Genomic DNA, 122,990 nt, shown 5'->3' with positions numbered 1-122,990 from the left:
CTGGGGTAACACATCGGCCTGCCCACGTCTATCTCTCGCCGGTTCTCCCATGTGCAGGGAGCAAGGCAATGAGATAATGGAACGCCAGACAGGTGAATTTGGATGAAGAATAAGCAGGAAAAGCAGGAGTGTGAGTCACTGCTTGTGAGAAATGGCTTAGAAGCGGGGCTGGGAGGTGGGCTAGGCCGGCAGCAAACGGGCTGCGGGGGGGAGCCGGGACCAGGGCCAGGTGGGTGGAGAATAAACACTTTCTCCCCTGCTCAGCCAGACTGTAGAGTCATTGCCTGGGATGGAAAGGCCCTCAGGGTCACCCCTGTCATTTCACACAGGGCGGGAGGCTTTGGGCTGTTGCAACCTTGGAGCTTCCCAGTCTCCAAAACTGAAGTGGAGGGGTGGGTGGGTGGGTGGGAGGAGGGCACAGGGCACATAAATGCTTTATAGAGTTGGAAGGGGCCTTAGCGAACTGGTGGTCGCTCTCATTTCTTAGTGGAGAACCCGAGGCGGGAGAGTCCCCGCAGCTGGTACCGGCACCCCCCTCCCACCGCCACCTCGGCGGGTTATTGGAGAATCTGAGACTAGAACTCAGACCCACACAGCGTGCCCTGCTTCTGGGCTCAGCAAAAGAGTCTGCGCGTTACAGGTCGAGTTTGAGCTCAGATCAGTGGGCAAAAGGGAGCCGCGGCAGTTTCTGACCAGAGAGAGCCAGAGGATGGGGGAGGGTGGCGAAGCGACATCCGAGCGGGCGTGCAGGGGCCGGTGCAGAAGTCCGCAGGGGCGACCCTAGCAGAGGTCGGCGGGAAGGCCCTGGCACCGGGCAGAAGGCTTCTGAAAGCGGGGCCGGGGGAAACTGTACGGCTGGAGGGAGGCGCGGTGACCCCCGCCCGCTTGTCCCCAGCTCCCCGACCCGGGCCGGGAGGGTGCGCTGCTGGGCCTCCGCCACGAGGTGGCGCCGACGCGCCGAAGAAGCGCAGCAACGGCTCCGCCGCCTCCTCCGAGGAAACAATGCGGCGCCTCCCCGCGTAGCGCAGCGCAGCGCGGCGCGGGTCGGGCGCCGGACACCGGAGCGAACGGGAGGCAGGGCGGGCGCAGGGCGCCCTCGCTGAGAGCCATGGGCGCTGCGCGGCGCCGGTTCGGGGAGCGGCGCGGCCCGGAGGCGCGGGGGGCCGGGGCGCGGGCCCGGGGCCGCCTCTAGCCGGCACCGAGGGCGCGGGCCCGGGGATGAGGGCGCCCGCGGCGGGGAGCCCGTCTGCGCGCCGCGGCGCCGTCCCGCCCAGCGAGCGAGCCCGAGCAGGCAGACGCGCGGCCGGCGGTCGGGGGGCGCGCCGCCTCCCGGCCCCCAAAATGTGAAGCGGGGAGGGCGGAGACGCAGAGACGGCCCGCCGGGCGCCCTCGCCGCCCTCCGGCAGCCGCACCGCTCCTCGTCCCCCGCCCGCCGAGGCCGCGCCGACCCGAGCCGCCAGCGAAGCCGCCGAGGCCCCGCGCTCCCCCGCCCCGCTCCGACCCGGCCTCCGCCCGGAGCAGGTTCGTGGCTCGGACGCGGTGGGACAGAGCTCGGGACGGTGCGTCCGGCCTCGCCCGCGGCTCCCCGCCGGACAAGTTAGAACAATGATCACAGTCAACCCCGATGGGAAGATAATGGTCAGAAGATGCCTGGTCACCCTGAGACCCTTTCGGTAAAGTTCTCTTCCTTTGACGCGGGAAGGTCTATTCCCCGAGGGGGCGCGGGGTAGGGGCGCGCGCGGCTGGTCCCCGCGAGGGTGCGTGCCCAGTGGCTGAGGGGGCGGTTCGTGCTGCCTCCCTTGGCGACGGCCGGCGGGGCTGGGAAAGGGGCTGGAGCTCGGGGTCGGGTTCGAGCGGGGAGGGGTGGGTGATTCCGCGACGTGTCCCCCGTTGGTCTAGTTTGGAAAGGACTCCGGGTGCGAAGGCGGGAGGGAGGGCGGGCGGGTGACGCCAGGTTGTGGTCCTGGGCTCGGAGGTCGCCTGGCCGGGGCGCCCCTTCTCTGCCCCCGGGGTCCCCCCCCCTCGCCGACGGCCCCAAGCTGGCGTCAAAGTTAGGGCGCCGCATCTCGGGGTCGCCCGCCAACCCCGGCCCTACCCCGGTTCCTGGAGCGCTCCCCTTCTCGCCGCGGGGTGCGGGCTGTCTCCAACGGGGGTCCCCGAGGTTGGGGCAAGGAGCCCCTCGGCTGGAGATTCGGCCCTGATCGCGGGCGTGGAGAGGCGGGGGCAGGGGAGGCAGGAGCCGGGAATGTGGCGGGAGCCGAAGGCAGGATGAAGGCGGAGGCCGATCCCTTCACCCCGACCTCGGGCGGCCAAGGCCAGGTCGGGCTCTGCCGTCCCCCGACCCCCAGGCCTGCGGGTTGCTACCTCACCGCCTGCCCGCCGGGGGAGTGGGGGACGGAGGGCGCAGAGGGAAGGAGGCCTCCCAGGGCCCCGCTGAGGCTGATGACCCGCCCTCCCTCTGACCCGGGACCTCGGCTCCCGTGGCTGCTGCCTCCCAGCACGTCCAGTCCCTCTGTCCGCCAGGCCTGTCCTGCGGGGCTGGGGAGGCAGCGCCTGGGGCTGTGGGCGCGAGCGGTCCTGGCCCTGGTCAGTGGGAGGGACTCGGAGCCCCCGACAGACACAGACTCCTGTGGGAGGCGGGCATGGCTGGGAGGGACCTCTCTCCTGCGGGAAGTCCTCGGTCTCTAGCTGCCCGGCCCGGCCCGTGGAGAGGGTCCTCAGCCGGTCTCATCCGCCCATGTCCGACCCGCCGTCTAGGCTGGGGGAGCCCAGCCGCTGCTCTGAGGTTTAGCCAGACGTTTCCAAGGGCAAGTGGTGCCCAGGCGGGGCTCCAGCACCGCGGACAGCGCCCGCCCCGCCCGCGTCCCTGGGGGCCCTGCCCTGACTCTGCGGGGCCCTGGGGTTGGGCAGACTCCCCTCCCCCCAAGTTGTATGACTTCACCTGCGGGTCTCCCTAGGCCAGAGACCCACAGCCTCCCGTGGAGTCTGTGTGTCCCCTTCAGATGGGGCCAGGTGACGGGCCTCCAACCATAACACCTCTGCTTGTCATCCTGAAGGGCAGGCTGGAGTGGCCCCAGGACTGGGGTTGGGCAGGGACAGACGCCGGTGTGGTGTGTGGGAACTTCATGTTCGGGGCTAAAGGCTTAGAGAGCGTCTCACAGCAGGTCTTTGGGCGCTGGCAGCCGAGGTTCCCGGCTCCAAGCACAGCTCATTGCTGGGGAAGGGAGCGGGAAGTGAGGGATGGGTCACTTGAGGGGGCCCGTCCTTGTCCTCAGCTGGAAGGACAAACGGCCAATTCCCCCAGGACCTTCCTGGGTGTGTGACCACCTCCCCTTCCACTGCCCCTCTGGCTGCTGCCCTGAGACCAGCCTGACTTCATCTTGGGGACCCCAGGGCCCGTGCCCCACCCTGGGCTTGGTGGGGTTCGACGAGGGGCCCCCAGAAGATGCAGGAGCACTGTCCCTGTGCCATTTCGCCTGTCCTCTCTGTCACCTCCTGGGGGAAGCTCCCGGTCCCCTCTGTGCTTTTGGATTCTGTCCCCTCTCTGATTTAACCTCTAACAGCTTCCTTTAAATATGGGGAGAGAATTTTGTTATGCTTTTATTTTCTTCTGCAATTATGTGTTTTCTTTAATGGACCAGAGTTTAATTAAATACCGCGCTGCCAGTTTCAAATAATGAAGATTAAAATGCATAAAGCAAGTCTCGCACAGAGACACAGGCAAACGTGGGGCTTGGGGACGGGGTGGCAGTCAGAGGGCCGGAGGCCTCTGTTGTGACCGGGGGACCCCTGTGGCGAGCCCGGCTCCCTGCGAGACGGGGTCCCTCCCCCTGATGGGGGAGGGCGAGGCAACCCCTTCCTGCTCTGCCAGCTCCTCAAGGTCCCCGATCGACTTAAAGTCCCAGAGCAGCTGCCACCTCCAGCCACCCCAAGACGGCTGGGGACCTCGGTTCTCCTGTTTGGGGCTCAGGATCTAGTACAGGAGCGGCGGAGCCTGGGTCTGGGGGCTCGAGGGTGTCTTCCCTACCGTCCCCCCGGGGCTGTCCTCGTGCCTGGCACCTGGCAGGTCATTAGTGAGTGTGGGCGGAAGCAATGAGTGACAGCCCTTTTTCGGCCAGCTCTCCCGACCACTGTGACAGCACCACCCGCGTGACACCCCGCAAGCAGGCGTTGGTGCACTCTGACCAGTCCGTGGCACCAGCTGACGGCCGACCGCGTGCCTGCCTGGTGGAGGGTGGGCTGGGCAGAGCCTGGGCACAGAAGGCGACCCCATGGCCCTGCCCTTCTAGGTCTTACCATCTGGTGGTGACAGAGGGCATACCCCGCCCCCTTGGCACATGACAAGGAGGTGTTCAGGCACACCCATGGCTGGTGGCCGCAGCCAGGGCTGTGTACGCAGGTGCCCGGCAAGCCTGGAGGTTGGCAGGATCTGGGTGGGTGGCGTCCCTCCCCCGGGCTGGCACCAGGCAGGCCCTGCTGATTCCTTCTGCACCAGCGGCTCTCAGACGAGAGCGTGTGTCAGGAGCGTGTGTCAGGAGCACCTGGACAGCGCACAGTGCTTGCCCTGCCCCCTAGTGTCCAGTTCAGAGCCCAGGGGTGGGGCTCCAGAGTTGACACCTCCAGCACGTCCCGTGGGACACCGAGGCTGCAGCTCCGGGGACCGCACTTGGGGGGATTCTGTCAGCGGGACTTGGGCCTCAAGCCTTGGCGGGCGACCTTGCGCGGCACGGTCCGGAGCCACTGCGCGGGGTCCTCGTGGTGGAGCTGTCTTTCTCCTGCGCCGATGAGAGACCGGGCTGCGCTCAGCCCCTTACCTTTTGTTTTCCCGCTCACGCACCCCTGGCCACTCAGTCACTTGTGAGCCCTCACGGGACAGCAGTGTGCGCCCTGACCGCCCTGTTGCTCTCCGCAGGCTTTTTGTCCTGGGCATCGGCTTCTTCTCGCTCTGCTTCCTGATGACGTCTCTGGGAGGCCAGTTCTCAGCCCGGCGGCCCGGGGACTCCCCGTTCACCATCCGCACGGAAGGTATGGCACCGGAGGGCGTCCGAAGCAGGGGCGGGAGTGGGTGAGGGTGGGAGAGGGCGGGAGGCCCTGGAGTCTAGCACGGCAGATGGTCCCCTGGCGCCTGTCCCAAGCGTCCTGGCCACCGCGTCAGTGGACGTGTGAGTGGACAAGGGCCTTGGCGGGGGCTGCGTGACCTTGCGTGCTGCTTCGGCTTCGGTCTTGGCTGTGGTCATCAGGGCCCCTCTCACCCGGGCATCCAAGAAAGCTGCCCCTGTGGCTTCTTTAGTGGGAGGGGTGTGAATGTGACACCGGTCTCTCTGAGAGCCACGTGTTCTTTGCCTTTGGTCCGGGCTGTGGCCACAGTGGGGACACAGGGCAGGCCATCTGTGGGCTCGCGTGCCTTGTGTCTGAGCCTGTGGGACACAGCCTGGATCCTCACGGCTCTTTGCCCCCGTGTTACTTCGAGGCCATGGGACACAGGTTCCAGCAAGGGCTTTGGGGACCAGGAGGACCCAGTCTGTACCCTGGCTCACTGTCCACCAGCTGTGTGCCGTTGGCCACGTCACGTCCTCACCTACGAGGGAGGAAAGCAATGCCCGTCTTCAGGGGTTGGACTGGCTGAGCTCCGATGGCCAGGGCCGTGACGAGGTGACAACCGGGACGACCTCCGTCCCTGCTCCCTTCATCCTGCTCAAGGAGGGGTGTCGGCTTGGGGTGTCACAGGGCCTCTTCTGGTCGACCGCGGGGATGGGGAACATGGGAAGTAGGGAAACTGAGGCCGACGAGGACGGCCCGGGGCTGGCGCTGTGGGCCTCCCCCGCCCCCGAGAAGCCTCTCTTTGACGTCTACCATCTCGCACCCCCAACTCAGCCGACTGGCTCCCCGGTTCAGGTGACGGATGTGCTCTCCGGGAGAATGGTTGTCACCCGGCGGGGGTTCTGGGGACGCTCACTGTGCCACCGGTGCTCTCGTCATGGAGTCCTTCCTCGGTTTCACACACGCCTCTTTAAATTTGCAAGGGCTCCCAGCAGGAAGCTCACGTTTACTAGTCCTCCAAGCCTGGGGGTAAGGTGACCGGTGCCACCCCGCCTGGCGGAGGCCCGCGGCCTCCGAGCCTCCGTTTTCTCCTCTGATAAGCGGGGACGGGAGCGGCTGCCTCTCCCCGGCTGCCATGCGGACGCCTTCAGGGGACGCACTGAGGGGACCCGTCCGAAGGGCCGCGAGCAGCCCCCGGTGGCTAGTCCAGGCTCTGTAAATATCCCCTGGACGGGCTGAGTGGGAGGCGGGGACATTGCAGAAAAGGGCAAAGGACGGAGGAGCCGCTGGGATTTCTCAGAGGAGACGCCTGAGGGTGGAGGTGCGAAGGGCCATTGCGAAGGCACCCCGGAGGGGAAGCTCCGGGGGGACCCTGGGGTCATGAGGGGGTGGGGTGTGGTCAGGGCTGCTCTGGCTCCCTGGGGGCCATCCCTGGGGAGGGGACACGTCTGTCTTTGGCGCTGTGGAAGCTGGACCTCCAGGAAGGCCAGAGGTGGCGGCCCGGGGCTGGGGGAGCAGGGGTGCACGGCCGGGGTGCAGGTTCTTCTGCCCGTACCCCTGAGGGGCTAGAGCCGCAGCTCGGCAGGGCTGGGCCCCGAGGCCCAGAGTACAGGGGCTTGAGGAGCCCTGCCGAGCCCTGCGCGCTGCAGTTTTGCCTGGCAGATGGGGTAGGGGCCCAACTCCAACCTAAGCCTTGCGTCTTAGGAGGGGACAGAACCGCAGAGGGAGGAGGACTTGGCTGAGGTGCAGGAGCCTCGAGGCCTCCGCCGGTGCGTGCGTGTGTGCGTGTGCGTGTGCGTGTGCGCCTGAACTCCCCACTGGGTATAACTGGCACACACCGAACATGTCCATGCAACCAGCAACCCGGGCGGGGAGCGGAGTGTGCTCACCCCCAGAAGGCCCTTGGGCCTCCGCCCTCTCACTCCTTCCCCAAGGACGTCGGGACCCCGGCTCCAGGAGCGCAGGGGGCTCTGCCTGTGTGGGGACTCTCTGGGAATGGAGTCACAGGGCGGTGTCCTCTGAGTGTGCCCTTTGCTCCCGGTAGCGCATTGCTGAGGCTCGTGGTCCGGGGGTGGGGTGACGTTGCTGTCGCTCCTGTGCGGCACTCGGGTGGATACACGGCGGATGTATCCCTGCTACTGCGGGGGCGCGGCGGCCTCCAGGTGGGGCTTCGCTAGAAGCGCTGCCGTGGACCCCTGGGTTTGGACCTGCTGGGTCTCCTCCTGGAGGCTAAATGCCCGCAGTATGGAGCTAACAGCCGAAGGAGGTCACGGGCGGGCGGGCCCCCGGAGAACCGCGGAGAATGACCTTGACTCCCTTCGCCGCACCGCTCGTCCGGACTCCCAAGTCCTTCCGCGCCCTCGCAGGGCGTTGATGTGCTTGGAGAGACTCGGAGCAGGGCCTTGCGTTCCCCTTGTGGGTTTGAAATCCTGATCCTGTTGGGGACACCCCACACCACGCCTGGGGCAGCTCGGCCGAACCGGGAGCTGCCAGCGGGGAGGATTGGGGTTGGGGGAAGCGGCCAGTGTGCGGGGCCTAGCGTGCGCGGCCAGGGAGGGATTTGAAGGTCATGGGCGGGGCGGGGCTTCTTCCAGGAGTCTGCGCCCAGCCCCTGGCTGACTCAGGGGAGGAAACCCACAGTCAGAAGACAAATCCCTGCCTCGGTGAATGAAACCACCTGAGCACAGATGGAGAACCACTCCCCCGCTGCCTGTCAAGCCTGAGGGCAGTGGGGTCCCACAGGGAGGGACAGACGGCCAGCCGGCTGGGCAGCGAGGAAAAGCATTTCTCTAAAAGGAGAGGTGACTCCGCCGCAGCCTCTATGGACCGTGGCCTCCCTGGGGAGGCCCTGGGTTCCCCTGGGGCCGGTTTATATTTCGTGGCAGACACACTGTGTATTCTGTACACTTGTCATAAGACCCAGAGAGAAGGAGGCTGGAGGGAGAGGTCTAACCTAATTCTCTCTCGCAGGAGCGCAGGCTGGGGCCCCGGAGGCAGATCTGTGTGTGCTCACCCCTCAGCGCCACCCCCCTCCCGCCCCGCCTCTTGCCTCCGCTGCCCTTCTCCTGTCCTAGGGAGCAACTCGCTCCCCCCATGACAGGGGACAGGAGGCATCTGAGGCCTCCTTTCCAATGCTGCTGCGGTTCCCAGGGCAGATGGGCTGCCTGGCTCCCCGACTCGCCTTGAAGAGCTAGAGGCCGGAGCTCTCTGCGGGGCGGGGGCAGGTCTGCAGGCTGGCGGCCCTTTGCTCAGCTGCACGCGTCCGCCCGGAGTTTCTGCCGGGCCAGACCTCGGGGGCTGGAGCCTGGGGAGCACTTGCTCCGTGGCTGCCTCTGACCCTGGGCCCCCCACTAATGGGCTCCGGGGCGCCTCCTCAATGAGGCTGGGAATGGAGGGGTGCGCCCGGGCCCAGGGCCTGCCCCTGTGGCTGCCACCGTCCGGGGCCCAGAGCTGCCACGGCCTCAGCCGATTACCCAGGTGGCCCTGGGCAACGCGCTTGCATCTCCAGCGGCACAGACAGCTCCCGTGTCTGGTGCCGGGGGCCCCTCTGTCTGACTGCTCAGGCGCGGGTGCCTTCAGGTCCCAGGAAGCAGCAGGAAGGGGCGGGGTGGGGACTAGAGAGGAGGACACGGGCGGGCAGGAGAGACAAACACAGGGCAGCTGCTTGGGAGGGGTGGGGCCGCAGTGGGCAGAAAACAGCCCGTCTGTAAATGCCAGGCGCCGTTTGTGTCTCTTGTGTCCCAGCTTTCTTTGTTTGTTTATATGGAAATGTGGAGGGAACACGTGTGTGTGCCAAGATGTGTCCCTGGGGCCTCACATGAAGTATGTTTCAGTTTAGCTGACGCCAGGGGTGGAGAGGTGACTCCTGGCGAGCCATGTCAGGGTCAGGAGTGCGCTCTGCTGACAGTCCCGGCAGATCCAGGGGGCGCGTCGTGTGGGGAGAGCGGCCGCACCGGCTGTGCAAAGCCAGCTTCCCTCCCGGGGACCCACCCCCTGCCTTGTTCCGGCAGAAAATGGAGGGGGCTGCCTGCTGAGGTCTCAGGAGCTTCCGGAGTCCTGTGCCCCCTGCTGACGAGGGGAGCAACCCCAGGGCCCCAGCAGCTGGGGAGGTGACTCGGGGTCTTGGTCCAGTCTGATGGAAGGGGCCTTGCAGGCCCATCTGCGAGAGAGGGGCCCTGTCTCCTTAGCTCATCTGTAAGCCTCCGTCTTCCAGAGCCACTCATCCTGTTGGCACGTAAAGACCTGGCCTCTGCCCTTCGGGGAGGGGTGTCTGGAACCCAGGTGCCTCCACGGGACTCTCGGGGACTTGTGGTCCCTGGTCACTCTTGTTCTGATCTCCTGCTTCTGTTGAGTTATCCTGCTTGGCGTCTCCCTTCCTGCCTCCTCTGTCCCCCATACCGACCCAGAGGGAAGGGCACCCTGCTCCCCCTTAGCGCCCCTGCCACGCAGACGTGGGGAGGGAGGGCAGGGGCCTGGACCATGCTCAGCACAGCACGGGGGTGACCACTCCCTCCTGTGTCCTTGCCTTTCAGGGCTCCCTGGTTGTCCCCATCCTGTCAGCCCCTCCGGCCGCCCGGCCACCTGTCCTCGTGCCTTGCCCACCCTCCTGGCCTCCCCGGCTGAGCGGGTACCCAGCCCCCCTGCCGTCCCTGTGCCTCGCTGCCCCGGGCAGCCGGGTTCCTTGTGGCCCGCGTAGGGTGTAGAGCCTTTCCCTCGGGAGCCCTGCCGGCTTCTCAGCAACAGTTCTTTCCCGTCCTCGTGCCCTGATCTCTACGGGCAATCGGGGAAGATGCAGGTCTGTAGAAGCCCCCCCCCCCCCGCCATTTTACAGGAGGGGAAACTGAGGCCCAGAGAAAGCAAGTGACATGCCCATCCCGTTGATGCCCATTTTCTCCAGCACCCAAGCTCATCCTGTGTCAGTCTCTGTGCGCCTGCCTGTCTGTCTGTCTCCCCTTCCTCTTCTCTCCCACCCTGGCCCCCCCCCCCCAATTCATGCCCCTTCTGCTTCAGAGCCAGGACCCTGGCTCTTGAGGCGACTGCGGCACCTCCCTGCTCCGGATTCGATGCCCGCTGGCACTTCCAGGGCCTGTGACGGGGCCTCCCTGGCTCCCCGTGGCCTCCTTCCGACGCCAGGTGGGCTCAGCTGGCAGGGGACCCAGCCAGGAGGCGATTTGGTGTGAGAACCGGTGGCATCCACTGGGTTGGGCCCAGAACTAGGAGATACAGGGGAAAGCAAAGCAGAAATGTCACAGGAGCTCTGTGACAGGGAGCCTCTCTGGGGTCCCCCTCCCCAGCCCAGTCCCAGCCTTGGAGCAAAGGAGACCAGTCACCTCCAGCCCAACCCCCTCCCCGCCTCTGCCTCCTGTCCCCAGTGGCCGGCCATGCTCCTTCCTGCCCCCTCTTCATTGAGCTGCCGGTGGGGGCTGGTGCCTTGGGGACACTGAGCAGGAGGGTGCTGCCGTGCCTCTCCCTCGGCCACACAGGGTGGGCGGGGTGCGGCAGAGGCAGGTGAGAGCCCAGGGATCGGTCTCCCAGCCCTTCGGAGCCTGCGGGGCCCCCCTTCCCTTCCCGATGCAGACGCTGTTGGTGTCGCCCCGGGGCCCTCTCTGCTCCCATGCCTGTGGGCTGCCCTGCGGCTCTCTCTCTGGGGGCTTCCCTGCCACCCCGCGGGGGTCCCCGAACAGGGCCGTCCTGGGAGCAAGCCTGAAGCGGTGACCGGCGGGAGATGGCGTCACACGGCCCAGCTCCCTCGCCACCCGGGGAGGGCGCTAAGTCGGGTCCCCCACAGGCTGGTTTCCCAGCTTGGCGACACCCCCACCTCGGGGCTGTCTCCCCTGCCCTGTGTCACCTCCGCACCCCCCAACTGGGCTTTCCCTCACCACCCAAATAGATGACCTTTGATTTGGGGTCTGCTGCTGAGAAGCCCAACCTAAGGCGCCCCCTGCCCCTCCCTGGAAGCCCCAGAAACAGTGGGGCGCCCACGGATGGACTCAGCTCACTTGTTTCGAGTGATTCAGCCCCTGGGCCTTGGGGCTCACGGGGAGCCGCGCTGGGAACGGTGCCGGGAACTGAGCACCCAGGGACTGTTTGTTGGGAGGAGCTGTGTGAAACCTTCACGAGATGTCATTAAAAAGGCACGTGCAGTGCTAATGGCAGGGAATGATTAGAAAGGAAATTGCGCAGAGTCTCCGGCTGGTTAATGGGATCTTGGTTGAAGCAGCTCGTTTTCATTTAATTTTATTCTTCACAAGGTCTCCCCTGCTCCTCAGCCTTGGCGTTGATCTTTGGGAGCCAGAAGACCGGCTTGAGAGTCAGGACACATTCAGGATGGTTTTCTACAAGGGGGTGGGGGTGGGGGAAGGGTGCGGGGGGTGTGCCCGGCCCGAGGCTGGTGGGAGGACAGGCCCCGGGCCTCTGACACACAGGTGGGCAGCTCCTCCCGCGCCTCTGAGCCGCAGGGGCCGGGTGCCCCACCTCGGAGATTCGAACACACAGATTGAGACCAGGCCTGAGAACCTGGATTTTAAAAGTCTGGCCAGGAGATTCAGGGGCGGGGTGAATGGTTGGCCACAGTTTTAGAACCCCGATCTGGAAGTTCTGCCTGGAGCTTGGTAGAAGGGGGCTTCGAGGCTCCTGTTCCACTACTGGGCCTTCTCCGTCACCTTGCAGACCTGGGGGTACGTCCCAAGCTCCATTTCATAGGCCACCAAACCGAGGCCTAGGAAGGTTAAAAGAGTGTCCCGGGACGCACCGCTGTGGGGAGCAGGGCTGGCTCACGGCTCTCCAGCCTCCCGTCCTGCCGGTGAGGGGTGGCCAGGCTCCCTTTCCTGACCCCTCCTCTCCCTGGGAAGGTAGGAGTGAGCTGGCATCTGGGCCACCCTGGCCTGGAGACCAGGCAGCCTCAGGCGGCCTCTGGGATGCTGGGGCCTCACCTGATTGTGGCCATGCTCTGCCTGCAGTGACGGGTGGGCTGGAGTCCCGGGGAGTCCTCCGCAAGATGGGCGACCTGTTGGAGCTGATGCTGAAACGCATGGACGCGCTGGCCAGACTGGAGAATAGCAGCGAGCTGCACCGCGCCGCCAGTCACGGGCACCTGGCCCTGGACAGGTGAGGGGGCCGTAGAGCCGGGGAGCGGGGTACCCCGGGGCGCAGCGCTCCTAGAGCCTGGTGGGGGGGTGTCGGTCATCCCGTTTCTGTGATTCGGGAGAAAACGTCAAGAATACAGGAGCCAGACAGTAACACAAGCCAGAGCACCGTCCTACCTCCAGAGTCCACAGCAGTTAACACTGCGTCACTTTGGTGGCCTGTCTGTCTCTATTCCTTTCTAATGAAACATCACGGATGAAAGCTGAGGGTCCTTTCACTGCTTCCCCCTGGAGACAAGGGCCCTCCCGAGTTTGGAGCATTCCCGGCACATTTTCAGTCCATTCTCCGTGCTGTTGCACCTGCGCTTTGTGCGCCTCCGCATTACACACGTGCAGCGTGCGGTTTTCAGCCGTCCTCCGTGGGTGGCGCCGGGACACTTGGGAGCTCTGTCCGTTTTGAGGGGCACGTGTGCACGTCCACATGGACTCTGATGGCCATCTGTCCTCCACCAATGGACCGCGCCATCTTTGCCAAGAAGAATGTCCAGGTTTATTCATTCTAAATGCTCCCCCGCCGAGGCCAGAATGCACAAAGATTCCCGAGAGTTTGCGTTACTGTCCCGTTTACTCAGCGGTGTGCCCAGGACCCAAGGGGTGTATGTCCGCACCGCCTGTCAATGGGAGGTCCGTGGTCTCCGGACGCCAGAGAATGAAGTCCGGGTGTCCTCATTGGGTGCCCTGGCTGCCCCCCCGGACCTGGCTATGGGAGAGCGGGCTTGGGCCCCGCCATCCTGGGGAGGCTGTTCAGATATCGGGGTCCTTTACGAGGTGGGTTTGCTTAGTGTGTTCCGGCTGCGGAAGTTGGAAACCCACACTTTGCCACAGTTTAGAAAAAGCTATACTTCTGCCACAGTGATTTGCTAAAAGTGTTCTGCTAAAAATTATGTTTGAAATCCACACTTTGAGACAATTTGCCGAAAAGAGCTGTGTCTCAGCGAACGTATGTGACGTAAGAGCCAAGCGCCAGGCATTTCTGGAGAAAGAGGCCACCGCTCCCGATGGGAAGGCAGCAGGTTGAAGGGGCAGGGAACTTCCTGGACACGAGTGGATCTCACCCGCCCACCGGAAGCTCCGATCTTCACGGGGAGGCCTTACCTGGCGCCAGTCACGAGGCGCTGCCCAGACGGCCTCAGCCACACCACGTGCTCGCGGCTGCGTCCTGGAGACAGCCCCTAATGTGGGGGCAGCAGGCGCAGCGTGCATCCCAGGGCGGGGGGCGGGGAGAGGCCCGGGCCCGGCTCAGGCTGGCCTGGGTCGTGTCCTCGGATGACCTCCTCCAGCTCGGAGGGGCCGAGGCCCACAGGAGTCCAGGAACCTGCTTCCAGTGCACGGCTGTGAAGGGGCTGGGCCAGCTGGCTCCGGCGGAGCCCGCCTCCCCACCCGCGGGCTCAGTAAGCGTGTAGCGCATGCGTTCGATTATAACCGCTTGGCAAGACTTTTCATATCAATGAATTCACAACACGGGAAGAGGGCCCTTTCTTTGACCTTTGCTCTGACTCTTTTTGGTTTGTAAAACATAGACACTAAATGATAGCCCTGGAGCCCGGGATTCGATGTGTTACTGGAATCGAGAGCCCAGCCCGGTGGTTGGCTCCTGGGGGGAGCTCTGTGCCCGCGGGAAACTGGGCCTCGGCAAGGGGGCTTTACGGCCACGTGCTGGGTCCCCGTTTGATGCTGCCCCACCCTCCAGGGCCCGAGTATCTGACCAAATAAACTAAAGAGAGCCCCTCATGAGATACGTATTGGACCTACTAAGCGCTGGGGACACAGTGATATCCGTTGTCCTCATTCCTGTGCGGGAAACCCGAGAAGAAGAAACAAATGGGATGATGGGGATACTGACCTGTGCTCCGAAGGTTTGGCGGGGGGTGGGTGCCTGGGAAAGGGCTGGGAAGGCGCTTCCGAGCGGGTGATGTCTGAGCTCGACACCAAGGGAAGGAGCCAGCTGCAGGGGGCGCTGGGAGTGGAGATTTGAGGTGGGGAGAGCGGCCAGTGCACAGCACCCTGGGGTGGGAACCAGGGGCTGGTATGTTGGAAGTAAAGGACCAGCGTCCAGGCCAGTGCTGCAGACGGGGGGGAGGGTGGGAGAGGTCAGCAGGCAGGCGGCATGGGCTTCGGCAGCGCTGCTTGGGACCGTTGGGACGCTGTTTTAAGAGCTGTGGGAGGTTGGCCCCTGACGGCTACGTGAGGGACGGCTCGCGGACAGCAGGGAGGGAGGCAGAGGGGCCAGTGGCAGGGCCACAGGAGACGGTGGTGAAGGCGCGGGTCTCCCCAGGGGTTCACCGCTTCTCCCCTGGGGTTCCCTTTGGAGCGTGAGACCATTTCCTTCTTGTGGTCGTGGGTCGATCTGCTGTGATGCTGTGGCCGATCCCTGTGACTCAGCCTCTGGCCCCTTCTCTCGTCCCTCCCACTCGCCTGTCTGCCCCCAGCTGTGTGCCCACTCCCCTGCCTGCAGATCCAGCCCATGTCCCCACAGGTCTGTCCCCCGGGGCAGAGGGCGAGAGTCCCCTGTGGGGACTCTGCTGAACGTCCTGCTGTGGGCAGAGAGCTGAGGTCAGGCGTTCCTGGGCCCTGGGCACTGCTGCCGCCGGCACAGAGCGTGTGTCTCTGGGTTTCTCCCAGCTTGCCCGTCCCTCCCCGCCCTTCCTCCCCTCCTGGGGGAGCACACGCCACCGCCCAGCTCTGTCTCCAGAAATAGCCACAATCCGTCACGACCAACAGGGCCCTTCAGGCCCCGCAGGTGGAGCCATGCATTTCAGGAGCAGTGTTGCCGCCCTGGCTTCTGAGACAGAGCGGAGGGTGTGTCCGGGGCTGCGGCTGCTGCTCACTTCGCGACTCGGGGCGCCTCAACCCAGGCGCCGGCTGCGGTGGGCGCCGCCTCGGGAACTCAAACGCGGTCGCACCCATGACCTTGTTTTACCCTTAGGAAAGAGTCTTAGTTCCAGACACAGTTCTTTGACCTTGGTCTCTGAGGCCTTTTTCATAGTGTTAGAAAGTTGGCGCGACAAATCCTGAGCCCACAGTGAGGAAGGGTTTAGACTGGGCACCGCCGCGCCGGGGAGCTCAGGCCGCTGTTGGGAGCTGTGTGCACCGGGAGACGCGGGGATTTTCGTGGCAGGGGGAAATGTGAAAAAAGCAGTTATGTGATTATAAATAGAGTTGGACTACATAGCCTGTGAAACTCAATAAAAATAAAATACTGCAGAAAGGACGGCAGAAAGGAGGTACATCAAAATTCTTCTCTGTGGGTAATGAGATGAAGGTTTTTTCCCCCCATAAAAATTTGTTTTAAAAAGAAGCTTTATTTAAAAACTCAGAAATGCGTCTAGATCTCCCTAGCTTTTGGGGCTGCAGGGCCTGGAAGCAAAGCATCCCTGGGGGGGGGGGGCTCTGTGAGTGGGGGGGGCGGGGGCGGGGCAGGGGACACATGAGCTGTTAAGACAACTTCAGGCTCGGCTTTATTTTTTAATTTTTTTCTTTTTTCTTTTTTTAAAAAATATTTATTTATTTTTAGACGGAGGGGAAGGGAGGGAGAAAGGGGGAGAGAAACATAAATCTGCGGTTGCCTCTCGCACGCCCCCCCACTGGGGACCCAGCTTGCAACCCAGGCCTGTGCCCTGACTGGGAATCAAACCGGTGACTCTTCGGTTTGCTCAATCCACTGAGGCACACCAGCCAGGGCCGGGCTCGGCTTTAAAAGACTCACCTCCTGTCTCTCAGCACCTGGGCTGCACCCAGCCCGGGGTGTGCTCCTTCTTAAAGGGACGGCCTTGCCGTGACCTGTCTGGGAGCTTGTCCGCCTCCAGGGCTGGAGAGAGGCCGGCAGGCCGGGAGGGTGGGCGCCCGGGCGACGCCAGTCAGTCCTCCAGAGTGGAGACCCATCGAATGTGACAATAAATGTGAATGGGTTAAACATCCCAACCAAAGACACAGATGTGCCTTTTGTAAGACAGGCCTAAAACCAAATGAGTCAGAAACTGACAACAAAAGGAAAGGAGGACGTGTCTGGAAAACACAAATGGCCAAATGTGTAGACGGCCATGTTTATGTCGAACAAGCAAAATTGGAGGCAAAAGGGCGTTTAACGGACAAAGAATATGGGAAAAATGTCAACCTCACTAATAATAAAAATTCCACTTTTAAGAAAACAATTTAACTTATCAAGCTGGCAAATGTGTTTTAATTATACAACTTTTTTTAAAAAAGATTTTATTTTTAGAGAGAGGGAAAGGGAGGGAGAAAGAGGGAGAGAACTATCCATGTGCGGTTGCCTCTCACACGCCCCCTGCTGGGGACCAGGCCTGTGCCCTGACTGGGAATCGAACCGCCGACCCTTTGGTTCCCAGGCCGGTGCTAAATCCACTGAGCCACAGCAGCCAGGGCCAGTTATATAGTTTTTATCACTGAAGGTAAAACCAAATAGACACATCTTCTATACACTACTAATAAGACAACTGGAAAAGGATCAATACAGTATAACCTAACGATGAAATGTAACCACTGAAAATCATATTACAACTATTTAATGAATTGTCCTGGCCGGTGTGGCTCAGCTGGTTGGAGCATCATCCCGTAACCGAAAGGCTGCGGGTTTGACTCCTGCTCAGGGCACTGGCCTGGGTCGTGGCTTCGGCCCGCGATCCCCGGTCCCTGGTCTAGGCACGTACAGGATGCAGTCAGTCAGTGCTTCTCTCTCACATTGCTGTTTCTCTCTTTCCCTTCCTCTTTCTAAAAGCAATGAAAGAAATGTCCTCAGGTGACGATAAAAAAAAAAGTAAAAGAGACAAGATACAAGGCATAAACTGTGAGATCTCAGTGTGTCTTAAGTAAAATACACATGTGACGTGTTAAAAACATCCTCCAGGAGGAAGCTGGGCCCTGGAGTGGGGTTGGGGTGGGTGTTCAGTCCCCGCCTCCCGGTTCCAGCGCCCCCTTCTGACTCATTCACGGGCACCAATCCCTTCCCCACGTGACGGAGCCCCACGCAGTCCACCTCCAGCCCCGTTCCCCTCAGGAGTGAGAAGATATCTATTATCTATCATCTATATATATTTATATACATGCATATTTTTTGGTGCTCTTGCCTGGGGAGGGGCTGGCCGATCTGAGGTCCTCTGTTCCAAGCACCCCGCCCCCGGCACCAGGGGCTCTGGATGGGGGTGAAGAGGGGCTGAGAAAGAAGCAGTAAAAATGCAGTGAAGGCTGGGCCCTAGGGTGGGGGCTCCCTGTGTCCCGTGTGGTGTGTGTGAGGGGAGACAGACAGACAGGCCCGAGAGGACACCCGCCCCGCTGTGGCGCTCCGTTTCCGGCTGCGCGTGCTGGGTCTCCTGGTCTCTGTGTCTGCAGGCACCTGTGTGCGGGAGTCTCTGTGTTTTTACGGGAAAGTGACCAGTTTCCTAATAAAATAACAACTCCTAGCAAGCGCGCTGGCCAGCTGTGCCGAAATCGATACCCCGTTAATTGAATGCTACCCTCATAAATCATGGGAGGAACGTGAAATTCAACCTCCTTTCCCGGGTGTGCTGGGCAGCTCTTTGCGGAGCCAGGAGAATGATCGCGGAATAGGCGACGGCCTCGAGGGGTCGGGGGGGACAGGCCAGAGCCTCAGGGGACCTCTCGGAGCTGGTGTTGGGAGGGGAAGTGGCCATGGGCAGGAGCCAGAGTTCCCCGCTTGGCCCCGGCCCTGAGTTGGCGTCAGAACGTCCTGTGGCCAGAGGGAGGCCTGGAGCGCTGGCCGCCTCTTTGGGGGTCCTGGGGCAGTGCCCAGAAGCCGGCGGCTCCAGGTCAGCCTTGGGACCGGCCGACCCCGGGAGGGTGCTCGAGGTCGTGGGATACTCAGGCAAGGGGACTTCGCATACTAGGGACACCCCAGACTGGCCCCCAGGTAGGGAGAGCAGACTGCCCAGGGCCTGGACTGGCCTTCTTTTATTTTCTTAGTAGGAAGGGATGGTTGTGGCGGCATTTCTGGTGCTTAGTAGGTGTGCAAAAAACACCCAGACCCACGGCTCACACTCCGAGTACGGCTGACTTCTCTGCAGAAGCAGCGGGACGAGCAACGACAGGCCCGGCAGCCCCGGTTTTACCTCCTCCGGGCGGGGCCCGCCGGCGCGTGAGGTCCTGTCTAGCTCGGAGGTCCTGGGCTTTGGGCCTGCTCCCCCCGACCCTGGGCCGGTTCTCTGGGCCGCAGCGCCCCCAAGGAGGTCAATGTGAAGGGTTCAGGCACACCGAGGGCGGCTCCACCAGGCAGGGCCAGCGAGGCTCCCGGGGGGCACCGGTCAGCCCTTCCCCTGGGGCAGGGCAGCGGCGGCCTCCCCAGGAGGTGCCCGCAGACCCCAGGCCAGCGCCCCCCGCCCCCCGCGGGGCTGTGGCAGACCCTCGCGTCTCAGTCTGCCGTGGGCGCCCCTCTCTGACCAGCCCTGGGCCTCCATTCCTGCAGCCCCAGCAGGAGCCCGCCATTCAGGCTCTCCTGCGTTAACTGCCCTTTGCTTTTCCAGTGCACGCACCAGAGATAGAAGAGGGAAGCAATGAGAATGAGCTGTGAGCGGGAAGGTCGGAGGGCTCTCTGTCCTCTGCGTCCTCTGTGTCAGCGGAAGGGAAGGACGGTGGGCGGGGGGGAGGGGCGGCAGCGGGTGAAAGGCAGACGGCACCGTCCCATGTCCCCCCTACCTGGGCAGACAGAGTTCCAGGTTTGAGCCCTGGCAACAGGCTCTGCAGGGCTAGGGTGGGCGTTGCCAGGGAAACTCCTTCTGCCAGAACTTTTCTGCCTCTACCATCTGCCGTTGGCTGTTATCCCAGTAGAAGCAGCCCTGAGGGTCCCGCCCCGTGATGTCACTTCACTGAGCGGGGAGGACCTGCGGCCTTTTGCCCAGTCATAGCCTTGGTCCTGATGTCCTGCCCCCCGTGCCCACCTTTAGGCACAGAGCCCTCCCAGGGGCGCTGCCTCGCCGCCCGCTGTGGGCGCCCGCTGCCTGGGCCAGGCGGTGGGCTCCCCTGAGGCAACCCCACTATGCCCCAGGGCAGCTTTGCCTGAAGGCTCGAGTCCCGTGATCCGGCCATGGCTCCAGGCTGCCTCCCAGCCGAGGACACTGGCCCGGGGCCCTTGCAGGGGCTGTAACCTCTGCACGTGTCCAGGCGTTTGCCCGGGCGGCTGGAGCCCCTGTCCTCCAGCCACGCCGGCCGCTTGGCCTCCCACCCCCCGCCCCCCGACCCCCTGCCAGCGGCTTCTCCCACAGGCCCCTCAGCAGCATGGTGGCCATCTCAGCATGAACCCCCCCACCCCGGCCCCGGCTGGGACCCGGTTTCCTGCGTCATAGCTGTGTGACCCTGAGCATGGACCTCGACGTTGCTGCACCTCGGTTTCTTCGCCTGCACCTTGGGGCCGTTAAAAGGAATCATGATGTCAGGAGCGTGAACGGAGACAGTGTGTGTAAGGAGCTTGGCAAGGGAGTGCTCCCTGGTGGCTGCTTCACTGTCATTGTCATACGCAGTGTTCTTCTCACACCCTCCCCACCGTCGGGGAGAAGCCCGGCCTCCCTGAGCCACATCTGGACCGCAGGGCCCTTCCTCTTGGAAAAACGCTGAAAATGGTATGAGCTCCTGGGGCTGCTACCAAAGCACCGCACGCGGAGCGCAGTCCCACCGCGGCGGAGGCCGGGGGTCCGCGATCGGGGGCCCGCGGGGCGTCTGCGGGGCCGCGCTGCCCTCGGAGGCTTCTGGGAAGGGTCTGTTGAGCGCAGCCTCCCTGGCCTCCGCCCGCAGTGCGCGTCTGCGTCCAGGCCGCCCTGTGTGTAAGGGCCCCAGTCATGCTGGGATCGGGGCTTACCCTGCGCCAGTGTGACCTCGGGTTCCCTTCACTACTTTTATCTGAAAGGGCCCGATGTTCAAATAAGGGTACTTTAAACGTTTTTAAAAATACATTTATTGGTTTTTGAGCGAGGAAAGGGGAGAGGGACAAAGAGAGACTCCAGTGTGAGAGAGAACCCTTGACTGGCTGCCTCGCGCGCACGCGGACCAGGGCTCAAACCCGAAACCCGGGCCCGCGCCCGGCCGGGGACCGAGCGCTCCCCGTTTTAGTGCGTGGGACAAATGCTCCAACCCACTGAGCACCCAGGCGGGGCCAAATAAGGTTGCTGGGGGCTAGGACGCATAAATTAAGAGGGCGCAAGGTAACCAATAGCAACATTACATTTTATTGGTAGAAAGGCAAATATATTAACATGACATTTAAAACATTTTTTTGACCTTCAGCCCTGGCTGCTGTGGCTCAGTGGACCGAGTGCCGGCCTGCGAACCAAAGGGTCACCAGTGTGATTTCCAGTTAGGGCACCTGCCTGGGTTGAGGGCCAGGTCCCCGGGGCGGGGGTGGGGAGGGGTGGTGCATGAGAGGCAACCACACATGGATGTTTCTCTCCCTTTCTCCCTCCCTTCCCCTCTGTCTAAAAATAAATAAATAAGTAAATAAATAAAAATAATGAAAACAAATAAAATCTTTTAAAAAATTTAAAAAAAATTTTTTTTAACCTTCAACTTTCCCCCTGATTTTTAAGGAAATGAAAACATTTCCCTGGACCCCTGAAAGCATTGTGGGCTCCGGTCCTTCACCCCCTAGGTCTAAGGAGAAATCCGCCCTGTCACCACCGTGATCCCACGGTGACCCCGCCACGGCTCTGGGTTCCTGGGGGCCCCGTTGGCTGGAGGCAGCTGCAGGCCGCTGTCCCAGTCCACCCCCCTCCCCGTTTTCTTTTCCTGGGTCATGGGTGTGCTGTGGTTTGAGGTCTCACAGCATCTACTTTTATTATTGTGGGGAAAAAAAGCGCCCTGGCTCAGTGGGTTGAGCACCGGCCTGCGAACCAAACGGTCGCCAGTTCAATTCCCAGTCAGGGCTCCTGCCTGGGTTGTGGGCCAGGTCCCCGGTGAGGGGTGCTCGAGAGGCAACCACACACGGATGTTTCTCTCCCTCTCTTTCTCCTTCCCTTCCCCTCTCTCTAAAAATAAATAAATAAAATCTTTAAAAAAAAGAAATAAAAAGCTTCTCAGAGACAGAAGCCTAATCATATATTATTTGAAAATAGAAAATGTGCACAAATGCTAAGTCCAGTATAATAATAGTGACGCTGAGAATTCTGTTCCGAACAAGTTGAACTTGTTCAATCAGACAGATGCCGTCTGCACTATTTAAAGCCTGAGCTAGTGACATGTTTGATGCAAAAGCGCTTGTCGCGTGAAAGTTGCTGAATCCCCGCCCCCCCCCCCCAAAGTAAAGTGCTTGGCTCTGTAATTAGACGTACGACCCTCCCTCTCGGGGAGGAGGTGACGGCTCTTGGTAGGGGGTGGCAGCGTCTCCAGCATTTATTCAGCGCCCGCTACATGCCAAGCATCGTACATTCAGCCTGGCATCTAATCCTTCCAGCCACTCTGAGAGGTGGTTGATCGGCTCCAGGTTTCATCGGAGCCGACCCCTGAGTTCAGAGAGGTTGGGAACTGGCCCCAGGTCACACAGCAGTCCAGGGGAGGCAGGGTTTGAACCAAGGGCCTCGGACTCTGAGGCCCCGTTCTTCCCAATAAGTCGCTGAATCATGTGGCGTCACTGCCCCGGGGCTTGAGAAGTCAAGGTTCCCCCCACCCCCACCCACCTCCTGTGGTTCTTCATCTCCAGGGAGAGGGGCACAGGTCGGAGGAAAGTTCACGGGTGGGGGTGGGGGTGGGGAGGAAGGGAGAACCTGGACTCACTTTCTGTGACGGGTTAAAAGCCACTCCCTCTCAGTTTTGCAGGTGGTGATTGTATGGGCGTCCTGGCCACACGCTGAGAGGCTTAACACGACGGACTCGATTCTGTCTCAGTCTCGAAGCCTGAAGTCAGGCTGTCTGCCAGCCTCGGGCCTCCGAAGGCTCCCGGGGAGAGCCCGCCCCGGCCCCTCCCTGGCCGCGCTCACACCGCTGCGGTCCCTGCCCCCATCGTCACGCGGCCGTCTCCTCCCTGTGTGTCTTCAGGCGTCCTTCCTGTAAGGACACCCGTCATTCAGCTTAGGGCCACCCTCATCCACTGTTCCCTCAACGACTCACATCTGCAGAAACCCCGTTTCCCAATAAGGCCACGTTCTGAGGTTCCGGGTGGCTGTGAATTTTGGGGGACGCTGTGCAACCCAGCAAAGGGATGGCGCCCTGGGCGCGAGGCCCGTGCCGGACAGCGTCAAGCTCCACAGCGAAAGGTCGTCCCTGCCCTTGAACACTCAGGAGTCCCTTGGGGGTTTCAAGCTGCCAGCCACTCACAGTCACAGCCCGGGGTGTGGGGGCTCAGAGAGGGGGCCTGGCTCCTGCGGGGACAGGGCGTGGAGCAGAGCCGCCGCGGAAGGGCGCCTGCAGGAAGAAGGCGGGGCCCCTTCCAATGTCTCTGCGGCCCTGACAGAAGCTCAGGCTGGTCCCTGGCTCCCGTTAGAAGTCGGGAAGGGCTCTGGTCCTTCCCCGCCCCAACCCTGACCCAGCAGCCGTGTGGTTCTGGCCTCTGCCCTGGGGCCACCTCCTTCGGTCACCTAAGTAATCCTTCCTGTCAGAGGAGTGCCCGTCCCGCCTCCCTTGGGTTGTGGGGCGCAGTTCCACCACCCGCGGGACTTCTCTGGGAGCCCCGCGGACGTCAGGGACAGCGGCCCCTTCTCAGGCCTGACCCAGGCGTTCCCAGGGGGTGCGGGTCAGCCCGACAGGCGAACATTGGTCCTGGAGGGGCAGGCCTGCCTTTCACATGGCAGCGGGCCCTGGCGTGTGAACGGATAAGCAGAACATCCCTGGGGTTGATGTTCCAAGAGAGCGGAGCAAGTGGGAGTAAAAACGTCTAAAAAGCAGCAATAATGAAAAAAGGTCGGGAGTCCCTGGGCAGCTGAAGTTTCCTCGGCTGCAGCTGTGACCGGCCCATGGCGCGCGCGGTAGCGTGGCTGGCACGTTCGGGGCTTGCCTCGCCGGCTGCTGCGGCGCGGGCCGTGGGCTCCGTCCTGAAAGAGGAGGACGCCGTGGTCCCAAGGGGGCGGGAGACTCGCCCAGGGTCACGCAGCCCGTGAGAGGCAGGCCTGCCGCGCGTCTCCTTGCGTGTGCTGGTGAACGGAAGGCGCCCGACTGCTCTCTTCCTGACAGCGTCTGAGGAAGCATCCTCGCGTCCTCCTGCCCGGGGGCCTTCGGAGCAGGAGAACCATTTGCCTTTTTAAATCTCACTCTTATTTGGAACCTCGCAGGAGACCGTCGTGGGTTCGGTTGTCTTTTGGAAACATGTTGAAGCCCTAACCCCAGGGCCTGTGAGAGGGATCTTACATGGAAACAGGGACTTTGCCGATGCGATCCAGTCAGGATGAGATTGTGCTGGATGTGGGCGGGCTGGGCCCGAGCCCAGTGACCGGCGTCCTTAGAGGAAGAGGAGATGGGCACACGGGGAAGGCCAAGGGAAGACAGAGACGGTGGGGCAATGCAGCCACAGCCAGGGAGCTCCAGGACAGCGGCCCCCCCCAGGAGTGGAGCGCAGCCTGAGCAGACCCTCCCCCGGAGCCCGCAGGAGGTGCCAGCCCTGCCCGACCTGGACCTCAGACCCCTGGCCTTCCCTGGTGGGCAAGGTCGCCCGCCCCGAAGAGAAGGGGCGCAGGTTTCCCAGCACCGAGAGCCCAGGTTGCAAAGATCCTCCTTCCTGGAATTACACGCGGCGGTGAAGACTCGGTTCTCATAAAGGGAGAAACGGAGCTTAAAGTGGGTCTCGAAGCCAGAAGACAAGGTGAGAGTCAAGGGCACGGAATTAGTGCGCTCAGAACAGCAAGCAACTTCCAGAGAAAGGCCTCGGGGTCGTCCGGCCCCACGCCGCCCCCCGCCCCCTCCCCATGCCGGCAGAGCGAGCGCTGCCTCACTAGGAGCGTTCGCGCCCAGATACGCACTGCGGGTGACCTCTGGTAAACCTCGGAGTTCAGTGGTAATCGACACAGGAAATAAACTCTCCCAAAATACAGGCCACATGAGTATGGCGGCGGGGGGCAGGGGGGAGGCCCTTTACGTTCGTGGCAGCAAGGGCGTTTCAGATCCTGGAAGAACTCATTCTCGGAACCCAATGATAATTTACTAGCGGTTTAATAGCTGGCAAGTCTCCAGGCTGCTTGCGATGGAATTTATTTTGGCATGGTACTGTCCTTCTGGGAGGAAAGAGAGAAACCGAGCTGGGGCAGCTGGCCGTGCCTGGTCCAAGGGCCTGGGTCCCCCGGAGGCCCCGGGACTGGTCCGGTCCTGGTTCTCGAGTGGAATTTCCCAGCTGCCTCGGCCTCAGGCTCTGCCCTTTGACCTGTGTGCGGACAGGGCTCCACCCGTGCTGTGATGTGCGTGCTCTGGTGGCTGGAGCCCCTCCAGCCAGGTGGGGGCTGGCAGACGGCTCGCTTCCTGGCCAGGCTTCATCTGCCACGCATTTCCAGTCAGTGCAGGGTGGCGGGACCCCCGCAGTCCCCGGTCCCGCGGCTCTGCTCGCTGGTGGGGTCCCCTGGGAAGACCCTGCCACTCGGCCCCGGTTTCTGCCAGCAGGTTGCCCCCTGGGGCCGGCCTCATGGAGCGGATCCAGGCCATCGCCCAGAACGTCTCGGACATCGCCGTGAAGGTGGACCAGATCCTGCGCCACAGCCTTCTCCTGCACAGCAAGGGTGGGGGCCGGGGCTGCCGCTGCACCCAGGGGCCAGTGTGCCGGATGGAACGCCCGGGGTGGGGACTTCTCCCTCAGTAGCTCCCTAGGCACCCAGTGGGCGACTCAGGGTTCACGCGTCCCTGCTTGGCACGAGGGTGCTGAGGACAGCGGAGGTCCCTGGAGACTCAGGGCCCCCTCCATTCCCCTTGATGTGGGAGCAGCAGCCTGGGGCTGCAGGTCCAACCTCAGCCCCCCGAAAAAGGTGGGGTGCATTCGGGAGGGTGCATGAAGTCTGCCCATCCAGGCAGCCGGTCCATCATCATTCAGGCCAGCTCTTCTCTGGGCCTGAACCCCCGAAGGAGGGTGGGGCGGTGGCAGAGGGGGCCGCCCAGGCCTGGGGATGCCCTGGGGTGGCCTTTCAGGTGTGAAACCTTAGGCTGAAGGCTGTGTCAGCTCCCGCCCTTCCCCTGCCCCCGCCACCAGCCGCTCCTCTGACCGCCAGGCTCCATCCCTGTCGCAGACCCAGGTCCTCAGCAAGGTGACCTTCTCTCCGCAGTGTCTGAAGGCCGGCGGGACCAGTGTGAGGCGCCCAGTGACCCCAAGTTCCCTGACTGCTCGGGGAAGGTGGAGGTGAGGCCCGGGGCTGCGGGGGTGAGCGGTGACCAGGAAGGGGGTTCCTCCGTGGGGGCCGTGCCCCAGGAGCGCTGAGGGGTTCCGCCGCCCACCCACAGGGCCTCTCGCCCAGGCCCCTGACCCTGACCCTGACCTTGACCTCGGCACCAGCTGGCAAAGGCCAAGCTCAGGGGAACTGCTTCTCTGCCTGGCCCACCAACCCGTTTTCAGTACTTTTTTATAGCAAACGAGCTATTAAATACACATGTACTACCACCCGTAGCCTGACTCCCAACCAGCGCAGAGACGGAGCGGACTTGGTTTCTCCGCTCGTCCCCCGTGGTCTGAGCGGCTGGACCAAGAGCCCTTGGGGCCTCCTCCCGGGACCTATGGCTGAGGGAGCCTGCCCCTCACAGGCCAGTGCGTGGCTGTGAAAGCCCGGTCCTCACTGGTTCTGAAGTCCCGAAAAGGGTGGGGCAGTGGCCCTGAGGTGGCTTCTTCGGTGACCGCGCCGTGTCGCTGTGGCTGGGTCCCGCCCCAGCCCGCGCCCCGCCTCCTCCGAGGCTGCTCCTGACCTTGCTTCAGGCGAGTCCAGCCAGGCCATGAGCTGCTGCCCCTGCCCCGCGTCCCGTCCTGGCTTTGTTTCCCCAGGGCCCTCCTCTTTGTGGGCCGGGGGGATGGTGGTCCAGCCCGGCCTCCCCTGAGGCCCTCGGTGGCCAAGATGGGGGCATCTCTAGGGTGGCCCCGTTGGCCCCATCGGGGGGGACTGAGGGAGCCCAGGGTCACGTGGGCAGGGGGCGCGCCAAGCGCGGGCTCCTGGCCCAGGCTGGCGTCTTCGCAGTGGATGCGCGCGCGCTGGACCTCGGACCCCTGCTACGCCTTCTTCGGGGTGGACGGCACCGAGTGCTCCTTCCTCGTCTACCTCAGCGAGGTCGAGTGGTTCTGCCCCCCGCTGCCCTGGAGGAACCAGACGGCCGCCCGGGCGGCCCCCAAGGCCCTCCCCAAAGTCCAGGTAGGCCTGCGAGGTGGGTGGCCGGTGACGGGTCGGGGGGCCGTTCGCCTGGGCTCCTCAGGCTGACACACCATTGCCCCGGTAAAACGAGGCCAGCGTCTCTGCCTGGTGGGCGCGCAGGCCCCGGCCCGCCCTGCTGGATGGGGAGCCGCCTGGGAGTGCCCGTCCGCCTCCGGGGGATGCGGCGAAGCTGGGCCTGCTCGAGGGGCGGCCGGCGCCCTGGAGGCCCCCCCTTAGCCGACTAGAGCAGTAGCAGTGGTGGCTGGTTCTTCTGGAAACCTTCCCGTGTGCCAGATACTTTGTCCCTGAGCCTCCCCTCAGCCCTCAGGTGCTCACATTTAACAGGGATCTCGAGAGCTGAGCTGGTTCAAGGCATAGTTGCTCGGCCCGGCTGCCCTGGCGTTCAAGCCGCTGCCCTGACCGCCACCCTCTCTGCCTCCTGGGAGCACCTGGGATCCCTGGGAACTGTCACTGCCGAGCACCTCCTGGGGGGCTCAGGACAGGCCAGCTTGGCTGGGGGGAGGGAGCAGGGACCCCACCGTGGGGGCCGGCACGCCCCCCGGGAAGGGCGAGGAGGCCGGAGCAGGCCCAGCCTCACGCGGAGGGTGCCAGCCCCGTCCTCGGGGCAGCAGGCGGCGGCGGTGGCAGTTGCACAGCTGCAGGCCTCCGAGTTCGAGAGCCGAGCGCTGGGCTCCCCTCCAGGCAGTTTTCCGGAGCAACTTGTCCCACCTCCTGGAGCTGATGGGCAGCGGGAAGGAGTCTCTCATCTTCATGAAGAAACGGACCAGGCAGCTCACGGCCCAGTGGGCGACGGCCGCCCAGCGCCTGGCGCGGAAGCTGGGGGGCGTCCAGAGGGACCAGAAGCAGGTACCTGACCCCCTCTCTGCGTTCAGGGAGTTGAGCTCAGGGGGCTTGGGGAATGAGCCCAGGGCCCCAGGGCCCCAGAGCCCCAAGTGGACACCGGTCTGCCCTCGAGAGAGTCTCATAGAACTTATTTGAATTTGAGCCAGAAGGGGGAGGGGAGGCAAAGACAGGATAGAGGCAGGTGGTGGCCCTGGGCCCTTTCAGATTCGGGAAAGAAAGACACGCTCCCCCCCTGCCCCCCGAAAGGTCCTGCATTCCGCAGACATCTCATTCTTGCTGGGCGGAAATGTGGCATTTGTCTGGAATGTTGGGAGTAACGTAACCTGTTTGGGGAGGGCTCATCGGTCCGTCCGTCCGTCCATCCATCCACCCATCCAGTAAATACTTACCTGACTCTCACATCGCCCTGTCTGTTTCTTTCAGAGTCCCTATCATTTCATGAAATTCTCTCTTGTCTGTGTTCACTGTTGTCTCCTCTTCCATCCGGAACGTAAGCGCCCTGAGGGCCGGACGTGACCGCCGTGTTTGCCTGGGCGCCGGGTGCGGGGCCTCCACCTCTTGGTCCCGCCCGCAGGACAGAAGGCGCCCGCCCGGGCCCGGCTGCCGCTGGCCGGGCCTCCCCGGGGTGGCAGGGCCGAGTGCCATCGCTCCTCTGCGCTGACCTCCCGTGTCGCCCACAGATCCTCGTCCACATCGGCTTCCTGACGGAGGAGTCTGGGGACGTGTTCAGCCCGAGGGTGCTGAAGGGCGGGCCCCTGGGGGAGATGGTGCAGTGGGCGGACATCCTGGCCGCTCTGTACGTCCTGGGCCACGGCCTGCGGGTCACAGTGTCCCTGAAGGAGCTGCAGAGGTGAGTGCTGGGGGCGGGAGCCCCTCCCTGAGGTGCTCCGGGGCCGCATGGGCGCTGCCACCCACCCGGCCACTCCCCTCCCCTGCGGGGATTCCCAGCCACGGCTGGGATGCACCCGGGAAGCGCATTTTCACTGCGCTGTTCCCTCCATGGAATTCTACCCCCGCCCCCCGGGCAGACAGCCCTGGAGTCCCTGCTGCAGCTGACACACACTGGCTCGTGGAGCTGAGCCGCGTCCCCTCGGCCCGCCACCCTGGTGGCTCGGAGCGCCTCGGAGTTCTTTTCCGGAGCTGGGCTCCTTCCTGGGCCTGCCTGCGGGGTGGGGGCCAGTAAGCCCCAGAGGCTGGTGGGTGGGCCGGTGCCGCCTGTGCTCGCCTCTCCGGGGTCCCTCCGAGGCCGCTGGAGGCGGAGACGGGGCATTGGAGGCGTGGAGCTGTGTGCGCGCCACTGTGATTAGGCTTGTTTCTAACTTCCAGATCTGTGACGTATAGAAATATGTACAGTCTTTCTCCTTTTACTTATTAATGTTTGCTATTTGGTACCTACAAAAATATATGTAACATAGGAAGCACAAGAAGAGGTGGAAGTCCCAGGACTCTCACCCATCCCCCTGCCTCCCTGGGGCGAGCCTGCCATTCGGATTTTGTGTTTGTCATTCCTTTGCTTTGTAGGGAAAAAAAAATTTTTTTTTAACCTAGTCCTGTATCCATCAATAATACATGGCTTAGTTGTATTTTGGTTTGGTCTTGAGCTTTGTAAACACGGCATCTACTCGCTCTCTTCGCCTGGTGGTTGGTGTTTCGGGGGTTCGTCCACGGCGCTGCAAGGAGCTCCCGGCCATTTCGTTTCACCGCTACCCAGAGACCGTAATGACCCATCAGCTCTTCCTGTCTGTGTGGGGTCTGTCCTGGTTTTACAAGTTACTCGGGATGATGCTGTGGGGACATCCTTGTGCACGTTACCTGGTGTACCTGAGTCAGAATTATTCTTGGACATAAACTTAGGCGAGCGTTTCTTGAGATGGAGGGCGTGTGGAAATTCAGCTTTTCCCCAAGCGATGGCACGCATTCAGTCCCGCCCGGGAGGCTCCCCGTGGGCCCCTCCCCGTGCACCCTCAGCGTCACGAGGCTCCCAGACAGAGGGCCCTGGCGACGGAGGAGGCCGAGCATCCGCCGTGTGTTTGTCTGTCTGCCTTCCTCGTGGAGAAATGCCCACGTGTGCCACTTGCCCACTTTCCTGCTGGGTTGTTTATTGTTTCCTCATGGAGCTGTAGGAGTTCTTTATATATGAGTGGTATGAATCCTGCATGAGTTACGTGTGTTTAAAACTCTTCTAATTTGTGGACTGTCTTGGTGATTTCTTTATGGTTTTTTTAATCCTCATCTGAGGACGTGCCATTGATTGTAGAGAGAGGGGTAGGGAGGGAGAGAGGGAAAGAAACATCGATCGGTTACCTCTCGTACGCACCTGACTGGGGACTGAACCTGCAGCCTAGGCCTGTGCCCTGACCAGAAATCGAACCAGCGACCTTTCTGTTTATGGGACGATGCTCCAACTCACTCAGCCATGCCGGCCAGGGCAAGGCCTTGATTTTAATGTAATCAGAATTGTCCACCTTTTCCTTTACAGTTCAGGAATTTGTTCGGGGCAGATTTCGGCTCCCCTTTTATTGGCATTTGGGGGAGAGCCCCGGGTGCACCTGAGGACGGCCCGGTGTCGTAGGCGCCTTTCCTTCAGCCCGCGGGGCTCCTTCGGGTGGTTTCTAAGCGAGAACGTCATTCCTGTCCGGAGCCCCCAGCACTTCGATGGTCTGTTGGTCCTCGGTGTCTCTCTCTTCCTGGTCAGTGTTTCGTCCTGGCCGCAACGCTGATGCTCGGCAGCACATGGTGCTGGGGAGAGGAGGCCGCTGCCGGGGACAGAGCCACACCACCATCTGCGGTCAGACATCCGCCAGTCCCCCGGGTGGACCTGCGCATCGGGAGCAGCCCTGCCGCGCGGGAGCACGAGGCTGAGATTGGGTTGCACTGTGAGGCCACTGGATGGCCTGGCGGTTTGAAGGTTCTCACGCCTGTGGCTCGGGTGCACAGCGGCGGAGTCGTCCTTTTAGGCCGGTGCGCGTGAGGAGGGCGGCAGGGGCCGAGGGGCTGCAGGGGTGTGCAGCCTTGGGGAGCACAGTCCCAGGTTCTGGGAGGGCAGTGTCCCCTTGAAATAGCACCCGCGCCCGCTCTGGCTGAAAGGCACCTGAGCTGGAAAGACCCGGGCAGGGAGCTGTCCCCCGGTGCTGGTGCTGAGAGAGGGAACCAGCGCGACGCTCCTGCCGCATGCACCCCAGTGGCATTTCGTGGTCAGACCAAGCTGTTCACACTGCGCGGGCCCCTCGGAGCCCGCGTGCTTACTCGCCGCCCGCCAGGCTGCTCACGGCCCGGCGCCCAACCCCGGCTCCCCTGGACCAAGAGCACCGGCCCGCTGCCTCTGGAGCAGAGCGCTGTAGGGAGGGGCGGCGAGCGTTCGCATCTTTCCGTGGCCTTGAAGCTCCCCGCAGGGAGGTCAGATGGGGCGAGCGTGCGGAGGAGGGAGAACAGGGACCCGGTGTGTGGGAGGCCAGCGGAGTCTTGGACAACACCTGGATGGCGCAGCCAGAGCCTGTGAGTGGCCATGGCCAGACCTGCCTCAGGCAGAGCAGCAAGCAAGGGGCCAGGGCCCCGTCCCCTGGGTCACCAGACACCCCAAGATGCAGTGTGGGACAGCCCAGGGTCCTCATCCCAGGCCCTGCCGCCCGAAGTCCTCAGGTGGGTGTGGAGCACCCTTTGGTCGGCGTCGCTGACACCTCGCGCCATGTCAGGGTTCGATGAACTCACATTTACCAGACAGCCTTCAGCTTGGCTCCCCCTTCTGACCCTGCGTCTTCTGGGGCCAGAGAGGTGAGCGCTTCCGTCCTTCACTGCTCGCTCGGGGACTGGGAAGGCTTGTCCCTGGCTTGTGACAGCTCAGCGCCACGCCTAGAGGGTCGCCTTCCGTGACAGCAGGGGAAGGTGAAAAGCCTGCCTGAGAGGCAGGAGTTTAACTCCGTGGTTCGGCTTCTCAGCCCATGCTGGGGTGTCGCCTCTTCCAGCCTGCACCCCGGGCCCTGACCTGCCCAGAGCGCTTCCTGCCCGCCTGGCCACCCCGGGGCCTGGCGCTGAGCTGTGGTCGGCGGGGCTGCCATTGCCTGTCACCGGGCCAGAGCAGGGAAGGCAGGGGTCGCCGCCCTGGGAGGCCCTGAAAGCCAGGCCCTGGGGGGGTGCCAGGGGCTGGAACCCCCCGCTGCCGTCTCCTTCACTGCACACGTGTGCCCACAGGGGCGCATGCATGCGTGCCGCTGTGCAGAACCATGCGTGCGCACCTGCATATATGTCCGTGTGTGCGTATGTGCTGTGCATGCCCCACATGTGTACACACACAGAAGCACTCCCTGCACACCTCTACACACATGCAACCCCCCCCCGTGCATGACAGGCACCCCACTGCTCATGTGTGCCCACACAGGCACACACATCCTACATGCACACACGCAGGCACACCCCCCACGCACACCCCACAGAGAATCCGCACCTTCCCACCAACCCATCGCTTCGGCCCAGGCCTGTCTGGATTGGAAATTCGCAGAAGCAGGGGCTCCGGGAGAGGTCGCCCCATCTCCCTTGTGCGACGTGTGAAGTGGGCAGGCCCCACGTGTGCTCGGCCGGCTGTGCCCTGGGTCCCCTGAGGGGTGTGGGCGCATGTGAATGCTCGCGCTCGGGCAGGGCAGACTTGCCTTAACAGCTCAGCTACCTCCGGGAACAGCCTCAGGAAGGCGCTTTCGCAACCCGTTACCAGATATAATTTTAAAGCACTAAAATAATGAAAAGAAACAATGAAAGCCACCTTACCCAGAGAACCTTGTAGAGCATCAAGTTTTCAAAGCTCCCCAGGTGCTCTCAAGAGCGGTGAGGGTTGAGACGGGACTAGTCAGGGCTGTAGCCTCGCTGAGCGCCCCTCCCCCCACAGGCCTCATCAGGAGCGGCTCTAGCTCTGGTGCTGGGACATTATAGAACGTGTGAACTGGTCTCCATGGCTTATTCAAAAGAGCTGTCCTCTGTGTCCCCAGTGCAGGGCCTGGGGGACAGGATGGGGAGCCTGGGGTGAGGGTTCAGGGACCCGGAAGATTTGTGGAAAGAGCCTGCATTTGTGGACCCAAAAGCACTCCTGGTACCGTGGTCGCGGGGGCGGGGCCAAGCGGCGGGGGCGGGCCAAGGAGGGCGCCCTGGGAGGTGGCCCGGGCAGTGGGGGTTCTCAGGCTTCTCCCAGGGCTTCGGTGGGACCCTGCCGGCCTGGCACGTGCCCTGTGCCAGGCCCTTCCTCGTCGGTCCCTCCCCATGACGGGTGTAGTCCCAGGCGCTGAGCTCCTCCAGCTCCTCGCGTGCTGGGACTGCTGCCGTGATGCACGGAGCTCCTTCCTTCCAGTCGCGATTCCAGCACTGACTGCACTGGTTTGCTAGACTCGCGGTAGCAGGCACCGCCGGCTGGGTGGCTTATCCTCCCAGTGTGGAGGGGGGTGTGGGATCCAGGTCTCGGCAGGGTCGGTTCCTTCCGGGGCTGGGGGCGGGGGTTCTCCCCAGGTGCGGGTGGTTTGTTGGAGATCTTTGGCATTCGCTGGCTTGCGGATGCATCACCCCGATCTCTGCCTTCATCTTCACGTGGCCTTCTCTTTGTGTGCACATGTGTGCCCAAATTTCTCTTTTTTTGTTAAAAAAAAAAAAGATTTTATTTATTTATTTTTAGAAAGAGCGGAAGGGAGGGAGAGAAACATCGATGTGTGGCTGCCTCTCACACGCCCCCTACTGGGGGCCTGGCCTGCTACCCAGGCCTGTGCCCTGACTGGGAATCGAACCAGCGACCTTCTAGTTCGCAGGCTGGCGCTCACTCTACTGAGGCACACCAGCCAGGGCCGGGATTTCTCTTCTCAGAAGGACGCCTGTCATAATTGGCTTAGGGCCCATCCTAGAGACCTCATGTCAACTTGATTGCCTCTGTAAAGACCTCTCTCCAAATAACGTCACATTCTGGGGTCCTGGAGGTTAGGATTCCAACATATGAATTTGGGGCAGGGGACACAGTGCAACCCATGGCATGAGGGTGACCGTTTGAGCCAGAAGGGGCTTGTGGGCAGAGGGACTGCGGGATGCTCGCGTCAGTCGCCGAGGCTCTGCCGGAGGAGGCAGAGCCCCGCCCGCCCCATCTTCCAGCCTCAGGGAGCCGTTCCATGGGAGCAGCACCAGGTTAATTTGAAAATAGGTCAACGGGATGTGAAGGTAATCTGAATTCTGAAAGTCGCAGCTTGGCGTCTGCAGCAGAAACGTCTCCCCGGGCTGGCGAAATGACCCGTGTGGGGAAGGCCGCAGGACAAAGACGCTGCCTGTACGTTTGTTGCAGTTTATTCACAGATGTTCGCAGCAGATGTCTTGGCCACCGACGAAGCAGCAGAGCTGGACGGAGGCGCCGCTTTGCTCTGCTCCTCGCGTTTCGGTGTTTTAATTAACTGGCTCACTGGAGTGATGTTGGGGGCGATGCGCAGAGCCCGCAGCCGGCTTTGCTGCAGCTCGAGGTTTCCGGGGTGGGAGGGGGGATGTCGGCGGCCCAGCCCGTGACCGCCCGCGCGCGGCGGGGAGGAGGAGGGGCGAGGCCGGAGCCCCGGCGGCCGCAGCCCGTGTTGCCCTCACAAGTGCCCGGATCCGTAGCAGGCGTGTTAAAGTTGAGCCCTTCCTCTCCGCACTCTCAGAATTGGCTGTGTGCATCAATTTTATTTGCATAATTTCAAGCGTCATTAATAGTACATGGCATGAGGAAAAATTACTGAGCTCTTTCTTCCTCCACCCATGAGTGAAATCGGGTTTTGTAGAAAATTAGTTGACTTAACTGGCAAATGATGGAAGCTGGAGAGCAGAGCGTTTGAGGAAGGGAGTCAAGGAGGGGGAACCCTTGGCGTGGAGCGTGCGGCCCCGGTGAAAATCTGTGTCCTGGCCTTTTTGTTTGTTCGGGGTGTGCTCAAGGGAAACACCGGTGAAGGTCTCCAGAGATGGAGTAAAGCAGGGCCCACATGCTGCTCGGCCCAGCTCGGCCAAGCTGCAGCCGGCAAACCCTCTGCGGGGCCGGCCGACACAGGCAGCCGGGTTTGAACCCGCTCGGGTCAGGCTCTGACGCAGGCCGAGCCGGGCGGAACTAGCAAGCTCCAAGCAGCCCCCGGGTGGACCGTGCGGCCATTCTCTGAGGGCAGAAGAAGAGAGAAGCTCGGGTTTGGGGGACTCCGGGGCAGACCTTGAATTTGGGTTCAGACATGTTGGGTTAGAGGTGCCCACGTGGATGGCAGGGGGCGATGGGCCCCGGGCCCAGGTTGGAGACAGCCCCTCAGCAGCCGAGGGCAGCCCCGCGCCGGCGTCAGCGAAATCGCCAAGCGATGGGCAAAATGGCCTGAGAGCAAAACCTACAGAAACTGCTGTTAGTGATCCAACCCCATTCCTAACGCAGCTCATTAGCTGCCCAGCTAACTCTCCGGCCGCCCTCGCATCCCCTCCTGCTGCTGGGAAGAGGCGGTGGCTGCTCTAGTAACGGGCCGGGGGACAGAGATGGGGCAGTGCCCGGTGCTCGGGAGACGGGCGCTGGGCGGGGCCGGAGGGACGGCCGCGCCCCTGCGGCGGCACAGAGCCTGGGAGGCCGAGCCCCCGGGCGCACGGCAGCGCCTGGAGCCCGCGATACTGGGGCCCTTTGCAGGGCTGCTTTTTAATCAGGCCCTTCCCACGCAGGGAAGGGAGAGAGGGAGGCAGCCACTTGTTCAAGAATTGGAGCACGACCTGGGGGGGTTATTTTCAGCCACGGACCCAAGGCACAGGGAGAGGTAAAACCGGAGGATCTGTGGCCTGCAGGGACCGTGGCGGGCCGCCCAAGCATCGCAGCGGGGTGTGGAGGCGCCGCGGGGGGATTCAGTGTTGGTGCAAGGCCACCAGCCCGTCCACCCTGGAGCTCAGGCCCGGGGATGCCTTCGTTGCGCCCGGACTCCCCTCCCACCCGCGTCTGCTCACAGCCTGAGTCCCTGCGGAGGCTCCTGGGGGAGGGGGAGGGTGTCCCATGGACGCCTTCCAGCGGGCACCCGGGCCACGGACCCGGGGAGATGGGAACGGGGTGGGGGCGGCTGCCGCCGGTGAGACGCCCCACGGCCGCGGCCCCCGAGGCAGCTCTGTGCCAGATGAAATGCTCAGGTGAATGAGAGGGCGGCCAGGGGGCGGGGCCGGGCATCTCCGCGGGCAGGTGCCCGACAGCAGCACAGAACGACACGCCTGAGGCAGATGGGGTTTGGGCCACCTCAGCTGCAAACGCAGCCGCTGCGCTGAGACCGCAGCGGGCACTCATGGCTCCTTGGGAACGTGAGAGGCGCCCCTTCAGGTGGGCACGGTCCTGCGGGTCACTCTGTTTGTGGGAATGAGCAAAAGGCACCCTGGCAGGCGGGTGGCCCAGGCCAGGGGCATGCGTGGCAGCTGAGCCCGCACCGGATCTCGGTCCTGCCTGCCCCTCGTTGGGGCCTCCTGTGCAGTGAGGAGCCTGCGCCCCGTACACAGCCGCCTTCCCAAGAATCGGCCCGTGCCATGCGCCCACTCGCCTCCCACAGCCCCCCGCCCCTCATCACCCTGGGCTGTGGGAACCGGCGGGGGGTTCCGGGTCCTCCAGACACAGGGCCGGCTGGGCAGGTGGGCTCCTGCAGCCTGTGGGTGCTCTGGGGCTCAGACTCTGAAGGGCTCTTCTCTCAGTAACTTAGGGGTACCGCCAGGCCGGGGGAACTGCCCGCTGACCGTGCCCCTGCCCTTCGACCTCATCTACACCGACTACCACGGCCTGCAGCAGATGAAGCAGCACATGGGGCTGTCCTTCAAGAAGTACCGGTGAGCGGGCGAGGGCCACGGAGGGCGGTGGCGCTCACGGCAGCCCCCACGCCCTGCCCGGCGTCCGGCTGCCCGCTGGTCCAGGCCCGGAGGGCTGCCTGGACCCGGGTTCTGCCGGGGGGTGGGAAGGCCTCTCTGTCTTCTGCCCCCTCGCCCCTGCCCCGCCATTTCCCTCCCCTGAGGAGCTCTGCCTCCTGGCCCAGTGTGACAGGGACCCACAGGGAGCGGTCCCGGTGCCCCTCGGCTGCGTGGCGGGCTGAGGCGCAGGGGGCAGGGAGGAGCGCAGGGCGGGTAGAAGGGAAGCGGACAGCGGACGGCACTGTGACCTCTGTGACCTCTGCAGTGTGGGCCCAGCAGCCCCGTCCCTTGAGAAAGGCCAGTGCCATCGCTCTGGTCTCTGCAGCGAGGAGGACACGGGTTTAATTTAGCACAGAGAGCCCTGCTATTTATTACATTTGCTCCAGTCTCAGGGACTCTCCCACATGATTTTATTAGGGGGAAAAAGTGACAGGCAGCGTTATTGCTTTTATTATTAATGCATGTTCTCCATGCACGGCGCCTCCTCTTCCCCTCCCCCCGCCCCTTCTCTGGGGCTATAGTGCCGACCTCAGCAGTCCGTGGACGGTTCTGGGTCCCCGGGAAGGAGGTGGGGTGAGGGAGCTCCTTGTGGGGGCTTCTGAGTCTCAGGGGCCCACTCCTGGGGGTGGGACAGGTCAGGGGACACAGCCATGGGGAGCAGACTCAGTCTGGGACAGAGCCTCAGCTGGGAGGTCCACCTGAAGAGGCCAGGCTCCCAGAGGGCCCTTGGAGGCACTGCCTGCCCAAAGGCGTGCCGGTGACAGCAGCTGGTCCCCCTGGGCCCGGCGCTTCTGCCCCTCAGCTGGGATGATCGGCTAAGCCCGGCCTGGGGGTGGCCGGCTCCTGGGCGGGGGCTGTGGACCGGAGCGACTGCTGCTCCCAGGAAACCGCAAATCGTACAGGGGACCCGTGGGGCAGTGTGGCGGGCCCCCACTCCGGCAGCGTCTCCCCTCCGAGGCTCCCTGGGCAGCTGTGGTCCGCGGCCCAGGGCCCTCCGCGTGGCCCGGAAGTGGCTGGCTGCTGTTATCCCCCGCCGGACGGACAGGGAAGCTGGCCCGGAAAGGTTCCAGGGCCCGCCTGCGGTCGCACAGCCAGGTCGCGCCTGCGGCTGAGCTCTGACCTCGCGTTGTGCTACCCTGACCAGCCACTGGCCGGTTACAGCGCCCGCGGCTGGGACAACCCCAGCCCAAGGGGACACTGAGGCTGCTGACTCTGCTCCTGGTCCCCTGGGGCAGGTGCCGCATCCGGGTCATCGACACCTTCGGGACGGAACCCGCGTACAACCACGAGGAGTACGCCACGCTCCACGGTTACCGGACCAACTGGGGCTACTGGAACCTCAACCCCAAGCAGTTCATGACCATGTTCCGTGAGTGTCCCTGCCGAGGGCGGGGCTGGAGGGAGCGGGGGCGGGGCGTCCAGGCCGGCTGTGGAGAAGCGCCCGCTGCAACCTTTCCAGCACCCGCAGGACCTGGCCTTTGCCCTCCAGGACAGGAGGATTCCATGGCCTTCCAGAAAAAGAGGCCAAAAGTGGACTGGGCGGTGAAGGGGCAGGACCGGCAGCTTTCCCAAGCGGAAGGAACAGATGTAGTGAAATGGATGTAGAAAGCAGTGGAAGGTTCTGGAAATGCAAGAGCTCCAGCACAGGGGACAGTGGGGCAGGAGGCTGCGGGGAGAGGCTGGGCCCCTGTGTGTGGAAACCCTCGGATGCTGGGCGTGCGGCGAGCAATGCAGTGAGAGCTGAGTTTAGCTCTTTTTAATGAGACTCTGAAACATAGGCACCCACTGACTCGGCCCCTTAACTGCAGTGCCCTGGAAATCATTTAACTTTTCCTGACGACCCAAGGTCAGCTCTCTGTCTCGCTGGCAGCGGGGCCTGCCCTCCGGGGTGGCCGAGGTGTGGGAGCAACGGGCCCCTTCTCCGGGTGCCGTTTGAAGGGGTGCTTTTCCCTCCTTGCTGGGAGCGGGGGCTGTCACTTGTCCTCGTCGTCAGAGGGTCTGCTTCCAGCAGCCCCTGGCGCATCTGATTCGCAGCCCTTTGAAGGCCCCGGGTCGGAGAGCCAGATAAGCACCCCCAGGCCTGGGCCTCAATGAAGGGCAGACCTGGTTCCGAGCAGGGTCCCGAGGAACCTGCCTTGAGAAACGTAGCTGATCCTTTTTTTTTTTAAAGATTTTATTTATTTATTTTCAGAGAGAGGAGAAGGGAGATAGAAAGGGAGAGAAACATCGATGGCTTGCTGGTTGCCTTTCATAGGCCCCCAGCTGGGGATCTGGCCCACCACCCAAGCATGTGCCCTGACAGGGAATCGAACCAGCGACCCTTTGGTTTGCAGGCTGGCACTCAATCCAGGTTGAGCCACACCAGCCAGGGCAAAAGAAGCTGATCTTTATTTGGTCTGTCCACTGAAAGCCTCTCTCCTGGGCGCTGAGGGTCTTCTTCGGACATGCTCTCCCGGTGCTAGGCCGTGTTAGAGGCAGCTGCAGCTTCTGGGAATATGAGCAATGGCTTGAATGGATCCCAGGAGGCTGGGAAGGCAGGAACGTTCCTTGGAGCCCAGATGAGGAAACTGAGGCCCAGAGAGGTAGAGTGTCCCAGCTGAGGTCACACAGCCCTGTGGGGACCAGAGTCCTTCCCCAGGGGCCAATGCACGGTTGCGTGAAGCTTCTCTAAGAGAGGAAGGGTGACTGTCCCTACAGGTCATCTGGTGACATTGTGCCCCCAGGAGAGTGCTTGGCATGGGGTGGGTCTCTGAAGGGAAGGACAGTGTGTGGCGGGGGAGCGGGGCGCTCCAGGGCGGAAACAGTGTCCGTGATGCAGAGAGGAACTGCGAAGGCGAGAGTCCTGGTTGTCTCCTCCCTCGGAAGGGAAGCAGCGAGTTAGGAGGCTGGCGAAAAACTCGGAGGCCTAGGGAACAGAGTCGGCGGGGGGGGTGGTTCAGTTTCAGCAAAGGGTCCTGAGTTGACACTGGATACCATCGTTCAAGGTTCCCTGGAGGTTCCTGAGCTAGGAGATGGCACGGTGTCCTGGCCGACTGCCGATGGCCAGGGGGCCGGTGGTGGAGGGGGGAAGCCCAAGGTGGGCTAGAGGCTTCTGTAATAATCTACACTGAGCACTCAGGGACTTGTCCTGCGGGACGCCCTCGGGACGTGGAGGCCCACACCTGGCCAACTCCTACTCATCCTCCAAAACCCTTAGTCCAATGTCCCCTCTTTGCCATCACTCTCACTGGCCCCCTCGTCTCCTGTCCAGGCAGAATGTTTTTATAATTCTTAAGTACCCCTGACTCTGTTAAAGCATGTATTGAATTGTATGAGAGCTATTTGCTAGTACATTTATTTCCGCTGATAGATGGTGAATCACTGGAAAAGGAGCTGCCGACTGATTTATCTTTATTTCCCTAGAGCTATCGAGGTCCTCAGAAAATGTTAATTGGTTGAATCAATTAAAGAAAGAAAAACCAAAAACCAGAGAGGCAGGCAGTTTTTAACAACAGCAGACGTCTTTCCCCAGCTAGCCTGTGAGCCGGGGGGGGGGGGGGGGCGGTGGCGGGCGGAGAATGGGGGTGCTGGGTGCTGCTCCCGACCTTCCCCTGGCCCGGCCCCTTCCCCGGCCCCGGCCCCGGCCCCAGAAGCTGTGCCTCACTCAGGTCCCTGTTACTTCAACTGGTTGCCGTACTTCCTGGCCCACGCCCACTAGTTGCTTAGCTAATTGTGTCCTAAAAGTGGCGTCAGGGAGAGGGATGGCGGGAGGGCGGGCACGTGGCATCAGGGAGCCTCCAGAGACAGGGAGGGAGTGCGGGGGGTGCTGCCGGGCGCCCTGACCATCGCAGAAATCGCTCCCGGCCCCGGGGGCCCTGCTCATGCCTCTGAAGCTCAGAGCAGAGATCCGGTGGCCTGTGACCGGCAAACGCCTTCCACACAGTTTTCAGTCCTAAGAAAAAACCTGAGCACTTTAACGGGACACTCACCTCTTGTCAGATGCAGCAAACACTGGTTATGGCTTTTCGTGGGTATCGGGGTGGGGTTAGAAATGCTACATTAAATCCACACGTTGGAGTTGGTACATGTCCCAGTCTCAGAAAGGCCGGAATGTGAAAAACGCGCGTTGGAAATGAAGAGATTGGGTGTTCGGCATCGGGGCTGTTCTGGGAAGGCTGTGCGGCTGCTGCAACCTGCCAGCCGCCGCCTCTCCCACTTGGAAGGTGCACGAGATTTAATGGGCTCCCATCAGTATTCTGTTCACGGTCCTCTGCACGGAGGGAGGGACCTTGTGCCTTGCAAATGACAGCACTTGTCCTACATGGCCATGCCTGCCACATGGGGCAGGCACTCATCTGGGACTGCGCTCCAGCGCGGCCGAGCAACTGGAACGGGGGCCCAGACTCGGCGTCTGCCCCGGCGCGCTGGGTTCCGGCCCCAGCGAGTCGGAGCACGCTCTGCGCTCTAATGGAGACCTGGCCACGGGGACACGGGACAGGGCCACAAAGGGAGGACCCAGCGAAGGTTTCCAGGAGGGGAGGGCGTGGCCTGGGAGCGGGGACTGGAAGGCTGATAGGGTTTCTCCCCTAGAAGGGGAGGAGGGCACTCCAGGCAGAGGGGACGGCAGGGCAGGTGGCAGCACTTGGGAAGGGGGCGGTGTGTCTGCATTCAGGAACCAGCGGGCTCAGTTCTCCCAGGTGCCTGGGACACGGACGTGAACAAAGCAGAGCTCCTGTGCTCGGGGGCTCCTAGTCTGACAGTTACACGTGAACAAGTCCATGTAAGGTGCAGCGTCTGGTCAGTGAGCACCATGACAGGAAAGAAGGGTAAGGGGACAGAGCCGGGTGAGCAGAGACCTGTATTAGAGGGAGCGCTGGGCCGGGGGGATGCTGTGGGGGGCTGAGGGAAAAGGGAGGAGCCTAAGCTTCCCTCTGGCAGGAGCGAACTAGGGAAGGTGGGCTCTGAGGACAGCAGGGTCCCGGCAGGGTTGCAGGGGCCCTTGGCTGTGCCCATGTTGCGCCTCAGTTTCCTTGTCTGAAAAACAAGCAAGGGGGGCCAGGCGAGCTCTCAGGCTCCCTTCTGCCCCGAGGTTCTGTGACCGCCTCTGAGAGCAGGGGCGCCCAGGGTCATCCACCCCTCTCCCCACGAGACCCTTCACCCTGACCCCCATCCCGTCGCTGCCAAACGGGGACCCTCCCATGGGGCCGGTCCCAGGAGGCCCGGCGTGTCCTTGGCCATCTGCTGACCCCTCCCGACCTGTGGTCTGGCCGCAGCTCACACCCCGGACAACTCCTTCATGGGCTTCGTGTCCGAGGAGCTCAGCGAGACGGAGAAGCAGCTCATCAAAGGCGGCAAGGCCAACAACATGGCCGTGGTGTACGGCAAGGAGGCGAGCATCTGGAAGGTGAGCAGTGGAGCACTGCGTGCGCCGGCCCCGCCTGTCGGCCGCCCCTCCTGGCCCCCAGCACCCGTCCCCTCCAGGGTTCGGCTCCACCTACCACCCCCACCCCCGCCCCCGCACTGCACAGCGGAAAACGTCCCCCGCCAATGGATCAGAAAAGAGGTCCTCAGCTGCCATAGGAAATACCAGCCAGGAGGCTGGTACCTTTTCCCTCTCCCCACCCCCACTCTGCCACAAACACAAATGTCCCTTCTTGAGGACTGTGACTTACCCCTCCACCTCCCTAGGATGGATCCACAAACACTGTCGGCCCCACGAAGAGGGTGTAGACCAACCTTTGGGCCTCTGTGGGCGGGGGGGCCACCGAGGAGAAGGCAGGAGAGGGCCAGGGCCCGGAACCCCATTCTCAGGGCGGGGCCCCGTGCAGCGCCCGCGGGGGAGGGCGCCTGCTCACCGACCTGCTCTCTCTCCTCTTTTTCTGCGCCCCTGGCAACGAGGCAGCTCCAGGTACGGTGACTGTTTGCTGCATGTCCCTCTCTTCCGGTCCCGACCCCCATAGGTCTCCCCGGGGGTGCCCCCGGGGGGCTTGCTGGGGTTCGCGGCTCCTGTGGATGGACCGCGGTGGGGAGGAGGGGGACAGGGTGGGCTTTTCAGGGGGCAGGCAGGACAGGTTATTGACCTTAGGCAGCAGAGTGACGACGGCACTGACCAGCGCCTGTGCCCTAGGTTAGGCCTGCCTGTCGTGTGGTTTCCTTAACGGTCCTCACGCGGTGTTGGTTGGGATTGGTTCGGCAGACAGTGACGTAGGCAAGGTGGACGTCTCTTCCTCGCCATTCAAAGGCTCTGGAGTTGTCGGGCCAGGACTGTATGGATTTCCTGGGCTCTTCTCACCCCATCAACCTGCCCCCCGCTTTAGTTTCCACCCCCTGCCGCCCCCCCCAGTCTGGTCTCGTGGTTCAAGATGGCCACAAACATGTCAGCCGCTCCATGTGTCCCCCGGGCAGTGAGGAGGAGGAGGAGGAGCTGAGAGGGGCCATGTTTAGGATGTTACATGCATCTCCTCGCCACGCCGACCCCGGCTGGATCCAGCCCTGGGCCCTGCCCTGTTTCGGGGGACCCTGGAGCTCAGCTCTGATTTTTGTGTGACTCGGGAAGGAGGAGGGAGGAGACGTGACGGGGACACCTCACGGTCGGTGCCGCCACAACCTCACGCATTCGTCCACCCAGAGCTCACTAGGTGCTCGCTTACCTGCCGCACATGTTGTCACGCCCATGTACAAATGAGGCAACCAGGCTCAGGAAGTTAGAGGGACAAGCTAGTAACAGCCGGGGCTGGGATTCGAACCCTCATCTAACTCCCGAGCCCAGACACTTAACTCCGACTCCACAACTCTCCCCAGTTATGGAGCCTTGGGTAAGGGCGGAGCGAAGCTCCGGGGGCAGGAGGAAAGGGCCCAGACCCGGCTGCGCTCTGGGCGCCCACCACGGGGTGTGGGGAGCGGGACCAGAGGTCCTTCCCTAGGATGGCTGGCGAGCCGGCTGCTACAGAAGCCCAGGACACTGGGGAAGAGGAGGGCCCAGGCTGTCTGCTTTTACCCGAAAACACTGTTAAGAGACTTCCCCGAGAACGAGAGGTTCTGCAGTCCAGGAAGAGAAAGGTTTTCTCTCCAGCTCTGAGACTCTCTGATAGCCAGGAGTGACGCTGGTCAGCAGAGGGCCTTGAAGAAGCTGTTTCCAAAAAAGACAGCCTGGCCCTGGCCTTCGGGGCCCAAGCGAGTCAGAGGTGGCCGGGTGAGAGAATGAAAGCAGCATCCGGGGACCTGTGCCGTCCGGGGTCCAGGGTCCAGGCCGCCGAGGAGTGGAGGGGGCGGAGGGAGGGGCTCGCGAGTTGACCGCATCCCACGGGGGCAGCAGGCAGGGTCAGGGCGAGGGTTTCCACGGCGATTGTGCAAGGAGGCCTGTCGTATCTTGCACCCAGGGAAGCGATGCTGCGGCTCAGGTGCTGTTCGTTAGAGCGCGAGGTCCCAGGGAGCTGGGGTGAGGGACGGACGGAGGCCGCTGGCCGGTCGCCGGACCGACCCTGCTCTCGGCTGGAAGAAACGTCCAGGCCTCAGCCGCCTGCCCGAGCCGGGCTGTAGGTTGCAGTCCACGGATAGGTCGTGACATCTGCTCAGAGCTCTGGGTGTCTGCTGCTCAGCTTTACTGAGGAGTAAATTGACAGAGAAAAACTGTCTACACCTAAGGTGCACAGCGTGGCGGCTTGATAGACGTGCCTATTGCTAAGTGAGCGCCGCAATTGGGCTACTTAACGCGCCCATCACCTCGCATAATTACCCTGCGTTTGGGCGCGGAGAGACCTCTTCAGGTTTACTCTCAGCAAATTTCAAGAGTGCAAGGCAGCGTGATTAACTGCAGTCACCAGGCTGAGCCCTGGGCTTACCCGCCTGACCACCGCCAGCAAGGGCCCCTTGACCGGTGTCTCCCGTTTCCTGCACCCCGCGCCCCGCGCGACCGCCGCTGTCCTCTCTGCGCCAACCAGTTCAACTTTTTCAATTCTACATGTAAGCGAGATGATACAGTATTTGACGTTTTCTCTCAACTCAGAGTCTTAACTAGCCTTTTAAAAAGAAACTGAATAACAGGAGTAATAGAATTAAAGAACGTTAGAGGACCTTCTGTGTCTTAAGAGTAAATATGATTTTGTGAAACTTTGTGTGTGTGTGTGTGTGTGTGTGTGTGAGATCAGGTGGTTAAAGTTGCTGTACAGTTCAGGCAGCACGACCCCTTTTGTGTGTGCGTTTTAAAGGAAATGGCTGTGTGCTCATGACGTGTGAGAGCGGGAAGCGGCTAAAGACAGCTACGTCCGGTAATGGGACTAGGACGTTGAATCGGAGGGTTCAGGCACCCTTTCTTCATACTCTGTTGTTGCTGTTGACTTGATTTCTTTCCTATGAGAGTAATTATGTTTTAAAATAAATAGTCCTTGTATTTTCAGCGCAATGACCGATGCGTTTGGCATAGAGTCCACCATCTTGCTAACTGGTTTCTGTTTCTTCTTCTGGCCTGTTGTCCTTTTTCCCCTCATTTCTTATCTGCTTTTGCACTGACACATATTTTTAAGTCCAGGCCCCATTAGCTGACTAATCACACTCTCACGCTCTCCTAGCGGCCACCCTAACGATCATAACATGCTTCCTTGATTTATCAAAGTCCAATATAAATCAACGCTTTCACCTTTTATGAGATAATAAAATGTACCTTAGCATACTTTAATTGTATCTCTCTAGCTCAGGGATTTTTCAGCCAGTGTGCCACAAGGATTTTTAAAACACGCAGCACCTGCCTACCTAGTCAGGGGCACCGGCCTCATTTCCCTTAGATTGTCCAATTAGAAAATGGCAACAGCCAATGCAGCAATAGCCATCGGGGTTGAATGAATCAAAGTTATACCTATATTTTTGTCATAGCAACAAAACATTTTTTTTTTTTTTTTTTTGGTGTGCCACAGAATTTTAGTAATTAGTTTGTATGCCATGAGATAAAAAAAGATTGAAAATTTTTGCTCTAGTTTATAAGCTCTTATTGTACTTTCACTTCCTCACATTTTTTCTAAAGATGCCCTTATTTCATTTGTGTTCTTGGAGGATATGTTTGCCATGTATGGAATCTCAACTTGGAGGTCACTTTCTTTCACATCATGAAAATGTTCTGTTGTCTTCTGGCTCCCATCATTTCTCTTGAGGAGTCAGCGTACATCTACGGTGACGCCTCTGAAGGTAATTTGTTTCTTTTCTCTGCCTCTGGCACCACTTCCCGCTAGGTTTTCCGCAGCGTTACTATGATAGGCCTCCATGTGGGCTTCTCTGGATGTATCCCACATGGAGCTCATGGCTCTTTGTGAGTCTGCGGTTTGATCTTTCGCTGCTTTTGGAAAATTCTCAGCTCTTCTCTTTGAACATTGCTCCCGGCCCGATCTCTCCTTTACTTCTCAGACTTCATCCACACAACCATTAGAGCTGACATACTTCCCTGTAATTTCCTAATTTCCACCTTTAATTGCTCTGTGCTTCATTCTGGATGTTTCCTTTTGTTCTTTCACTAGATGAATTCTCTTCACCTGTGTTTAACCTGCTGTTAAACCCATCCATTTAGTTCTTCATTGCAGTCATTGTAATTTTAATTTCTAGAATTTCCATTTGGGTTCAAGGCTTAACTTCTATTTCTTTGACTATATTCAACAAATTTATCTTGAACTCTGTATCTGGTAACTAAGTCCAGCTTCTAGATCGCTTATGGCTCTGTCCTTATTGACTGTTTCTCTTGGTTTTCAATCACAGTCTTGTCTCCTCATGTATTTGATTTTTTTAATCAAGGCTTTTAAATTTTTTAATTAAAAATCTGTGTTCTATCAGCTTTTTTGGGGTGGAATTGATAAGCAGTACACTAAACATGTTTAAAATGTGTAATTGTATGTTTTAACCTGTGTTTATACACGCCTGTGAGGCCATCGCCACAGTCATAACAGCGAATAGATCCCCCCCGCCCGGGATTTTTCTTCCCGTCTCTCCTCCTCCTCCTCTCCCAGCAACCAGCGATCTGCTCTCTGCCACTAATAGGTTATTTTTCATTTTCTATAATTTTACATAAATGAAATCATATAGCACATACTCATTTTTGTGTGGATTTTCTTCCCGAGGATAGTTATTTCGCGATTCATCCATGCTGTTGCACGCGTATCAATACTTTATTCCTTTTCATTGCTGAACACTATTCTGTGGTATGGATATACCACACTTTGTTTATCTGTTCACCTATTTTTTTAAAAAAGATTTCATTTATTTTAGAGAGGGGAAGGGAGGGAGAAAGAGAGGGACAGAAACATCAGCGTGTGGTTGCCTCTCGTGCACCCCCTGCTGGGGACCTGACCCACAACCCAGGCATGTGTCCTGACTGGGGATTGAACGAATGACCCTTTGGTTTGCAGGCTGGCGCTCAATCCACTGAGCCACACCAGCCAGGGATATCCATTCACCTGTTAATGGCCATTTGGGCTGTTCCCAGTATTTGACTCTTACTGGGAAAGCTGCTATGAGCTTCGATGTGCAAATCTCTGAATGGACGTACGTATTCATTCCTCTTGGTTGAGTACCTAGGAGTAGGATGGCTGGGTGATCTTGTGGAACTATTTAACTGGTTAACTTTTTAAGAGAAGTACTTGTCCAGTTTTACCGTTCTACCAGCAAGGATGAGAGTTCAGTACTCGCTATGGTTAGTCTTCCTAATTTTAGCCATCCTATCAGTTGTACCACGGCATCTTCTCACGGTTTTCATTTGTGATTCCCTAATGGCTAGTGACGTTGAGGACGTATTTGTGTGTTTGTCTTCCATTCATCTTTTTTGGTGAGGGGTCTTCTCAAAATGTTGCCCATTTAAAAAGTTGGGTTGTTTATTTTCTTATTACTGGGTTGTTAGAGTTCTTTACATCCTGGATATGTCCTTTATCAAGTATATGCTTTGCAAATCTTTTCTCCGAGTCTGTGGCTTGTGTTTCCCCAACAGCATCTTTCAAAGAGCCAATGTTCTTCATTGTAATGAAGCCTGGTGCTTGCTTTTACGGGTTGTGCTTTTGATTCTGTCTCCAAGAAACCGTTGTCCAACCCAAGGAGGTTTTTCTCCTATTTTTTACTTCTATGAGTTTTATGGTTTTAGGTTTTACAGGTAAGCCTATGATCCATTTTGAATTAACTTTTATATGTGACATGAAGGAGGACTCGAAGCTCCATTCCTTTTCCCTTTTTTATTTTTTGCATATGGTTATCCAGTGTTTTGGGACCATTTTTTGAAAAGACTATTCTTTTTCCACTGATATGTCTTTGCACCTTTGTCAAACATGAATTGATCATACACACATGGATCTATTTCTGGACTCTGTTCTGTTCCATTGATCTGTCTCTCTTGATGCCAATATCACGCCGTCTTGATTACTGCAGCCTCATAATCAGTCTTGAAGTCAGGTAATATGCCTGTTCACTTTGTTCTTCTTTTCCAAAGTTGTTCTGTATAATCATGGTCCTTTGCATTTTAAAATGAATTTTAGAATCAGCTTGTCAATTTCCACAAGAAAGCCTGCCGGGGTTTTGATTGGGATTCCATTGGTTACTTTTGATGATGTTTTGAAGTTCTGGGAAATGAGTATGCAAAGTGGTAGAGGTCGTTAGAGGTCAAGGATGACGCTCTTTTCTTCCCGTGAGGGTTCACGTTCACTCTGGGCTTGTGGCCTCTCAGTCCCCGGTCACCTTGGCCCGTGGCAGGGGCTGCGATGATTCCCAATGGATCCGCCCCTGCAAGGGTGTCCCGAGCCCCGCCCCTCCCCTTCTTCCAGGTGCCACCCCTCGGAGCTCCGGCAGAGCGTGGGGCTCCCTCTCTGTCAGGCCCGGAACTCTGCCTTTTGTCCCCCAGCTCTGCAAGGTGGCCAGAAACTCTGCTCCCCCATGTGGGTGATGCCCCTGGAATCAGCAGGTGCCCCGGGGGCAAGCCGACCCCCACGCTGGCCTCGCCAGCCTCCCCTCCTGCTCTGGATCTTGGCCTTGGCACCGTTGCGCTTGTGAGAGTCTCAGGGCCCTCGCAGATGCCTTCCCGTGGCTCTATCTGTCCCGGCTGCTCGCAGAGGCTGGGCTGATCCGCATTCACAAGTTCAGGGCCCCCTGGTAAAAGAAAAAAAAATGTGTAGTTTTTGAGTTTCACAGTATGACTTGCTAATTATTTTGATCTCCATTGAAAAAGTCTTCAAGAGCTGTGGTTTACAGGCTGAACCTGGGCAGACGCTCCTTGCTGTCCACCTCCATGGCCAGCCAGCAGGCCCAGGAAACGGGGGTTCTTTCTCTCCGAGCCCCTCCCCTGCCCCCGTGCCCCGCCTTCTCCTTGATCTGAAGGTCCTCGCAGCTTACGCCTTCCTCGCTGTGCCTCAACATACCACCCCCCACCCCGCCGCCGCCCTGCCCAGAAGTAGAGCCCAGCGGCAGATTCGTGCTTGTCCCTGTTGAGGTCCTACACTGACCACAGCTCCAGGCTCCGGGTCCTGGATGCAAGGTCAGCGGGGGCTCTGACGCTGAGCTCTCACCTCCTCACCTGTGCTCTGCCTCCCTCTGTCCCCTTCCCCTGCTGGCGGGCTCTGCTTCCAGCCCCCTCGGGCTGGAGGGGGAGCGGAGCCTGGATCTGGGGCTCTCAGGTCTAGAGAGGCTGAGCCTTTGCTAGTCCGCAGCCTCCCCGCTCCCAGGCGTCCTCCACGAGGACAGGCGCTCTGTCTTGTTGCTGCTGTGCTCCCAGCTCCGAGCTCAGTGCCAGTGCAGAGCAGGGCTCAGCGATGTGCTTGCTGGGAGGGAGGGAGAGAGGGAGGGAAGCAGTGATTAACAGACAGAGGGTGGATGGATAGACGGAGGGTGGATGTATAGAATGTGGATGGATGGAACGTGGATGGATAGAGGGAAGGGTGAAGGGATGGGTGGGTAAAAAATGGATTGTCCGGGCTCCAGAGAGTTCCACACCTCCTCAGAGGCCCTTGGAGGTCGCCATGGGTTCAGCAGAAGCCAAGCAGCTCCACCTGGATGCATTTAAACGTTGGTCCCCACAGGGTTTCTTTGGAAAGAAAGCAGCTTCACAGCTAAACCTAGCGCTGCAGCCCTGGGCTGGCCGGGCCTCCGCAGCTCACGGGGCAGAGAGGGAAGGAGCCCGGGTCCCACAGCTGGCTGGCTGCTGCCCTAGGGCTGACCACGCCTCTTCCCACTTCCTAGAGGGGCTGCGGTTCCTGCAGGCTCTGCCCCCGGGGCTGGGGCGAGGCTCCATCTCCCCGCTTCTTCCCCTGCAGGGCAAGGAGAAGGTCCTGGGCATCCTGAGCAGGCACATGGAGGTCCACGGCACCGTGTACTACGAAAGCCAGAGGCCCCCCGAGGTCCCTGCCTTCGTGAAGAACCACGGCCTCCTGCCGCAGCCCGAGTTCCAGCAGCTGCTGCGCAAGGCCAAGGCAAGCCCGCCCCTCACCCTGCGCGCCTGCCGGCCCCACTCCTGGCTCCGTCCGTGAGTGGAGGGGCCTCAGCTGCTCCACTGTCCTGGGCTCCATGTCAGGCCCCCTGGGGGCTGGGCCGAGCTGGGAGCAGCCACCAGGCAGCAGAGGCCGCACAGTGACGGGCTCAGTGATGGGGAGGTGGACTCGGGCCACCCCCCCGCCCCCCGTCAGTGCCACCCAGCCCAGCGGAGCCCTGCGCGGCCTGGCTTTCAGAGAGGGCAGGGGGCGATCCGGGGGATGGGGGCTCCTGGCTGGAGTCCTGCGGGCCATGAGCTCTGACCGACGCCCTGGAGTCCCCGAGCGGCCTCCACGAAGCAGCTGCTGGCGCAGGCATGAGCTCGCTGGCGGGCCCTCAAGTGTCGGCTGAGGCCAGAGTGTCCCCAGCCAGCTGCCAGGTCCTCTGCTGACCTCAGCACAGCTTGGCCCCCCACGCTTCTCGGACGTTCCGGGAGTGGACACGTGTGGGGGTGGGGGAAGGGCGCCTGTGCACAGTGAGCACCCCGGACAGCCCTCCGCGGCGGCCCTGTGTGGAGCTCTCCTGGGAGCCCGCCCGGGGCGCCTGACGGGGGTGCTGAGCTAGTGTGGGGTGAGTGAGTCAGGGTCCTCTGAGGTCGGCAGCCAGCCGGTGAGGGTCTTCCCACACCTTCCCAGCTTGAGACCCTCGCTCTTTCCCCTCTGCCCTGGAGCCCTAGCCCACGAGAGCAGGAGGAGGTACCGACACCACCTGATGGGACCCCCTCGTCTCCCCAGCGGGGACCGCGGCCTCGCAAGGGGAGGGTTTGCCATGGTGTCCAGCCAGTTGGGCTGCCTTTCCGGGCCCCCCGCTGCCCCCTGAGAAGGAAAGTCCCCACCCGACCTGGCCCCTGGCTCCCGGGGCTGCAGCGTGATGCCGGCTCCTCCTCCCCGCCCGACCTCCCCCGTCTGACCGCCCTGCCGCCTCGCCCCTTCAGCTCTTCGTAGGGTTCGGCTTCCCCTACGAGGGCCCCGCGCCGCTGGAAGCCATCGCCAACGGCTGCGTCTTCCTGCAGTCCCGCTTCAACCCACCCCACAGCTCCCTCAACCACGAGTTCTTCCGCGGCAAACCCACGTCCAGAGAGGTGGGTGGGGAGGGCCCGGCCCCGGGGGCGGGGGGGACCCTGCGGTCCCGGAAGAGGGAGGCCGGGGCGCCTCCCCGCGCCCAGCCCAGCCGTGGGTCTGCCCGGCCAGGTGTTCTCCCAGCACCCGTACGCGGAGAGCTTCATCGGCAAGCCCCACGTGTGGACCGTGGACTACAACAACTCGGAGGAGTTCGAGGCGGCCATCAAGGCCATCATGAGAAGCCAGGTGCGACTCAGGGCCGGCCAGGCCACCGCGCGCCTGCGCCACGGGTCTCCCTGAGTGAGAGAAGAGGCCCCTCCTGGCGAATTCAGACGCGCAGGCCTGGGCTGGCAGATTTGACCACGGGTCCCCCCTCACCGATGCATGTGTGCACACGTGTGCGCGCGCGCCCGTAGGGCCGGGGCCGGGGGCGCCTTTGTGTTCAGCCAGCAGCTTGCACAGCCCCGTGACACCCAGCCCTGGGTCCACAGTCGTTTGTCGAGCGCCTCGGGGCCCAGCCCGGGGCCCTTGGGCACAGGTTAGGTGCCGCCTAAGCGTGTGCGGCTGGGGACTCTGCCGTCCGTGGGCTCTGGACCCCTGGCAGCGCCCCTCCAACCATGATGGGCTCCGTTGTCCTGACCCCGACGGGGGGCTGCACTTTTCAAACACCTGCATTGCGTGTATTGTCACTCCCACTCGGGAACCCCAGCCGCAGGCCACCCCTCAGCCAGTGTCCCCCAAAACTCCCGACCTGCCCCCCCCTTGTCCTTCCCACCTTCTGTCTGGGGGAAGCGTTCCTCTAGCAGAAGTGCCCGGAGGGGCGCTGCTGTGTCACAGCCCCCACCCGCCTTCCGTGGGGACAGGCGCAGCCGGGCTGGCCTGTGCAGCGGCCGAGCTGGGGCCCCCATCAGCCGTAGGGAGCGCCCCCTGCTCCCCTCCTCGGCCTCTGCTTCAGCAAATCTCTGCTGTTAGTCTCTCCAGTCGGGGACGGGGAGTGTCTTAGGTTGGGCTCCCTGAGAGACCTCAAGGCCTGATCTCAGCCGGGAGGGAGGCCCCGGAGGGCCAGAGTGAGACACGCGTGTTACCGAGCAGGCCACCTGGGGCATGTGCTGGTGGCGCCCTCCGACAGGTGGGGTCCATCATGGTCCCCACTGCCCTGCCCGAGGAGCAGGAAACCGGAATTCACCCCCCAACTTCCATCTGTGGCTGGATGGAGGCAGCGTGTGCGCATGCTGCCCGCTCTGGCGGCCCCTGCCCTTCTGAGCCGAGCAAGCCAGAGCCCGCCCTCGGGGCGGGGGGCTCTCCGGGCCGCAGGGCAGGACGAGGAGGTCACTGCTGGAGACGCCCAGCCCCTGCCCGGGCCCCGGCCCCGCCCAGCCCCCCACCCAGGGCCCAGCGCACTGCCTCCAGGGTCCAGAAGGCACCCCACAAGGCCGATGGCGTGGGGAAGGTGCTGTGGGAAGGGGGACACCCACCCCCCACTCCTGCTGCTCCCTCTTTCCTCTCTGCAAAAGCCATCCTGCAAGTCTCCTATCCTGGGGGCAGGGGCAGGAGGGACCCGGACCTCCGGGACAACTGGTTAAGTGGCTGAGTGAGGAGTAAGCCTCCTGGCTCCCCGCAACCTTGGCCTGTGGCGGGCAGGTCCCACTTGCAGCAGAACGGGAGCGCATGTGGCGAGGGGCAGGTGTAGGGGAGTGTGTGCCAGCCCGAAATTCGTGACACTGGCTGCGGCGCGGGGGGCGGGGCGGGGGGGCGGGCGGGAGGTGCCTGGGGTGGAAGGAAAACTTCCTTTTTATTGTTTCTCCTTTCGGATTTTTTTTTTTTTTTTTTTTTGGTGTGTGAGTTTAATTTTGTTAATTTAAAAAATTACAATAACAAGAGGCTGAAGGAACCAAGGTTTTGGGAATCTGCCAAGCTGCCACTTATAACTAGCTGGGCTCCAAACCAGCCCTGGCCCCTCCCCGACCCCCCCCCCCGACCTCAGCACCCCCCCCACCCAGGGCAGGGCAGGGCCGGGCAGGAGGGCACCAGGCGGGCTTTGCCCACCCTCAGGGCTCGGGCCTGGAGTGTGCATTTTAAATACGCACCCTGGGTAGTTCCAGGAATCCTGTGTTAGAGACCTGACTTGGGGACAGCTGGCAGCAGCTGAGAGATGAGGGCCACCTCTGAGGATGAGAGGATGCAGCTGGTTCTGCAAGTCATGTGGCCTTTTGCAAGGGGGGGGATGGCGGCGGCGGGTAAGGGCAGGTGAGGAGGACAGGTGAGAGAGACCTAAGGCACCCAGCCCAGCTGTCCCCCAGTCCAGGGTGGGCCCTTCCTGTCGTCTCCGGGCCTCGGTGGCTTTGCCCGTGGCCACCTGTCTGTCTGGGGTGATGCCTTCCGCAGCCCGCAAGTCCCGGCAGGACCAGCACCTGCCGTTCTGCCGAGACTGGTCACTGGGCGCCCTGTAATTAGACCTAATGGGGGTGATTTCTAGACAGGTGGGAGAGTCACGCAGATGGGACACGGCCAGCTAAGATGCCCCTTCCCACGGAGGCCTTTGGATCACCATGTGACACGGATTTGCCATGGGGGAGGCAGAGTGACATTTGGAAGGGGGGTCTCTTCTCTGGGGGGGTTTGTTTATGACCGGGGCTCACAGCCTGGTACCCAAGAGGCGTCTCCCAGAGGTGTCCTGGAACTGCCGGGGCCTTCGTGGGGGCCTTGGCGGACAGAGCGGGGCCTGGCTGTGCTGGGCTTGGGGCCGGAGGCCGCCCCCATTGATGGGCTGTGACCCAGTGGCTGGATTTGGGATCTGGGGTTGTCTGGGAATGTGGAACTGCCCCCACCTTAGTGCAGGTGCAGTCAGAACTGGGCACCAGGGCGGGCGGCTGGGGTCTTGTCCCGAGAATCAGTCCGGTGGCCAGGGCCAGCTTCAGGGGCAGTGGCCGCTCCTGCTCCTCGGGGATCCTCCTCAACCTGAGTGTTGGGGATGTGCAGCTGGCCAGAGGGTCCAGGCCAGGCCCCCAGCCCTTCGAGGCGAGGCGACTGGGGTCTCCGGGAAGCAGGACCCACCCAGCACAGGGACATCTGACACCAGGGCCTCTGATGAGGAGGAAGGAGGGGCGGAGCTGTGAGGCCCAACAACCCAGAGCGTGCACATGTGTGGGGGGCACGGAAGTCGGAGGCCAAAACAGACCGTCCTCCGAGTTCAGGATGGGTCACCCCATGTCCTCATCTGGCTGACGGTTTCCTCCAAGGGGACCGCCCGTGTGCTGGGCCTGAGAGGGGCAGTGTGACCAGCAAGGGGTTGGACAGGCAGGAAGTGCAGAGGCCATGGATGCCCTCTTTGTCACCTCTTCCTGCTGCTCCCCTTGCTCCCGGGCCCTGGCTACGCCCTCCGCCGGCCCCGCCGGCCCCAGCGCAGGCTGCTTTCAGACTCAGACACTTGGACAGTGTGTGGCCTCTGTTTGGGGTGTGTCCTGTGGAGCTCCCAGGTGCCTGGTCTGGGCAGGAAACTCCGCAAAAGCCGTCTTGCTCCACCCGGCGGGGAGGGTCCCCGGGTCCCTCTGCGTGCGTACTCCGGGTGCTACGGCCTGAGCGCCTGCTGTATACCAGGTGCTGTGCCAGGCAGCAAGCATTCAGCAGTGACACCGTAGTCCCGGCCCTCAGGGTCTCGTAACCTGGGAGACGTGAAGAAACGGTGACTCAGGCTCTGGGCAAAGGCTGGGGTGTCACAAAGGAAAGGGGGCCCATCAGGGGTAAGGCTCAGGGGCGGCTTCCTGGAGGTGGTGTCCTCTAAGGGGGAGGATGAATCGGGCTGGGCTGGCTGTGGGAGGAAGGGCATCAGAGCCCAGGACCGGGTGGCAGCGGCGGCGGGATGGACTTCCCGTGAGGGGAGAAGCTCAAGGAGGCTGGGGCTGGCACAGGAGGAAGGGCGGCCTCGGCCTTGCAGGGCCTGAGCCCCTGGGGGGCACACGGGGGAGCGGGGCATCTGGGCGGCAGGACCCATGGATGGGATGGTTGGCCCCCTGAGCGCAGGGGCCGAGAGCCGCCCGATCTCCACTCCCAGGGCTGAGCAGGGCCAGGCCCTGGCGGCAGGTCTCCTCCCGCCCCATGTGTCTGCCTGTCCCCCCACTGCCCCCCGCAGGTAGACCCCTACCTGCCCTACGAGTACACCTGTGAGGGGATGCTGGAGCGAGTCCACGCCTACATCCAGCACCAGGTGGGTGGGTCGTCTGTGCTCTGCCCCACCCCCAAACCCCCTCGGACCAGAGGCCACTCTCCAAGGCCCTCCTTCTCCAGTCCTTCCATTTTCTTCCTTCCCACTGCAGCGGGGGGGGGGGGGGGGGTGACGGGGGGAGGCAGGGGGGGGCGGGGGGCAGGTGATCTGTATGTGCTACGCTGTCAGAGGCCTGACCTGGGGGGCCCCCACCCTGGATCCCCAGCTTTAGAGCCCCAACCCCGTAGCACAGCACAGGGACACAAGGACTTCTCATATTTATATAGAGAAGTTGTTTCAAAGATTTGCAGTTGATAAGTGAGTGGTAAGTAGGGAAGACCTCCCTGCACACACAGCCCCAAGGCTGAGCGGTGGGACTGGGGAGGGGGAGGAAGACCACTGTCCTGAAACCCCGGGGAAGGGCCGCCGCCTCGACAGCAGAGGCCCTGCCCCCTAAGTGTCAAGCCGCCACGAGGGCCGTGGGTGGCCCGGGCTGAGCGCCGCTCTTGCACGGTCCGGGCCTCTGGGCGATGTCCGGGAGCCAGCGGCGGGGCCGGGCCAGGTGGCTTCCAACCGCCAAGTATTCAGGCAGCTGGTACATGGCCTCTGTTTGCCCATTGTCTTGGGGAGTGCATGTGGCCCATCGCTTCACAGATGAGGCCCCGGGAGGGAGGGCCGGGTGAGGTCGGGGCTGGGGCTGGGGCCAGGGCCGGGGCCCAGGCCTGGCTGGGGCGGCCTCGCGAAGCTCCCAGAAAGGCCGCTCCTGGGCTTGGCCAGCCCCTGGGTACAGCCCCTGCCAGGAGAGCCCTGGGGCCAGCCCTGTCCCTCTCCACCGCGGGTGCCGGGGTGAACCCCTGCCTGCAACCCATGTGTGACCAGCAGCCAGACAGCGCGTGGTGGCCAGAGCAGAGCCTGACCCCGTCCCGGGCCCGCGTATGCCAGCCAGCCCTGTGGGCCTGGGCACATGCCCTGACCTCCCTCCACGCCTCCCATGTAAAACAGCCCCCACTTGCTGGGGCTGCCGTGAGGAGTAAATGAACCGATGTCCGGGGCACGTGGCACTCAGTGAGCTCCCGGTGGTGATGTCGCTTCGACGCTGGGAGTTGCCAGGCCCCCGGACGCCGGCCAGCGGCTTCCGTGCCCCAGCAGCCCTGCTCACACTGCTTCCTCCCGGCAGGACTTCTGTGCGGCCCCAGGCCTTGCGCCGCCAGGGGCCCGAGCCCCCCAGAGCCCCTTCGTCCTGGCCCCCAATGCCACCCACCTTGAGTGGGCCCGGAACTCCAGCCTGGCCCCCGGCGCCTGGCCGCCCGCGCACTCGCTCCGGGCCTGGCTGGTGGCCGCGGGGCGGGCCTGCACCGATGCCTGCCTGGACCGCGGGCTCATCTGCGAGCCCGCCTTCTTCCCCTTCCTCAACAGCCGGGACGCCTTCCAGAAGTGAGTGAGCCCTGCCCGGCCCTGCCCCCGCTGCCCAGCCAGGCTCGCCTGCCCCCCTCACTCCCATAACCCGCTGGGTCCCCTGCCAGGGGCGGGGGCGGGGGCGGGGGCAGTTCTCAGGAGGGACCTTATGTCAGAGCTGCTCCACTCTTGGCAATGCCCTCAACCCCAAACCACAGAGCGAAGCTCCCTGCCAGTCCCTGCCCTTGTCCGTGCCTCCCTCAGCGTCTTCCCAATGTTATTCCTGATGGGTCAGCCTGGGCCACCCTCCCCCCGCCCCCCCCACTCCCCTTGCCCCCTCTCTCAGCAGGTGGGAGAAGTAGCTGCTGGGGGGTGGGTGTCCTGGTGCCTCCTAGAAACATCTTTCCCAGTTCGGCTGGTCTGGGCTGCAGAGGGGGTGTGGGCGGGGGCCCTGGAGGGTATGGGCAGGTCCTGGCAGGGGGGAGGCGCGGGGGTGGGCAGCCTGCACCCTGCCTTTGGCTGAGTGGCTGCTTCCCGTGGCGCCACCCAGGCTGCAGGTGCCCTGCGACAGCACCGAGTCGGGGACGAACCACCTGTACCCGGCCCTCGCCCAGCCCGGCCAGGAGTGCTTCCTGCAGAAGGAGCCCCTGCTGTTCAGCTGCGCCGGCTCCAGCACCAAGTACCGCCGCCTCTGTCCCTGCCGAGACTTCCGCAAGGGCCAGGTGGCCCTGTGCCGGGACTGTCTGTGAGGGCGCCCCGGCCGGCCCTCCCTGCTGCAGGAGAACGCACCAGCAGATTCCGAGCTCCAGCCACCCCTGCCCCCGACAACTCTGACAGCGACACCGCAGGCTGGAGCTGCCTCCCTTGGCCGGGACGTGGGCAGAGCGGGCGTGGGCGCACGTGGCGAGGGAAGGCAGCGAGTCCCAGAGCCGGTGCAGGCTCTTCCTTCTCATCCCAGGGGCTCGCGGCGGAGGCAGGGCCAAGCAGCTGTGGGAGTGTCGGAGGCTCCTGACGGCCCAGGCGCACGTGGTCCGAGGTCCCTCGCTTTGTGCAAGGCCGGATCTGGTGCAGACGGAGAGTCCGGCTGGGACCCAGGAGGGGGCTCTTGCTGCATAAGACAGAGCGGGCGCGACGCCTGCCCGATGGCCCCCTGAAGGGCCCAGGGAGCACGGTCGGCCTTGACCCTCTGCAGTTGTTTGGGGCGTGGCCAGGAGGGGCCGGGGACCCTGTTCATGCCTCCTCTTAGCTGTACCCCTCCCTGCCGCACTGGGGACCCGAGTTGGAGGTGCAGGGCCCCCAGACCCCGGCTGGATTGTTTCCCTCTTCTGCTTGTTCCAACTCCCTTCACGCTCGACGCCTTCTGAACCTCATCCTGGCGGGACTCGATTCCAGACCTCGGGTTTGTTCCCAAAGCCTCAGTTTCCCCACGCCCTCCCGCCAGCCCCTGAGAACAGGCGCTCGGATCCCTTCCCAGCATCTATTGCAGGCAAAGGCTTGGGGCGGAGCGTCTGCCCCGTCACACCCCTGGCCCCGCCCCTGGCTGCCCAGGCCCGCTAGACCCCCTGTGGCCCCCACCCCATCAGCGCTGCGCCCATGTCCCCCCAGCCTCCAGCCACCTCTGGATCTGCGTGTCCACCGCTGTGCGGCATGCCTGCCCCTGCGCCGGGGCGCCCCGTCCCCCGACCCCATGCCCGAGCCCTGCCTGACTGAGCAGGCCAGGCCTTCAGAAACACTGCCGCCCCTTCCTGTTTAGTGATCTCGCCCCCTCCCTGGGCCACCCCGCCCGCCCTCCCGGGCCCGCCCCACCACCCTTCCAGGGGGCAGCCCCTCGCCCTGCGAGTCCCAAGAGGTAGCCCCGCTCTGGGCCAACAGCAGAACGCCTCCTGTGGGCGAGCCCCCTCCGGGCCCGGCCGCCCCTGCAGCCGCCCCTGCGGCCCCAGGAACTCAGACGTCACCGAGGACCTGACCTTCGGGGGAAAGCAATAGAGACTCTCTTTTCTCTCTCTCTTTTTTAAAGATTTATTTCTTGAAATAATAAATATTTTATTGGGATGTGCGGTGCAGAGGAGGAGCTGTGCTGTTTCTCATCTTTTCCTGCAACACCCAGGGCTGGAGGAGCGAGCGGTGTGAACGGCCAGGCAGGGGCGGGGGAGGGGGGCCGCGTCAGGCTGCCCCAAGCAGGGCCCTGCAGGGCCTGGAGACCCAGGGCGTCTGCTGCTGCCCCGGGCTGTGACGCCAGGGACCCTGCTTGGCCAGCAGTGGCCCTGGTTCCGTTCACGGCCAGCTGGCCTCGCTGGCCCTGGCAGGGTGAGGTCAGCGAACACACCTGCATTTGGAGGAAGTCTGCCTAATATCCACTGGGCATTGACTGCGCTTCAGACACCGGGCTGGGAGTTTGTCATTTTTTGTGCTCAGCTGTCCTGTCGGGTAGGTGCTGTTATATCCCCAGCTGACAGGAGAGAAACAGGTACGGAGAGGTTAAGTAATATGCCCAAGGTCACACAGCTGGGAAGCAGTGAATGCCCAAGGTCACACAGCTGGGAAGCAGTGAGGTGGGGTTGGCTATAAATTGGGGATCGTTTGAAAGTTGCTCTGCGGATCACATGACCCAACAGGGGGCCAGCCCAGGCCACAGGATGCACCAGCGTTTTTACAGGACCCTGTGTCTGAGGCGCTCCACACTCGGGGAGCTTCCTCCCAGCCAGGCGCTCCCCACTGGGGGTGGCCTGCCCCCCCGAGGGCCGGCAGCACTGCCTGGAGGTAGCTTCCATTGTCACAAGAGGGGGCTGAGGAGGTGGGTCGCTACGGCCGCCCTGTGGGAAGAGGCGGGGGATGCTGGTCAACACCCCACAGTGCACGGGACAGCGCCCACCGGCACGGGCGGCCCGGCCCCGGGTCAGCAGCGTGGAGGGGAGAAGCCCTGCTCGGGGCCCGTGGGGCTCAGCCTCTGGGTCCGCGGGCCCCCGATCCTGAGCTTGCTGGGCTCAGGCGGCGGGAGCTGCACCCGCCCCCGGGGCTGTAAGGCAACAGGCCTGGGGCAGGGCCTGGGAGGGCCTTTCATAAGGTGCTGCTGCTTCAGGGCCAGCGCCCACATGGCTTTTTTTTTTAAGATTTTATTTATTTACTCTTACAGGGAGAGGAAGGGAAGGAGAAAGAGAGAAACGTTAGGGTGCGAGAGACACAACTGGTTGCCTCTCGCACGCCCCCTCCTGGGGACCTGGCCCACAACCCAGGCATGTGCCCTGACCGTTTGGTTTGCAGGCCGGCGCTTAATCCACGGACCCACAGCAGCCAGGGCCAGGCTCAACTGTTTTTAATTCTCAATTTGTAATTCCCAGATGATGGTGGATGTAGAACATCTCACGTTTATTTGCCATCTGCCTATCTTCTTTGTGAAGTGTCCAGGTCTTTGTCCATTTTTAAATTGGGTTGTTCTTTTTCTTATTGTTGAGTTTTAAGAGCGCTAGGTAGAGGAGCCCACTTTTGAATCCTGTCTTAACCTTTCAATGAGGCAGGAGGGTGGGGAGAATGGAGGGAGTGGAGGAAGGTGGAGGGACGGGCTGGTAGCAGGAGAGAGAAGCCTGACCTGCAGCCCAGGTATAAGGCCGGGTGGTGGCTGGAGGCCCCTGCAGCCCTTCCTCACTAAACCAAAGCTGGCCACCCCACTTCAGGGCTCGCACCCAGAAGCTGAGGACATCACAGGCCTCCAGGTGCTTCCCCACGTGTCCCTGTGCCTCCCCGAGCCTCCAGGTGCCTCCAGGTGCCTCCCCGAGCCTCCAGGTGCCTCCTGTACCCCCAGGTGCCTCCCCGTGCCTCCCCTGTGCCCCCAGGTGCCTCCGCGAGCCTCCCGAGCCGCCCAGTGTCTCCAGGTGTGAGGAGCTCCTCGCCCCTCCCTGGCAGGTCAGAACAGTGAGGTCCAGGGATAGTGGCTCCCAGCCTGTCACTGCCTAGATAGGACACCGGCTATTCTGACCCCAGAGCTGCCTTTTCCCAGCCACAGCTGCTGGTGGGCGGGTTCTCCTTGGGTAGAACGAGATGGAAGGTGGTGTGGGTTGAATTGTGTCCCTAAAAAGACCCGTGGAGGTCCTAACCCCTGACACCTGTCTGTGAATGTGACCTCCTATGGAAAAGTCTTTGCAGGTATAATTAGTTAAGATGAGGTCATGCTGGATGGGGGTTGGCCCCAAATCCACTGGCTGGGGTCACAAGAAGGGAGCATTTGGACACACACAGGAGAGAAGGCCATGTGGAGACAGAGCAGGAACTGGGCGGGGCGGGGGGGGCGTGCGTCTAGAAACCACGGACGGCCAAGGACATCGGCAGCCCCAGGAGCTGAAAGAGGCAGGAAGGACCCCCCCACCCCCAACCAGGGAGCGCAGCTCTGCCCGCTCCCCGCCCCCAGCCATCTGGCCTCCAGAGCAGAGAGAATCAATTTCTGTGATTTGAAGCTTTCCAGTTTGTGGTAATCTGCTTCAGGAGCCGCAGGAACGAATCCAGAAGGGGCCAGGTGTCGCTGCCTTGAAAGATAATAACCCAGGGGCTGGGCTGAGTGGCCACGGGCTCACGAGCCCCCCGGCCCCCACATGGCGTCGTCCATCTTTTCTCTGAAAAACCTGGAGCGCACTCACTATAACCCCCAAAGGAGGATGAACACTGGCCCGCCCTCCCCAAAGAAACACCCAAATGCGACCCTCAGGGTGCCTGGGAGCAGCAGGTGGGCGCTCACGGAGGAAGGGGCAGTCCCTTAAGCCCACCTCTGTGCGCCTCCCGGCCTCAGCCTTCTTCACCTCCCTCTGACTCTGCTAAAAATAGCCCAGCCCTGACTTCTGCATGTATTTGCGTATAGGGCTCAGGGGACTCGGGATTTTGGGAAAACAGCAGCTGACTTCCCCATGTTGTGTGTGAAGCAAACAGAGTAGAGAAAGTTTGTCCACCTCTTCTTTCAAGAGCCTGGGGGGGATCTTCTCTATGGGGGGGGTTGAGGGCTGGGGTTGGTCACTTAGGTTTCGGCGTGCTGGGAGAGTTTCGGGCTGGAGGCCGGCACCAGACACGGCTGATGCTCCATACCCTGAACCCGCTGAACCTCTCCGCTGGCTCCCTCCTGGGGTCCTCAGAAGGTGGGGTGGAGGGGTGGAGGGGTGGAGGGGTGGAGGGGTGGAGGGGTGGAGGGGTGGGAAGAGATGGCAAATCCCCAACTTGTCTAAAGCTGGATCCAGGCACCCCCACTTCCTGTACCCCACCCCCCGCCATCCGTTCCCTCAACAAACACCAGCCCAGCACAAGTGCGTGGTGCAGGACCTGGCAGAGAGGGCACAGGGTCCACTTAATGCCCCGTGTGCTGGGCGCCAGCGGCCAGGGCCTGGGCCTGCCGGGACGCCCTGGCTCCCCGAGTCTGCTGCTGCTGGCTTCCCCTCGGCCCCGGGAGCCGCTCGGCCGGCCTCTCCTCACCCTCCGCCTCGCCCCAGTGCTGCGGGGGCGTCTGGGCTCCGCGCTTCCCCAGCCAGGGTCCCTAAGGCGCCCGGCCTGAGGCAGGGGTCCGGGCTGCCACCTCAGTCCCCAGGTCCTGGCGGTTAAGTTTCCAGGAGTTTTTACCAAGCCCAGGGTTCATGGGGGGCATCTTGAAATGGGCGGTGTGTGTGTGTGGGGGGTGTTTGTGCCTCAGAAATGGGCACATGTGACAAATGAGGGCTTTGGTTGTCTCGTTTGTGGTTTGCTTTCTGGAAACCAGGCGTGCTCCACACGGAAGGCGCCTCACGGGGCTCGGTCCGTGGCAACTCTCTGCCCCCTTTGCTGAAGATGGAAGTCCCCGCCGCCCGATGGAGGGGCCCTCTTGACCCTCCATCTCGCCCACGTAGAGGGTTTCCGACGGCGCGGCCCTCACCCGGCCCCCCGCCCCGGCCCCGGCCCTCAGAGCCCCACCCACCCCAGGTCTGACAGCCGACAAACGACCGCGGGCTGCGTGGGGCCTGCCTCCCCAGGCACCGCTCAAAGAAATAATTAATAATAATTAATGAATAAACCATGTTTATTGAGAGCCGTTTACCACAAAAAGCCTCAGGGTACATTGCACTCGAACGTAATTGAAAGTGGCATCTTTTAAACTTTGGGCGGAACGCAGCTGCCCAGTGCGGGGGGTGGGGGGCATACACCTCCCCCTGCTCCCCCTTTGCCGACAGGGCCTGGGAAGGAGCGAGGGGCCTCGCGTGGGCGAGGCGCAGCCGGGAAGCGTGGGCAGGGCCCCGGGGAGGGGGTGCCCAAAGACCAAGATAGGCCTTCAAGTCCGAGAGGGCGGTTGTAACTGCGGCCACCAGCGGCGGGCGTCGGGGTCCAGATGGCCTAGAAGCAGGTGGCCGCCCTCCGTGAAAGGGCAGGGCAGAGCCCCTGGTGCCCAGCTCGGGCCCGTCGGCCCCTGGGTGCCAGCTGAGTCCAAAGGGAGGTTTTTCACTTCTTAGACCCTATACCCTATGCTCCTCCCCAATCCAGCGACAGTCATTTGCTCATTCGCTCATTCACGCACTGATTCAGCAGGTGCTTATTGAGAGGCTGTGATGCACTGGGGCACCAGAGAAGGTGCCTGCTCTCCTAGAGCTTCTGTTGCATCTGGTGGGAGACAGGCGTGAACAAATGTTTGATATCTGCTATGGAGGAGACTACAGCAAGGAAGAGAGGGAACGCGGAGCGGGGGCGGTGGTTGCGGGTGTACAGGCCGGCTCCCGCGGAGATGCCGTCTGGGGAGGGGGCTGGAGGGAGTGAGCCACAGGGCAGAGCAGCCCAGGCTAAGGGAGCAGGCTGTGCCAAGGCCCTGGGGCAGGTGCCACGGGGAGGGGAGGGGCGCGTGTGGGTGGAGGAAAGACGGGGAGGGCTCCGTGGTGATCGGGCTCCACTCTCTCTACACAGTCCTAACGGCAGCCCAGTGCTCGACCCTGGGCTAGACATTCAAGGCACAGCGACTGGCTCCAACGTGGGGAGGCGGTCAGCGGGCAGAGCGAAAGAAGTGCGGCAACAGAGCCCTGACCTGCCTGGGCTTCTGACGACCACGCAGGTGGGGCCCCAGCCCTAACGAGGCTGGGCACCCCAGGTGTGAACCAGACAGGCAGAGCCTGCAGAACCCGCCCCGCTGTGTCTCCCACCTCCCCAGCCTCCCCAGCCTCCCCCCCGCCCACCCCGAGGTGGGCCGGGAGGTCGCTTCCCGGGGGCCCGCCTCCCACTCCGTCTCCCCCCATCTGGGCCCTCTGCCTGCTTCCCTGGTGGCATCCGCCTCGTTCTTTCCCTGTTGAGACCCCATTGGCCACTACCCCCCTTCCCCCGCCGCCACGTGAGCCTGTGAGTCACGGCTGACTCTGGAGGACCGTGTCCTTCCCCTTCTGCTGGCAGAACGAACAGGACGCGTCGGGGAGCCAGCCCGCGCCCGGGGAGCAGCAGCGCACACGGGCCACCCGCAGTGGCCCTGCTTGCTCGCTCTTTATGTTTCTCTGAAGTCAGGAGACATTATCCCTCTGCACCCCAAGTAAGGCTGATGAGAGCCACGCTGGGGTGACGCAAGGACCCCCGTTCCTGCCAGGAGCAGAGGGAGTAAACGGGAGTTGAAGGTGTCTGCCTGCTGGGGGGGCCCCGAAGGGCCCACGCCGAGGGCAGCAGACCGGGCCTCCCCGCCTCTCCCTCATCGGCAGCGTGCCCCGGGCCGGCGGCCCTGCGGGGTTAAGGGTCCTGCCTCTGGGGAGGGGCGGTGGCTGGAAGCAGGGCTGGGCGCAGCCAGGTGGGAGGTGGCCTTGCCACCTTTATGTGGAGGGGAAATAAAGGAAAAGCTTTTCAGGCAGGTGCTTGACCTGTTGGTGTTCTACAATTTCCATTTCGTTTTGCTAAAAGAAACAAAGTTGGTTCTAGCCCAGGAAGCAATTGAAGTTGATTCTAATTTTGGAAGCTTCCAAAAAGGCCCGCCTGATCTCTTTGGGGTCCTTGTTTCCATCTATCCCCCCCATCCCCCCTATTAGTTAGAAAGCCACGGTGGAGCCTGCAGCCGGAGCCCAGGACCCAGCTCTGCCGCCCCCCAACCCCCTCTCCGGAGAAGGAGGGCTCCCTGGAATGTTTAACGCTCCAGTGGAATTACAATTATGGAAAAACGCACACATCGCAATTTGAGTTTAAGTTGAACGTATTAATTTCCTGGTTTTAATTATTCAATAGAAATTAATGAAAATGTGAAAGGAACCCCACAGGAGCCTCTCTAAGCAGCAGGGGTGGGGTGGGGAGGGGCGGGCTGCGGGAAGTTGCATAACATGGAGTCTCAGAACTCGGGTGAAGGGAGAGGCCCCCGCCCCCGCCCCCGCCCCCAACCCAGCCGAGCTGAGCTTCCCAGGGACAGGGAGCCTCCTGTACCGACCGAAGACCCGTGTTTCCTTGTTCCTTTGGGGCGCAGGGGAGGAGGGCTGTGTTGCACCCTCTGTGCCAGGTACTGTGAATAAGACCTCAGGAAGCTCACGACCCTTGGGGTGCCTCTCCCGTGCCACCGCTGTAGGGCAAGGGCTCAGAGCTGTGGCCCCCGTGTTCCGGCTCCGCCGGGACTGGGAGGTGGGGGAGAAAAGGCTTCCGGGAGGAAGCAGGGAGAGGCCTGGGCTCGGGGTGGGGACGGGGGGGAGCGTGCCCTGTGGACCTTGCAGGGCAGTGGGTGTACGTACCCAAGTGTTATGGGACGCAGGTTCACCGCGCACCAGGGCAAAGGGACACAGGGTCGCAGGGAGAACTTGGGCTTCTAGGAGCGCGGACCCTGAGTTTGAGTCCCAGCTCCAGCCCAGGTGACCACCTTCCGTGTCTCGGTGTCCCCAGATGGACATGTGGACGTTTCCATGACCCCCGTGTTGAGTGGGGCTGTTGAGTGGACGCTAGTGTTTTTCTGGTAACTCAGCATCTACTGGTAAATTTGTTTTTGTGGTAACAGCACCCCAGTTTTTCTTGGGAACTCACTCTTTTTTCTTGCTGGGTCTTCTTGGTGACCCAACTTAGATCAACAGGATGCACCTCGTCCTCAAGGCCTTGTCTCCAAGAGTGACGTGGGACAAAAACGGGTTTGGCTCAGGCCTGGGGGAGGGCCCCCCCACTCCTGTCCTTGTCCCCCGCCTGGCTGGCCCCCCTCCCCGCACGTCCTGAGCTCCCAGCACGCTAAGTCCCTGGTTCTGCTTCAGTCAGAATTGGTCCCTGGCCGCCATCCCTGAGTATCAGCTGGTGTGATGACCACCGATGGAAGGTTCCAATGTGTCGGCCGCCGCGGTAATTGAAAGACAGGCTATACAAACGGGCAACGGCCAGACCGTGCGTGGAAGCAGACCTCTGCCCGCCTGCTCGCTGTCCCTCACACTCGGAGGGAGTCCGGCCACCTCCTCTAGCCAACGAGCCCCACAGCCACTCTGTAACAGTCAGGCCCCGGCAGCCAGGGCTTCATTCATGACCTCCAGCTCTCCCGGCTCTCGTCCCTGCTTCCAGCGTAAGGTCAGCCAGAGGAAGCCACTAAAGCAACCCTGGCCGATCACCCAGGACGCCCGCTCCCTGGTAGCCGGCCGCCATCTTCCCCAGGGCCACGGGCCTCCCGCCGGCGTCCCCTGAGCCTGTCCGGGGTCTGCCGTTAGCTGTCCCCACCCCGGCCTGCCTGCGAGTCTGCCGAAGGGGAGGTGGGGGCCACCGCAAGCTGGAATGGGCTTTGCTCGCTCTCACGTGCTTGATCGTATTCCACATTATTTTTTATGAAAGCTTCTATAGCCCTTACTACACACCTGGCACTGGGCAGATGAACTCATTTATGCTGAGAAAAACCTTGACGTGGGCAAAAAGCCCCGTAGAAACCCATTTCTGTGCGTCCTGTCTAGCACGCCTCTGGGATTAAGTCTGCCTTTTGTTGTCTTGGAGCTATTTTACTACTGTAAGTTGTACAAAACTCATAAGGATGCAAATAATTCTGGTCTACAGAAGCTCTGTGACCGAGGCCGGGGGAGCGCCTCGCTCACGGGCCCGTGGCGTGCACGCGCGCGGATTCCGTCCAGCCTTCTGACCGCCGCCCAGCCTAGTTCTGTGAATTCTCCTTTGAGCTGCTGGTAACAGCATGCTGGTTCCCCGATGAATTAGCGAGTTCAAGGAAACCTTTGATACATGTTCATTTTCTATTTGATGGAGCCACAATTTTACCTTAATCAAAAGCATCCTTGGCGATGCCTCAGAGTCCTTGCGGTGGGGCAGGGACCGCCCCTTGGGGTGCAGAAGGACAGGCGGCACCCAGGGGGACAGTTTGCTGAAGTCACATAGCTGGGTGGCCCAGGACTCGGACAGGAGAATCTGGATCTAGTGTCTGGCCCCTAGGGGTACTGTTATGTGACCCACAGAATAGGGACAACACTTAGGGAAGGGGACAGGGAGGCCCGGGGAGGGTAAGGAGCTCACCCAGCTCTGCGGCTGGCAAGCGGCTGGTTCTGCAACAGGACAGCCGTCCACGGCCGTGGGGGTGGGGCGCAGGCACAGGGGGCGGCGCCGGTGGAAGTTTAGTATAGATTGTGGCTAACACTTAGGCGGTGCTTCTTAGGTGCCAGTCACGCAGGCCACCTCACTGGCTCCTCACAACAGCCCTGCAGGTAGGGACATGGGGAGGCACCCAGAGGGACTTTCTTCATCCCTTGGTTGGTTTGGGGCTGAACGCTGCAGGCTGAGGTGTCTCCACCAGGGCCCCGCTGGGGTCTCCCTGAAGATCCGGTGTGTGTTCCCTGGGCGACCCGCCCCCCCTCAAAGGCTCCGTTCACTGACTTCTGAGAGGCTGGTGCTGGGCACAGGCTAACGTGCTCATCTCTCCAGCTGGGCTGGGCTTTGAGGCTTTAAAAACCTACTAATTATCGTTGGGCCCGGGAGCCGGGTCCCCGGGGCCTCAGTGAGGTGGCATAGGAGGTGCCTGCCGCTGGCCTCCTGTTTACCAGGGCCTGGGCAACCTAATTGAAATGTGCCAAATAGCTGCCCTGGGCCAGCGCGAAGCGGAGCAGCCGCTCCGGGTCGACTGCTGAGCTGATGAGGTTAGAGAGGCCTCATCTGCAAGGGAAATGACTTGCACTCTCTGGCCCGAGGTTTTGATTAGCTGTGAGGAAAAGTCCCTCCTGTTATATGCATGAGGGGCGGTGTGGGGGGCACGGGGGTGGGGGGTCCCCCAGGAGCCAGCCAGCAGACGTACTCCCTCCCTTTCCTTCTCCTCTTCCCGGGCAAGGGTTCTGGGGGGCAGGGTCCTCACCAAGCCCGCAGCACCCTTTGGCGGTGAGAATGGAGGCTTCCCACAGCAAGGCCGCCCTCCTAGGCTGTGAAGTGGAGACTGTAAGACCTCGTCCTGGGCCGGAGGGTGGAGGGAGGCGGGATTTAATGAGCTCAGCGAGCAGGTGCCTGGCACCGAGCCTGGCATGGAGCAGGCGCTCCCTTCTGCTTCCATCCACCCCTCCTGGGACCTGCTGCGCCCCCACGCCCCCTCCTCAGCCCCACTGTGTTTTCTCGGAATGCGGGACCTGCGCCCCTGCTTTGGGCTGCGTGGCTCACACCTCTGCTGGAAAGGTGGGGCGCACTGAGCTGTATGCTCTCCCAAAGTTCTCTCTCTATCCCAGCTGGTGCGGCTCAGTGGATTGAGCGCTGGCCTGTGAACCGGGTTCGCCAGTTCGATTCCCAGTCAGGGCACAGGCCTGGGTTGTGGGGCCCCGGTAGGGGGCGCATGAGAGACAACCATACATTGATGTTTCTCTCTGTCTCTTTCTCCCTCCCTTTCCCTTTCTCTAAAAATAAATAAAATCTTTAAAAATAAATAAAAAGAATATCTCCTCCATGTCTGTAGGTTGCAAAAACAAAACAAAAGTCCTCTGACTCTGGTTTGGGGGGACCATCCCCCTTTAAAAGCTAGACATTACTTCCTATTCCTTTCCTCGCCTTCCCCCCTCCCTGGGTTCCTTCCACCTCCAGCTCCGCCAAAGCGATGAGATGCTGAACTGAGCCCTGCTCGCTGCGAGGCCTGGGGGCCACACTCCCGGCGGGGCCAGCAGCAGCCCGGGGTTGGCGGGGCCAGGCGGGGCCAGGCGGGTGAAGGGGACACGTCCAGGGTGTGGACCGCCAACAAAAAAGGGGCTCTTTCTCCCTGACCGCGGGCAAGGGGGTGGCGCTCCCAGGCCTCACCCTCCGCAATTCCTGAGGGTCACAGCCCAGGGGCCTTGGCACGTCCAGGCTGGGGGCCTTGACCGCAGGCTTTGGGGCCCGGCTGCGCCTCAGGGCCACGCCCAGCGGTGGAGGTGAAGGCCTGTCACTGCATGGAGGACCTTTCAGACCCGGGGTGAAGCCCAGCTGCTGGCCTTGGACAAATGTCTTCGCCCCTGAGCCTCCGCTTCCCTGCAGGAATGGGGGTGGTCACCCCTGAAAGGGTCACCGGCGTGCCGCCCTGGCGCTCGGGGCGCGGCAGGTCTCTGATGCGCAGGAGCTCTTCCCTGAAACCCCAGGTGGGCCAGGCGGCTCCTGGCGCCCCTCGTGCGGAGGAAGCCTGGTGTGGGCAACTTTCCTGGGACACACATGTGGGAGGGGGCCGAGGACAAAGGGGCCCGGGGGTGGGGCCAGCGCTGCCGCCGCCGATGCTGGGCTCGCCGACTCCTGGAGGCCAGGGCTCTGCTGCCCCGGGAACGATGGCCCTTCGGGGCCACGGGGAGGCCGCGGGCCACTGGCGTCTGGACCTTCGAGCCAAACAGGGTCGGGAGTCTGCCCCTCCTCTTCCTAAGCGCAGGAATCACAGCAAGGCACTTAGTTTTTCTACATCTCCGTTTTGAGCTGTACAGTGGAGATGGTAATCACGAGCAATAAGTGAGATGATGTATGTGAAGCGCTCTGGCTGGCATGTTATGAGCATCAATACACGTCCAGTTTTCGGAGTCCAGGAGTGAGGCCCCCGGTGGGGGGAGGGGCATCCCTAGAATTGATAGCACAGTGGAGACATGATGGAAGGCAACCGTGGAAAAGCCGGCTAGGCTTGGCTGTCGTCTGGAGACAGATCACAGGCGTTAAGAACTTTGACAATGTAAAGATTGAAATGGGGTGTTCAGAGAAGTGGGAAGCGGTGGGTGAAATTGTATCCTTGTGGCAAAGTAGGAGCCCAGGGACGCTGTCGGGAATGGACGCCACATGAAATAGAGGTCACTCTGTCACAGCGGAACGGTGTTCAGTGGAATGAAAATAGTAACAACCACTTTCAAGCTCAGAGGCGGAGGGGGCAGGGCAGGGCGTGCGCCGAGCCCTCCGGCCAGTAGAACGTCACGCTACAGACTGGGAGGAAGCGTCTGCGAAGCGCTGACCTGAAACGGGACGTGTGTCCGGCATACACATACAGAACTCACACCTCGAAAAGGAAATAAACAACTGGGCGATTAAAAATGGGCAAAAGACTTGAACAGACACTTCACCAAAGGAGGCAGGCTGCTGGCCAAGAAGCACATGGAAGAATATCCAACATCTGAAGTCATCACAGAAATTCAAATTAAAACCACCATGAGATAGCATTACACACCCATGAGAACGGTTAACCTTAAAACAAAACAAAAAACCTGGGACAAGTCCGGCGAGGAAGTGGAGGTGCAGGGACTTCCGTCCTCTGCTGAGGGGAAAGCAAAAAGGTGCACCTTCTCTGGGAAAGTCTGGTGGTTTCTTACTAAGTTGAGCATCCATTTCCAGTATTTTTCTCTTACATAATGACGCATGAATGCTCCTGCATGTCTATGGGCGAGGTGCCTAAGTTTAACTTTCAAAAAGTGAAAAGCATGATTCGTATACCAATATAAAGGGACAAGGTATCCAAGACCTGGCAAACTCAACGGTGGAGGAACCAGCACGGGGGAGAGGTGGGTCGGAGTGGACGTGAGGGTCGCTGGCTGCCCGGCTCGTCGCCATGGAAAGGCGTCTGCGACGAAGCAGAGGCAGCGGCGTGAGACACAAAGGTGGTTAATGGCTCAACTCCAGGGCAATAAAACTGTCACCTCCGGGATCAGCTTTTCTGCAGGACGGAAATCATTTGCATCTCTCCCAGACAAAATTAATTTGACTTGTTATTAGACAAGAACATTTGCATAGCTAATAGTTTTCTACAAGCTGACACCTGCCCTGCAGAGTTGTAAAGTACCCTGATCCAGAGTGAAAGTAGGTCAAGCGGAGGTGCGCGTGCCTCTATAGGTGGCCCTCGTGTGCGTGTGGCAGACAAGGCCCCAGACTCACCGAGGAACCGGCAGCCCTCACCTTCCCTGTTTCCCAGTTGGGGCTCCTTTTGCTCGGTGTGTCCCCGGCGCGGGGCCGGGTCCAGGGCCCGCGAGGCTGTGATTTGCATAGATACGGCCACGGAGCTCTGTGCCCCGAGGGCTGCGGCCTCGGGGCTGGCACTGCCCCTTCAGGCAGTGGCCACCACGGGGATGCTGATGGCCAGGGGAGGGCAGGAGGTAGCGAGGGGGGCCATGCCCTCACGCCGCTCTCAGCAGCGGAGCTGGGAAAGGCACTTCCTGCCGTCTGCCCGGCTGGCAGCAGGGTCCCCGCTGTGCCTCCTGGAGATGCCCTCTCCGCAGGACGTGCCCTTTGTCCTGGCGAAAGGTGCAGATGCCAGGCCCTTCCTAGGCGTGTCCTTACACGCGCCCATTTCCCTGACCTTGGACCCCTCCTTCCCTCGTCTGCCCTGGATGCTGGCTGTCCGCCGCCCCTGGCATGGGCCGTCACCTGGGACGTCCTGACAGCGTGTTTGCCGCTCTCCCGGGGGCCTTGCCACTCCATCAAGCGCCTTCCGCGCCCAGTTCCACATGCGCATGTCTGGCTCCTGCAGGGACAGGCTGGCGGCCCGGCTCCTTTGGCACGTGGCCCTTTTCCTCTTTCACCAGGCCCAGTGTGAGCTGTGTCGCACCTTTCCTCCACTTGTTGGTGCCGGGGGTGGGGGGCGGTTTCTGAAAGGGGTGCGTGGTGTTCTCCAGGGGACAGGCCTCTCTGCCTGGCCTGCAAGGCCCCGACCTGGCGTGGCAGGTCGTTCTGGACGAGGAGCTCCACCTCCTGCGGAATTCCGCTTTCCGCTTTCTTAGGGTCAAGACTTTTTCTTTCTCTTTTTTAAAGACTTTATTTTTTAGAGCAAGGAGAAAGGAGGGAGAGAGAGGGGGAGAGAAACATTGATCGGTTGCCTCTCACTCGCTCCCCAGCTGGGGACCTGGCCTGCCGCCCAGGCCTGTGCCCTGACCGGGAATGGAATGGGTGACCTTACGGTTTGCAGGACGATGCCCAGCCCACGCATCCACGCCGGTCGGGGCTCTTTGGGTCGACTCTTTGGCCTTATCTTCTGAGGTCCCCTCGCAAGAGATGAGAGGCTCCGTCGCTTTACCAAGGGCCTCTGTCTTCACGGCTAGTTTTTAATCGCCAGTCCATCTCTCTCAGCTTTTCATTTTCTTCCCCCCAAGCACCACCGTCCTTATTTGACAAGTGTCCCCTCCTGGCAGGCAAATGCCAGCTGCATCCACCAGCAGGTGCCCTCCCTGCCTCCATGAGGCCAGTTTGCTGCGGGGAAAGCACTAACAGTTTTTGCCACCTGTGCCAGGATCCACCCACGTTCCACCCGCCACCACGGTTGGGTCCTCATTGCCAAGCAGGTGGTGGACGAGCTGGCTCCAAGCGCCAACTCCATGTGGGCGCCTCTGGCTCCTTTCTGGCCCCAACCCGGGAGGCGGGTGCTGAGTCAGAGGGTGGCATCACGGGGCAATTGTTTTGGGATCACGCCGGCGTGATGGTATTTGGAGTGGGGCCTTTGGGAGGTCATGGGTCCGAAGGAGGGAGCCCTCATGCCGGGGGTTAGTGCTCCTTTAAGAAGAGGCCAAAGCGTTCACTCTCTTCCTGCCACGGGGGCCACCAGAAAGTGGCCGACTGCAATCTGCCAGAGGGCCCTCACCAGCCCCCAACCCTGCCAGCACCCTGACCTCCAACTTCCGGCCTCCAGAGCTGCAAGAAATGGTGTCTTGTGGGTGACACGCCACCGGGACTTTGGCCATTCGTTAGGGCAGCCGGGACGGACCAACGGCAGCGTCGGCCCTGAGGGATGAGCGTGGGGCCGTCTCAGGATGAAGGCGACGGCAGGGGACAGCTCGGGAGGAGGGTGTGGGCCTTGTGCTTGGCAGAGTCCCCGCTGACGGCACCCACAGGGGCTGCCCCGGCGCACGCAGCGGGTGGGGCTCGTCCAAACAGTCTGCCTCAGTCTGCAGGGCGCTCGTTGCCTCAGGCACGTCCGCTGGCGTGTGTCCCTGGCAGCGCGGCCTGTGGGCGGTGTTCCCGCACGCAGGCAGGGTGGGCCACGTACACAGGGAGGTGACAAACCCCCCTGCCCCCAGCCCCAGCCCCAGCCAGGAGAGAGGTCGAGGCTCAGAGACAGGGCCTGGGAGGCCGGCCCCTCCCAGAGTGGTTTTCAACCTGGGAGGCGGAGGGACCGCCCCTCCTCGGCCCAACCTTGACTGTGCTCGCAGCCAGAGGCCAGAAGCAGTTCAAGGGAAGAAGCACCAGGCAGGCTTCTGCAAAGAGCCCAGGCCTGAGGGGCTGGGAGGCGGCCACTGGCGGCCTTGAGGGTGGGGACAGTGGCGGTGGGGGCGGAGGGGCGTGGCCCTGTAGTCACTAGGTAACGAAGGGAGAGTCAGAGCCCCCAGAAGCAACCCCGAAAGAGAAGTTGAGCCAAGTCCATCTTGAGGAAGGCAGGGAACAGAGAAAATAAACTACTCCCCTTTATTTTCAGAACCAAAATTATGGCCCCGGGGCCCCCCCCTTCTCCAACTCGAGAATACACTTAAGTAAACTAGGCGACAGCAGCCAGGGCTGGGCCGCGCAGGCTCTCCCGGGCCTGGGGTGCGGCTGCCATAGGGTCGCCACCGCCCCCCGCCCACGACACCAGATGGCCACAGCGCCTCTCCGGAGGGTTGCCAGGCAGCCCTACACGCTAGGTCATATTCTCTTGTGCATTTAACAGCCCTTCTTTATTGAAAAGAATAAAATCTCATGAGCAGAAATAGAAAATCCTGCAAAAAAAAAAATACAGATCCATTAATACAACAGTTGAGACGGCAAGGATTTTAGAAAACCCAGGAAGAACGGTGTCTGTCGCCCCGGGAGCCCCGCCGAGGACCGCTGCCTGAGGGGCAGGACGCAAACACCTCCCCTCTCCTCCCAGGTCTCCCCTGGGGTCCGGTCCGGATGACCGGAGCAGCAGGGCCCAGACGCCCCGGGTGGCCAGGTCCTGGGAGCCCCCGCCTTCTATTTCCGACGCCGCGGGGTGTTCGTTATTTAAAAGGGGAACTCAGGCCTGGTAAACAGAAATGACGGCTCAGCCCCGTCCACTCTGTCCTCCCCCGGGGAACCTGCTTTCCCACTGCTCTCTCTGCTCAGGGCCGCAATCCCGGCTGAGGGGCAGCGCCCACTGACCCCAGGGGCTTGTCGGGAGGTAACGCACGGCCATGGCCCCGCTGAATCCTCGGGGCAGCAGGCAGGGGACACAGGTGAGACAGGTGACGCGGGTGACGGCCCTGTTTGCTCTTCTTCGGGGAAGGAGCTACAATGGCTTCGGGGTCCTCAGGTTAAGGGGAGCAGCTGGCTGCTCTGTGGAAGGGACCTTTGCCCTGTGACCCAGCTGACCTGACGTGCCGGTTCCGCGGCGCCTGGGGGCTCCCCTCAGCACCCCTCACCTCTTCTCACTGTTCTCGCGCAGACCCTTCCCTGCCACCGGGACTGGCTGCTGCCTACCAACCCACGCCACCCATGCCCTACCCTAAGTGATTACCCCAAATAGGCCACCGCTTATAGCAGGGGTCCGCCCTGAGACACAGGCAAGGGGGCCCTGCCCTGGGCCGCCCCCTTGAGAAGGCCCCCCTCTGGCCCTCCCCTTGGGACACTGGGGCAGGGGACGACCTGGAGATCAGCCAAACTTCACAGGCGAAGGGCTCGTCCGCGGCCGGGAAGGCGGCCCCCACACCAGGAGATCCCTCCGTGCCTCCCCAGCCCGCCCCCCATCGCCCCTCCTCCCAGGCCACCCCAGGGGGCATGTCCCTCCCAACGGGGGCTTCGGGGTTGGCGGACGTCTCTCTGTGTGGACGCACAGGCTGCGCGTGTACGCGCCTCCCAGGAGAGCCGGGAACAGGCTGCGCGGTGCCGGCACATCGGGAAAGAACTGGCAGCCGGGGATATCCCCAAAAGGCCAGGGCCCCCAGCGGTCGGGGGCGGTTTTCTCGTCCCTCATGGGCAGGTGCCACACGGGTCTGAGTCGGCCTCCCCCAGAGCTGATGGGAGGAGAAGGCGAGACTCTGGAGGCATTTCAACCTCGGGCTTCCTGCCGAGGGTCCGCGACACGCATCGCTGCGCCTCTCCAAATTAATAGGGTGGCCCATCCCTGGTCGCTATAGCAACCACCCCCCAGTGCTTTTATGATCAAGAGATGGAATTCATCATGAGTGCCACTCAGTGAACTCTTCTCCAGACAAAGAGATGGAGGGAAGAAATTACCGGAAGCCCAGCACCTATGAAAGGATCTTTGTTTCCAGAACGGTTCAGTTGAGGAGAAGCCCGGACAGCAGTGCAGAAAAGTACAGCTATTCATGAAGGAGGGTTCTGGAAGTTGCCACGCCAGGGAGGAGTGCGCTTTGTAGACGCTGCACACAGGCCCCGCCCGCAGTTCACCCGGAGCCTCCCTGCGGCTGAAAGACAATGAGCTCTCCTTTCCTCTCCCACGACCTGGGGCTCCGCTTCACTCTTTCCCACCTCAGCTCCCGTTCGCTGGTTCCCTCTCTGTGCGGGATGTGGGGGCGGGGGGTTCCCTCTTCCCCTCTCGCTGCTTCGAGCTGGTCCAATGATTAAAATGACGTAAGACAAAATTAGCAGAAGACCGTGTTTTAATATACGGGGTCCGGCAGAAGTAGCACCACTGTGGGAGGGGAGGGGAGCGTCTCGCACGAGAGGCACAGCAATTGGAACATTTCACCTAAAATGTCCTGGGGTGTGCTTGAGTGGGGTATTGTTATGTTACAGAATGACACGCTTACGATTCTGTAATAAAAAGCGTTTTTTTGTAATAAAAAGGGGGCGTTATTTGCGCCAGGCCCTGTATATTCAGAGAGCCATGAAACTCCCAAAGACAAATGCAAAATGAGGTGCCTGCGCCCTTCTGAACCGAGGAGAAGGAAGCAGGGGCGGGGGCTTCGAAGGGAAGTAAGAGGATTCCGAGGGAGGTGGAAGAATTCCTGTTTAGTGAAGGGACGTTTGCTGGGTCATTGAGAGACAGTGGGTCACAGAGAGGACAGATCACGCCAGCCTTGCTGCGCTCCTGCCCTGGCCAGCTCAGGTGACATGGGGGTCATCGACACGGATCACTGTAACAGGCCCTCTAGCGTCACCTCTTTTCCAAAGTTTCCGGGGAGGTCAAGGGTTGTTCCTGAGTCTCTTGTTTTTCAGAAGTAAAATAATTCTCACGCCACAGGGACACCTTTTGGGGCAGCAGGTTTTGCTTGCCAGCAGGCACCCCTCACGGGAGAACAAACAGCTCAAAAGCAGAAGATCCGAGGGCCCCAAAGCCCTGGCCCCCGGGACCTTCAGGGCTCAAGTAGGCCGGCCGGTCGGGGGGGCGTTCCCCCGCGCATAGCAGCCCTCCAGCCCCGGCTCCGAAGATACGCTCCCTATTCCACACAGATGAATCCCTTTTTATAAAATTAAAAATGCACTTTCCAATTACAGGAGTAATTCAGATCCCCAGCAGAAAAATTAGAAAGAGAGAGAAAAACACAATGAGAAAGCAAAGTCGATTATAACCCCCACCTGAGCCGAGCGGTCCAACTGTTAGCAGTGGGTGGGGCGCCGCAGCCCAGGGCGCGGCCTGTTTCTGCCTCCCTTGCCCCTAATCTGTGGCACGAGGGAGCTGCTTTCGCGCCTCAGCAGCTCCTCTTAGGCAATAATAGCTCCATGGCCACTTTGGGTTGCGAACAGAGTCTTCAGTCCTTAGGACACTGAGCCCCTGGTATCCATCACACCCTCAGACAGATCGGGGGAGGGGCTCACGGGCCCCGCCTCCGCGGTTCAGCCTGCCCCAGGGCAGGGCCTGGGGTAAGGAAGGGGGTATGGGGGAGGCAGGGAGCCAGTAGGCTGGTTCCCATTCAGCTGGATGGCCGCTTCTCCTGGTTTCCATGGGTGCCTTAAAGGTTCCCTGCCCGATTCCGGGTTCCCGTAACCCTGGGGTGCTCCTCAAGTTCCGAGGGGTCCCACGTGACTGCTCCCTAGAGCTGGACATCCATCAGGCGTCCCCAGGCACCCTGCTGGGTGCTGCCCCTACTCCCATCAGACGGCCCGTCAGGTCCGCAGATGCCCCTGTGGCTTCTCTCTTTGGTCTACAGCAGCCGCCCCACTCCCTTGCTTAGACCCACAAGCCCGGGCCTGTGGGTCGGCCCCCTGCCCCCGACGCCTCTCCTAGCTCTGCCAGCCCAACAGACCAACAGCCAACGCCATTCGCTGGAGCCACGGATCAACCTCACTGAGCTGCCCGGTCACAGTCCCAGTTCTTCCTCCAGGGAGGGCGCGGCCTCTCTCCCACGGAGTTCGGCACCGAGAGCCCCCTCCCGGCCAGCCGAGCGTCTACTGAGGGGGGGCGAGGGGGTCCTCGGAGCCCTGGCAGCCCGGTGACAGCCGCCCCTCTGTCTCCTCATCCTGAGTGGAGACTGAAGAGGCGGGCTCCCGTTTTACAAGAGACGGGTGCTCTCTTGGTTCTCCCTCCAGGATCCTCTTTCTGCCCCGCATCCCAGAGCCAAGGGCCTCGGTACAGCCCCCGGGGCAGGGAGGGCCCGCAGCCTACACCTCTGCCGGAGCGAGCCAGCTCACCTGGCCGGACGCTGGTGCCGACCTACGGCCCCGCGGTGTGGGCCCCCCGTGAGGCCACACTGCAGCTGAAGAAAGACAGTAGCGTCACACACAGGACATACGATCTCTGGAGGACATGTAACCCCTCCCGAGCTATTTATTTAAGCGGGCCCTTCTCTGACTTCCCACCTGGTCTCACCGGGTCCATCCCTGCGGGCCCTGCCCCACGGTCACTCAGGCCAGGTGACCCTCTGTCTTCACCCCTCCCCCACCCCTGGCTGGTCCTTGCCCGCCCCCACCTCCTCTGTGGGAAGGGGCTCTGAAACAGGGCTGTGTCTGCGTGAGAACCCGGTGAAGGGCAGGCCGACTGAAGGCACGTGGAGCAGCAGAAGAGCATGCAGCCCTCCGCCGCCCGAGCGAGCGGTCAACCTCGGAAGAAAGGGGGAGGCCCCTCATGCTGGGAAGTCGGTAGCTCAAGGCCAGGCAGGAAAACGGGGACGGACCTGACACTCCCCAGGTCTGGGGATGGGCGCTGAGGGTCTACCGTGGGGACAGCAGGGGGCATCTGGGGCTCACTTGGGGCGAGGTAGCTGGCATGGCACCTCAGCTGAAAGCCTCGCGTCTCCCAGGGCCACCCGCCGACGCCTGGAGAAGCGGGGAACGCCAGGGCGGACACACACGCAGAGCTTCTGAGAGCAATAAACAGCAGTAGGCACGACTCCAGTCCGAATGGTTTAAAGACGATGGAGACAAGTGGGTAGAAAAAAGTAGAAATGATCAAAGCAGCTCAAAAAGGAATAGAAAACCTATGAGCATTAAGGACGTTAAACCACAAATCTACCTACATAAAAAGGCCCGTTTTACCAGATCTGCAAGGAGCACGTAACCCCCATCAGAGACAAACTGTTCCATGGGAATTTTCTGGGGTGGCGGCAGGAGGAGAGGCTCCCCCACTCCTCTTGTAAGGACGGCAGAACTTTGATGCCAAATGCAGAGCGAGAACAGTACCTACAGGGAAAGTACGAACGCAGATGCACCAATCCTGTTTCGGAATTAGCAAACCAAATTCAGCAACCTATATATAAATCCTTTATCCTGAGCGCAGAGCCTTTAACTCAGGGATATGAAGACAGTTTAACACGAGCATATCTGCTAACGTAATTCACCACATTAAAAGACTAAAGGAGAGAGTCCATAGATAGGTGATCGTCTCATTAGATATAGGGAAGGCATTCAATAAAATGTAATATCCACTCGCGAATTTTTAAAGAAAATTCTCAGCAAACTGAGAATAGACGGGCATTCTCTTAAACCGATAAGAAACACCTTACCCCAAAAAGCATCATACTTAATGGTAAAACATTACCATTTTTTGCCTTGAAGCCAAGAAGATAAGGGTGGCTGCTCTATCATTTTGATGCCATATTTTAACAGGATCTTCAGCTAACATAACAAGAAGCAGTATTACCTAGGATAAAAAGTTGGCTGCATTTAATTCGGATCAATGAAAATTGATAGCAACTTCAACAAACCGGGCACTTCTTTACCTGAGCGTTGGGAGGCGGCCCGGGGCTGATGCCGGTGGTTCCGGAGGCTTCCCAGGGCCCCGGCGGCCATCTGTCCTGTCGCCTCGCCGTCCATAGTGCGCTACCCTCCTCCTGGGGTCCAGTGCCCCCCACCATGTCCGAATACCACAGCCTGAGAAGAGCCAAATTGGTGCTGAAGAAGACGGGATAGAGACTTGCCCCTCCAGGGGCAAACGCTTGCTGTGCGGGAACAGCTGGTAATAAAGAGCGTGGCTTAGATCCTAGACAGACAACCGGCTAGGACGGCGGAGCCCGAGGCCAGCGATCAGTTTGGGGAAACTCGGCAGGTGACAGAGGTATCAGTGCAGATCAGCGGAGGGAGAGAGAGCCGCATCATCGGGGTGCCTGGATACCCACGTAGGAAAACATAAAATTGCTACTTACCTATATGCGATGTGTGCAAGTGAGCTCCAGATGAAGCCAGGGCCTCAACAGGGAGATTATTTTGCAGAAGAAAATATGGGTGAACGTCTTGATGACGTTAAGATGGAAAAGGACTTCCTAAGATCCCCAAAGCACAACTTGTACGGAATGAGGATACTTGACTACAGTAAAACGTAACGCTCCTGAACTGAAAAGACAATGTAACAAAGTTAAAAGATAAGCTTCACTCTGGGAGATGCTCTTCAATCGCCATATTGCTCAATACATATTGGATGGTTGGGGGAAGGGAGGCAGAGAGGGATGGAGGGAGGGATGAGTGGGTGAAAAGAGAGGCACTTGCATTTGCTTAATTCTCCGGCCTGTCCTGGCAATGGGCGGAAAGCCTGGCGTTTGCTACTGTTTTAAAACTGTCTTAATAGAAAATCTGAGGCGCAGTAAAGACAGCAGATCAGGGGATGGCTGCCTTTGACAAGAGAGTTAATTACTCACGGCTCCCAAGACCGGAAGAGCACGCCCAAGCCACGGCGGCCATGTAGGGAAGCGCGGGGTTAGGGGGTCAGGACTCAGGGAGAGGAGAGCGCTGTGGGCAAGCGCCTCTACTGCGGTTTTAGGAGACAGGAGGGAGCAGGCGGGGTAAGCAGGTTTGCACTGGCTGCTTTGAGTAACGGCCATGGGCTCTGGGGCGCAGGGACTTCCCAGGTCCTCGGACCCCAGCCCCGGGAGAAGAAGGCGGTTAAGACGGTCAGTGGTGCAGTGGCCCAGGGTGTGAGCCTGGTGAAGGCGTGCTGAGGAGGACGGGGCTTGGGATTGGCTGGCTTGTCTTTGAAAAGCCAGCCCCTGGGAGGAGGACCCCCTCGGAGCAGGGGTGAGGAAACAGAGCCTGGGGTCGAGCCGCGGGGTTGGGGGGGCCACGGGCCAAGGCAGTTTGTCCAGGGCAAACAGATTTTTAGCCAATCGAGTTTACAGAAACTGGAGACGTGGCCCACACGCGTACACACCCGTGACGGTGGCCGCCCCCAACCTTTTTTACTGCCCTGCGTTTCCGTTCCTGCTCAGGAGCTGCTCAGGAGCAAAGGACAAGATTAACCTGCCAAAGCCACGAATGTATCCCTGCGTCCCTCACTTTCGGTGCCTGGGATGCACGGCCTAACGGAGCAGGTCAGCGCTGGCTCATTGCCTTCACCTGCCTGTCTGATGGGCAGAAAGGCCCCTCCCCATCTGCCCAAGCCGGGGACACACAGCTGCCGCTTCTGGGACAGGCGCCTCTGTTTGGATCGGCTCTTGTCCCCGCTTCTCACACACACAGCCCAGTTTGTCTCCCAAATGTCTTTCGGTCATACTCTTTGCATGAGCGAAGGAACATTCGTTTGAATGCGTGAAAATCTGCCCTGGACTAGTCTCATAGTAGCGATTTCAGGATATTTAAATGCCAGCCCCGCTGTCCAGCCCTCCCCCAGGGGTGGGGTTCAGAGCCAGACACTCACGCTGGCCTCCTGGACCAACCGCCGAGCAGAGACGCTGACCTGGAGCCAGAGCCAGAATCCGCCTGGAGCCCACCCAACCCGTCTCTACTGGTCCCTCTCCGCTGCTTGGAAGCCTCTTCCACCCGGCCACCTTTACAGGCCTCTGTGACCGGCAGGCACTTCTGGAAACCTATGTGTCCATAATCCAGAAGGAGGGACGGGCAGGAAAGCAGAAAATGCCGACATGAAAAGGACCAGCTGCTTGATTCGCAGCCCCAGGTGCCGAATGGAAGTTCAGGGCCCCTGTTCAAAATTATTAAGGACTTCAAATCTGCGGCAGAAGGACCGTAAAGCACAGGCCCAGGCCCTCCAGGAAGCGGGCCTGGAAGAGGCCCGGGCTGTGCGCTTTCTCTGGCTGTGCCGTGGGTGGAGCAGGCCGCAGGGCAGCTGAGCCATCCGTGCTGGGAGATTGCTGGGGGGGGGGGGGGGGGGGGGGGCATTCAGAGCAGCCCTGGTCTCTGGGGATGTTTACACCAAGGGGCCCCTGTCTCCTGATTTACCAGCAGCTGGGTTTTGCATTACAGAGAGACGCCCTTTTAAAAGGCCTTTTCTGACGTCCCTTGGTTCCCTCCGGCCTGCCCGGGGACCACTCTTACCTACCCCAGCAACAGTCAGGGGCTTTACTGGGGTCTGTGCCCACTTTAGCTAGTGGGCTTTACCCTTGATGGGAAAGGGGACCCTCCAGTGCTCTGATAGTCCCTTGTTCACCGATTACTGCCCACCCCCGACTGATGCAAGGTGACAGGCTGGGACAGGCTACATGGGGGCAAGCTGAAATGCCAGCCTGGACAAAAGCAGCTGTGCGCTCACTCACTCAGGTGCTGTCTTTAGAAGCCCTTGTGTGCCAGCGTTCGCTTGGAAATCTGGCTCGCCGTTTTCCACGGGAAGCTCCTTCCGGGCCCTAACCGGCCAGCACGGTCCCAGGCCCCGATTACCTTGCGCGCCCTGCCATTGCGCATGTTCTTCCAGAATTAACGCTCCAAGCCCCGCAGACCGCGCGCGGCGCGCAGGAACGTCCGGGTGAAATCAGATCGCTCCGCTTTCATCCGCGCACCGCGTCGCGCACTCCTGGCCGCGCTTGTTTCTCATGTGTGCTAGCGCCCGTCAGTCAAAACGGCAAGAACCCCCTAGTCACCGCAGAGCCCTCTTTAGATTCTTCGCTCTTCCGCGGTCCACGCAGCCATAATTCTCAAGCAAGCGACACCCGGTCCCACCCCCAGGAGAGGGGCCCGTGGCCGGAGGACCCACCACCAGGAGCAGCAGTCCTGGGGCGTCACCTCCTGCAGCGTTGGCCGGCGTCAGCTGGGGTCACCAAGAAGGACAGGACTCACGCAGGACTGGCTGGGCAGGCCTTCCTCACAGCGAGGAGAAAGGGGCAAGGCCGGCCTCAAGGGCGAGGGTGGCCCCCACGGCTCCAGGGCCGGCCTGCAGCGGGCGCGGCCCCTCTCATGCAGGACCCCCACCCCTCCCCACGCGCGTAAGCAGAACAAAGAATGACAGCCAAGCCAGGACCAGAAAGACACTCCCAGCCAGAGGAGCCCAGCACCGGCAAGTTCTCTCCCTATGGTGACGTGTTCGAGGCCCCGGGCCCATCCGAATGCGACAGCGCAAGGGGTGCACAGCTGGCTGCGTCCCCAACGTTTCCTACACTGAGTCCCTCCGATGGCAGAGCCCGGAGGGCTTCCTGTTCTCCTGCGTGGGTCCTCCTTCCAACAGCACCGTAAACGAAAGGAAAAGGACCCGGAAGCGAAAGAATTATATGCGACGCAAGCTCCGTCCTCGAATCTCTGCAGCTGCTCACGGGGCGCCTTGTGAGGCTTTGGTTCCTCCGCACTGGGAACTGTCCTCGCCCACTTGTCACCGGCCCCACCTCCCCAGGCCCCCAGCAGCTTCCAGGGCCGAGCCGTCTCCATGCTCTCCGGAGGCCGCCCCGCTGTGGCTTCCGATTTCTGTGTCATGAGGGCCAGGCTGGTGGGGGAGTTAGGTGCCCTGGGGGACGGCTTCGCTGTGGCCCAGCACGTGCCCCGCAGGCCAGCCCTGTTCAGCCACAGTGAGAACCACGGGGCTGTGGAAAATATAAAAATGGTAGAGCACTGATAAAATGAGGCACGCTCATCCCAGAGCCAAGTCCCAGAGGCAGGTGTGTGGCTGCTGGCCCGCCCCTCCCCCAGCCGGCCCCTCCCCCAGCCCGTGCGGCAGGTGTTCAGTAACCCCCAAAGCTGGGGCTGACAGTCCACTTTCAGAGTGTGAGGGACAGCCTCTGGCCTGCCTGGTTTCTGTTTCTAGAGCCTGACACTGGAACTTTGCTGGGTGACCATATTTTTCAAAACTGAAACTGAGACAGATGGTCTGCCCAACAATGTTTCCTGACTTGGCCATTTACTTATATAAAAAGCCCCACCCAAAGTGCGCAGGCCGATTCACATTTGATTGTCCGTTTAACGGGTTGTCTTTCTGAGCAGGATCAAGCCTGCACTGTTGGGAGCCACTGCCTGGCCCAGATGCAGGAGTGGAGGGCCAGGAAGAGGGGGTCGGTGGGGGGGTCCGAGAGGGGCAGTTCTGGGGGGCCAGCTCCTGCCAGGCGCCCCCTCCACCCTCGGGGTCAGGGAGCCCAGGGCTGCGTGTGCAAAGCAGCGTGGGGCAGAGCTGGCCGCAAAGAACCAACCACTCCGGGCTGTGAAGGTGATAAATAATCACCACGAGCTCCGGGGAAATCACAGCTTAGCAGCTGTTCTTTCACTCCGAGACGTCACCCCGCGGCAGATCTGGGTGAAGACTGATGGGGAGCCGACGCAGGGGGCACGGGGCGCGCCCAGCAGAGGCCTTTGAGGCGTGGGGCTCCCGCTCCCCGGGCCGGGCAGAGGCGGGGCCGCCGAGGCCCAGGGGCACCAGCCCGCACCCCGCTGGGGGCCTCGGTGCCCCAGTGACAGCGTCGCCTTGGTCCTGAACCCAGATTGTGTCTCGACCGTTTTCTGGGTGCTCGGGCCTGTTCTGGGCGCTTCAGCCGTCAGCCTCTGATGTCCTGATGGCTCCCCACGAGGAAGACGCCACCGTGAATCCCTCCTTTCACAAAGAGGCGCAGAGACGGCAGCGGCTCCACGGAGGCCGCACAGCCGGTGAGCGATGGAGGGGGGACTGGAACCCAGGCTGCCGTCACCGCGCCCTCCTGTCCTGAGGCCTCGTGCACAGATCTTCTCAGCCCTGTCCCGGGTACCTCCTGAAAGTGGTGCGTGTGTCTCCCGGTTCCCTTCCCCCTCCCACGCCTCCTCCCATCCCTAGGATATACCATCACTCCACCTTCAAATATACCCACTGTGGGGCTGCCCCTCCCCCACATCACGGGGCGGCGCGGGGGGGGGGGGCGCGGACAGCCGAGGTGTGGATGGGCAGCTGTGGCTGTCCGAGGCCCGCCAGCCCCCAGCCCCCAGCCCCCAGTCCCCAGCCCACCTGTCGGCTGACAGCAGACACGTCCATCCGGGGTCCAGGGTCCAGCGGAGGCGTGCCAGGCCCCGCCCAGCGCGGCAGAACCGCCCCGCCCACCTGCCGGCTCCTTGTGAGCAAAGGTAATTGCTCTGCGTTGGAAGCTACCGAGGGCTGAGTTGTTCAACGGCGTTACTATGGTAATAGATAACTGATACACTTGGATTTGGACCAGAATGTGAATCAGGTGACTCTGCATGGGCTGCTCTGGAACAAGGGGCACCTTCTGGTGGGCGTGGAGCTGAGGAGGTGCCCCGGACGTCCTGGGTCAGCGGCAGCTGCTCACTGTCCCCGGGGCTGAGACAGAGGGCGGGTCACAGCCGGCGGGGAGGGACCCCCGCTAGGCCTCTGGCAGCTCTGGGCCCTGAGCCGGGTTTATCTTTCGGATGGGAGGGACACGGGGACCCTCTCTGTGCCCAGTGACGCTCACACTGTGTCACGGGGTGTTGGGGGGGGCCTTGTGTCATGTTTCTTCTTGTCAGGGGAAGGCTGGACTTGGGGGGCGGTGGGATGGTGAGGGGTGTTTTCCGCTCCCTCGGTCGGGTTCCCCCAAAGCAGGACCTGAGGCAAAGACGTGGGTGCGGACAGTTTATTTGGGAGGTGACCCCAGGAAGCACGAGGAAAGGAGAACCAGAGAAGGATGTGTCGGGAGCCTGGGCTGAAGGCTGCGGGGAGGAAGGGCTCTGGGAGCCATGCGGACTGCGCCCCAGACGCCCCCACGGTGGGGCGGGAGGCTGCGACTTCAGGACTTCAGCCCAGGGTCGGAGGGCTGTCTCGGGCGGCGGCTCTGAGCGCGCGTTGACAGAGGAGGCCCCTGGCGGGGGCGGGCGCTGGCCCTAAGCCTCCTCCTCCTCCAAAACTTAACTCCCGCTCAGCTGCTCCCTGGGGCTCCCTGACCTTCCAGGTAGCCGGTCACTCTGGGCCCTGTGGCCACTGGTATGAAGAGGCCCGCTTAGCGGGAGGCCACGTTGTACCGAACCCAACAGTTTACTTCTAAGACTGTTTAAGCCCATTTAATGCCAGCGCTCTCTGAAGAGGGTACAGGAGCATCGCCACCTGGTAGCCCAGCGGCTGAGGGCCAAGGTCTCATGGCTAGAAAACGGAGGAGACCACGCTCCAACCGACTCCCGGACGGACTCCGGAGCCCAACACACAGCCCTTAACAGGCAGCGCCCATACTGAGGGTGGGGCGCCTGCCTCCTGCCTGGGCCGACAACCGTCTGGGAGGCATGGGCTCCCCATGATGCCCGGCACCCAGCAGCGTGGTGCACACTGCAGTGGGAAGGGATGCACGGCACCAGCAGGTGGACCCTCCCACCCCCCTGCGCCTCTAACGCATGCCGAACTTGCCCTCCCATGGGCGGCCGCCGGTGAAGATAGCCGTCTCATTGGAATGGAGTTCCAGGAGGAAGAAACCAGGACCCAACTTCAGACAAATGGACGGCTTCCGGAGGAGAAACCGAGCAGCCAGGCCTCCAGCGGCACGCAGCTCCCGCACAGCGATTTAAGTGCGATTAACTGACGCCGCAGCCCCAGTCAATATAATAGAAGGCGCATTATCAGTGTCGCCACAAACCGTCATTCATTCTCCCGGGGCTGTGTCGGCCTGCTGGCGGCCGGCTGGAGCCCCGCTTCCCCGCAGTCAGCTATATTTTAATCAGCCACATTATGGAAAGCGTCCCTGGAGAGCGCCGCGGCATCACTTGGCATGTCAGCTGCTCGCGGATCGGAATAGAAAGGTTCCAAGGTGCATTAATGTGGTGTGACACTGTGCAAGTTAATTTATAGACAAATTAAACATCATTTGGAGCTGAGCACAGAGATGAGCAGGGACTGGCTTGGTTTCAGATGATATTTAAATGGTCTCGGGGTATTGATTCTGGAGGAAATCTTTGCAAAGACTCACAACAGTCTATGGATGCTTGTCCAGAATTTCTGAATTCAGCAGAGGCGCGGACAAAGGAGACTTGGAAAGCAAGACAGAGACCCACAAGCCAAGGACATTTAAATGGCAGATCTCCACCCACCATTCCCTTCCTGAGCGTGTGTGGGGTCCCAGGCATGGTATGCAGCCCTGGGAGTCCATCGGGGCAAACCAGAGAGGGCCCCGCCCCACTGTGCTCCTCTGCTAGGGGCTCCCTGTGCAGACACCTAGGATACCTGGGTACGTTCCCACTAAAATGAACATCGTCCTCTGTCTCCTCCAATCAGCCCCTCCTCCTGAGACCCTGGCAGGTGTCCGGTGCCCGCGCGCCCCAAGCCGGAGACCCAGCAGGCCTGCCTGGCTGCGCACACCAACCGATCTACCCCCTCACGCACACCCCACCATTGTTATTTCTTCACTGTTTCCCAGGAAGGAGGAAGGAGAACACCTGCCTCCCCCCGAGGTTCAGCCACGGGCTCCCGCCAGGGGCTCTCTGGGCCCCCGTCCTGTGTGCCGACCGCGGAGTCTGAGAGATGCCGAGGGTTTGCCTTCCCAGTTAGTCTGTGTCCACTTCCAGAGCCCTGTGTGCTTGCTATGTACGTGAAACAAAATCACAAGCTATTTCATGCTCTGGAACTTCAACAGATGCTAACGCCTCCCAGAAAACCTTGTATTTAGTAACTAGCGGGCCTGTGTTTTAATTTCAGCCTCTTTGCTCTTCCCAGCCTTTATTATGCGCCAGAGATTCCTGTGCAAACCTGGCCACAGCTCCGGTGCATCTTCGGCAGGCTTGACAGTCCCTCTGCCTTGTTTGCCTGGTAGAGACGGGCCTGCCTTAGCCCTGCCTGCCTCAGGCATCTATAAATAGAGGGAGAGGTGTACACACACACAGAGAACTTTTAATGCTGCAGAACTGCTCAGCTCAGAAAAGCTGCAGACACTTTCCCAGCCTCCAGGGCTCCTCGGGCCCCGTGATGGCTGCCAGCAGCTCCTGGGTTTCTGCATCTGTGACCTGTTCCCTGCCCCTTCCAGGGTGTGAGGAGGGCGGGGGGCCCGCGCAGACCCTGCCAGCGCAACGTCTCATGGCAGAGTGTGCCCTTGCGTTCCCCCTCCCGTGCGTGTCTCTCTCAGGACGATTCTGGTTAGAACGCAGACTGCCGTTTGGGTGTGCGGGGTGGTAGATGACTGTGCGGCAAATAGTCCCCATGCGCCCCGTGGGCCCAGCACACTTCCCCGCCCCAGTGATATTGAGCTTGACCTTGGGACTTGTTTGGGCCCGTGAAGTGTTAGCAGGCACGATAGGAGCAGTGGGTGGAAAGTCCCCTGTGTGAGCTGGCCTGCCCTGTTGCCCCTCTGCCTGCCCTGTGACGAGAATGTGCCCAGAGCAAGCCCAGGCCTCGCAGGGATGAGAGCGCACAGGGCAGGCCAGGGGCCGATTCCAGCCAGGCAGGAGTAAGATCCGTCCGATTTCCTGACTGGCAAACGAGTGGGAAGCAAGTGCCTATTGTTGTATGCCATTCAGCTCTGCAATTGGTTGTTAAGCAAGAACAGTTGGCTAATTCCAGGGGGCAGGCTTCCTTTCCTTCCACCTGCTTCCTAGCTGTTCTTTTGAATATAAAATTGACATTGCTGATCACTACCACCACCCCCTCCCGCCCCGAGAAGAGTATGAACTTGGAGTAACTTTGCCAGAAGTGAAGGTATTACTCCATGGGGCAGACCCAACACCTTGGCCAGGCTCCCCAGCAAACACCCACAGGACACGCCCCCCCCCCCCCCCCCATTGCTTATCAGCATGGCTGTAAGTAGGCAAAGCTGGTTCAGCTGCTCAGGCCAGGTGGTCAATGCGAGGCTCCAGCCCGGTGCTAACCGGCTGAGCCAGTCCGCTGTGGCAGGGCCCAGCCCAGCCGGCTCAGGGAATGCGCAGTCCAGGGCACTGCCCGACTGCGGAGGGGCTGAACCGAGCGCGGGCTCTTCTGGAAGGTCAAGGGTTCCGTGCCCCGCTGCCTTCCTACTTGCCAGGGCCTTCACCCCTCCAGCCTCCTCCTCCGTGTCTCCTGCTCTCCCCCTCCCACAGCCCTGATCGACTTCCCAGGGGGGAAAACTGTTCATCCAGAGTCAAATCTCCAAATCACCCAGATAATCAATTTTTGACTACCGGGCAACAGAGCATGGGATCGATTTGCTGCCAGCCATTGCTAGGCAACCGGAAGCCTTTGCACCGTCCTCACGCAGTGGAGGGAGCTGGGAAGAGTGGGCGGCACCGTGGGGCCGGCTCTCAAGGACCAGCAGCACGCGAGACCAGGAACTCACACCGCAGGCTGAGGAGGGATGCGCTGCTTCTGCGACTTCAGGATATTTCATCTGACCCTCTGGCTTCAAGCAAACCATGGGCTCCAAAGTCCTTTTCACTGGAGAACATTTCAAATGTTTATACAGAGAGATGCTATCGTAACTACATATGGCCCCATTACTGAGCTTCCATAATGATCAACCCCCTGTGAATTCAGCTTCGGTTCCTTTCCCGCCTGCCGCCCGACCCCCCACCGTCAGGTCAGAGTTAAGCAAACCCTCAACATCACGCACAGGTGCGTCGGCGGGTGCCTCTGCAAGGGGAGGGCTCTTAAAAAGCAAAAATGAAGACATTACGCTATCCTCACACTTGAGAGAAATTAACCTTCATGTCTTCAGAATGTCAAATATCCAGGGTGTTCTCTTCTCTCCAAATGTCTTAATGTTTTTACAGTTCAATTTGAACCAGGAGCCAAATAAGTTTCAAACACTCATCCGTTGCGGCGGTTTCTTAGGTTCCTCCTAGTCTAGCAGTTTTCCCTGCTGTGGGGAGACTGCGTGTGCCGTGGGGAGTCCAGGAGCTGAGCCACGGGTGTGTGGGGCCGCTTCTCACGTTCCTCCGTCCCCCATATTGCCTGCTGATTAGCAGTTGGATCACACAGCGTGGTCCGGTTCAGGTCGGACGTGTTAGTAAGACTAGTTCCTGCGAAGTCCTTACCAGTAGTCCTCCATGCTGGCCCCCGCCTCTTTGTCTCTCTCTGTCCCTCAAGGTTGGCAGCTGTTGATTGCTTCTTAGGGATGGGCAATCCTCCGAGGGGAGAGAGGGTGTGTGGTACACACATGTGACAAAGGAGTCGTGTCTGGACCATATTAAGAGCCCTTAAAATTATTAAGGAAAAAGTAGGCATCCCACTAGGGTGGCGCCCACTGTTCCTGAATAAAAGCATTCTGACTCCTTTCTCCTAGAAAATAATCTAAACATGAACATCAATGAACAGAAGAGGCTTAGGCTGTTTCTGCAGAGGGACAGGGCAGGGGAGGAACGTAATGACAAGCCGTCCCCTCCCTTCAACCGTGGAAGTGAACGTGTCACGTGTTTACTGGGGCGGCGGGGGCGGGGGCTGCTATGGGGAAACCAGTCAATCAGCTTCCCCAGCCTGACTTGCCGAGAATCTTCAGTTACAGAGGGATCCATCTGATCACAGAAAATCAGAGTCGGTAACGAATCCCGCGGGATGCAGGCCGCGGAAGGGGCAGAGCCGGGAGACCACTCTGGGACAAAAAAGCATCAACACCAGTCAATTACTTCAAAGCGTTTCTCTTTTTCAATTAACTGGAGTAATTTTGTAATAATCCCCGCAGCTTGTGTCCTGAAATGGAAATCAGTTAAGGATCGAATCGTCTTCTGATAGAGTCTCCCTGACCCTGGGCGGCCCCCGCCAGAGCACGGCCCCGCGGGTGGAGGGGACGGAGCTGCCCCGCAGCCCACAGTGCCGGCTCGGGGACCTGGCTCCCGCCCCAGCAGATGGCTACTGAGTGTCACAGCGCTCCCCGAGGCCCTGCCTCACTCAGCTCGCGATTTAATGAGCTCCACTGGCCGTGTACCTGTGAGGTGAGCATCCGCGTAAGCCTCCGAGGACTATGAAGGGCTCCCTGAGAAGGATGCGTTTTTGTGTTTCGGGCTCCCAGGCTGCCAGAAAAGGACGGGGCCAGGCCCGCGCCTCACCTCACCGCTCACGGGCAGCAGGGTGCGCCTCCAAGGCCACGTCATGGGCTCCGCACGCAGCTTCCAGCCCCAGGGGGCCGGGGGCCCTGCCCTCGCAGCCTTTGGGTTCCCGGGCCTCAGGAACGCTTCTCAAAGCCAGGCCACTCGCATCGTCACGTTGGAGCCTCATAAAATCGTGCTGAAACCGCGCTCACCCCGTCTGACAGGTGAGGAAACCACCACCTGAAGTCTGAGGTCAACAGACAGTGAGCGAAGACACCAGCAGAGAACCCACCCGCTCTGCCCTGAGCCTGGGCCTGGGCCAGCTCCAGCCGCTGGTTGGGGGGCAGGGTCCTAAAGGCCAGAATTGGCGTGTTCGCCTGCCACCGAGTTCTGGCAGCTCTTCCGACGTTCGTACAGAGAGCGCAAACCCAACAATTCACGAAGTGGACCAGCCCAGACAGTGTCGTGTTGATGTCAGGAAGCGAAGCCCGAATCCCGTTGCCTTGCAGCAAGACTCGGTCCTCTGCGGCCCAGGAGAAGACTGAAGTTGGTGGCCCTTATCAAAGGCACTCCGCACACCGGGGGGCAGTAGGCAAGTCACATCTGAAACAATGAGCACAGCGCCGGGCTCCTTAGTATCTCTCCGGAGGCAAAGGGACCCTCCACGCTCAGCCACCACGGTCCCCATCACAGTATATTCACGGGGGTGAGAAGTCCTGTGTGAGACCGCCCAGTGTCCCCTGATGGCGGGCTGGCTTCTTGACTGAAGTGGTTTCCAGGGACCCTGTGCGGGTGCCCGTGTGGGAAGGGCACCCTGCAGCCCCCCGCCCCCTCTGCCCACAGAGCTTCCCAGCTGGAAGGCTGAGCGCTGTGCCCCACCCCCGGGTCTGCAAGGGCCGCTGCCCCGGCAGGGACAACCGCGGTTTGGAAAGAAACACCAGCAGCAGCTGTGCAGGCAGAACCAGCAGTTAAAAGGCCACCGCAGCTCCCCTTGGCCCCTCCACGCAAAGCTTATTTCACGTCCTAGTGCCCCAGGTCACAAGCTCTCAGCCCCGCCCTCCCACTCCCCCTGAGCTGGGAGAAGGTGGCCTCGGAGCAAGTTCCTCCACGGCCCGCACGTCCCCCGGGCACCAGGGCTGCTTTTGCCCCCAAGCAGGTCAGGTCCAGGGGTTTCTCACCTCCGGCTGCAGTGGGGGTTCTCGGCGGCTGTAAATAGTGCTGCCGCCAGGACCCCGCGCGGGGATCCTGGGTCACGGCGCCCGGGCAAGCTCCCGGGTGAGACTAACGCTCAGCCAGCGTGGAACCGTCACTCTGAACACCTTTATCCTTTGCTTTCAAATGAGCCCCCGGAATCTCTGGGTCCCCCTGGCTTTAAGAAAGTCACTCATTTCGGCATAGCATCTGCACAGGGGTAAAATCATCACTGAAAATCTCAGCAACCTGGCGAATTAACCGGTAGACTGGACCCCTAGGAATGAGTTCATTTTCTTCAAGAGTAATAATAATCCCAAACTCTGTAGCGTGTTTAAGCCCCATATGAACCCTTTTGAGCCTGTTCTCATTTGAACATGACCTTGGGGAAGTATTTACAGGTCTCTGAGTTTTTATTTCCTCATCGGTAAGTGGGGCCCCGTGACTTGCTCGCGGCTGCTGGGTTTGGGGTTCAATCTCTGCCTCTGAGCTCTGGGCCTTCCCCCTGAACTGCCTGAGACGCGCAGCCAGCTGCCTGGGGAGGGTGCAGGCTGCAGAGGGCAGGGGCCCACGTTCTCTTCTGCAGAGGAAGAGCATTGGGGTTTGTGGGGAACCTGTGGCCACTGCGTGCTTGGGGTTCGCCCGAGGCTAGGGCCCCGTCCGACGGCCCCGCAGAGGTTTCCAGCCGTGAGGGGGGCTTTAGCATTGGAGCCGCTGGCCGGGAGGGCAGGCTGTAACAGCGAGGCCGAAGCAGCTGGGTGAGCGCCAAGCAGAGGCGGGAGGCCCGCTCCGCTGGAGGCCGATGAGCCACAGCCTGTCCTCCGCGCATGACACCTGGACCCCCCTGGCTCTGGCCTGGGATTTGGTTCTGGATGGCGGTGTCTCGTTGGATCCTGGCTGGAGCCAAGAGCAGGACTGAACAGGGTAAGGCCCTTTTTGTAGAAGGATTTCAGTCACCGAGACCTCACCTCTCACTAACCCCTTCCACAGAATCTCCTGGAGGATGCGCTTCAGCAAAATGAGAACATAAACCGAGTTAGACAAAAACGTAGAATCCAAGTAACAGGAGTTCCGGCCACAGGAAGACAGTGCCAGGAAGCCACAGAATGAGGGGAGGGGGGAGCATGAGGGGAAGGGTGGCCCCAGCGCAGAGCAAAAAACAAGAGGTCTCAAAAATAGATATATATTTAAAGATGTTATTTATTTATTTATTTTTAGAAAGAAGAGAAGGGAGGGAGGGAAACATCCCTGTGTGGTTGCCTCCTGCGTGCCCCCTACTGGGGACCTGGCTTGCAAGCCCGGCGTGTGCCCTGACTGGGAGTCGAACCAGCAACCCTTTGGTTCACAGGCTGGCACTCAGTCCGCTGAGCCACACCAGCCAGGGCAAAGATATATATATATATATATATATATATATATTTTTTTTTTTTTTTTTTTAAAGCCTCCTTAAGAAAATGTACGAGGTGGAGGGCAGGACTTTGAGGGCTCAGAGGGTGCAAGAAAGTCTGACAGGGCTCTGTGGGTGTTTAGGGGCCAGGGAGCAGACCTGGGGGCCCAGGCTGGGAGGCGCTTCAGCAAAAGCTAGAGGAGGCTTTTCTCCAAAACACACCGGCCAAGAAGCTGGGGAGCACAGAGGCTTCCTCAGGTGGAGGTGGTGGCCCACAGCATCGGGGTGGAAACAGAACTCTCGGCTTTGTTTTCAAGGTCAAAAGGTCACAGCCCAGAACCAGGCAGAGGGTGCGGCAGGGCAGGCCTTTCGTCACCTCCCTAGGCGGTGCCTGGATTTCAGCGGGGACCTCCAGCATGTTGGGCCGGCCCCGCCCAAGTCCCCGCCCCCCATCCTTTCCTCCCGGGGATCGCCCACCACCACCCCCGCCTTTGCTCAGTCACCAGAAAGGCACAGCCAGGCCCGCGGAGGAGCAATTGACACGAGGGCCACTTCCACAGAATGGCAGCAGGCAAATCCCCGGTTCCTGCCTCAGTCACGACACGGTGGGGCTGATGACAGGCGGCCAGGGGGCTGGAGGCTGGGCTGCCCCGGCCGGACACGTGTTGTCAATCTGGACGGTCTCCTCACGTTATCTTCAACCAATAGAAGTGGGTGTGTGCCTGCGTATCAGTGTGTGTGTGTGTGCGTGTCTGTGTATGTCTGTGTGCACACGCGTGTGTGCATGCATGCGCGATGACACGCTCTGGGCTGTAGGCCCGGGTGCCCGAAGTGTCAGGAATGAGATGGAATTTCCCCTCAGAAAACCCAGGGTGAGAACACCCCGCCCCGGCCTCCAGCCATGCAGGCCAGGCCACACAGCCACGCACGCTCACACGCATGCACTCTGATACTTGGCACCTTGTAGCAGGAGGCTCTGGGAGCCCCAGCAGGCAGGCCCCCACTCTGAGCAGATATTGAGGCCCAAGACCCCCGAAGCTGCTGGCCTCAGGGAGCCTGCAGGCATCGGGTCTGGGCGGCTGGCCGGCAGGCTGGCTCTGATTCTCTGGGCTCACAGCGGCCCCTTTGGGTGCCCAGGGCCTCTGCCCCCCGCCTCCCAGCTCCTGCACCTGCACCAGCTGGTCGCTGTCTCAGGAAGAGCCAAAGGCCTCTGCAGAAAGCCAGGCCTTCAGCCTTCAGCCCCTGTCCTGAACAGGGAAGAGGAATGGGTCCAAACCTGTGCGTCACCCCTTCCTCGGCCCCGTTCGCACCACCCAGGACAGGGGTGATCCCCTGTGTCTGACACACCGCCCCTCCCGCGGGGAGAAAATGATTTTTCTTTTTCTTTTATAAACTGCAATCCACCTCCTAAAGGTGCCCAGAGCTCCCCCTTGTGGCAATTCCATGCAGGTGCAACATCTGGACACCTGGAGTCCAGGTGCTTTCGCCGGCAGAGCCCTTGGATACCTGGAAACAATACCTCCCCTGGGACACAAGCCATCCTCAGGTGTCACTCTGGCATCCAGCCAGGTGCTATTTTATACCTTTCTTAGCAACAATCTGCTGAGAGCACTTCAAAGCTCTCTTTGCAGAATTTCTGGAGGAGATGGGGACCTCAGTGGAGGGGGCAGGGAATTCTCACCTATCCCGGGACAGTTGCTGGGACAGGAAGTGCTGCCTTCCCACCACATCCTGGGCGCCAGCCCCTGCCCTCCCAGGCCCGCCACACCCCCTGCCCACTCGCTGCCACATACTCTAATCCTGGGGAAGGATAGAAAGATGGAAATGTGTGTGTGTGTTTAAAGATTTTATTTATTTATTTTTAGAGAGAGGGGAAGGGAGGGAGAGAAACATCACTGTGTGGTTGCCTCTCACACGCCTCCTACTGGGGACCTGGCCCACAACCCGGGCATGTGCCCTGACTGGGATCAAACCTGGGACCCCTCGGTGTGTGCAGGCCGGTGCTCAGTCCACTGAGCCACACCAGCCAGAGCTACCTCGAATTTTATTTTTTTTAATTAGTCACACTAGTGGCTCATTTCAAACCTGACTCACACAGATCACCCCATTGTGGGCAAATACTTCTTCCTCTTTTGCTGCCCATTTCCCAGAGGCCTGCAGCTGAGGCTCTCACCTTGTGCTGCTCAGGCTCTGACCTTGTGCAGCAGAAGCTCTGACCGTGTGTGGCTGAGGCCCTGACCGTGAGCGGCTGAGGACTGTGCACACAGGCACTGGCTCCATCTTCCTGTTCTTCCCTCGGTCCCCTCTGTTCTGGGACATATATTTGTCAGAGAAAAGATTTTAGTCACCATGTGGGATCTGAACAACCTGTGCTGAGGACGTTGGACCTTATTTTTTATTTTTAGTCTGAGTCCAAAAGAAACCAAAGGCCCTGCAGCCCGGAGACAAGGTTTTGGACAGCGGCCAGGCGCTGCAGAGCGTCTCTGTCACGAAGCACCCAGAGGAAAGTTGGGTGAGTCCTCCAACAGCTGGTTTGTCTCCTTAAGCCGACCCAGGATTGTAAATCTCTTGAGGTTCCCCTCGGAGACTGCAGTCCCCCAGGTAACAGTATTAGGGAGCAGCCCACTTCCTCCCGCCTGCCCCATGGCACTTAATAGAGCCTGGGGAGTCCCCTTCGCCGCCCCCGCCCTTCAAATCTCTGAATAATTCAGGGGCGCTTGTTACCCGGAAGGCTTAAAGCTCTGGTTGGTCCCACTGCTGGTCACTGCAGGTGCAAACAATGCTCCCAGTACGGCCTGCCCCATGGTCCCTGTGTCCTGTATTCTGACCTTGAACTGGGGCACAAGGAAAAAGGTCCGTATTCTGTCCCACCCTCACATGCCGGCATCTGCGTCCCGACATCATCACCAGCTCCATCCACAAAAAGCCGCGCTGGGTGCTGGGCGTGTGTGTGGCTCCATTCTCGCATCTGTCCCGAAGTTTGGGCAACTGCTTGTCGTTAGATCGGATTCGGTGCTTTTAGCTGCAGCGACGGAGACACTGAATCAGTTCGGCTTTATCAATAAAGGCCGTCTCCAGACGCAGGAGCTGTGGGGAGAGGGAGAGGCTGTGTCGGCTGATCAGCAATGTCACAAGGACCCTGCCTCTTTCCCTGCTCCCCCAGGGTGCTGGCCGCGGCACCCCTCCCCTCCCCCCAATGCCGCCAGACGGCCCAGGCACAGCATTCAGAGAAAGCAAGAGCTGCAAAGGCCTGTCCTAGCTCTTCAGCCGGCTTCCTCTCCGCACTCATTGGTCAGAATGGAGTCACGTGCTCATCCCTGAACCAATCGCTGGCCCTGGAAATAGGACTGCTTGGATCGCAAGGACAGTGGTTCTCAAAGCGTGGTCCCCAGGCCAGCAGCCGGGGAACTGGTTAGAAATGCGGATTCTCGGGACCGTCCCAGAGCCACGGGGTCAGAAACGCGGGGGCGGGCTTCGGCCAGCGGCGTTTTTTTATTAAGTAGCGCGATGGCCCCTGTTCAGCAGGCGATAAACTCAGCAGTGCCCAGCGCAATTTCCTCAGGAAAGCGAGATTTCCTAAGAATTCCTGAGATTTTACAAAGTGAAAGGCATATGATCTACGCAAAAACGTTTTATCTAAGTTACACCTTGGAATGCTACGAGTATTTTTTTCCCCCAAAATACATGTGAATCAGCTCTCCAGGTGGTGTAGACGGTTAAAAAACTCCCAGGGGTTCAACTGCGCAACCGAGCTTGAGACGTGAATTAACTCACACTAGTTAACTCATTCAAACGTTCATTCATCAAACACGGGCCTCCTCCTATGTGCCAGTCCCTGATATACCCCAGGCCCTGGGGAAACAGGTGCTAAAGCCATGGTCCCAGCCCTTGAGAAGCTTATAGTGACAGTCCAGCAGAAAACAGAGGCCACCATGCAGACAAGTCTTGGTGTCTAAAAAGCTCCCTGCACGCAGGACCCGCGCAGACCTGGCCTCCCGAACCCCTGCCTCCTTCTTGCTTGTTTTCCTCGCGTCCCTGCACCTTGAACCTCCATCCGTGCTCCTTCCATCCATCCCTCGGGACTGGTGACAGGAACTATCCCGTCCCCCTGGTCTGTCCCCCTGGTCTGCGCTGGGGCCTGGGGTTCGCCTGGAGCCTTGGCCCGGGTCCCCCAGACACCCGCACCCCAGCCCTTGCCAAGACTCTTGTCAGCCTGAGTGCCGTCTGCCTGGCGAGAAAGACCAGCTAGACTGCCCCTCTGGTGCAGGGAGGAGCGGTGCCCACAGGACCTGCGGGCAAGGCCCCCAGAGCTCTCTGCTTGCCTTTCCCCCCAGGCAAAACCCCACACAGCCACCTCTGACCCAGCCATTAATCTCCATGGGGACCTCTGAGACTCTCAGTGTGGAGGAAGTGTCCTCTCGACACTCGGTCACCATCCTGGCACTGACCCCTCTCTGAGCCTCCGGACACACGCGGCAGTGCCACGGCCCATCTGATGGGCACCTCGGAGGCCGCACGGCCTGTTTTGGGCAGACCTAAACCACACCCCAGAATTTCCCATCCTTGTCGGTGTATGAGGCGCGCAGATGGGAGGGACACCCCCAGGAGGGACAGCGCAGAACAGACCCACATCTGCCTGTCAGTAACGGACCCCAAAGCCGACCCTGTGCCTTGAAGCATGTTATCTGGAGGCCAGGAGAGATGTCTTTTTTTTAAGATTTTATTTATTTTTATTTTTAAAAAAAGTTTTAAAAGATTTTATTTATTTTTAGAGCGGGGAAGGGTGGTAGAAAGAGAGGGAGAGAAACATCAATGTGTGGTTGCCTCTTGTGCGCCCCCTACTGGGGACCTGGCCTGCAACCCAGGCAGGAGCCCTGACTGGGAATCCAACCAGCCACCCTTTGGTTTGCAGGCCAGCGCTCCATCCACTGAGCAAGATGTGCCTTCTTTATAGGTAACGCTGTTGCACATGTCCTCTGAATGACAAAGTCTTGCTCACAATACTCAGTTATTTTTTAAGCAATTTTTTCCTAACTTCTAATTGAAGTATAATTCGCATGCACTGAAGTATAGATATCTTGACAAATACATATCCCAGTGCAGCCCACACTCTTAGCAAAACACAGAGCAGTTCCCTCCCTACAGAAGGCTCTCCATGGCCTTTCTCAGCAACCGCCGCCCCCCAACTCTGCCGACACCAGCCCCCAGGCAGCCCTACGCTCCTCCCTGTCACCATAGATTAGTTCTGCCCATTCCAGAACCTCACAGACACGGAATCACACAGAAGGAACTCCTTTGTGTCTGGCTTCTTTAACGCAGCATAAAGCCAGATAATTATATTTAAACAACGTTCATTTTCCATGCAGTCTGTGTGTCGGAGACGGCTTCTAGACGCGGCATCTTTGTGCTGGGACTTCTTGGGTCAAACACCCCCGCCCCGTCCCTCCCTCCAGGCTTCAAAGACCCTGCTTTGTCCAGAAGACTTCAAAGGGACCCCTGGGCTTGGGCTCAGGCCAGAGTTCGTGCCGTGTGGCCTCAAAAGCAGAAGTGGGAAGATCCACGGTGGGCGAGTGTATTCATTTCCTGTTGCTGGTGTAACAAATTGCCACCAAGTTAGCCGCTTAAAACAGCGGAGATCGATGAGCTCACAGGTCACAAGTCCAGGTGCCGGTTTCACTGCTCCAGGTCCCACAAGGGCAAAGCCAAGGTGTCAGCCAGGCTGGGCTCTGATCAGGAAGTCCAGGGGTGACTCCCTCTCCAAGGCCACCCAGAAACGCAGCCTCTCCTTGTCGAGCTCCCCATGGGCCCGTCTGGCGGTGGAGGGGCAGTTCTTGTCGCCCTTCAGATTCCTCTGCCTTCTCTTCTCACTCCAGCACGGAAAAAGTTCTCCGCTTGCAAGGGCTCATGTGATTAGACCCCTCAACCCTGACCAACAATCCACAATAATCTCGGGATTTGAAGATCTCTTCAATTTAATTATACCCGCAACGTCCCTTTTGCCATGTGTGAGGTCTGGAAGTCCCCAAGACCACCTTCAATTTTGTTAGTTCACTAGACAAGTTCACAGAACTCAGGAAAAAAATCTGTCATCTCACAGTTATGATTTATTATAGTGAGAAGACACAGACTCACCCAGCCAAGGCAGGGGTGCCTGGCGCCGGGGCCGGGGGGAGCGGGCGGGGCCCCAGGGGCCTCCCTGGTGGAGTTGCGTGGTCAGGATTCAGTCCCCGCAGCGGCTGGGCACAGCACCGGCCCGGAGCACGCCAGCCCCGGATGCCCACCCGAGCCCCGGTGGCCAGAGTTTTCAGTGGGTCTCGGCCACGGACACATCACTGACCCTCCACGCGGCTGACCTTCGTCGGCAGCACCTCCAGAGGTCACGCTGATACACGGGGCTCAATGGCCCCCAACCACACCCTAAGCCACTTTGTTAACACAGTCCGTCTGGGTGGCCCAAGACCCCCAGCAAACGAAGGCACCCTTACCACGTGGGCCTTCCCACAGGCTCAGCGGCGACCTCACGGGAGCTGAGGGCAAAGGCCGCGTCTCCTGTTGGCCAAGGTTAATCTACAGCACGCCATGTAACTGGCCTCTTCCCGGGGTCTGGGGTAGGCAGCGGACGCCCTGGGGGCCATCGATCTGCCACCCTCAGTGAGCTCGGCCTCCAGATTCCAACGCAGTGGCTTTTCCCAGAGTGTGTCCTTTGGAACCCGAATCCCATCGGGTGCGCAATGGGGCCCTGCCACGAAGAACGCCGTCGCACATGACTCATCCCAGCGTTGCCCAGCCTGTCACACCTGCGGGGCTCTCTTCTCGTGTGATCTTCTGCGACCTTTGCACCCCCGGGCCTCTCTCCGAGCCCCGTCTCGTGTCTCGTCCGGACCCGGCACTGTCGCGCCCTCGTGGGAGCATCTTTTGCACACGGAGTGACCTCCGCAGCTGGGGCGTGCTTTGAACCGTGGCTCCAGGGCTTCCTGACGGTGGCGCTGCCTAAGCCTCGGCGGCTCTCTGAACCCCGGCTTCTTCATCTGTACGATGCGGGGTATTGTTTCGTTTCCTCCTTCAGGAGCCCTTGTTAATTAGCTAATGCACGCAAAGTGCCTGTGTCGTCGGACACACTTGATCAGAGTTAGCTGTTATTGCAGTATTTGTCTTTTAAGAGCTGGAACGTCTTCACTAACCTTCCTCGTTGTCTATTCATCACGATCAACACTTGGTCCCAGGAGCCTGTGAGTCATCTTACAGGACGGTTGTGATTTCAGCTTGGGAACACAAACCTGGCCGGGCCTGCTGGGAAGTGGCATTGGGTGCTTCTCCTAAGGTCCCCACAGGCCTGGACGGTGAGCTCACCCAGGAAAATCCTGTCTGACGTATGAGACGTGAATAAAGGACTCGATGCTCCAACTGAGCAGGAGGCCTCACGCTGTAACTTGCTGGCCCGTCCAGCATTTAGTGAGCACAGACGCCGGGCACGGAGCCGCTCTGGCGGGTGCACCCCGGCCCCGACTTACCCCCCGAGGACCCCCCGCCCCTCCAGGGACCCGAATGGCGCCTTGCATGAGTGTGGCAAGGGCGATCCTGCTGCCCCCTCCCTGCTCGCTCTGCTCGGCCACTTCAGCCGCGACCTGAACGGCCGCAGAGTGACTGAGAGGCCGCCGCTCGCCCCAGGGTTTCCCTCCAGTGCTTTTCCCTGCCCGTCTCCCCCACCCCCAGCCTCCGCGCCCCATGGACCTGCTGACCTCCTGCTCCACCTCGGCCTTTCCACTTAGCTCCACCCAGGAGCTCCTGCCCTCAGCCTGGCCCCCCCGGCTGATGTCCGGCTTGGGGCTTGATCTCTTGGCTTTGACCTTCGGGCCCCTCCAGGACCCTACCTTGCAGGCGGAGGACCCCACACATGGGCGACCCAGGATGTCAGGGTGGGAGCCTGGGAGCTGAGACGGTGTCGAGGAGGAGGCTGTCCTGGCCACGCTGCGGTCAGAGGCCAGGCTCCTGGCATGCAGACTGTCCCTGTGCCCTGGGTCAGGTCGGGCGCCAGGCGCCGTGCGTCCCCCCCTTGTATGTCTCACATAACCCTGCCTGGTAAGTGCTGTTGTTGCCCACAAGTCACGGGTGGGGCAGGTTCAGTGTCTGGTTCATGGTCACCAGGGGCGGGTCGAGGTGCCAGGCTTCTAGGCCCAGGTGCTTCCAGTGGTCTCTGCCCTGCCCTGTGCCGTGCCCCCCACCCCCCGCCCACCTCACGGGATCTGCTGGGCGGGCACCATCTGGCCAAGCAGCCTCTGGCCCCAGGACACCCGTGAGGGCCAGCAGGGCTGTCGGAAGACCACCTGCTGCAAAATGGAGGGCCAGGCCACTCCCCAAGGGACCCTCTTACAAGAGGCTCCTGCGCATGCAAACATCGGGTTCCTAGCCCCTTTTCACTGCATGCTGACCCTTGGGTCCCCCTTCCCGGGGCTCTCACGTAGACAGGTGGCTCCAGGGCCCTCCCATCTCCTGCCCTGGGTCCGTGAGTCCCCCTTCCACCTCCTCGCCATTCGACTTGGTCCAGGATCAGTCTTTACTGCCATCTAGTGGCACCCAGGATCACTGCAGGGAGGAGTGTTCAGAACTGAGACTAGAACTCCACCGGCCTTTAAAGTGATGCAGTAGAGTTTAGGTCCGTTGAGACTCCGATTCCCCACTGGGTAAAATCAGGGGCGAGCAACAGGCTTGGCGAGACCCTGGGGTGACCTGAAGGGGGCCAAGTAGTAGTGCCTGGACACCATGCCGAGGGCCTGGACTCGTGGGCACTTGCCATCCTGTCTGTGGAAGATTTGCCACCTTCCCCAGGGCTCCCTGCTCCTTCCTGCCCTCCAGCACGAGGTCGCGGAGGGAGAGGCGGGGGGCGGGGGGCAGTCGGCCCTGCCCAGGGGAGGAGGGCGCACCGGGGCGGGACGTCTGTGTGGGGGTGCAGCCTGGAGGGCAGCGAGAGGCACAGAGGTGTCTGCCTGGGGCAGACTGTCTGAGGGGTCAGGTGTGGGTCAGGGGGCTCCGAGCGCGTCGGGGCACGAGAATGAAGGCTGCGTCAGGCTAACCCGGCTCCTCGGCCCAATCTGTGTTCAGCCGTCCGGGGAAGCCGAGGCAGCCTCCTGTGCTCTCCACGCCACGCAGGGGGCGGGGGCGGGGGGTTCAAAAACGTGAGTTTCCTTTGTCTGCTGTAGCCACGCACTGCAGACTGGGTGACTTTGACAACGGAAATGTATTCTCGCGCAGCCTGGAGGTTAGACGTCTGGGTCCAGGTGTGGGTGGGGCTGGTCCAGGATCAGTCTTTTTCCCAGGCGGGGAGAGGGGTCGGCTCCAGGCCTCCCTCCTTGGTCTGCAGACGGCAGCCTTCTCCCTGTGCCTCCATGTCGTCTCGCCTGTGTGTGTCTTTGCGTCCAAATTTCCCCTTTTTATAAAGCCACCAGCCATCCAGGATAATAAGGGTCCGTCCTGATAACCTCGTCTTCACTAGTTAAGTCTGCAAAGACTCTGCTTCCAAATAAGCTCCCAGTCTGCGGCAGTAGGGGTTAGGAATGCAACATGTGAATTGGGAGCTGGGCCAGGCGGGGAGGCCGCAGGGACACAAGTCAACCCGGAACAGCAAGGGACAGATTTTCAGATGAAAGCATCCAGGATGCTGAGCCCGCCCTCCCCCCACCCCCCCACCCCCCCACCCCCCGCCCCTGCCCCTGCCCCCACCCCCGCCCCCGCCCCCACCAGGGGAGGGACAGGCCTGCCCGTCCTGAATATCACACAAGGCTCTGAGGCAGCTCAGGTTTCAAATGCCCCGTGTGTAGCGTGCTCCAGGCAAAGCTAGCCTGGCATTGCAAGGGCCAGGTGTCCTGGGGACATGCCCGTGCTGCCCTAGAGGAGCTGGAGCAGTCAGACAGGCAATGGAGCCTCGCTGACCCTCAGCCGTCGGGTGGAACCATAAAGAAACGAACGAACAAACAAACGTGTTGAGCCTTGACCTTAAACACTTAAAAAATGTCCTAATGTTCCCTGAGACTGTCTTTGAAAGACAGCTTTTGCTCCGTGTGCTGGGCTTCCTCAGCCAACAGAAAACAGTCTCCAATGACCGCACAGGCGGGAGACGCCGTTTTAAACGCTTAGAGCAATTTTCTATCTTTTCACAGCTGTCAAAGCGCATTATTTTCATCTGAAGCGTGGTTCCAATTTTTGGAAGGAGAAAAAAAAGTCTTTTCATCTCTCCCATTCTTCATTTTTTTCTCTCTCTTAATCTCCCGAGGGAGGTTCAAGGGGAGGGACGTGCCTCCAGTCACGTGGTTCGGAGTGTTTGGGGCTGACAGCCCCCTTCCAACCCCCAGGGGGGTCCCCTTCCAACAGTCATGGCCCTTAGGAAGACCTGGAGCCAGGGAACCGTGGCGGCTTGGCAGGAAGCAGGCAGGAGGTGCAGAGCTGCGTGGCGAAGGGCCTGTGAGTCACCCACTGTCCCCACGCCTCCTACCTCCCGAAGCCCAGAGGCTGAGGGGAGGGGACGTAGCCGAGGGTCCCAGGTGCACTTACCTACAAGCGCCCCACGTGTACCCCGTTCCTCCCCAGACACCGCTGGCTTCCTCAGTGCCAGGGGCTGCGTTTGGGTTGTCATTTACCCATGAGCCATGTGGTCACGGAGCCAGCCTAACAGCTCTACATGAGAAGTTCCTTTCCCTTTGTGCCCTCTCAGCGCAGAACTGGGAGGCCTGGAGGCTAGACTCGGCCCGTCCTTCTCAGCTCTGCCCCTCCAACAAGGAGGGAGATTTCCAGGGCACCTCGCTGGGCCGGGAGGGGAGGCTGCCCCGAGGCAGTCGGCCGGGAGCAGCTGCACTCCGGGCCACAAGGCCACTCACGCCGGCGGGCAGGCGCAAAAGCAGGGCCCAGGTGTGGCCGCCCGCAGCCTGTGGACAAGGCGTCGGCAAGTTCCGGCCTCTGCGTGGCAACGGGGTAACGGGCTGCGACCCCTTCCGGGGTGTCCCTGCCCACCTTGCTCCTTCCTTCCTTCGTTCACTCGGGGCGTCTCTTCGGGCCCACTCTGTGCGGGGCTTGCTCTAACTTCTGAGGATACAGTGATTTTAAAAATAATCTTCCCCACCCTCTCGGAACCTGGGCTTACACTGACCACAGATTGACCCCTCAGCCGGGTGTGGCCAGCGGACGAGAGACGTGTCCTGCCCGCCACTTCCAAGCCCAGAAGGCTGTCTCTGTGGGGCTGCTGCCACCCCAGGTCGGGCCCCGCCCTGTAGCTCCTGCAGGTGGCGCTGGCTCCCGCCAGGTCACAGGGCTGCCCTGCAACGTCACTCCAGAGACCCCAGGGGAGAGCCAGAGTATCCCTGTGACGGTCGGCGACCTGGGACAGCCTCCAGGGGCGCTCGCAGGCGCGGCGCCATCGGAGTTAAACACTCTGCTTCCTCCCACTGTGACTGACGGATGATGTGTGGCAGGGGCCTGGCCAGAACAACCAGTGGGTGATGTGTCGCCATTCTCAGCTGTCACCGGGCACGGGTGCCGACATCCTCCGACATCCCTGTGGCAGCTTGAAAAATGAGACTGTCTAGAAAGACAAAAATTGGACTTTAAATTATTATCTTGAGAGTCCTTCCTTAGCGCGCCCTCTCTATTTCTCTCTCTTTTTCTGTTTCTGCCACTCTAGCATTAATGTCACAATAACATGCAAGAAGACAGAACTCGTGCCCTTGTTGTGCACCAGGGCGATGGCAGGCCCTGCTCTGGGGCCCTCGGGCCCTGGGATCTGCTGGTGGCGGCTCAGACAGACACTGACTGCTGAGGGACACTCCGGGAGCGAGGACGCGCCCAGCACCCCGGCTCACGCCTGACCCTCCGCGAGTTGGCCTTGCCGGCGTGTTTCTGTATTTTCCAGTCAGGGGATGGGTCCACGGGAGAATTCGGTCGCTCCAACCAGCTGATGCTGAGCCGGTTCCTCACGGTTCCCCACGGTTCTGGAGGGAGGGTTTCAGAATCTCGCGGGTCTTTGCTACCGTCACAGGCCATCTGGAGGCCAGCAGGCAAGTGCCGCCCAGCTGCCCTCGGGGAAAGGAGGCACAGGTGTGCTGCTGGGGCCCTGGTCCCCTCCAGGGGGCCGTGAAAGCACCCACACTGGCCAGCGTCGCCAGGCTACTCCCGGCCCCGAGGAAACCCGCCCAGAATGCCTTCTAACCTCTCCACCCGGAGAAAAGTGTGTCTGCGTGGGTCCTCAGCCCTGGCTTCCCTCTTGTGCAGTCAGAGGGAGAGAAAAAGGAAGACAGCCCTATTGGTGTGGCTCAGTGGACTGAACGCCGGCCTGCGAACCAAAGGGTTGGTGGTTTGATTCCCAGTCAGGGCATGAGCCTGGGTTGCAGGCCAGGTCCCCAGCAGGGGGCGCACAAAATATAATCACACACGGATGTTTCTCTCCCTTTCTTTCTCCCTCCCTTCCCTTCTCTAAAAATAAATAAAATCTTTAAAAAAAGAAGAAGAAGAAGAAGAAGACAAATGACCCGACTATCAGCCTCCCTCAGGCGCCGGCCCTGGGCTGGGCACTCCCGGAGCGTTCTCGCCGGGTCCTCAACCGACCCAGGGGACAGAAATCGTGCCGCGACGGTGATGGAGGACACGGCGGCCTTGAGGGAGGGTCAAGGCCCCTCAGCGAGGCTGGACACGAGGCGGGGCCCCAGAGCCCAGGCTCTTGCTTCGGCGCCCAGCTGCGCCCCCTGCTGGCGGGTCCCTGGAGCAGCAGGGACGGCACCGGCCGCCCGCTGGCCTGAGCGGTGTTTGGCCAGACTGCCTGCCACACCGACTGTTGTGGTTCTTCCCCAAGGCCTGCAGCCAGCCCGCTTCCTTGAGGGCTCCCCTCCCTGTTGCCACCTTCTAGCCCAGGCCGCGCCCCAGCTCAGCTCTTACCGCCGGCTCTTCCCCCGCCTGCTCCACCGCCCTCCCTCGTCTCTGCGTCCTGGCCCCCGCCTGGCCCAGGGCTGCGTGGGCGTGCCGCCCACAAGAACGTTATGTCACCTGTGAAACGGGGAGGGGGACGCTGAGAGCTGATGTATTATTACACCGGTCAGGGGATACCGGTTGGTTCAAAAAGCGTGCCTCCCAGCCGCCTCCTTACGCCAAAATGAATTCCAGCTGATCATTGACATCGACGGAGAAAGGACTCCATTTAAGCCCTGGAAGGACACGTGGGTGGCCTCTCCCGGGTCAGAAAGCTCTCTAGGTGTGGTGGGCAGAGAGCCGAGTCAGCAAACGTAGGAACACAGGGACACGTGTTTGTGTTCTGTCATGTCATCTGTGTTCCAAGCAGGCCGGTGGGGCTCCGGTCCAGGAGGTAGCAGTGTCCCTCCTCAGTTAAAATCATTCTGGGGGAGAAGATCAAGTTCAAATCGGGCCCCGCGGAGGCATGGGAAGTTTTAAGGTGAAAAGCAGGGAAAGGACCCAGAAAGGAAGCAAACATGTGGTTCATTTGAGCTCAGAAGTATAACCTCCGTTTTTAGCTGTGTTTCCATGGTTTCACAGCCACACAGAGTACAGTCACCTCGTTCGCAGGACGGTAACTGCGGTTGCCCCGACTCGGGCCGTTTCGGGCATGAGCAGTGGCCGCGAGCTCACCGGCGCGTGTTCTTGCGGGCGGCCGCTGCCCTGTGCTCTTCCTCCTCTCTCTCTCTCTCTCTCTCTCCCTCTTCTTTCCTTTTCCTTCAGCAAAAAGGAGCAGCCAGCTTTGTTTTTAAAAAAATCTTTATTTATTGATTTTAAAGAGAGAGAGAGGAAGGGAGAGAAACTTCAACCTGTTGTTCCACTTACTAATGCATCCACTAGTGGCTTCCTGTACATGCCCTGACCGACTGGGAATCGAACCCACAGTCTTGGCGTATTAGGAGGACACTCCAGTCAACTGAGCTATACAGCAAGGGGCAACGAGTTTGTAACATTTGCCCACTGGCAGGGGAGCGAGGCAGATGGGGTGGAGGGGACACAGTGGGCCGGAGATCAAACATTGACCTGGCTTATTGATCAGTTGCAGGCTCGGGGGTGGAGACATAAAGCGGTTTTATCTTTCTCTAACCAATGCCTTCTGTCAAAACCTGCTTTCTGTCCCCTATGACTCTTCAGATAGATCCCCCCAAGTTCTGGTCCCTTTCAGTTACCAGAACTCCTTGCGGTTTTAAACCACGGCCTCATGCCCAGCTCGGGGCACGCGGGCCGCCAGCCTCCCACGCCAGCCCCACTGTGGCTCCAAGCCAGGTGGGCAGGGCTCGCTGCCCACCTCCCTCTGACTTTGTCTGGCTCCACCTGCCTTGGGTGCCTTGGCAAAAGCACGAGCTTGGCCCTGCACAGGCAGAGGTGAGGGGTTGCAACACACACTGTCTGGCTGCAAAACCTACGATATTAACAACTTGGCGCTTTGAAGGAAAAGTTTGCCGAGACCTGCCAGTGTCTTGTGTCCTCACTCCCAGCTCTGTGGGGCAGCTTGGGTGGTCTTTGGGGTCAGCTGGGCTCCCGCTGCACGGTTCTGGGGCCGGCAGTCACCGGCAGCGTGTTCTTCTCATGGCAGATGAAGAGCAAGCAAAAACAGATGACACCTCTAAAGGCCAGGCTCCCGGTCCTGTTCACAGCCCACATGCTCTGCGCATCCTAGCAGGAGGGACAGCAACGTCACACGCTAAAGGGCAACCGTTTCTAATTCTGATGCAAGGAGCGAGCACAGAACTGGGAGCGGTGGTCCCATCGGCCATGGTTGGCCACCAGGGTTTGCCACCAGGGCTGTCCTGTGTGCTTGTCCCTCTTCTACGCCGACTTCTGTCCTGGGCAAGCTGTCCTAGGTGCAATAAAGGAAAAAGAATGGGGAAACCACGGGGAAAGAACGCAGAAAGATTTTCCCATCATTCTCTACCCGCAAGGGCTACTCCTGAGCCCCGAGTATCATCTAGTACATCACCGTCTCCGGCAACAGAAAGCACCGGAGAGCTGTGCACCGTATCAGGCGGCTCCTGAAGACCCCGGCCAGCTTCAGCAAGTGCTCAGAAGAGCAACGCTCCTCAGGAGCGGCCTCGTCCGTAACTGAGTGCGCCCCGCCTGGGTGCCGAGAAATTCCGGAGACCGTCGTTTCTGTGCCCCAGCAGGCATCCTGGCAGCAGGCAACTTTCCGACGCAGAATGTAAATCAGTCACGCGTGTCTGGAAGCCCTCACCAACGAGAAGGCAGAGGTGGGCGCAGAAGGCTTCGCGATCACCCCTCTGCCTGTGCTTCGTGAAAGCAGGGCCGTGCAGACCCGCTGCGCAGCCCAGCGGCGGCGAACCGTGGAGCCTGGGAGTGTTTGTTGTGCGGAGCGACAGGCGGGAGCAGCGTGGCACAGGATGATGAATAAGTGCCCAGGCATCACGGCGGCTCGCCGCGCCTCCCGCTGCCCCAGGCCGATTCTCTGTGTCATAATGGAGTTGGACGCTTGCCAGGAAATCCACGGGAGGGAGAAAGAATTTATAAAACACACACAGGCTATTCATTTGGTTGCTGCTGTTTTGAAAGGAAGACGCGAGAAGAAATGCAGCGAGTAATACAGTGACTTGGACATGTTGTAGAACGTGGTGTCATGGGGTAGATTTCCTTTTCAAGCTCCAATGAAAACCAAAGAAGCGACAAAACAGGGGACATGGGGGGCCTTTGAATAACCACATGTCAGAAATGCTGTTCTCGATGAGATGTCTTCTGGGTTCAAATCCCTACAGGTACGGTCCTCCTGAATGGTGTTCCGGGTAAAGTCAAATACGTCTGGGCAGGGGTCTTTACTTCCGTATGTAGAGGAGTAAAACCACCATGTACGGAGAACTGATCGTACCAAGCACAAAATGTTTTACAGACAGAATTCCCAATACCCCTGCTTGTGACGTGAGCGTCCCATGCCCACGCTCCACGTGAGGACGCTGAGACTGAGGCAGGAAGTCTCCGTGGCCTGCCCACGGCAGCAGCTCCCACGTCTCGAGCTGAGCTGGAGTTGGGTGAGCACGAGTGCAGACCTGGGCCGTCAGCCATTCTTCTTTACCTCTGAGTGGCATCGTACGGGCAGTTTACACTGCTGCGAAATATTTTTGCAAGATTAAAATGTCCTCCCAAGTATGAGCCCCATTAAAAGAATTAAAAAGAAACAGGAGACACAAGGTTTAATAATATATTTTATTTAACCCAATATATCAAAAAGACTCTCACTTCAAGTATGTCCTGCAGCCCTGACTCACCTGCATGCCAAGCCTTTGAGATCAGAACCAACCCAAATCAGCCCAATTTGTCCTGCTCTCCTGTTACTGTGACGAGGCTCACGAGACTGAGACCGAGCTTTGGGGTCCAGACCCACTGGTCCTCCCCATTGTGCCCCCCCCACTTTGTCCCCCCAACAATCTGTTATGAACATTCTCAAATACACAGTGAAGTTGAGAAAATTGCACAGCAAACACACCTATCTCTACCACTCAGATTCTACCATTAACAGCTACTACTCTTGCTTTGTCTGTCCGTCTGTCCTCCCTCCCTCCACCTGCCCATGCTTCTTGTTGTTGATGCCCTTCTGCGTCTGTTGCCGTCACCGGTACACGTTAACTAAAGAATTCAGCGTGGGTATCATTAGCTACGGTAGCACGCGGGGACAGCGTGTGCTCAGCTCCATGCACTTGGCTTCTCAGGCTCTAGGCTTCTCCCCTCTGGCTGAGCGCAGAGCCAGGCGCCTGGCCAGCCAGGTGGCAGAGCGACCCTCCCTCCCCAGGAATCAGGGTCCTGGACGTGGCCAGCCCCCAGGCCCTCGATGCACTTTCCTTGGGGGCAGCTACGGGCCCACGTGACCAGCGAGCACTTGCGTAGGGCTGGTGCAAACTGAAGTGGCCCTAAATGTAAAATACACACTGGATTTCAAAGACTCAGCCAAAAAAAAAAGGTAATAATTAAAATCTCCCACTAATAATTTTATACGATTACATACTGAAGTAAGAGTCTTTTTGATATATTGGGTTAAATAAAATATATTATTAAACCTTGTGTCTCCTGTTTCTTTTTAATTCTTTTAATGGGGCTGCTAGAAAACCTGAAATTACACATGCGGCTTGCTTTCTATCCCTACAGGACAGGGCTGCTCTGAACGGGATCAGAGCCAGTCCAGCTAGAAGCCGTAGGGCAACGGCGGGGCCAGTGGGGTTGTTGGGGCCCACGGCGTGGACTGTTCTCAGCTGGATAAAGCAGGAACTAGCTCGCCAAGTCGCCTCCTTGACAGGTGGCACTTCTGGGGTGGCTTCAGGCGCTTCACACATTAATCCTCATGTAGTTCTCACCAGAGAGAGGGTGTAAACAAATGCTGGGGCCAGGTGAGCCATCACACACCTGGGCACATCCTGAGATGGGCGTCCACGGGAGGGCGCCTGGTCCAGCCCCCATGTGAGCCATGTTACGTGGGGCGGACACACAGGCTGAGTTCTTACTTCAGCCCTTCTACAGCCGTATGAAGCTGGGACAGTGGCTGTCATTGCCATCTTGCAGGTGGGACATCAGAGGCCCAGAGGTGAGGGATCAGAGCTGCCAGGTGGCAAAGCCGGAATCAGACCCGGAGTGGGTGTTGCCGACACGCAGGACACCAGCCAAGCCCTTCTCCAGAGACGTATTCCAAGCAGGGCCACGGGTTTCACCAAACAGGTTGCCCAATTAAGTTGGAATTTCAGATCCACAATGGATAATGTTTTTAGTATAAGTATGTCTCAAATCGTACATGGGACATAATATTTAAAAAATTATTCATTGTAGATTTGAAATTAACCGACTGTCCTGTCTTTTATCCAGCAACCCTAACTGCAAGGCAAGCGCCACAGTATCCCCTGGGCATGGACCCCGCGAGAAGTGGCTGGGGGACAGGGGAGTTTCCGGCATGACGTGATCATTAGCGTGAGGGTCGGGGCGCTCCGCGTCCCCGTGGCTTGGGAAGAGTGGGCGTGAAGCAGTAGGGAGTGGAGGGGACTTCCCTGCCTGAAGGCGGAATGCAAGCCTGCCCGTTGGTGGCTGTCGCTGCAGAAAGTAGAGGGCTGACCACACTGTGTAAGCCGAGGGGGGTGCGGATCAGATAACATCCAAGATTCTGACAGTTCTTCAGCTCCAGCAATTCCTTCCTCGGGTGTGCCATGGGACCCGAAGTAGCCACGCTTCTTGAGGCTTCCTCTGCCCACTGAACCACTGAACAGCAGGGAATTTATCACGTGCTCCATTTTTGGCAGAATGAGATTTCCAGCAGATGTCCCAACAGGCAAAGTCAGCTGGCACCTTCATGTAACATCTGTCCGGAGCGTTCTTATTCCAGCCACGTGAGCGGTGAAAGACCACTGGGTTTGAACCCGGCTTGGGAGCCCCGGTTTTTTCACTTGGACAACAGGAGCGATCCTCGTACCTACTACCTTCACAGGGTTACGTGAGGAGTAAAGGGCCGATGCGTGCTCAGCTCCAAGCACCCCGCTTCTCGCCCTCTAGGCCCTAGAGTCTAGGACTCTTGCGCTGCCCTAGGCGCTCACCCACGTTAACCAGCATCTTGCCGCTTGCGGCCCCTTTAAGATCGCCTTGGAGGACCTAGTTTCACAGCGAGGTCGACCCTCTAGCTGCCGCCTCTATGGTAAGTCGTCGCTTCCGGTCCGGAGTGCGGGTGTTCTTTGGGTGCTGTCCGAGGGTGGGCGGTATGCAGAGCTGCGTGCTTTCTCGTCTCCGAGGGGGACATCCGCTCGGCTCCGGCTACAGCTGCCACCGGCGCGAGCCTGCGGCCTCGGGCCCCGCCCCGGGGTTCACGAAGCTCCGCCGGGGCGGGAGCGCCTCCGCGGGGCCCGGGACCTCGGGGACGGCTTGCACCCAGAAGGCCGAGGGAGCCTGGCCCCACGCGGGCTCCAAGGTGAGGTGAGAGGTTGCAGGAGGCGCCGCAGCCGCCAGAAAAGCCTCGGGGCGCTCGGCTGGTGGCGAGCGCGGTGTCTGGAGTGTGGAAACACCGAATGAAACGTGTCCGCCTTCTTACTCTCGTTCTCCAGGGTGTGCTCGGAAAATGAGAAGTCTCCAGGCCCCGGCGATCGGGGCCGGGCGTGCACAGTTATTGCCGCCTGCGTCTCCCCGATGACAGCATTTGAATAACCTCGGTTTAGGGGATCCAGGTAGGTCAGGCGTGGAGGCGAAGTGTCGCAAGGTGCACGGTCTGGGGAAAGGCTCCTGGTTGCTGAACCCGCCCAGCTGTGGGTGCGGCCCCGTACCCGGCAGCCCTACCCTGACCCAGAGTAAATTCCCAGGAGAGCGTTTCCTGGGTTTTGAATTTGCAGTAACAGGTGTGAACATTCTAGCAGCAGTTTGATGATCATGTATGATACTGCAAACAAGACCTAGCGCCGTGAGGAGAAAACTCCTGGAGTTAGTACCAGCGAGCCGGTAGTTTTTAAATCAGTGTTGATTTAAGACAGACCTATTGATACTTCAGCCGAGCACCAGGCTCAGCGTTGGGGATACCAGATGAGCACAGCAGTGGGGCCCTTATTCTCAGGGAGCTGCGGCCAGGTGGGGAGAGAGGTCTGGTGATCACAGCACAGAGGGTCAGGGGAGTGCTCTGCGGGAAAGCAGTTTTCTGTAAGAACACATGTCACCGGGAGCCTGATGAGACTGGAACGCATTCCTGAGGCTGGGTCCCCCCTGCCCCCCCCCGCCGCCGGCAGTGGGACTCTGAGGGATGGGGCGGGGTTTCGGTGGGGAGGCCGGGCGCAGCCCGGGCGCAGGCCCAGTGGTCTAGCAGGTGTGGCCGGTGGAGCCCCTGACAGGAGGCCGCTGCAGGAAGGTGGGGAATGGTGTGGAACGAAGCTCAGAAGGTGGGAAAGGGCCAGACCACAAGAGGTCTTTCCTAAGAAAATGGAAGGACATCATGGGTTTTAAGCAAGAGAATAGTGTGCCGAAATCTGCAGTTTTCTAAAGAGCGCTCTCTGCAGAACGCGCTGTCTAGCCTTTTGTAGTGATGGGAATGGGCTGTGTCTAACCCTAACCTCAGAACTGTCACCTGAAGCTCCCCCTCTCAGATTGTCCCTGTCCCTCACCTGCTCGGCTAACGCTATGCCGACCTCTTGCTTCAGTCTGTGCTCGGTCCACCTTCACCGAGGGTGCCACCAGCCTTCTGCAGGGGCGAGCAGCTCCCTCCCTCTTGGTGGGGGGTGGGGAGCTTACCTTGTGGCTGCTCAGCAGTCACACGCCCTTTGGGCTGCCAGCGCCGTGCACCCCTAACTTAGTCCCCCGGCATCCCTGCCCGGGGGACGTGCGGCAGGAGCAGAGCCACCTGCCCCCGTGCACACGTGCATCCCCGGGGGCGTTGCACGGAGGTTGTGGGCCCTGGGGTACTGGATGGATAGGGCCACCCTCACAGAATAGAATTCCCCCTTGCTCCACTGCCTTTTGAATGACTGGCCCTCTACTGGTGTCAACAGGGGAGAACCAGCTGGCGGCTGAGCTGTCCCCGTGATGGCGGTCACACGCGGGGTGCAGGCATCTGGCTGTTCCACATGGCCCGTGTGCGCGTTAGGGCATTGCCGCTGCCTGCGTTTTTTATGGGTATAGAAAGGAAACCTGGGACTTGGGACCTAGTCCTGACAAACCAAGGTGCCTCTTGTCCGCCTTGACTTACCGCCATTTGGGGATATGCTCAGTGCACCTCTTGACTGAGCGAACGGCCTCTCTCTAGCCAACCCTCATCTTGTCCACCTCAACCCCCCGGCGGGCCTGGCCCCCGGTGGCAGCTAAAGCCTAGATCGTGACCTCAGGGTGGCCTTGGGTGGGCTTCACGGTGGCCTGGGAGTCTAAGAACTCAGGGCAGAGGGGCGCTCGGCCCACGGGAGGTTTCGGTCACGCGGCAGTTCCAGCGGCCGGCGCCTTGGCCCCGATGGGCACAAGCCCCCACGCGCCCCAGGGCCCGGAGAGGTAGCGAGGGGTTCAGGCCCCGGCTCCGCCGCTGGCCCCGGGCCACAGCCCTGTTTACCTAGGTTTCTCCTGTGAAACAGGGACGACGAACATGCTGAGGATGGTTCCACGTGAGCAAATCCTGTCGAGTGCCCAGGGCACCTCAGACACGTTAGGGACCGTCATTTACAGTGGTTCCCATTTACCTCGAGTTTTCCGAGCGTTTCCGGCTGTGAGCCTGCAGGGCGCTGCTGTGTGAGGCCCCGGGGCGCCGGGCGCACTCTGCGGGGGGTGCCCTGCCTGCTCCCGAGGCGGTGCGCCTGCGGGCACTGGGCTTCTTGCACCTGCAGTCTTCCCGTTTGGGCCCCTGGCGAGAGTGTACAGCTCAGTGCAGGTGCCGCCTCCCCTCTGCCTGCTTGTCTCCCAGGGGAGAAGGTGGGACTGTTGCCTGTTAGGTGCTATGTCAGATGTGACACGTGTGGGGTATCTGGTACACGCTGGTGTCCTGGGACAGGTGGACGCCCGGCACCAACCCCCCTCCTGTGTGGTGGTTTCCTTGGGTGCAGACAGCTACGGGCAGGGTGTGTCTGCCTGGCCTCGGTGCCAGTCTGGCCAGCAGCTGGGGGCCCCGTGTCTGCAGCCGCAGTCAGGGAGGCAGGTCAGCCTTTGGTTTGATGGGTTAATCAGCAGCCTTAGGTCCCGGGCCCCTCTGAGCGGCCACGTTGTATTTCTGTTGTGATGTGGTTCGTACTGAGAGAGCCGGGTGGCGTTGGCCTGCCTCTGCTTTCTCGATTGCTTGACAGGGATCGACTGCGGAGGGTGCCTGAGTGTCCCCAGTGGGTCCTGCTGGGACTGAGCGGGGAGGAGCCTGCCAGAACAGGGCAGTGAGGATGAAGAGAGGGATCGTGGTCATCCTCGGCAGCTGAGGGGCGACTGCCCCCCGGAGCTCCAGCCCCAGCCGCCAGCTTCCTCCCTCCCTCCCTCCCTCCCAGCCTCCCAGCCTGCTGCGTCTGCCAGCATGCGACCTCGGCGTTGGACCCCCACCGCTTGTCTCCGCCGCCACACCAGGACCGCAGTCTCCGCGGGCTCTCCTGCTCGCTAAGGCCGAGTGCTGGAGCCACGGGGGAGACTCGGAGCCTTTCATGTGGCGGACGCCGCCGAGTGTGGCTCCCGGAATGTTCCCTGGCTGGCGTAGGTACGGTGGCAGCACGCAGGTTTTCCCTAAGACCACGTATTTAAAATAGGCCGCGGTGCGTCGTGGGTGGGCCTCAGCACCGTGGTTTTCGTGCCTCTGGACTGTGTCGCAGGGCCGAGGCGCACAGGAGCCGTCTTTCCGAGACCTGGGGCCCTGCACAGCTGCGACGGAGAAGGAAAGGTGCGGCCCCTAAGAACGGGTATCATGAGGTTCAAAGTTTTTTAATGTTAAAATCTGTTATAATGTTAAAAATTGCTATGGGACACAAAAGGCCTGAAGTCAAAAGGCCTAAAACTTGAACTAAAGAACAGTTACAGCAGGTCAGGAACTTGAACTTCTCTTTTTGTCCGCTAGAGGGGGCAATCTTACACCAGACTGTGATCACTTTTGTAACTTGGTACAAAGTTGGGTTTTTTGTTTTTTTGTATTTTAGCCAAGACCTTACTTCACTGGAAAGTTATGCAGGGAGCTAGTCTACAGGACTGGGCTCTTTCTTAGGATTCTTCCAGGGTGTCCTCTGCGCATATGGTTCCTGGGGAGTGTTTATTAGGTCGTATGGGCCATGGGACGTGGCTGGGCACGTGGCACTTGGGGATAAGAGCACGTTCTGATGCAACTGTTCATTGACATTCGCTGCCGGTGACAACAGCTGGTGTGACGCAGGTGAAAGATCGTCCTCGGCAAGAGTCCGGAGCAGCCGTACCGGCGTTTGAGGTCCCGGCCGGCGTCTTGAGGGTTTAAAAGGGCACCAGGGTGGCCAGGGCGTCACTCACACTGACACTGAGGAGCACATCACGACCGAACGAAGGGTGTTCAAGCCTGTGTGGTTTAGGCCCCGAGTGTCCTCTGCTGGACGGGAAGGAGAGGGCTGCGAGCCTGGAAGTGGGGTGCCCAGCGTCCTCTGGGTCGCGGGCCCAGTGGACGGCTCTCGGCGGGGTAAACAGTGTTGAATTGCGCACCCACAGCCGGTCATGTGGGGCCTCCCTTCCCGTGCCGGGGAGGCGACGTGAGGAGGGCCCTGGGGAAATGGGCACCGCGGGGCCGGCGGGGGGCGGGGGGTGGCGCGGCGGAGTTTGCAACTTCAGGTAGGGTGCCAGGAAAGGCCCTAAATCCTAAGGTCAGGGAGTAAGTCGTGTGACGGCTGGAACACCATCGGAGGTCGAGGGGACAGCCCGTGCAAAGAAGCCTGAAAGGGGGGTTCCCCGACGTGAGGGGGGTTGGAGGGGGAACCAGGCCTGGCAGGGCCTTGTAGGAAAGCGTGACTTCTACAGTGAGCAGTGTCAGTCGGTTGTTTTCTTCTCATCTTTCGGGGACCGTCTTGCCCCTCACAGAGTAGGCTGCGCTGGGAGTGTTTCTGGTCGCAGGTTGTGCGCGGGGCTGTGCACTCTCCCTCGGCAGCTGTAGGAGGCCTGCTCTTGGCTCTGGCGAGTCCCAGCTGCAGTGAGTGACGCGGGAAAAGCAACATTTGGATGTGACAGGTCAAGTTCCTGCAACCGACCTCGCCCTTCACCTTGCAGGGGAAGCCAGGGACACTGCCCAGCCGCGCGCTGCCACCAAGTGGCCAGGACCTGCACCCCTGGACGCAGGCACGCCTCCGGCTCCGGCGCCACCGTTTGCGTCCCTGCCTGTGTCCACCGCGGAGGGACGGCGTGCTCACTCGCTACCCCAGCAGAGCGGGGATGTTTATCTCAGTCGTCGTTGAAACCACAGACCAGAGGACCACAGAAAGTACGTTTCTCCAATAGTTTTTACAAGGTAGGAGCCTGTTTCGGTTTTATGTGGGTGCACATAATGAATGCATTTAAAACAATTATTCTAATACTTTTTCAGATGAATTACGCAGCTGCAGCAGAAATCTAGTTCTTTCTATGCAGATTGAATTAAAGTGGTGTCGCGTGAGTTGCTGGAAGGTCACGTGTCTCTTGGGCCCGTCAGCTGTGCAGTTGCGGTGGTTACGCAACTTGCCTTCAGAACTGCAGCCACCTCAGCAAAGCATTTAGACAACACATGGAATTAAAATGAGACTCGTACTTTCTTTGAGCAACAAATTCCTTGTTAGCAAAACCAAGACTCGGGGTTCGACACTGACTCCCACTGGAGGCTGGCAGCCCCCGCAAGCGCAGCTCTACAGGTCACGCTTCTGACATGCGTGCCCGTATGTGCTACGGGCGAAGCTCCTGTAAGTGGCTGTCACTCGTGCGCTGCCTTTGTTCCAAATCACTGCCGCCCTTTGAAAGTCATGGGGGAGAGAAAAGATGACATGAGATGTAAAAATGAAATAAAGGGTTCGTGTCCTCTGGCCATCTTAACTGCGCGTCAGCACCACCTGGTATTTGTGTGTAGTTTGTTCCTGCAGTAATCCCGCACCAGCCTGAAAGGTGCGCAGGGCGAAGAGGCTGACCGCGCGCCGCCCCCTGCCCCGCGGGCGCCCGCCCCCCCCCCGCCGCTTTTTTCACGTCCCTCCTGCAGGGGGTCGCGTTCCGGTTGCCCAGCTCAGTCCCCCCAAGTTCACTTTTCCCCTGTTCCTGAACACAGGCTGCGGGCTGCGCCCTCTGACTCGGCTCCAGCTTTGCCCGCTGACTTCCTTCCCAGTGGACTCAGGCGGAGCACCCCCTGCGTCCCCTCCCCGTGCAGCCCCCAGACGCGTTCCTGTCCCTTCGCCCTCTGTGCGTGCGCCGGCGTTAGCGGCCCCGCGGTGTCGCAGCTGCCCTTTACATTTCCTCCTCATCCTCCCTTCCTGTCCTGCTGTTTCTTAGCCGAGTTTCTTTGAACCTCTCACTAATTCTTCCCATGTGTCCTGGGAGCCTCGGCGCAGCCTTGCCCAAGGCCGGCCCCAGCGAGCCATCTGTCCATTTGATTGCCTTAGCAGAGAGCAGGGAGACACCAGACAGCTTAGTTATGAGCATGCGTTAAAGCTCTGTTCGGATCTGGTATGCCGGGGGGAGGCCCCCGCAGGCCGACTCAGGTCACTTCTGGATCGGGATGTTTTACAGGAAAATACAGAGGCACACAGAGGACGGTTGTCAGGCTAACTAGAAGGAACCACTGGCTAAAGGTCCTGGCACTCAGCTGGGTGAGTGGGTACCTGGTTTCCTAGAAAACGCACCAACGGTCAGGGATGCCGGTCTCACCACAGGAGGCAGTTAGGAGTTACATCGGCCAGAAAGGGCTCAGCCTCAAGCCTGGTTTAGGCCAGATTTCTACGTGGTGGTCTCTTTTTGACCTCTATGTCTTTATCTGTCTTGGTGAAATATCTGACTTGGGCCCTGGCTAGTGTGACTCAGTGGATTGAGCTCTGGCCTGTGAACCATAAAGGTTACCAGTTCAATTCCTGGTCAGGGTGTAACGGGGCACAGCCAGACCTCCCCCGCAAGGGTATTTGCAACGGGGTCCAGAGATTGGGGTGTCCAAGAAAAATCTCTCCACCCCAGGGCAGGCTGCCTTGGGGATGGGAGCCTTGAGCAGGGCCATTGAGAGTCATTTGGTATGTCAATAACAGGATAGCTTCATTCCTCCTATGCAAAGAGGGTTATTTTGCATATCACCAAAGCTAATCAGGAAGGTTTCAAAGACTTAATAGAGAATGTTACTGGGAGAGAAAGAGGAGAGACAGGGGCCTGCAGGAGAGACAAAGGGACACAGACTCTGGGGAACAGTGTGAAGACCACGCGAGAAGAAAGAGGGGAGAAGGGACTCTTGCTCGTGGGCCAGGAGAAGGTGCCACATGGTTATGGATTCAGAGCTGGAGATCGCGGCGGCGCAGCGGATGGTGCTGAGACCCGCGAGAGGCCTGCCCAGCCGAGTCCCGGACTCTGTTCTTTTTCTTCTGAAGGATGGTACCCGACTGGCCTGACTGGCCTAACTGGGCAAAAGGGGGAAGGCAGGACGGGGTATGTGCTGGTGATTGTTCTGAAGGGATTTTGAGGTTTAAGGGTGACATTTAGCCACTAATCAAACCTGTAAAACTTTTGAATAAATAGTTCCTTTCCTTTTCACCAAACTCTGCCATTCAGAGCCATAATTCCAAGGGCGGCGGCCAAAGGACCCACAACTGAGGGGTCCTGGGGAAGGAGGGTGTCGTTGTTTCGGTAATAGCATTTGGGAACCCCCCACCCCCACCATGGGTCCTTTTGTTCGGTAACAAGGGCACGTGCCTGGGTTGCTGGTCAGGTCCCCAGTAAGGGACGTGTAAGAGGTAACTGATCGGTGTTCCTATCTCACATCAATGTTTCTTTCTCCCTTCCGCTCTTTCTAAAATTAAATAAATCTTAAAAAAAAAAAAATCTGACTTGGTCAAGAAGGCCCATCCTGTTGTGCTTTGGTTCAAGAACAAATGAGAAGTGTTGCCTAGCTCAGCGCTCCCCAAAGAATGTGCACACAAAGCCCCTGGGCTTGTCGAATGCAGGTTCTGGGGCAGCAGATCCAGGCCGGGGCCTGGGACTGCATTTCCCACCAGCTCCGGCTGCTGCTCTGGGGACCACACTGAGGAGGGAGGGAGGTCACTGTCTGGTTCGTGCCTTTCTGCCCACAGCAGGCGGTGGGCAGGTGAGGGCAGTTCAGAGGAAAACAAAAGCAGAGAGAGGTCATTCTGGACCCCTTTGTCTGACTTTTAAAATCGAACTGCTAGGAATGAAGGAACTCGCCCTCCCCTGCCCTCCTCCCACGGGAGGGGAGATGGAAGGACTCAGATCCCTGGAGCCGGGAGAGAGGTAGGCTCCAGGCCGAGCGCTTCCCTCTCCGCCCTCACCTCCAGGGCAGCGGAGTCCTTGTGAGTTCTGTGTCCAGCCAGCAGTTCCTCTCTGCCCCAGAGCAGTGGTTTGTGCGTCACCTGCAAGAGGCCATTTATCCCCCAGGCGTGTCATCGGCCGTGAGGGAATCCATCACTTAGATGTCGGCCGCGCGTAAGTTGAGGTGGCGACGTAAGGTTCTGGGGCGGGATGACGCGTCTTAATTTATTCAGCTGCCCCCACTGGAGGCCCACAGTGATCAGAGTTCCCCCCAAAAATCAGCGTCCGTAAGGACCACTTCACCCGTGCCCGGCGCGGCGCTCCACGTTCACCCGCTCGCTCCAGGCAGGCTCCTCGGGTGCTGTCCCCTTCCCGGGCGGGGGCCGGGCCAGGCGGCGCGGCCGGAGCCCCAGCGGGCGGCGGCTGGGGCTTGCGCGTGGGCCATCCTGCTCCCAACCGCATCAAACGATGTCTCCTTCAGCTGGTGGAAAGCTAAAACAGAAAAATATTCAACTATTTTAAATACAAAGTATGTATTTCCATCCTCTGTTATGCCCAGCTGATGAAGACATAGGGGAGGCAGGCCAACAAAGTCAGAGCAGGAGAGGGCCCCCCAGCCTTCAGACCAGACCAGACCGGAGGGACCCTCCCGAGGACCCTGTCCTGAGGGCCTTGGCTGATTCCCAGCGAGGTAAAGGCAGAAGGGTGGTGTAGGGAGTTATTAGCAAAAGAAAGGAAAGGACTCTGGGCCGAGGGACGAGGGAGCGGCGGGCCTCCTGCTGCGGATCCGGTTGTGATATTGATCAGGCAGCCCAGGCTGAGGGGTTGGAAACCCTGCTCCTCGGGGAGGCTGCGGCTGCAGTTTGCTTGGTTACGGAGCTTTGGCTTGCTGGCATGGCTCAGCAAATGCGACTCTAGTTTGACCTGTTTCTTTTTCTAACACGGCTCATTCCCAGCCACCAGAGTCCCCGGTTTCACTCTAGGTCCGCAGATTGTCATCTGCTACGTTTAACTAAAAGCAGAAAATGCTAATATCCTAATAGCACATTTCTGAAAAATGGTGTCGTAATTCATCATTTGTCGACTTGCAAATATTTTTCTTGGAATACCCTGTGCTTCTCAGTTCCAAACTTCCTGCGCAAACCACACAATACTTGGAACCGACCGCCGGCCAACTGCTTCACCTTTAGCTTTTGTCATGTTCCCCAGAATAGAGGTGGACTTGTTTACTTGGTTCTCACTGAGGAACATTCTTTGTCTTCCAAGGAATACAGAAGAGTTCCTGTGTTAGAACGTGAAGCCCTGAACAGGGACTGGCCTGCTGGAGTGATCAGACCCGTTGGCCGAGTTCCAAGAGGAAACGCCCTTCGGTGGCCAGATCACAGGGAAAGGAAGTGGCCTGTGTCGTGGCACTGGAAGAAAACAGTGGTTTGGGCGGGGGGCGGGGGAGCGGTCCTCGGCGTCCACGCAGGGAGCCGGCATCCGCAGCGATGGCTCACAAAAGTGGCCGCTGGGAGGGCAGTGTGTGCGGGGCCAGCAGACGGCTGGGCCCTCTCGCACCGGGAGAAGCCTGTGTAGCCTTGACGTTCAGCTCTCAAAACTGGCCCGGAACTGGCTGCGGCCAGAGACCGAAGGGCAAGTCAGTTAAATCCTGGCGCAGTGGAAGGGGCTATGGTGTTTGGGCAAATGAGGGGAGCAACAGGTCGCAGCGTGCTGTGTGCTTTCATTTACACACAGTCTGAAATCAGGCCAAAGTAGTTCTGTGGTGGCAGGTCAGGAAGGTGTTCACTGCGGGGACTGGACGTGGGGGGGCGCGGCAGGGAGCTTTCGGAACAGGTCCTTGTCTCGACCCACAGGACGGCTGTGGGTGTCTGTGTGCGTGAATTCAGACCTGAAATGTGTGCCTTCCACTGTGTGTAAATTACACCTCAATAAAAAGAGAAAAACATTGTGGCCGTGTTGTCTGCTTGCCTAGACAGGCTGCATGAACAGGAAAACTAGGCTGTGACGTCGGTGTCCAAGGGGGCTGCCTGGGGGCCGGGGTGGAGAGCGTGGGGGGACTCGGTGAGGGAGGCCGCGGTCGGAGCCGTGGGCACACAGGTGTGTGCTCTGAGACCGGCCAGCCGTACGCCGAGGGCTGGCCAGCTCCTGTTTGGATGCTGCGCTTCAGTAAGAGGTTATTCAAAATGTTATGGACAGTACAGTCCTGGATTTTTGGTGAAAATATATTCAGAGAAAAAGAACTAGAAGACAATTGTATTAGTTTCCTGTGGCTGCTGTCACTAAAAATGCCACCAACAGCGGCCTGCAAGAACACAGGTGTGTTACTTTACAGTTCTGGAGGGCAGAAGCGCGACTCCGGCCTCGCTGAGTGGAAATCAAGGCCTGGGCAGCACCCAGAGAACCCAGGCTCATCTCCCTATTTTAAGGTCATACAATTGGTGCCCTCGATTCCATCTCTAACCTTTATTCCTCTTTGTCATACTCAACCTAACATTAGTTGGTCCTGTTTCGGAGGTGGGCGTCTCAGGGGCCATTGCTCTGCCAGCATCAGGCGTACAGTGAAAAGCAAAGAAGTCGAATTTCTAAGTGTACGGGTCATCCCCCGCCCTCCTTATCTGTATTTTCAGAAGTTTTCCTGGGGATACACGCGCTGCTTTTGAGACGAGAAGATTAAACCTCAGTTGTCTGTGTGCGCGGCGTCCACCCCAGGTGTGGTCGGCCTCCCGCGGGGCGGCCCCAAGCGGCCCTTAGTGTGTTTGAGCCTTAGACGCCTGTGAAGATGAGTTAAAAAGCATTCCAGCCTGGAGCAGATCGCCCCCCGTTGCCACCGCCCTGAGGAACATCTCCCTCCAGACATGCAACGTGACCTTACCCAGAAACACAGCTTTTCTGCTTAAACTTCTGATCACACTTTACATTTTGAAATGGAAGAATCTTTTACTTCGGAATTTTAGAAACAGGTGAAACAGACGAATTACGTCCTGGGAACGGAATGTGGGCAGCTCGCCGGTGGTACCTTCGCGGTCCTTTGCCCAGCAAGGCGCCCTGGGCAGCCGCCCCGGCCCACGGAGCCGCAGCGCGTGGAGCCGGCACCAGCGTCTGTGTCCGCGCCTCTGCCGGCCCTGCCGCCCTCCGCGGGGTGCCTTCCGGGGCACGGGCTGCGGCAGGGGGCTGCGTAACGAGTTCAAGGGAAGGAGCCCCGAGCGATCCCTGCTCACCCAGCCCCGGCCCTCTGCTCGGGCTGAAGTTGCCACTGTGCTTGGGACACACAACAATTCAAACATGAAGCTCCTTAAGGCCCCCGTGCTTCCTGTGAGACCAACAGTTCAACAGGAGGCCAGCTCTTCCTACCCTGTCCTCACTGTGCTCCGTGGTCGCCCTGGACTCTGCTGTAGACACAGCCTCCGGGCCTCCCCACAGGCCTGCGGTGCCCCCAGGCGCAAGCCTTCTGGTCCCGGGGAGGGACCCTGGCTGCTCGACGTGGGTGCA

General features: G+C 60.4%; 1 protein-coding gene, 1 long non-coding RNA gene and 1 other non-coding gene across 3 annotated transcripts; all 3 read left to right on the top strand.

The window, feature by feature from the left end:
• Positions 1-1,549: 1,549 nt before the first annotated feature.
• On the top strand, positions 1,550-57,986 carry MGAT5B (alpha-1,6-mannosylglycoprotein 6-beta-N-acetylglucosaminyltransferase B). Its single transcript, XM_054593343.1, has 17 exons — positions 1,550-1,673; positions 4,913-5,025; positions 12,000-12,147; positions 24,720-24,835; positions 25,373-25,446; positions 26,270-26,440; positions 27,143-27,307; positions 27,985-28,154; positions 35,972-36,103; positions 37,417-37,550; positions 41,434-41,564; positions 49,426-49,581; positions 50,574-50,720; positions 50,830-50,946; positions 54,830-54,904; positions 56,079-56,335; positions 56,847-57,986. Exons 1-17 carry the CDS (start codon positions 1,606-1,608, stop codon positions 57,043-57,045), a joined length of 2,373 nt encoding a protein of 790 aa, XP_054449318.1. The 5' UTR covers positions 1,550-1,605; the 3' UTR covers positions 57,046-57,986.
• A 53,480-nt stretch (positions 57,987-111,466) lies between these two features.
• On the top strand, positions 111,467-117,089 carry LOC129086568 (uncharacterized). Its single transcript, XR_008530825.1, has 4 exons — positions 111,467-111,549; positions 111,683-111,802; positions 116,289-116,526; positions 116,602-117,089. It is a non-coding gene; the product is annotated as an uncharacterized LOC129086568 (long non-coding RNA).
• LOC129086719 (small Cajal body-specific RNA 16) lies at positions 111,839-112,023 on the top strand. Its single transcript, XR_008530841.1, has one exon. It is a non-coding gene; the product is annotated as a small Cajal body-specific RNA 16 (non-coding RNA).
• Positions 117,090-122,990: the final 5,901 nt, after the last annotated feature.

This window comes from Pteronotus mesoamericanus, unplaced genomic scaffold (assembly GCF_021234165.1).
Source record: "Pteronotus mesoamericanus isolate MK-2021 breed Mesoamerican mustached bat unplaced genomic scaffold, CSHL_Meso_final scaffold_408, whole genome shotgun sequence".
Taxonomy (NCBI): domain Eukaryota; kingdom Metazoa; phylum Chordata; class Mammalia; order Chiroptera; family Mormoopidae; genus Pteronotus; species Pteronotus mesoamericanus.
Note: the sequence above shows the minus strand (reverse complement) of the source record. Positions and strands in the feature narration are given on the sequence as shown.

Excerpts from the sequence above, each read along its gene's own strand:
- MGAT5B (XM_054593343.1), top strand. The coding sequence starts at position 1,606 with ATGATCACAGTCAACCCCGATGGGAAGATAATGGTCAGAAGATGCCTG. Across the intron at positions 49,582-50,573 it reads AGCTGCTGCGCAAGGCCAAG|CTCTTCGTAGGGTTCGGCTT; the intron begins GCAAGCCCGCCC and ends TCGCCCCTTCAG. Across the intron at positions 50,947-54,829 it reads AGGCCATCATGAGAAGCCAG|GTAGACCCCTACCTGCCCTA; the intron begins GTGCGACTCAGG and ends TGCCCCCCGCAG.